Here is a 143154-nt window from a genome sequence, read left to right on the forward strand (position 1 = left end):
GCTGGAATGACCTGGGGAAAACACTGGATTCTATTTCAGCAGGCTATCGTGGGTACTGCTTTTTTGCCCTGTGTTTTCTCTACCATTGCTCTGCTAAGCACATTTCTTTCCCCTCCTTTCTCTCCTACATCTGAACCTTCCTGCCATCCTACTCTAGTTCCTTCATTTAGACCTTTCTGTTCCTCAGAGTATTCCCCAGTCGATGCCGTGTGTTCTCTTGCCATTCCCAGTCTGTTCTTTCAGCCACTCATACCATTAGCAGTGTTACTCTATGTTTCTCTTCTTACACACACACACTTTCATCTTCTCTCCGCTGTGAGTTCTCTGTACCAGCCTCCTTGAGAAAAAGTCCCCTTTTCCCTACAGAAGTGTTTCTCTTGAATATATTTTTTTATGCCTCCCAAATTTTCCCAAGTTATGGCCTCATGATTCTTGTCTTCCCAATTCTCAGGACTTGCTCGCTGAAGTTAATTAATTGGTCATTTCTCTATAGGATGTTCCAAGATCTTTATCTATCTAATTCCCCCAGGCAAAATCTACTCCTATGACCCTGACCTCAAATAGCACCTGCTTTGCAGTTCCAGTCTTCTTTTCCTATGCTCCAATGTGTTCTTCCCCTAAGCCTGTTTTAGGCCATTCTGCTACAAGGGCTGCAAATCAAGAGTAGGAAGAAGTCTAAGGCATGTTCAGTGCCTTCTATCACAGAACTGTCCCCAAGAGCCTGCTATTTCAGAGAAATATGGAAGGGACCTCTAGAGATCATAGAGTTCAACCTCCTAGCTACAGTAGGTAAGATTTAATCTGTACAGACTTTGAAAGACACCAAAAAGACTGAATTACTTGAGGCTATGGGCTGGTGAAGAGATCAGAAAGTGAAATGGATTTATTTATTTCATGTATGTGGATGCCAAAATGAGAGAAGAGCATACTCACAGCATAGCCTCAGTGTATGTTTGGGATAACAAAGAGAAGAACAAAGACTGATACAGTCATGAGAGTCTGATTCCCAGAAGGCCATTTGTGCATGCTATATATTGAATTCTGCAATGAATTAGGAGCAAGTGTCAAGATTTATGAGAGGTTGGGTATTGTACATTTATAGCACCCTTGTCCATTTGGACATCTTTGTTATCCATTTACAGACAAGTCCTATAACAAGTCATCAAAGTATTAAGTCAGCAGCTAGAAGGAGCAATAAAAACACAACTGTTAAACATATTCCTGTATGAATTATCCTACCACAATTAATACTTAACTACAGTGTGCTACTTAGATACAGTCAAAGAGGTTTGGATCACTGATGCCCTATCACTTTGCGGCAGAAAAATAGTAGGTGAGCTCAAAGTTGATAATCCTACACCATATATGAGTTATGAGTAAGAATGTGAAACTGTATCTCCCAATTCTGCCAAAAACTTATTTTCTTGTAAGACAACAAAGGGTGGAAGAATCTCTCTCCAGAAAGCTGAACAACAACAAAAATTCTGCCTCGTCATTACAGACAGTACAGGTGCAAGAAGTTATTTTGTCCTCCTTGCTTGCAGGATGGGCAGAAACTCATTCTCTGTTATTGCCAAAAACCATAATAAATCTGTTTTTAAAACATTGGAGTCCTGTTACTATAGGCTGTGTTTTACAATCATTGTATTTACTGCTCCTGCAGAGGACTGGCTGTCTGCTCTCTCAAAGTACAGGAGTGTTCAGGAAGAATTCAGCCATCCTAAACCACTGCCTTTCAGATTAGGTGCTGATAACAGAAATAGTCCACTGGAGCGTTAATTATTTAGTAGTGGACTGGAACTCTTCATTCCTTCCGGATTTCAATAATTGCATGTAAGGAGAGACCTTGCTTCCTAGATTGAAGGTCGCCTTAACTCTTAACAAATTGCAGCATTTAAACTGACAAGGTCAGACTGACATTTGTATTACTTCTAGAACTTTAATCTGAAGTGCTCTAAAGTAATGAAGATGGGTTCACTTCTCCAGAGTGGACTGAAGCAACTGAACATTTTACCTTTCAGGAAGGCATCAAAATCATAAGTTGCTATTCTTATTTTAATGATGAGAATGACTCTAATACAGCTCCTGACTATAATTGGATAAACTAAGGAGGAAACAGTGCCTTTATCACAGCTAATAATAGAGCTGTTATCAGTAGTTTGATGCTACAAGGATTTTGCTGACTTTAATTTCTGAAAAATACTGTACCATGTTGTACAATACAGACAATTTATGGAAACAACCTGCTTTTCCTCCAAGTCACTTCTCCTTCAGTTCCACTTTCTCACATCTGTTCTTTCCTTTTATCATCCCCATGCATTATAAATCATTAAAAGCACAACTTGTATCAAAGCATGTCCAAAAATAAAGGTGGTGTATAGGAGAAAAACAGGCAAACATGTAGTTTTACTGCAATGTTAGATGGAACTGACTTAAGTATGCTGAAATACGGTCTGTTCCCAATTTAAAATCTAGCTATGAAAGTATTCATTGCTAGTTTTGTTATATCGATTTCATTATACAAACATTGTTTTGTGGTGTCTAGTAATAAGCACCTAATGAGCTGACGATTCACCTACTGTTTTACTTATCAATACTGATATTTCAAGGCCAGGTTGGACGGGGCCCTGGGCAACCTGATCTCGTAAATGTGTATGTTTGGTGGCCCTGCCAGGCAGGGGGGTTGGAACTACATGATCCTTGAGGTCCCTTCCAACTCAGGTCATTCTGTGATTCTGTGATTGACATGAATAACATCACGAGACTAAATCTCCCCTCCTTTCAAGGCAGGAAAATGTACAGCCTTAAAGAGGTAGCTACAGGTTAGTAACCCTATGTATCCAATTAAAGCATCTCTCTCTCATTAGTGACACACACCTCAATGATGAGCAAGAAACCACCACCAGCCCTCAAGAACACTTAACCAAGATGCAGAGGGCACGGAAAACCGGCAGAGCTGCAGCTCTTCTCACCACAACTGGTGGTTTATCCACACAAAGAAATCACAGAATCACACAGAATGACCCGGGTTGGAAGGGACCTCAAGGATCATGTAGTTCCAACCCCCCTGCCTGGCAGGGCCACCAAACATACACATTTACTAGATCAGGTTGCCCAGGGCCCCATCCAACCAGGTCTTGAACACCTCCAAGGACGGGGCAAAACTTTAATAACTCATAAAACTTTAACTCGTTTTAATAATTAATAATTTTAATTAATTTTTAATTTGAATAACTTATAAAAACTTTAATAACTCATGGACATCCTCTAAAAAAAATCACAAAAGCAATTAACAGATGCGGGAAACGACCAATGAGCCCCAAAATAATTGGGTAAGATCAAAATAATTGAGTAAGATCATAAAACACAACGACTAGCGACCAGACCCGCACTCAAACTATCCCACCCACTCTCCAGAGCTGAGCTGAGGGGGACAGGGAACTTTGCGCATGCGCATCGGTCGCGCTCCCCCTCCTGCCGGTTCCCGGTAGGGCAGGGCAAGGGGCGGGAGGAAGGTGGGAGAGGCGGCTTCCCGGGCCAGGCCAGCGGGTAGGGAAGGGGGAGGTGATGGAGAAGCAATATATCAGCTGACCGTGTCCCGTGACGGGCCCGGGTCTGACGGCGTCTGCGTCGAGAGGGCGGTCTCGCTGCTGGAACTAAGATGGCGGCCTCCAGCGCCAGACTCTGAGGGAGTTGGAGAGGTGTAGCGGCTGCCGGGCGGGGGGCGAGGGCTCCGCTCAGTGGCCCGTCACCCTGATCGCTGGGAGTGCGGCGCTGGTGGGGGTAGTCCGGGCAGCGCGGGCTCCCCGGCCAGGTAAATCCGAGCGCCGGGGGAGGCGAGGCGGTAACGGCGGCCGCCGCCTCCTTCCACAGCCCCGGGCGGGGCCGCCGGGCCGTGAGGCGCTGCCCGTGGGGTGTGGGAGCGCGGCCGGCCGCTGGGCTCTAAGGGGAGCGGGGTCGCGCAGGAGGCAGCGCTGTGCCCGGGAGGGGCCCCCACGCTGCCGCGCTGTGGTGAGAGGCGGATATCGGTGGTCCCATGGTCGGTAACCGGCCGGGCCGTGCGGCGCAGCGCCGCTCCTCCAGGTGTGGAAATGGGGGCTAAAACAGCGCGTTCTTCTGTGGGAAGAACGGGTCTGTCGGTGCTCAGCCTGCCCTAAGTTCCATCGAACGCACTATTTCTCATGCAGCTGTTGTGGCCGTATGTGCTCTCCCTAGATAGACACCCGTGTGCCCATCAGAAGGGGGTACCTTATTGCTCTGGTCCCAGCCACAGATCGATGTGTGGTCAGCTTGAGGTGCTTTTGGTACTAATGAAGAGTGGAGGAGATTAGGAGAAGGGTTGTGCTTCCAGGCTTCTTTAGTTTTTCCGCATTAATAAGTATGCTTGAAGAGCATGGGTAGAATTAAGCGTGTACCTCAGAAAGTATACTCTTAACGTGCTTAATTTTCATAGAGTTTCAAAATTTCTTCCCAAGGTAAGTTCTTATGGGGGAAGTTCTTCACTAGGAGAGTGGTCAGGCCCTGGAACAGGCTGCCCAGGGAGGTTGTGGATGCCCCGTCCTTGGAGGTGTTCAAGGCCAGGTTGGATGGGGCCCTGGGCAACCTGATCTAGTAAATGTGGAAGTTTGGTGGCCCTGCCAGGCAGGGGGGTTGGAACTACATGATCCTTGAGGTCCCTTCCAACCCGGGTCATTCTGTGATTCTGTGATCTGTAGCTTTTCACTTACTACTTGCATTCTGGAAGTTGAACCAAACATGCAAATGAAATGGCTGTGTTTGCAGCGTTCTGCTCACAGCCTGCAGCAGGACTGTGTCCCACCTATTGCTGTGTGCCCTGACAGCTGCATGGCAGGGCTGAGCTTTGAACTGGGAAAGTGTTGTCTAACTGCTACAGTTCGTTGGCGTTGTTTTAGTTTCGTTTCCAGCCTTGTGCTCTCGAGCTGTGAGAATGTTTGGGTTTGGAGTCTGTGTGAACGTGTTTATTCTCTGCTCTGGAGCTGCTGTTGAAATTAAGGTCATCTCAGATGTTTTCCCTTTTTCTCTTCCACATTTCTGGATGTTGGATCAATGATAGTGAATCTGAGAAAACAAAGTCGGGTTGATAGGCTGCTTTGTTTCATGCTACTGCTGATTAAGTAATACAGCCTTTCTGACAATAGCCTGTTTTAGAACTGAAGCTTTGATTTCAAATAACTTTTGCTTCTGGCTGGTAAAGAGACTTGTCTCCTTAAGCCTGTAGTGAGATTTGTTGAGGAGGGATGCTGGTCAAGGGAGTGCTGGCTTCATCTTTGCACTGAGTTAATAAGATGCTACACAAGGTCTGCCACAACGTGGTTCAAAAATAACAGGTCCCATATTACGGAGTTAAAAACAGTGCTTGGCTGTAGCCTGTTTCGTTTCAGAGATCTGCATCTCTGCCCAAATCTTCTCTGATGTGGATGGCCAAGTGCCAGAGCACTTAACCAGAAATTCCATTACTACTAGAAATCCTTCTATTCTAAGTGTTTGGAGACTCAGAGCTGAATATCTGTCCCCATGTTGCATAGACTTTCCAGGAACTTTACTTTGCATTTTCGCCTTGCCGGAATAGATTTCTGAAATGATTTAGTGTTTATTGCTTACTCCTCTGGGTGTCATGTGGTTTTCGTCACAGTTTCCAAAGATTTAATCGTCCTGAGGAACTGAATCACTGCATTTCTAGTGCTGCACTAAGGACTGGTCTTATAGACCGGGTCTATTTTTCAGACCAAGCCAGAGACTTTTCTTTTAGCCTGTTTTAAACTCAGTAAATGAAGCTTAAGGACTCAAGGAAAAAAAATTCTCCACCTAGTATTCAACCATTGCTTTATGTATTGAATATTCAACTGTTGTGCTTCTCAGTTCAATTGTAGAAAGTCTTCTCTCATGCCAAAAGAAACTTGATTATCATTCTTTACTATTAGTACTTGGCATAGAACCATACTCTGAGAAAACATAACAGGGTGGCTAAACTATGACTGAAAGGGACACTCCTTTTTTTTTTTTCTTATCCCTTAATGAGAAAGCACTTTTGTTCTCATACCTGTTTGGCTTTGGTTCATTGATCCAGCAAAAGGTTGATCTATACAAAAGGCAAAGAGGAGAACATGCATGGTAGAATCTGTCCTCAGTACTATTCTTCAGTGTGTGAGTGGGAGCAGTCAGCTGAGATAGACACAACTGTCACAGCTTTTGTTCCTGGTAGGAGTGAGCCTGTTTGTGTCCAGGTTTAGTGAAGGCACCGATGCTGCTGTGGCTGAGGTAGCCTGCAGTGATTATCTTTTAAGGATCTATGTGGGTTTCGTCTTTCTCACCTTGCAAAAAGGGCTGGGAGTTCCTGCACGAAAAGTGAACAAATCTGTTTCTGAAATGTATTATGCTGTACTACTTTAAGAGCAGATTATATGTAGGGAAGAGTTTAATGTTTCCTGAAGAATCTGTCTGAAGGTGGAACTCTGCCAGTTAGCAAACAGAGCAGTGAAAGAGGCGAGTGAAACCGAGACAGCTAAAACTTCTCAGTGCAGGTTAAAATAATACGTTTCAAAGCTACAGTAGATATGTAAATGATGAGAATTAGGTTCCAGAACTGGAAGCTAAAAGGTGTTTTATGTAGAACCGCAGATAAACAGGACTATGTATTTTACCAGTGCCTTGCTCTCACTTTGGTTCAATTGGTCACTGTTTTTTATCCTCTCAGCATGCGTTCGCTCTCTTAGGAAAGTCACACTTCAGCCTTAAGTATAATCTTATCAATGCTTCTGCCCTCCCATCGGGACAGTACAGTGGAACAATCCTGTTTGGGGCCCTGCACTGCTACCTTAGCATAGGTTAAACTGTAGGAGAGGGTTGAAATAATAGTATAGGAGTATTATGGCCAGGGATAATGGCAGTTGAATTCTGAAATAAACTTTGAACCCACAGGCAGAATTCTGACTGTATGCTTAAGCATTCTGTAGCTTAAGTAATTACAGCTATGCCTACTGCTTTGATGCTTACAAGGTCACAGCTTCTTTCGAACTCTCCAAGTATTAGTTTAAGACTGACTTATCTCTGTTTCCTGAAATAGACTCTAGTTTCCCAGGTGGTAATTTTGTCTGAAGGATGTGGAAGAATGGAAAATTGATAAGTGCATGCAAGTTGAATGCAGCTTGTGTAATGCACCTATTCAGGTAGCTGAAATTCAGAGGCAGAGGTGTCTTGGTAGCAGTCCGGTCTCTTTCATTTTAGGGGCTGCTGTTTGTGGAGCAAACAGCAACTCCAACCTTTGGAGTTGTGTTTTTTCTATTAGTGGGTGTTGCAGGACACTAAAATAATCGTGGAAGTTGAGGCCTTGTTGGCTTGACTGCTGTTAAAAGTGAAATGCAGCATTTAACTTCAGAAGGGTGTCTGACTTGGCTCATGAGTGGACTTAGATGGTAAGATAAAAAGATGGAGGTAAATACTAAGAGTGTTGTCTTTTGATGAATTAATGTTGTTATGACTAAGCGGGCCACTGTATCTTACACTGGCACTATGGCTAAGCATGATTATTAATAAAACTTCCTGTGGTTGTACTATCTCAAGTACTAAATTACAGTGTCTGAGTCAAAGGAGGTGGTTTAGTTTCTTATTTCTAAGATGTCTTTGACTTGAACTATTTTTTCATCTTGTTCTCACTGTGGAACTACAGGCAACTACAAAATAACCTCTGAACTTCAGTGCGGCAGCTCAGAACACTTGGCTATTGTTAGCCTTGTTCTCTGTTGAACAGCAGGAAAATGCGTACAGGAATTAATTGTCACTAGTTCTTGGCATATTATGCTTTTCTGCTAGTCTTCTCAGTGGGGGAGTTGGTTGCAATTACTCTGCAGAGGCACAGTGATGAGTATCACAGAATCACAGAATGACCCGGGTTGGAAGGGACCTCAAGGATCATGTAGTTCCAACCCCCCTGCCTGGCAGGGCCACCAAACATCCACATTTACTAGATCAGGTTGCCCAGGGCCCCATTCAACCTGGTCTTGAACACTTCCAAGGACGGGGCATCCACAACCTCCCTGGGCAGCCTGTTCCAGGGCCTAACCACTCTCCTAGAGTAAAGCATTAAAGCTTCATGATTTTTAGTAGTTTTAGTCTAAGGAAAAAAAGTCAGGTGGATTTGTCTCTTCCTCTATGATTACAAGACTTCATGTATCAGTATCCTGAATCTAGTTAGGTGCTGCTGTCAGCATTGGTGGAAGGGACTCCTGAGTGTTTTCTCAGAGCTATATCAGAGTTTGCAGGAGTCAGAACATCTTGCTTTACTCTAAAGCAGCTGGTGGTCAGGTCTGGGTAGTCTGATGCTGACAAAGCTGTGGAGTTTACAGATAAATCAAACTTGCAATTCCATACTTAAGGGAGGTAGTCTTGCTTTATATTCTACTTGCTAATATGATAATGTTAAGAAAGCTAGTTTAATAAGGAGAGCTATGATAGGCACTTCATTCTGGAAGGTGACTTTAAAAATTACCACATCTGAAATGGGCCATTGTGTATCAAAGTGCAGTTTGGACAAACTCAGTGTACTATTTTGATGTCTACTTATGGAAATAATTCATCAGAATTTTCCTGTTTATTCTGTCTAAGAATTTCAGGAATAATGCTGCTCAGTAGCTTAACTCCTCCTGAAACTTTGCTTCCAAACGTGAGATTTAGAGAATTCAGCTCGGTACAGGTCAGTGGGGTTATTAACTTTGGAAAATTTGACTTGAAGACTGAGTCACTGATTTATTATGTTTTTACCTGGGAGTAGTTCCACAGGTTCTCTTTGGTAGGTAATAGTGATTGTGCTGACTTCACCTGAGGGAAGGAATTCTCAAGTTAACTTCAGTGATGCTATTCGTTCTTCTTATGACTATGTGACTGCTGCAGACTTGACTCAGAAAGAGAATAGCCATAACTTAAATGGAGTAGAAATAAGCAATTTTCTGTTGTTGATCGAGTAGAGTTGTCTGAATGTAGAAAGATAACCAGATAATAGTGGTATACTGTGGCTGGGACTGAGTTTCTTTAACATTGCTTCAGGCAAGCAATGAATATGAATTCTGTTTGATATTCCAAGGCTGCTGTTACACTGGTACTAGTCAAGTAATGAAGAACACTCTTCAAAAGGGCTGACAATAGCAGGACAAGGGGAAATGGTTTTAAGTTGAAAGAGGGAAGATTTAGGTTGGATATTAGGGGGAAGTTCTTCACTAGGAGAATGGTGAGGTCCTGGAACAGGCTGTCCATAGAGGTTGTGGATGCCCCGTCCTTGGAGGTGTTCAAGACCAGGTTGAATGGGGCCCTGAGCAACCTGATCTAGTAAATGTGGATGTTTGGTGGCCCTGCCAGGCAGGGGGGTTGGAACTACATGATCCTTGAGGTCCCTTCCAACCCGGGTCATTCTGTGATTCTGTAACAGAGGATCATGGAGTCTGGCATTCTGGATGTGACTTAAAACTTGCTTGAATCTGGAACTGCGGCAATGCTGCAAGAGTAGTGTGATTGTGATAATGTGGCAAATAATGGGGAGCAAATGGCTGTGTGCCCTTGTGCTGTTAAGAGTAGCAGGTATAATAAAACAGGGAAATAAATCATTTGTGTTCAACTTATCAAGAGCTGAACCAAAGCGCTATTTGCTAACAGTCATGCTATCTTCATGTGGAATTGACAGAGCAATGAATTTAATGTCTTAAAGCGCATTAATGATAACTGAACTTCAGCTGTAAATGAAAATAATGAATATAAACAGGATGTTTCTCTTATTCCTAGGTTTTGGCACAAAATGAATATAATTAGAGAAAACAGAGATCTTGCTTGTTTCTACACAACAAAACATTCATGGAGGGGAAAGTAAGTAGTTTAAAGTGTTTGTGGTTTTTTGATGTTATATGTGACATTTCTCCTTGCTGTAATTAGATTTATCTAGATAGTTTTTATATTCACAGGTGGAAACTGAACTAGAGGCTCCTTCTGCACAGTCTTTGATCTGACTTTGTCTTCACTAGAATTAATTGGACTTTCAAACCTTGTGTTTCAGCCTACCTTTGTACATGTTCCCACACTTTGGTGTAATACTTAACGTGTTGTGTAATAGATTATCTGTTAAACTACTGAGATTATTTCTGGCAACAGGCATCCTCAAATATGCACTTATCCCTGATGGAAGTCTCTTAGATTTTACAAAAATGAATCTTCAGCAAAGGCTCTGTCTTCAAAAGTTAAGGGACTTCTAAGGAAAACTGTCCTTTAAGTTCTCATATCTGTTATATTGTTTGAAGTCAGCTGTTAAACATACTTCTTGAAGCTGTGCAGGGATTTCTTTGGTAAAGTTGCCCACTGTCCTTCTCATGTGCATAACAGCTCTATGGATTGTTGAGATTTTTGCTTGCTACCTAAACATCACCAGAGCAAAGAGGGTACATTGTCTGCACCTCAGGAGAACAAGTTCTGTTTTGTTCTAATTATAAAACTGAACAATGGGGTCTGAATCTGCTTGGACAGTAAGTGGAAACTGGCTTAATTTGACTTGTGGTTTAACTCAGCAGGCAGTTAAGCACCATGCAGCCATTAGCTCACGCCTCCCATTGGGGTGGGGGAAAGAATGGAAAAAAAAATTAAGTGCAAGAACTCATCACTTGAGATGAAGACAATTTAATAAGAAAGGGGAAGGAAAAAAAGAAATAGTGACGCACAGTGCAGTTGCTGACCAACGCCTAACTGGTCTCTAAACACTGGCAGCCACTTGCCAGCTCCTCTAGTTTTATTTTTGAGCATGACACCACATGGTATGGAGTATGCCTTTGACCAGATTGGGTCAGCTGTCATGGTCTTGCCCCCTGGTAGCAACTTGTATGCCCTGCACACCTGCTGACAGGGCAGCATGAGAAACAGAGCAGTCCGTGACTCAGTGTAAGTGCTGTTCAGCTATCAATATTATCCAATCCGAGATCCAAAACACAGCACCGTGCCGGCTTCAATGAAGGAAATTAACTGTTGCAGGCAAAATCAGCACATGGTTTCCAATTATTAATGCTTCCTGATTTCTCTCTATTAAACACTGGGAGTACTGGGGTGGAAGATGGGATTGCGGTGTGGCAGATGCTGGTCATTCTTGATTGCACTTTGAAGAGTCACAAAACTGCTTCATTATGTAATGGGAGGGCTCCCTGTCCTTTCATCATCAAAAGCTATCCGCTGGTTAGTCCAGAGTGCACAGTGATCTGAGCTGCTGCCTCTGAGGGTGAAAGCTTTCTTCTATCAGGACAGATTCTTGAGTATGATTTTAACTACCCCAATTCTAATAAGGTAAGTATTTGTTTAAATCAAAGCTTACCTGAATCAAGATCTACACATCTGGATTTCTGTGAGCTTGTGGGACTAAGCTGTCTCCATTAGTAACAATGAAGTATTGTGTTGGGATTGAACTCTAGAATTAGTTTCTCTCTCTTAATCTTCCTTTTTCATAATACAGTCTGATCTTTCCCCTGAAGTTCCTGTGTATGTCTGCAAATTTAGTATGCATACAGATTGAGCCATTTGGAAGTAAAATACACGGTGCTCAAATTACATCTCTTGCCCAGTACCTTCCATTAAAGTGCCTGCTCCTTCATGTTGCAAGCATTTGAAGTCACAGTAGGATGATCTTGAACTTTGGTATTGTTCTCATAAATGTTCAACTTTTATAGAACCTCAAACTAAATCTAAAAACAGACTTATGTTGAAAGCTCCCTGGCACTTCACCTTTTCTTGTAATAAAAGGGGTAGGATTATTTAGTGGGTTGTTACTGCTTGTTATGTTGCAGCAGAAACTTGCATTTGAATACTTAAATGCACACTTGGTATTTGCAGACATGAAAAGTCTGCATTTAAGTCATACAGCTCTCATGGTTTTAACATGCTGCTGCATGGAACTGATTTCTGGGAAGTATTTTACTGTTCTGTATGCATCTCAAGTGTCATCTATTGATAATATTTAAAAAAAAAAACACACACAAAACCAATAATGGAATATGTAACATTAAATGTGTCTCAGTCACTGAGTGTTCTTATGATTTGGCATTCTGTATGTGAGCTGCATTACAGTATTTTCCAGCAGTACAGATAATGATGTTTGAATTGATCTGAGGTTCTGCAAATGGAACACTGTTTTATATTACTTCTGAGTCCGACAGCGCCTCTAAGAAGCTATTGAATAGGCAGTAGTCTTTAATAGAAAGAAAGGACATTTGCTTCGAGTTCTTATTCTTAAAACAGCCTGGCACTAGATTCTTCAAAGCCTGGAGGTATAAATGCTGTTCTATGAATTTGAAGGTGAAGGTCTGGTCAAGAGTGAGTTTAGGTTTTGTGTAAGATTCTGACTTCCATGTTGCCTCTGTTCAGGCAACGATAATTAAGTCTTCTGAATTTGCATAGGGAGAGAAAAGGAAGGAAATGGTAAGTGAACAAATCTGCTCTTACGTCCTATATTCTTTCTAACGTCAGAAGTGCTGGATAATGAATATACTTCCTATACCTTGAAATACAAGGGTGAGTCGCGTTTGAAGCTGGTCTACAATTGTGTGGTCTCTGAAGATTCTTCAGTATATTAAATGAACAAATAAAATGTTAAACGGTGTTTTATTGCTTGTGATAAATTTTAAGAACAGCATAACAAGCTTTATTTGCAAAACATAAAAGTTTTTTACATAAAAAACATAAAAATACTTAAATTGTGCAACAAGAGCAGAAGGAACAGTTCAAAAGATTTTCACTGTATTCCAAGAACTGGAGCATTCATTGATAGACTGAATATAGTGGAATTATTAGCAGCCATAGTAACTTCAAATGTAGTGACTTTAGGTGTTCGTTGCTACTTCTCTTGACCTGCTTCTTAAATGATATAGTAACGTATTTAGTAAGGAAAATTCAACTGTATGGAAAATCATATGGGCTTTTCCAATATTGTATCTATAAAGTAGCAATTAAATATCACAGGTTTTCTAAGCTTTGAAGAAAAGGTACTTGCTTAAGTTGCTAGTTAAACTCATTTGGGTCAGTAATGGTTTGAACTTGTACCAGTTTATTTGAATTAAAATTGTCGTAAATGGTAGGGAATGAGGTTTAACACTTTGTGTCAGAGTGATACTCTGCCTTGCTAATGTGAGAAGAAAAAGAATAAATCAAGTAACATCTTCAGAACTCAACTACCATAATTTGTCTGAATTCCATGCAGACTATTGCTTTTTCTTTTCTGAGTCTTTCTGGATATAGTAGTCTTAGCTTTCCTCAAAGCAGACCTAACTAGGTTTGGCTATTATGACCAAGCTGTGTTTTGACCAGGTGTGCAAATCAGTTATTTCATATTCCAATTTCAGTCTAAGACGGCTTCACACAGAAGCTTTCAGAGTGCTGACCCCTTCCCATGCCTGTTAGTGTTCAAGAGGTATTTGGACATTGCCCTCAGTAGGATGCTTTCTCTTTTTGTTAACCCTGAAGAGGTCATGCAGTTGAATCTTTGAAGATTAGAACTTCCAGTGAAACTATTTTCTTCTGGTATATTCTGGCCTATGTTGGTAACACTTTCCACTTCAGGCTTCAAGAGTCTTTGGTCCTGACTTTTCCAATAACAAAGAAGATGTGAATAAGGAAACATTTTTAATAGTCATTAATAAGTATATTCCCTTTATGACTCTGTAGGACAGAGGAGCTTAATGTATTATAAAGTTAAACTGAGCTTAACAAAGATAATTCTTTATCCATTTCCTAACAATGGCTTGTATACAGCATCTTAATGTAATGTCTGCAGTTCAATAGGACTTGTATTTGATTTCTGGAAGAACTAACATGTTCTGTCTTATTTTAGGTATAAGAGAGTCTTTTCAGTTGGAACTCATGCCATCACCACATACAATCCAAACACTCTAGAAGTTACAAATCAGGTAACTGTTCCTTTTGAACATGGCTATTTAGAATTGCTTTTGAACTCCTATACACCATCTAGTGTACATAGTGGCATTCTGTCCTCAAAAGCTACGTAGTCTGGTGGGATCTGAGTAGAAACAGAAGAGAGCTGCAGCAAAAGCAGAAAACTGGTGTTGCCTTCACTAGCTCTAAAAATATCCAATTTTTGTACTTCTAGGCAATTTAATAGCCAGGAAACGGTAGTTTGCTTTTGGATGTGCAGTTAGAAATGAACTGGGATAAGTTTTATTACTGTAAGGCATGTCCCTGAAGGGACTCAGGCGTTTACTTACTTTGCCAAGTGTCAAATAGAAAGCTCAAGCTAAAGCTGTCATCTAGTATGCCAGCTATTGTCTCATTACAGCAACTCACTTGGTAATTACAGGTATTAATGGGTTTGAAGTGGAGATGTAGTTTTAAAATTAATAATTTTAACCTAATTACTTCCAATTGTCTAGTGGCCTTATGGAGATATCTGTAGCATTTCTCCTGTTGGAAAAGGACAAGGAACAGAGTTTAGTCTAACCTTTCGGAAAGGGAGTGGAAAGAAGTCTGAAACTCTGAAGTTTTCCACCGAGCACAGAACAGAACTCCTTACAGAGGCACTGGTAAGTTAAGCTTGTCTTCAAACAAGCAGTAATTACTTGGTTATCATTACAGTTTGTGGTTGTTTGCTACGTTTTCTTTCCTTATGTAAAAAGTTGAGAAGCCAGTTGTCTTTTGAGCTGTTGCACTGATGTACCCAATCTAGTATCTGTTGCGGCAATTAGTGTAGCACAAGTAGCAAGTAAAGCTAAAAAATAATGAAAATGTTAAACTGCACTGAAATGGTGAGTCTAAAGTGAGGCTTAGTTAAAATCACTTAAAATGACATGTCAGTTGTGCCAGTTTGAATTGAGACTAACTGGACAGATCAACTAAAGTATTTGCATTCATTCATGGCTATTTTTTCTGTTTAAACAGAGATTCAGGACAGACTTCTCGGAAGGCAAAATCACAGGACGAGTAAGTATCTTGCTTGTCTGATTCACTGCGCTATTGAATTGAATGATTTAAAGATTTCTACAGTGTTCTTGGAAGTTACGTCTGTGCTATGTATGCTACTTTGAATAGCTCTTGTAAATTTGGATCTGAAGTCTTGCTTTGAGGAAAAAATCAGGATTTGCTCAAGAGCATTGAGAATCCCTTGAATGGCAAAATATTTTGGGTTCTCTTCCCTTGGCCTTAGCCTCACAGTGGTACATGCAGCAAATGTCGTTACTGATGTAAGGGCTTTGCTGCATGGAGTTATTTGCAAGGAATAGAAACAAGATTTAATTCATTTCTCAATGTTTACTGTTTCCCATATTCTACTTTCTAATTCTGAATGATCTGCTGCATAACATCCTGAATGCTTTGACGTGGAAATACTCTTTCACATGAAGGTTTATTTTTCATCCAATTAAAGATGTGATTGCCATTTAATGAATGCAACATAATAATAAGCAAGACAATATACAGAGCTGAATCTTGTGCTTGGTTTTATGTCTTCTGGTCACAAAATGACTTAATTTAACTTGTTGCACAGACTAGATCTGCAGTGATGACCATAGTAACATTGATCAAATATGGGAGTTTCCTCTGTCTGACTGTAATTTCCAAATAACTTGCACTTGCTTCATTTGGTCTGTATTTGTAATGGAGTATGACTGAAAGAGATGATATCTTTTCCCCTAGTGATGAGTTTTCCTTCAGCTGGTCTTTATTAACTGAACAGCATCTTGTGTGATAAGTAATTCCTTACCTATCCACATATGCATGTAGTCTGTCTCTCTACCACTTTCTACAGCAAGACAGACTTCTTAGGATTGCTATATTCTCTTCAAAACACGTTGCTTAAGCTTTGACTGTTGTGATTTCCTTGCCAGTAGGTAGCTACTTTCCCTTAATTCAGTGTTATCGTTATAGATAAGAGCACTGAGGGAAGTTATATAAATTTTTTTGAACTTTGATCCCACGCTACTTGCTAGATTGAAAAATTATTGCTATGCAGTAAAGGTGTGTTTGTGGAAATGTCTAAAAGTAGCACTCACTGCAGAGATACAACTGTTATAAACACCACTGGAGTGATACAAGGAAACCTGTGATTCTGGAAGTGACTCCTGGAGGTATTGACCAAATTGATCCTGCAACAAATAAAGTCCTGTGCTCCTATGACTACAGAAACATTGAAGGCTTTGTTGATATTGCTGGCTATCAAGGAGGTTTCTGTATCCTCTATGGAGGATTTAGTAGATTGGTAAGTACTGAAACAACATCTTGGTATTGTATGTTTACATACAACATCTCGGTATGTTGGATGTTTATGTCTGCATATTCAATAAGGAGGCTTCAATGTAATTTGAATGAAGTATGTGCACCTGTGGGATACAGATGTGGGTCGTTGTGGTTTGCAGGCAGGTTTTAAATATTTTTTTATGCAGTAATCAGAAATCAATTGAAGCATTTGAGAACAGCATGTGGGGCTTTTGCTAATTGCATGTAAAAACTGTGGAATGTAAAATAATACTGATATATGGATAGTGAATATAAATGCTCTGTGTACTTGCTGACAGTTCACAAAGGTGCAGAAGTGGCAGGCAGCACTACTAATCTAAATAATTGATGCAAACATTCAGGATTAGATTGGTCAGTGATTATGCCGCCTTTTTTATATCTTGATCTGGTATTCACTAACTTTGCTTGGGAAATGTCTGTTGCATTGTAATATTGCTTTAGTATTTAGACACATTGTTTTAAAATTTTATGTTACTGGCTGCTTAAATTCACCTCTAGAAATTTGTGCTCGCTAATTTATATACCACTACTTCAATCACTGCAATGTATGAATATCTTTTCTAGATCAGGTTTTCCCTCGTTCTTGTATTATAGCATTTCTCTAGCATAAAGCTACGTATACGTGCCATCCTGTAGAACCAATCCAGCAAGATCAGGTGGTGGCCCTCCAGATAGCTTACAAGGCTGCCACACTGTGGTTCCCTCTGGCTTCTCCCTTTTGTAAGCCTGTTGCCAAGAGCAGACAGACAGGTCATGCAAACATTTACTTTAATGACATGTTAATATGTGGAAGGGTATCATTTATGGGTGTGTATTTTATATATGTAAAATAGCTTTTAGGAATATGTTTTTAATTTTTTTTGAGAGGGAAATTAAACCTAATTGTTAATATCTTTTGTAATAAATACCTTTTCTCTTTATACACTTAACAAAGGCAACCCTAGCTTGCCAAGCTGCTGGTAAGATTTTCCACTGTTTAGCATATATATATATGTTATATATATATAAAGGAAGGATAATGAACGGAACTGATTTCTTGTGGTGCGCCACATATTTTACCTGTTTCTTGTTAAAACTTGCAGCACTTGTTTGCATCTGAGCAAAGGGAGGAAATCATCAAAAGTGCAATAGAGCACGCTGGCAACTTCATAGGCATCTCTCTGCGGATAAGGAAAGAATCATTAGAATTTGAGCAATACTTGAATCTTCGTTTTGGAAAATACAGCAATGACGAATCGATAACATCTTTAGCAGAGTTTGTTGTCCAGAAAATAACACCTAGACACTTGGTAAGGGTATCACACTTAACTAACGTAATTTCTCTAAAGTGCTATGAATTCTATGCTAACGTATCTTCTTTCTTAAGGAGCCTGTGAAAAGAGTACTAGCTCTTACAGAAGCTTGCTTAGTTGAACGGGATCCAGCTACGTATAATATTGTGACTTTGAAACCTTTGGGAGAGGTAAGAGTAAACCTTCTTTAATAATACTCTTTCAAGCTGAAGCTCGATCAGTATGATTTTGATAATTTGTATAAGGTATTTATGGAGTAGAAAAATAACTTTGTGAATATGATTCCTTTTTCTAGGTGTTTGCAATAGTATGTGACTGTGAGAATCCCCAAGTTTTTACCATTGAATTTATCAAAGGACAAATTCGGAAATACTCATCAACAGAAAGGTAACTGGAGTTCCTGTGGATTGTGAGTTCAAATGGAGGTTGTCGTCATATTATTATGGGGTCTCAGCCTCCAGAAATTGACCCTTGAAGATGTTAACTCAAAGTTCTGTTATTCTAATGATCTGCCACTTATAAATCAATATTTGTTACAGGATCTAAATCTCTCCCCTTTACATTCATTTGAACTTCAAGTAAATCTGCTGAAAGTTTTCAGGTGGTTATATAAGAATGTTCAGCAGTTCATAAAGGAAAATAAGGTTGTTCCTTGTGAACAGTATTGTTCTGTGGTTGTCATTCTAGGTTAGACTGTAAAGTAAGTGAAAATAAAGCATTGTCAAAGTAGAATGGTAAAATGAGAAGGGTAAAGAAGACAGCTCAAAGGCTTGACATAGTTGATTCTACTTGAAACAACAGCAGAATATTAGTTCTGAGTGTGGTTGCAGTTGTAATGCAGTGTAATCCTGCTGAGTGAGGTTTTGCAGAAAGGACAAGGAAGGATCAACTTCAAATGCATATAACACATTCACAGAGTTGAATTCTCAAACAATCTAGAGTTGATACCTTTAGTGAAAGACTGCAGATGTCTGTAATTGATGTAAGACAGTTCTGTTCTTACAGTAGGGAAATGTACTTTAGGAAGTTAGACTTCTTCCAGAGGTGTAGGTTTTAGCATCACTATTGGTAGAGAATACATGTAATGCTACTGTTCGTTTTATTCTTGATTTCCATTTTGACCATCTTTCTTCTTTGTATTGGCACCACTTCTCCTATCTAACTTTTATTGGCATGTCTTTTTCCCAACCCAGAGACTCTCTCCTAGCTAGTTTGCTGGATGGAGTGAGAGCTTCTGGTAATCGGGATGTCTGTGTGAAAATGACCTCCACACAAAAAGGCCAGCGCTGGGGATTACTCAGTATGCCTGTAGATGAAGAAGTAGAGAGCCTTCATCTGAGGTTTTTGGCTGCTCCTCCAAGTAAGCTAAAGCTTATTTACATTGCTTTATAATGCTCTTTTAACCATCCAGATGCTTAGTCAGATGCTGCATACTTAAATTTTTATCTTCTTCCAGATGGTAACTTTGCAGATGCTGTATTCAGATTCAACGCTAACATTTCCTACAGTGGAGTACTACATGCAGTTACACAGGATGTAAGAACAAATCCTCTGCCCTTTCTCTTAAGATATTGTTAATGCATAAGTATATTAATAAATTCCTACTTCTTAACCAGGGTCTGTTCTCAGAAAACAAGGAGAAACTCATTAATAATGCCATAACAGCACTGCTCTCACAGGAAGGAGATGTGGCAGCATCTAATGCAGAGCTTGAAAGCCAATTCCAAGCAGTAAGAAGACTAGTGGCTTCAAAAGCAGGCTTCCTTGCCTTCACTCAGCTTCCAAAGTAAGCGAGAAGTCTTTTAAGCTTAGAAGCAGTGGTGAAAACAGTTGGGTGGGTGTATTTTTTGTGGGTTTCTTTTTGTTTGTTTTTTATTTGTTTGTTTTTTAACTTTTTATGTCTGATGGTAAAAGCTGAGAATTTGACTTAAGGCTCCTTCTGAAAGGCTGTAAGGTTGTACACATCATCATTCTCAGTAGTTTGAGGTTGTCACAGGGTTTTTATGTGAACTAAGAATCCTAAGTGATCACTAGTTTGTGAAGCTGATGTTTCTTTTCTAAATAATCTCCCTTAAGGGTCAAATACCATTCAGTGATATTTTCCTAGACAAAATACTTCTAAAATGCGCCTTCATCTGTCCTTGAAGTAGATGCTTCAAGCATGAGGAACTATGTTGATGTCATTACTATCTTCTTCAGTTCAACATAAGATTTAATCTTATGCTATAAACTGAGCTGTACTCCTGCAGTAATGAGTATAGGCTTCTTGGGGTTTGTCTTAGTTGGCTAGTATAAAGAAAAAGAAAAAAAAAATGTTTAATGTTCTTCTGAAAATGAAATTCTTCAGAACACTTCTGATTTCAGGTTAATGGGGCAATGAATGATATGAAGTAGCATACATAGTCTGAGAGCTTTAGAAAAAAAATGGGTTTTTGTGTGTGTGAAGCATTTTGCACTAACACTTTCTTGTGACCATACAAATATGCCTGATTTTTGTGAATGTGCTGCATACTGTAAACAGTAAAGTCTAAAGTTATTGTGTTCCTACCAAGCGATATGAAATTTCTATAGACACTGAGGTTTTGGTTTGCCAAATGCAGTGTGAACAGGCTGCTTTTAGTCCATGACTAGACTTCAAGCTTAGAAGCACTCATATCTAATCTTGGTAGTTCTGCTGCTTATTTTTTTTCTTTTTCAAAAGGTTTAGAGAACGATTAGGGATGAAGGTTGTGAAGGCCCTCAAAAGGAACAATGATGGAGTAACCCATGCCTCTATTGACATGCTTTGTGCTCTTATGTGTGTAAGTATTGAGTTTTAATATCTTTCACTTTTGTAATATGTGATTTCAAGCTAAAAGCTGTAGAAATATGGACTGCAGTTGAGCTGGCAGTGTGCTCAAACATAAAGTAACTTGCCATAATGTTTTCTCGGTACCTCTCGAACCTGCAGTAATATGTGTGGCTTTTGCACTATGGCTGTTAATAATTCAGGGTTGAAATGATGATGTTTTGTGAATCTTCTTTTTTTTTTTTTTTTTATAGCCCATGCATGATGACTATGACTTGAGGCAGGAACAGCTGAACAAAGCTTCCCTTCTCTTTTCAAAGAAATTTCTAGAAAATCTATTAGAGAAATTTAATTCTCATGTGGTAAGTCAGATTTTGAAGCAGATAGCTTAAAGCATTTTTCCTAATTGCTGTGATAACAATCATACTTGGCTATATCTTTCAGTGTATTAGTACCTGGGATTAAATACAGAAACCATAGAATAGGTTTCAGTTTTGAACTAAATTGACTTGGATCTGGGCAGGGTAGAAATGTAGCTATGTATACTAAAGAACCTGGGATGTATAGTATTGGGAAAAAAAGTATGCATGTTTAATATGGAAGGCAGGGTGCTCTGTTTAACTAAGATGGTAGCGTTAACTGATATTCAGGGACTTAAAAAACGTAATGTGCAATACACTGGTATATGGGGTTGTGAATCTTCAGTATGTTCTAGGAGCCAATACTTCGTCATTACTCTGAGTAATCTGGCAGTGTTTTTCTGCTAATTCCAGGATCATGGGACAGGTGCTCTTGTAATTAGTTCACTTCTGGACTTCCTGACGTTTGCCCTATGTGCTCCATATAGTGAGACTACTGAAGGGCAGCAGTTTGACATGTTGTTGGAAATGGTGGCAACTAATGGAAGAACACTATTTAAGCTCTTTCAGGTGAGACTTGGCAATTGTTATTCTGCTGTCTGAAATAAGAGTGACTTCAGTCCTGCTGCTGCTGCTTAAAATATAGATTTTTCCTCTCAATTTCTTAAAGTGGAAACCCATGTGTTAATTGCTTATAATGCTGAGTGTGTATTATCAGCCATATTAGTCAATAAATATGAGCTTTTCTTGCTCTAAAATATGAATTCTAATGTCGTTAGAGCAAGAAATCAGTATGATTTTTTTTTCTTTTTCTGGCTCTACTGAAAGGCAAGTCAGTCTAGTGCTCAGCTTGTTAATATGCTTAAGCTTTATCCGCCTTAAATTCCTCTGCCTGTTGCTTTCTTCAGATGCTGACTTGAGGAAGTTATTCTATAGTGAATGATGTGTTAAGTCATTGCAAAATAGAGGTATCTAAGGTGCGCTTCCAGAAACACCTTAAAATGCATGTTTTGTATTAAGCTAGATCATCTTCCTGTCAACTTTATTTCTCTTTGAATAAGAGTTAGAAGGGTTAATTTCTTGAACAGAAGTAATTGTTTTTCAACTTTCTGTTGTAGCATCCTTCCATGGCAATTGTGAAAGGAGCAGGTTTGGTGATGAAGGCAATAATAGAGGTGAGAGTTCAGCAGTGTTACTTGGAATAGTGTGCTAAATATGCATTGCCTGTTTCAGAAATGCAGTCTCAATATTGTCTCAACAATACCTGATATTTGTTACATTAGCTTCCTCACTTTTTGAGGGGGAGGTTGAAGAACAGAATGCTTACCTTAATCCTGGGTGTTTTGATATAGCAACTTGCTTTATTTTGCACTTGAGGGTTTAGAAGGCATGCAGGGTGGGCCACTAGGTAGCGCCTTGCATGTTTTCATACTGCAGTCGAGGTTTGGCTGTTAGTATTGTATGTAGCTCAATCACATACCTCAGAACCACTAGACTTGTCCTGCATGTTTAAGAGGGTATCTTAGAGAGAAACAGCCATGTTTGGGGGATTTTTATTTATTTATTTTTTAATAAATGGCCAGATGGAATGGGAAACTGGAATTTGCAGGCAGCAGTGTTCCAGAGAAGCTAGTTACGTCAGCCTGTGTTTTTTTTTCTTCTTGCTTTAATGAAGGATTTGACTTGGATAGCTTCCATGCCAGAGCTATATCATGATGCATGGGCAAAGTCCATAGTTCTGGAGGGGTGCTCATGGTTGTTGTATTGTGACCTTGCTAACTGACTCTCAGTACTCAGGTCTTAAGTTAGAGCCTCATTGTGTCACAACAGCTTATGCATCTGAATTGCATCTAGTTGTTTCTTGGAATGGAAGTGAATGAACACTTGAAATAGAGATCTGCAAGTTTCCACTGATACACGAGATAGTGTTAGTTAAATGTTGTTATACTATTTCAATGCTTCTTATTGCTTGAACTTAAAAGGGACATGGCCAAGTAAAAATGGACCAAAAGTTTTGTTTTCAGTTATTCATTGCAGCCAACATATTTTGGATGAGTGGCTTTTATCTATGTACTTGTCTAAAACAAAAAACCCAAGCTGTTATTAGAAATAGTTCCTACTGGCCAAATTCAAGCAATAAACAATTACTTGTGGTTGTCTTTTTTTTAATTCTGACTTGGAAGTGTAGTGTGGAGATGGTAATTATAAATGTGTAACTAATCTCCTGATCAATCACAGGATCTGTCTTGCACATCTTATCCAGTTACTGTCCTCATAGATAGAACTACCAGTCATCTAGTCCTTGACTTTACTACAACTCTGATCATTTGCTGTTGAAAACTTGCAGTTAAAGCACCCTGTAATGTAGATACTGATTTCTAGATACTAGTTGATGTAGCTGATGGTCAGGAAGGTCTTGGAACTGTAGACTAAGATAAAAACAGCTTAACTAAGATTCTTTCTCTAGTAATCATCTTGCCCTGTTTCCAAAGGAAGGAGACAAAGAGATTGCTACCAAAATGCAAGATCTTGCCCTCAGTGAAGGTGCCTTACCTCGTCACTTGCACACTGCTATGTTTACAATAAGCACAGATCAGAGGATGCTTACTAATAGGTATGTCAGTCTCACTTGATATATCATGTTTAAAAAGTCTTAAGTGCTGGCCTAGGATACATTGGGAGCTCAGGAAAGAGTTCTTTCAGTCCTTTAGAATGATATTTTCTTCAGCACATGGAATGTTTAAGTGGAGCAAACTTGAACTGAGACTGCAGCCAAAATGATTTTGTTTCTTTGCCAAAATGGGACTCAGGTTGCTCATGAAAGGCTCAAGTTTTGTTTTGCTTTTCCTGAAAATATTCAGAGAAAGAAAAAGCAAGTAGAATATTTTGGACTTGCAAAAAGGCTCAGCTTTATTAGACAACTGCATAAATCCTAGTATGCATACCTCAGGCATCTTGTATGCAGTTGGTTATCAACCATTTGTCTAAGAGAAGTCTCCTCATGCAGAAATTGTTCCCTAAATTCAGCAGCGAGTAGAACATGTGAGCTCTAAGAGCAGGCCTGAGGGCATGCTGATCAGAATGGGGGAATCAACTGAATCATCGCTCCTAATGTAAGATTATTGAAGGTATACACCTTGCTGAAGCAGTGCAGTAACCAGTGAAACTTGTTGCTGCTCTGTCTTTCAGAAGAGAGCTAGCAAGGAACCCTCCACTATTATGAGTTCTGTTTGGAGTTACTTACAACTTGCTTTTAAGTGATGCTTTAGTTTAACACGTTAGAACCATTGTCAACAAACACTTGCAGAAGGTGTTAGTTGGCATAGAAGGCAGGCTCCCAGAAGAGGCTATCCTAGCCAATAACTGGTGTTAAGGACTTCACGTAGAACAGCTAAGAACTTAAATCTAATTGTAAATTAAGATCAACTGGATAAACTTACACTTCTAAATTAGATGTTTAGTTTCTGCTCTATTGCTCAAGTGTTCTTTTAGGTCTAGGTAAAAAGAAGCATGTGCTGCTACTGTTCCACTAACTTCACTAGAATTTCTTAAAGCCAACACATTAAAGCATGCTGAGCATATACTTGAATTGGAACAATATATGGCTTTGTGCTCTTACACACAAGACCACAAACTTTTTGCTCATCTTCATTTCACCAGCATGGCAAGGGTGTAGATTTTTGTAGTTTACAAAGTTGTATAAAATACTAATTTGCTTTTTTCTTTTTTTCTCTCAATGACTTTTTTCAGGCAGCTAAGTAGACATTTGGTTGGCCTCTGGACAGCCGAGAACAAAACTGCTATGAACCTGCTGAAACGTATTTTGGTGAGTAAAAATGGGATATAGACAGGGTAAGAGTAAAATCTGCTGCAGTATTAGGAAATTTGGGATATGCTATAGTTAAAACATCTGCTTTTTCATCGGGGGAGGGATTTGCAGCCAGGAAGACCAACAGTCTGGTATCAATTTGAAGGATATTGATGGCTTGTACAAACCACCTGAGTTTCTTAGTACGTAACTCTCCAGCCACTCTTTAAAAAAATAATGTTCAATACAATTGTGTCTCACTTTCTTGTCAGCATCACCTTGAGCAAGAGTCCCTAGTGCTTCATGCTTGTAAGGGTTAAAGCAAGTCCTGCTTATGCTTTCAGGCCTTTCTAGCTTTAGTTGTTTATAACTGCTATATTTACATATTGGCTGATACTTCCTGTGTTGTTCCACTCTTCAGCTTTTCAGAGAAGTACTTAAGTTGCTTCAGTGAAACTAGTTTATCAAGTAGTGTTGTGAGGAATTATTAAATCTGGAGAAATGACACTTAAAATAACTGGTATTTTTAATTTTTATCTTTGGCAAAGAAAGCCTAGTCAGATGAGAATGTTGTCTCTAATGTCGTGTGTCCATATGAGAGGATGTGCCATCATGCCATGGGTCCTTTTCAGTGTTCATCTACCTCAGTACTACTGTAGGATCACCTCTTCTTTTTCTGCAGTCTGTAGCTTCAGCAAGTTCTCTCTTAAGAAATGGGATATAGGCAGAAGAGCTCCTTTGTACCTGAACTTAATTACATGTCTGCTGAGGATGGTAGCATTTCACTATTACAAGCCAAAAGCTGCTGCAGCTTTACATAGTTGCTTTAGATAGAATATTCATCCTGTTTTGAAGTTTTCTAATTTAAAGTAAACATCTTGTTGCCTACTGTCATGTTTTTCTGCTCCTTCAGTTGCAGCTGTGTTCACACTGGTTTTAAATGTTTTCAGCCACCAGGTTTGCTGGCATACCTTGATAGTACTGATCCTGTTCCTGAAAAAGATGCTGATAGGATGCATGTTAGAGATAACTTAAAAATTGCAACTGTAAGTAAATGCACCTGTCTTACCTTCTCCATTCTCTAGATGTGTAGTCCTCGTGATTTTTATTTTTTTTTTAATGCAGAAACATAAATATTGCACTGATTTGCATCTAGCATGTTAATAAACCTGCAGTTGCAAATAACTAATAGTATCTATTCTACAGGATCAATATGGCAAGTTTAATAAAGTGCCGGAGTGGCAGAGACTCGCTGGAAAAGCTGCAAAAGAAGTTGAAAAATTCGCCAAAGAGAAAGTGGATTTAGTCTTGATGCACTGGCGAGATAGAATGGGAATAGCTCAAAAAGAGGTAAAAATACTTAAAGCTCTCTGTTACAGCAACTTTACTAAGCATAGAGAGGAACATCACTATCTCCATGAAATGATAGGACAACATCCATTAATAAAAGTGTGACTATATGATGAACTTCTTTCTCCTGTTTCTGTTTACTAAATTCTGACTCTTACTGGCCTTCATCTTTTGTTAGAAATGGGTTCTAGGAAGAATGTAGTCAACAAATGTGCTTGGGATATGGGCCAAGCTTTAACTTGTTTTAGCACGTCTTACCAAACAACAGTGCAGCTTATGTGCATCTCTTCCATTTTAATTATACAGTAGAATAGGAAATGCTTTGAAACGTAGCAAGAAGATCATAACTTCTTCCAAACTTAGTCAAACAGCTGTTTACATCTGAAATGATGTTCTTTGTATGTGGTAGAACCTACTTGAAGCTTAATGCTATCTTGTATCGCATTCCAGCAATACAAATTCTTCATCAACTGACCTTCACTGAAGGTTGACTAAGCTGCACAGCAAGTCAAGTATTTCAGTACTTAAATTCCAAAAGATTATGTTTAAAACTAAGTTTAACCTTGTTGTGATATGTGGTTTATTTTGATCTGAGACAGTAAGACTATAGGAGGTCTTCTTTTTCTCATAATTCTATTTTTGTGTTCTGTATGACAGACTGAATAATGAGGTGTTTCCTTTAACTTTGTTTAGTCTCATGACTAAACTTGTTTTTGTGTATTCTGGAAATAGAAGCAATCTGTTTATCCCTTCCTTACTTAGAAGGAAGGATGGAAAGAGCAGTGGAATATGAGGTATTGATCACACCAGTCTTCATACTTAATCTGTTGCAACGCTAAGCTTGAACATGGGGCTTTGTAAAAGGTTGCTAAAGCTTGATGTTTGAGGTGCAGGATTTTGATACTTTGCAGAGTAATATTGAACTAGGATCGAAGCGAAGCATAAAAAAGTGGAAAATGGCAACATAAAGATGAATTGCACTTCAGGATGTTTTGCAGTATTAGTCTCAGCAGGCATCTTTAAGCACCTTGTCTGTATACTGAGCTTAAGTGATTGATTGCTTTTCAGTCCAGGGTTCTGAGCTGTTGAATTTCACATATATGCAACAATAGCTTTGAAAGGGTAGTAGTGAGTTTGATATTACCACCTTGAATTAGTTCAATGATTGTGACTTCTTAAATGTTCCTTTTTTCTTTTCTTCCAACTTGCCATTAAAATCAGGACAGGAATAATATGGTGAGTCTGTGTATCTCAGCCATGTGTGTGAATTATGTTGCTCAGACTCTTGTTTGCATGTAGTACATAGCACTGGTTTAATGCTTGAGCAAACTAGGGAACCTTTCAGCGGCTAAGTCAGGTGGTGAGACATATTTATGTGACTTGATTATTTTCTTTCAAGAACTTAGTAGTTCAGCTTTGGAACTGCTGGTCTTGTGGATTGTTTTGAAGCAGTCTTCAAAGCTCTGCTTGCCTGTTTAGCTCAGCATTAACGGTACTGTTGTCTTGCATGGTTGGTTTGTGAAATACAGTATATTAAGCATACCGACTTATCCTGGTAATCTTGCTAGCACTGAGACTGCTTTGGTGGTGGGAACTAAGCTTTTCCTAGTGAGTGCGAACTTGCTTTTAAACGACTGACTTCTGAAACAGCTGAAAGCTTCTCTAGCATGATTTAACATAGTGTAAAATAACACTTGTTAAAGTCTGTTACTGCTGCATACTGAAAAGAGCTTATTAATGAGGCTTAACTTAAAAGTACAACTTCAGAAGGAGTAAAACCCCAGTTTATTTATTTTAAAGGGAAAATGTGGATTCTCTGTTACTGTAATTTCTTAAATTTGGCTTTTTTGCAGAATATTATTCAAAAGCCAGTGATTTTAAGGAAACGACGTCAAAGAATAAAAATAGAAGCAAACTGGGATCTCTTCTATTACAGGTAAAACACTGAAATCTGGCTGGATATTTTTAATATCTGAGTCCCTGTGGATTGCTTCCAGTTGTTGCCTGCCTTGAAATGGAGTGCCTGCTTTATAATAGAAACTTTTGAAATTGTAAGATAAGTAAGGGGAAAGGGATTCTGAAAGCTTCTCTAATATTATCAAGCTACATCCTTTATTAATCCATGAATCAAAAAGGGATCAACTAGCTACAGGTGCATGTCCCTGTGATGCTGAAGGCTAAGGCGAAGTAACATTACAGAGTACTGGTATTGTAGTATGTTGATGCGTCAGCTTTTACGCTCATTGATACCTACTAACTTGAACTGGAATAAAAACAAGCTTAAAAGCTGTTGGGGAGAAAACGTTTGTGTATTGGGCTTTAAATAGTACCACAGGTTCTAAATGTAGCTTGCTTATTTATGAGTTCTTACAACTATCGAAGTTCAAAAGGGAGGGACCTTCATCTGAAAAAAAAGTGAGCACCACTTTTCTTCGACTGGGAGTGTTCTGAAATGGATTAGTAATGCTTGACTGTTCAGTAGATTTAAGTGTTTGGTGCTTAATGTTTCAAAACATCACATTATGTGGTTTGTCTCTATATAAATGCTCCATAAAAGGAGGATTCACGTGCTCCTAATCCTTGTGTATTCAAGTACTGCTCTCAGCCAGTCTGTAGATCCAAGCACTGTTTAACTGTTGCTGAACAGCATCTTCTGACTGTCTTGTGACATCTGAGACATCAGCTTTTTCTCCTGCATAAACTACTATTCTTGTTCAAAATGTACACAGGCTGTGTGCTTTTTTGCTGTCTTGGGTGGTTGTTCATTTCTGGCCCTTCCTGACATACTGTGAATAGCTTGCAAATACCCAGTTAATCAGCTACTTGCAAGTTGCAGGTAACTGAGCTGAAAGAGAGAAAATAGGTGTGCTTTAGATGCTTGTGACAATGAAAACAGTATAAGAGCAAATTACTGTAATTCTTCTAACAAACTGAAGACTGCTACTCATTGCCTTCTAATTAAGATTTGGTGATGCAAGCCTTCTTTAGCTTGCTAGCTGTTTTGTCTGCCTTTCAGATGATGCTTGAGGACTTATAAACTTTGTAACTTCTTTCCTAGATTTCTTCAGGATCATGCTAGATCAAACTTGATTTGGAACTTCAAAACACGGGAAGAACTGAGAGATACTCTTGAGTCTGAAATGAGAGCATTTAATATTGACAGAGAACTTGGTAGTGCTAGTGTTATCTCGTGGAACCATCAGGAGTTTGAGGTAAATGACTCTGTTGGAGAACTTGCATATGTAAAGTATGGCTAATTAAAATGTCACTTTGTTTCTAGCTGCCTGAGTGCATGTTGTGTTGAAAGTCCCTGACTGCAAGCTGAAGTTCTTCTGGGGTTATAGAATAAACTACCAGGGCTTGAGGCTATGGATGGGTAGTATCTGCTGTTGTCAGGCTGAGGAGGTTTCAGTCTTGCTAAGTGACAGATGACACTTGAAAGATAAATTATATTGCATAAGAGGAACAAAGGCAAGTTGGTATGATGCTGTTGCTGTACCTGTCCATACTTGTTTTTGAGTGTTTAAGAGACTTGTTTTGGGTAGTTCTGTGAGTCACTTCTTGCTTGCAAGTTTCTAGGCTTTATTTCCACCATATCTCTGTGCTCCCAGGGCAATTAAGTACTGATCAGTCAAACCATGAAGTGGTTATGTAGTTAAAACCATGTTGCTCTGTGGAGTATAGATTGAAGATTTTTCACATACTAGGAATAACAGTACTTGGAAGTCAAAACAGCATTGCAGGGTCCTGTTAAGGCATTGGTATAGTCCTAATTTAGCTTTTTCCAAACAACTTGTGAGATGTTTTCCAGTAACATGCTACTAAATATTTCCCATGCTCTGCTTTTGTGTAAGTACTATTTTGGTCTGTACAGATCTGTACATGTAACATGTAATACTAGAGCAAAACACAGTCACACTTGAATTCAGCTATAAAGTATTCATAAATACTGTCAGTGCCAGTGTTGTCACAGTACAATTTCATGTTAACATTTGAGCAGGGCTGTACTAGTGAAATGAGTGAACTGTTGCTTTTGAGAAATTCTCAGATGTCATATGAGTGTCAGATTTGTTAGAGTAGTCATCAAAGTGGAGGAGGAACTACTTTAGGTACTGTAATTATCCCCATCACACCACTACAGACTGAGTAGCTAAATTTGGGTTTATACTGCTTCCTTTAGTAACAGGTTGAAGCGGGACTCCCAGGTACAGCAGTATCTGCTATCTCATCTCCAGTCTGTGCACTTGTGGAGGTGCTAACTGGGACAGAGTCAAAAGCTCTAATTTGAAGCTTTAAAACAGACTTCCCGTATGCACTTTGTGTTCCTTCTATGGCTTGTGCTACTGGAATGTATCACTTAGCATTCTTGCAGCTACCACCCAGGATATTTTGAGACCAACTTGATGGGTGATCCTGCAATCTAGTCTTTAAACAGCTGCTCTCTGATGCTTGCTGTTTAAATCAAGACTTTGTCAGACCATGCTCTTAACTATTTCATGTAGTGGTGATAGAGGCTTCTCTGTCAGCTGTGGAACATGTCGCTTTGCGATGGGGGTTGTGGTTTGAAGTTGCTCTGGAAGGTTGCTTGTTAGTGGGACCTCCTCATATTGTGTTCTACCACTAAATCTGTAGATCACTGTTACAAGGGCACAAAAAGTTGTCTGCAAATGGTAGACAGGAACAACTGCAGTGAGTGACTTGTGGTGTGTTAGTTACCTCTCAGTTAGATGCTTGCTAAATGCTTAAAACTATTAAACAGCAAGGCATATGATGAAGATGTTGTAATATAGTTGTTCTGAAGTTGATGATGGTTCTCATTGTGCAATTTTACTTCAGCTTCTCTGTATACTGATGCATCTAGACTTTAATTACCTGGTAAAATATCAAGTATTGCTAGTAATTAAGTGATGCTGGTGTTTCATACTTGTAGTAACATTGAGTAAAATATCTCGCAGTGCAGTAACTGCTTATTAAAGCTTGACTCATTGAATATATCATGTTATCTAAGTTGCTAAAAATACTTATGTTAGATGCAATTAGTTAAAGACTGGGAGCCAGGTTTTCAGTAACATCAGATACTTCATTTGTTCGGGGAAGCAACTGTAGCTTTGAGCTTAATTAGGCTTTTTATTTTTAGATGTATACTTCTTAAACCACAAATTTGCAAAGGATACCTCAGGTTATAGGAAATGCAGTAATGTGTATGCAAGCAAAAACTTAACAGTGAGCATTATTTTATTGCTCCACTAAGTAATGTGTTTTATGTTATAGGTAAAATATGAGTGCCTTTCTGAGGAAATAAAAATAGGGGATTATTATTTGAGATTGCTACTGGAAGAAGATGAAACTGAAGAGAGTGGAGCAATCAAAAAATCGTGAGTTATTACTATAATCTTATCTTACTCTCAAGTTCTCTGTTTTCTTTTCTAAGCTCTCTTCTCTTTCATAGATATGAGTTCTTCAATGAGCTCTACCATCGCTTCTTGCTTACCCCAAAAGTAAATATGAAATGCCTGTGTCTGCAAGCATTGGCCATTGTTTATGGAAGATGTCATGAAGAAATAGGACCGTTTTCAGATACTAAATATATTGTTGGGATGTTAGAACGGGTAAGAATTATATAAAGCAGTGTGAAACGATAGTTAATAAATAGTTAGTCCAGCATATGTTGAGATTCTTCAACTTGCTGTGAAATTTGAAGCAAGCACAAGAAACAAAGCTTCTGAGAGGATGACCTCATTCCAGGTCATATTTGGAAATGCTGAGTTTAAGAATAGTGGCAACAACCTCAGAATTAATTAAATGGTAATCTTAAAGGGACACATGCTACGGATTGTATTTTAATGGTAGCCACTTTAGCTGTTCAGTGTGTCTGCTGAATTGCGCTTGACAAGACCTATAACTTGTAAAAGTACATTTCCATGTAATCTGAAGAAGGGGGTTCTTTGCTCACATCAGTGTGGGTTTTAGATATGGCTGTTTTAAGTGAAACTGAATCAATTTCTTGTTTTACCTTGATTCTTGATAGAATAAAAAAGGCTATGGTAGAAAGGAACAAGACTTTTCAATTTCAGTATCATAATGCTGTGTGTAAATAATGTGTTTAATAATCTGTAGTATTATTTGGGGTAGGAAAAAGGTAAATGGGTATGGCAACTGTATTGATTCTTGAAGGCAACTTCTCATATGCTGTCAAACACTAATTTGTTCTCTTCTGCTGCAATAGTGCACTGATAGGCTTGAGCGGGATAGACTGATACTGTTTCTCAACAAGTTAATCCTCAATAAGGTAAGGTACACCTGTACACTTAACATTTCGTGGGTCTTTCAGCTGTATAGAATGGTCTCAAGTAGCCATTCAGTTTTAACTTCAAGAAAAAAAAAAATCAGATCTAAAAGCAGACTTTAAAGCAATGTATTCTGGGTTATGGTCATTATTATTTATTGGTGAGAAAACTGAAGGTAATGTTTAGATCACACCATCCTGGGCATTGGAGCTAATGGTTTAACTTTTCTCACAATAGATTCTTGGATAAAACTGTGCAATACTTGTAACAACTCTTATCTAGAAGATGGTGTTGTTAACTCAGTTCATCTATTAACAGAAAAATGTGAAGGACCTTATGGATTCCAATGGAATTAGAATCCTTGTGGATCTGCTCACTCTAGCACATCTTCACACAAGCAGAGCTACAGTACCTCTGCAGGTATATGCAGCCTTTGTTTCTTATTTTTCATACATTGCTTTGCTAAAAGGACCGTTCTTAAATAATAATAATAATAATAAATTGGTATTTTTGTAAAACTTCCTGTAGAAATGTGGTAGTTGCACTGAAGCTAATCTTATCGATTTCTAGAGCAATGTGATTGAGGCAGCGCCTGATATGAAGAGGGAGAGTGAGAAAGAATGGTACTATGGCAATGCTGACAAAGAAAGGAGTGGTCCTTACAGCTTTCAAGAGGTACTTATCTGCTTCTAACTCAAGTGTGATGGAAGAAATTTCCATCTGGATGATGGGACGTTGTGCCAAGAACCAGGTCTGCTAAGGGTGTAGAGAATGTGGGACCAAAGACCTAGTTTTAAAACAGGTACCGATACAACAGCAGTTGTCTGTAGCTTACTGCTTCTTTTACATAAATTTAAAGTTTATCTTAAGGGACAAATCTTAGTTTTTTGCAGTTGGAACTCTCTTCACAGTGCTGCAAATGATTCAGCTCTTCTAGCCTAAAAGTTGTAGGTCTCTTTCCTGTCTGTTTGGGTGAGTGGAAAGAGAATGAGGAACATGGTTGAATTCAAAAAATACAGTGAACTTCCTATGTCTAAATTCTCCAGAAAAGCCTTGATTGGTTTTGTTACAATAGCAGTCACACTTAACAACTCATTCACTCTTCCCAATAGCAAATGAAAGCTTTAAATGCCTTCGGCAATACTGTCTGTCCCTTTGTGCCTTGATTTTGTGGTAACTAATTTCCTTGATATTAACTACATTTCCTTCATGTTTACTGACTGGTTCTGTTAGAATTCATTGAACTGTGGTGGAGTCTGCCATTCTGAATGCGTGAATCAACTAAATAATCTCTTATCTTGCAATAGATGCAGGAACTATGGGATAGTGGGAAGCTGACTTCAAAAACACGTTGCTGGGCTCAAGGTATGGATGGCTGGCGACCATTACAAGTTATTCCTCAGCTGAAGTGGTGCTTGCTTGCCAGTGGCCAGGCGGTGTTGAATGAGACTGACCTTGCTACGCTGATACTCAATATGCTCATCACAATGTGTGGATATTTTCCCAGCAGGTAAACACTAATTTTCTGCAGAAATTAGTGGTTAGCTTTTTCTTGTGGATGTATAAATGCAGCTTCTGTCTTCAGGCTTTTCTTAGAACCCAAGTAGGTATATTAATGAACAGAGTTAAAGATCCTTTTAGTATTAATAATTAGTCCTGTAGTTAAATAGTTTGTAAATGAAGCAGCACTAATACAGGAACTGCAGGAATCTATGCACAGGCTTTGTATGTTCCTAATGCACAGCAACTTAATCTTGTTTTGACCAACAGGCTCTCATTTAATTTGGAAATAAAGTGTCTTTAATGTATAGTTTTAAACCATGCTTACAATGCCTGAATTTAAAAAAAAAAAAAACAAACTTAGAATGGCACTCAATCTAATCTCAGTAGCTTGACATATATATGGCTTCATAAAGTTGTTCATTCTTGCAGGAGGAAAGACATGTCTGCTTAAATGCATTACCAATTTATTTTTTTAGGGATCAAGACAACGCTATTATAAGGCCTTTGCCTAGAGTGAAGAGACTCCTGTCAGATAGTACTTGCCTTCCTCATATCACTCAGGTAAGTAATCTACTGTCCAAAAATGTGTGGAAATAAGTAAAAGCCTGACTTTTGAGCTTGTTAGTTTCTATATGATGTATTCCTTAAATTAAATTTTGAAGTTTTAATTGTTTGTCCTGATACTGAGTTGGTTAAAACTGGAATTTTGGATAGGTAATTTGAGTTACTTGAGCAGCTGATGTAAATGCTTGTATTCTTCGGTTTTAGCTGCTGCTGACTTTTGATCCTATACTGGTGGAAAAAGTTGCTATATTGTTATTTCATGTCATGCAAGATAACCCTCAGTTACCTCGTTTCTATTTGAGTGGAGTATTCTTCTTTATCATGATGTACACGGGATCCAATGTACTTCCTATTGCAAGGTGAGTCAAAAATAACTTAAAATGCCTCTCAACCATTTGTACTTGAAATGGCTACTACTCTAAACACTCCTGGGAATGTTTTGTTAGAACCAATGTGAGACTGCAGGCAAACACTCTCTTCTACAATAATCATTTCCACACGGTCAAGTCAGCTGCTAACAGCATGAATTGGTTATGACCCTGCCAAGGAGGGAAGTGTTGTCTTGTTTCATCTATGAAGTGATGCAGGAAGGAGTCTGTAGGGAAAGGCTGTCTCTATCAGCTTCTGTTTTCAGTTGTTGGGTTTTTTCATTTGGAAGAAAAAGCTTTTGGGGGGAAAGACCTTCAAACTGAAGTGATAAACATAAGATAGCACTTAAACATAGAAATATGTAGAGGGGTTTGCATGATTTGCAGAGGGGTTTTCATGGGTTTTGTTCAGATTCGTTCAATGATTATTGTTACTCTTTTATTTCGAAGTGCTTATGTGAGACTGGCCAGCTGGGTTATATTGCTCTGCTTATCTTTCAAAAGTGTTTTAAGTATCAATTAAAACAGAAAATACTGTTTGTTTTTGTAGGTTTTTGAAATATGCACATACAAAGCAAGCCTTCAAGTCTGAAGAAGTGAGTAAATTATAAAAACTAATTCCCTGTTTCCAAATGCTTTTGCAAGCGACCTGTGGTTGCTTCAACAGTACTTCATGCTTTTCTTCTCAGTTCCTAAGAATTAAAGATCTGTAAGGGAGGTGAGGAGGGTCTTGCGGATCTGGAGTTGGTTAGGAAGGCTGAATTCAGATTAAATTTGGGATGATGGTGTCATTTTTTTTGGTTGTTTTTTGTTTTTTCTTTTTATAGACTAAGAGTCAAGATATAGTTCAAAGAAGTATACTTGGACATGTTCTTCCTGAAGCAATGGTGTGTTACCTGGAAAATTATGAGCCAGAAAAATTTTCAGAGATATTCCTTGGGGAATTTGACACTCCAGAAGCAATTTGGAGCAATGAAATGAGGTAACTTTCCCTTTTTTTTCCTGTCAGAGGATGAATCTGAACAACTGCATCTCATGCTGAATAGGTCTTAGTTTTAACTTTTCTGAAGTCTAAAATAGCTGTTTTCCATGTTTGTACTGAATGCTTTTTTTTTTTTTTGCATTCTGCATGGGCAATGTTCTGTGCTTCTAGCAAAAATAACAGGGAGATTTTCCGAAAGAAAGGGATTTTTTTTCTGTGAACTTCTGACAATGTCTTACATCTGTGTTGTGCTTTGTTCTCGAGTTCCTTTCACATGTGGGGAATACGCTACCGCTATAGACTGCAATATAGTTATGCTCATTAACTACTATCACCTGTCTAGGAGAGTCAACTCTATTACAATAAATTTTTAAAGTCTTCCAAGTAGAAGGAGATTGAAGGAGGAAAAATGTTACTTTGGGTTATTTTTAAATAGCTTTGTGACAGAGTAGGGTAATAGTCCCTTCTGTAACTTGGCATACATCTCGGGGAAATCTTTGTTAGAAGTTGTTGAATCCACTTATACAGTTACAGTATTTTGAGGACTGTGCTTGTCAAGTGTCAAACCTAACTTTGTAACTTTCAGACGTCTTATGATAGAGAAGATTGCTGCTCATCTCGCTGATTTCACTCCTCGCCTTCAGAGCAATACAAGGGCACTCTACCAATACTGTCCTATCCCAGTCATCAACTATCCACAACTGGAAAATGAACTGTTCTGTAATATTTATTACCTCAAGCATCTTTGTGATACACTGAGATTTCCAGACTGGCCAATTAAAGATCCAGTAAGTAAGAATTTTAGAACTCATTCAGTTCTTGTTCTTTCAGACTCATAAAATTGGGATTTGTAACAAAATATAAGAAAATCAAGTGTTATGTTTGTTGGAAGTAAATAATCAATCCTATCTTTTCAATTAGTAAGCAAACAGGTTAAACATTGTTTTATCTTAGAATAGACCTCATGCTATGTAGCAGCCAGAGGTTAAGCAATTCTTGTAGAGGCTTTAAAAAACAAACAGTCAAAAACACAGCTAACCACTTAACGAGCTTTAGTGTTCCCCCCTCAGATGGTGGGGGGAAAAAACATTTCTTAGTTCTTATTCCTCTGTGCCAGACAGGAAACTGAGCAGCTTGATAGTAACTGAATTGATAAGATCTTGATACAATTAGCAGTCTAGATCCATCTAGTCAATTTTGCTTATTTATGCAGCATTATGGTTCCTGTAGCTGTGAATTATTACGTATCATTTAAGTACTTATCCCTCTTTTCTTGTGACTGTTCCATAAACATGCAGGCAATCTAAATATTGAATAAAATGTAGCACTAAAGTGAAGCAAAGTCTTGTTCCCTTATCTGACTGGAGGGAGAACCATAACTATTAACAATAAAAGGATGAGGTAAATAGTCTCTGAATTTGGGGTGATGGGTGATAAGGATGTGTTCACAGGAAAATGTGGCTTTAATAAAGATATATACTGCATTGAGTATGAATGAAATGCTAATGAACTGAAATTATTTAGATCAAACTTCTGAAAGACACTCTAGAAGCCTGGAAGAAGGAGGTAGAGAAGAAGCCACCTACCATGTCAATAGATGATGCTTACGAAGTTCTTAACCTTCCCAAAGGACAAGGACAGTGAGTTGTTTTCAGTGTATGAAGTTGTATGTAATTACACTTGAATAATTTCTGTACAGTGAACAAACTGAGGCTTATCTCAGTACTTGCAACCAGTTACTGGTTCCAGTTCAGTTAAATTTAGTACCTGTGTCTTTCACAGTGGAAGATTGCTTTTCTCTATGATCCAGAGCATTGAAAATTCAGCCCTTTTTCTTTGAGAGAATAACTGCGAAATGTTCAGATGAACTGAAACTGGGAAAAATGCTTTGAGCTGTCCCTGAACTTTCACTAGGCAATTCTACATGGTGAATGTTAGACTATAGGATATTAAGCAGAGAATAAGGCGGAATGTTCTCTAGAGAAACTGATTTCTGCTTTAACTTCTTCTACGTGCCATATCTTGTCCTGTTTCTTGATGATTGCAGTGGAATTTCTTACTCAGTGTCTTGCCACTTGTTTTTAACTTCAGGCCTCTAGAATTAAAATACCACTGTTTTGTAGTAGTGCATCAAGAGCTGTACACTTACTACAAGTTATGAACTCAGACATCCAGACTTCTCACTTTTATCACTAACAGCTCATTTATATTCTTCTTACAAAATACCCAGTTACATTAAATTTGTTCTGGTTAGTATATCTGAGCAAGAGGTGCTGAAACCTTTGTGGCTGTATGATTACTTGGTTAGTTCAGGTGATGGAGCAGGATTCTCAGAGTGAAATAGAGAGCATTGTTGTTTTCACTTACTTTCGGGTACTACTGTTAACAGTGTTTTGAGAATTGAGGCTTGGGTTGTTTTTGTTGTTATTTGGTGTAATGGGATTTGTTTTCTGACAGGCATGAGGAAAGCAAGATCAGGAAAGCTTATTTCAGGCTAGCACAAAAATATCACCCAGACAAGAATCCGGAAGGCAGGGTATGTATAACTAACACTAATAAATGGGGACAAATTCTGCTGTTAAAGAGTTCTTAATGTCCACTTTTATTTTCTATCTCCCTTCTACACGTTATGTCTTTATTTGTATTGCAGGATTCCAACTAGTGCTGCAGATGAGTAATTTAACTGATATTGTTTAATAAATGTTAGGATTTTCACAGTAAACTCTTGTATAATCAGATCAAACCACATCTCAGAAAGCATCTAGTTTAAACAGTTGCTCTGCATGTAAAGAAGCTAATAGCTCACTTTCAAAGACACTGAGTCCTCTGCCCATTCTTACTATCAATTAAGTTTTATTTTCTTGTAACAGAGACTTAGTTTTAGCCTTTTGTCTGTAGTGGAGTTCAGACAGTAGAAGAAAACTCAACTGTGAACAGATGCATCTGGGGTTATTCAGAATATTTTTTGAAGCATAATAAGGCAATTAAACCGGTATAATGGCTGATGGATGTTTTGTTTTTACCTGCATACGAATTGAGCTGTAGACTTTAGTAATTTGGAAGTTGTTATCTTTACTTACAGGATATGTTTGAGAAAGTTAACAAAGCATATGAGTTTCTATGCACAAAGTCTGCCAAAGTGATAGATGGGCCAGATCCTGAAAACATCATTTTGATTCTGAAAACTCAAAGCATCCTCTTCAACAGGCATAAGGAAGGTAGGCATGCTGTCTCAGAAGAGAGTTTTAAATTCATTTCTGTAATGGACATTGTGGTCAGCTTTAACCTTCAAAGTTCTTTGAATCTGTAACTGATGTTTTGTCAGCATCTAGCATGAACAGTGTGATGTATCAGGGAGCTGGATTGTGTGGGCTGATCCCTCTTATTCCAGTTTTCCTAAGTATTGCCTTTCTTGGACTCTTAGTCTTACTATGCTCATATATGTTCTAGTTATAAGTATGTTATATTTTAAATGGCATAAACTCTGCCTATAGGTAATCTTCAAGACCTTTCTTTTTTCCAGAGTTGAAACCTTACAAGTATGCAGGCTATCCTATGCTGATTAAGACTATTACCATTGAAACATCAGATGACCTCTTGTTTTCCAAAGAATCTCCTCTGTTGCCTGCTGCCACAGAACTTGCTTTCCATACAGTCAATTGTTCAGCGTTAAATGCAGAAGAACTGAGAAGAGAAAATGGAATGGAGGTAAATGAAAAGAAACTTATTGAAGGTGGTTTGTTTGGTTTTAAGTCTTTTCCACAATGGAAAATTTTAAATTCCTCAGTGCAGATGTTAAGGGATCATTCTTGAGACCTAGCTCCATTTGTACGTATTTTCTGGATATAGAGGAATCTCCTGTAGAGTACACTCCTTGCTAGACTTAGACTTGTTTGCTGAACTGTGGATAAGAAAACTAAATATGATGTTTATCTACTTATTTATCATATTCTGTTGAGGGCTTCCGTATTCTTTATGTGAAACAGTGATAAACATGAAGAAGCCACTTCAGCAGAAATGGTTTTTTGTGCATATTTGCTCAGACATGAATGCTGTCCACTCTTGTCAAGCCCCGAATGCTAGTACCTGAACTTGATAGGATTTCTTTTTCCTGAGCTTTGTCAAATAGGAATTCCATTCAGACAGTATATATGGGCTTACCAAAATTGTTTTATTTCTGCCAACCTTTGTCAGTTTTTGTGACTGAGCTTCCATATCACCCCATCCTCACAGGTATTGCAAGAAGCATTTAATCGTTGTGTGGCAGTCTTGACTCATTCTAGTAAGCCAGATGATATGTCTGTACAGGTAAGTTATAACAACTTTAATTTATATCAGTCTTCTGAGAAACTGTGTATGTATATATTTAAAAAATATATATATATATGTGAACTTAAGTTTCCCTTTCAATTGGTGCCAGTGAAGTGTTTCTTTTTATAGGTGTGTGGATATATTAGTAAATGCTACAGTGTGGCAGCTCAGTTTGAGGAATGCAGAGAAAAAATTACAGAAATGCCTAACATCATTAAGGACCTCTGTAGGTTACTGTATTATGGCAAGGTAAGAGCTCTTGTCCTTTTCCTTAATGAATACTTGCTATTAAATGCTTAGGGCAGTCTTCTCATTTTAAGACAAACAGGCTTCCTGTAAGATCTCAGTATATTTTTATGGGGTATAGCACTCCAGTGCCTTGTTTTTTATTTCTCTATTTGTATCAGTGTAGTGGACTTAAAATACAATCTTATCAAGGTTTTGCATACTTTTGATTGTTAACTGGTGTACGAGTGTTAGATCTTGTATAAACACTCTTAAATCAGCATAATTTCTGGGAACAACCTTCAAGAAGTTTCTTGCTGTTTCGCTCTTAGAAGTTGCGTGGTGTTATAACTGCAGAATTTATATTGAACTGAGAATGGCAAACTCATCTCCATCTTCTCATACTAAGTGAAAACGTGAAAGCTTGAATGAGACTATGTAGTATTTGACTATAGGTGAAATGCCTTTGCCTTTTCTTTAATCCCTGCAGAGCACATGTATTGCTGTAAAACACTTGCATGGGAACCTGTGCTGCCTTCAATTGTTATTTCACTAGTTCATCCACGTTCATTTCTAGTCTCAAGAAACAGCTATTCAGAGATTCTTCTCTTGAAGGATGCTGACTAATTAGGTGTATTTGTTGGCTGCCAAACATTGGACTTCAACTGCATATGTTTTGTCATCCTCATCTAAATGCTGATTAAGTAGTTTTAACTCTATCTCTTTGCTTGGTAAGGCAGCCAGATGGTTTTTGTTTATTACAAGTACTGAAGTGAACTTTTTTCCTTTCAGAATATACCACGAGTAGCTTCTCTGGGAGTAGAGTGTGTTAGCTCCTTTGCTTTAGATTATTGGCTACAAACACACTTGTTCCAAGCGGGAGTTCTGTGGTACCTGCTGGGTTACCTCTTCAACTATGACTATACTCTAGAAGAGAGCGGTATTCAGAAAAGTGAAGATTCCAATCACCAGGTAATGTTAAAAAGGTGCAGAATTTCAAGCACCATGGGTGGTTGTTTGCCATCTTTTACTAATAAAAGTGTGCTTAGATATTTTTTAGCATCAGTCAGTGAATTACATGAACAAATGTTAAAACTAAAGAGCAATGATTTCTACAATTTACAGTTTACATGGGAGAGGACTTTTATGTGCCATTAACAGTAAAGATGTAAATTTGTGCTAGGAGAAGGGAAAACAACTTCTCTGGAGTCTCAGCTAGTGATTCCGTGAACATATCTAACATACCACTTCAGTGCTGCATTGTTAGTTTGGCCTAGGGGTATGTAAGTTGTTCACACTCCATTTTCTTTAGCTAGTGACCTTATAAGTTGGGCACTTATCAGCTTCTGAGTGGGATGAGCTTTGAACAGTATTTTATTTAATAACTCTTGTTGCACTGTTGGAAAAGGCGTATGGTGTTATTTAACAACTGCTAGCAGGAACTATTTTCTGTTCAGAAACCATCTAGTGTAACAGTTTCTGTAGCTTTTGGCTTATTTCAGTGACCCAATTTTTTTCCTGCTCATGTGTAACTGCATCTATTGAGCCAGTAATGGTATTAGGTGTTAGTGTGTAATCAGTGATGCAGGTAAGCATGAACATGAGTTTTGTTCATCTTGGTGTAATAGTCTTGCTAGTTACTGTAGTACTTTCCAGCTAGTTCTTGTCTTAAAGTTGCTTTTCTGTTTTTCAGGAGGTAGCAAATAGCCTTGCTAAACTCAGTCTGCTAGCATTGAGCCGACTTGGAGGGTATCTCTCTGAAGAACAAGCTACACCTGAAAACCCAGCAATCAGAAAAAGCTTGGCTGGAATGCTAACACCCTATATTGCAAGGAAACTTGCTGTGGTCAGTGCTACTGAGGTAAGCATCTGTTGGCAAAAACTTTCTCTAGGGAGTTATGGAGGAAGTAATTAGTCACTTGTAATGTTCTTAAAGCACAGGGCTCTCTTACACCAACCTGGTGCAGAGAACAGAAGTGTAATTTTTCTCTGCAGCTGGAGTAATGGCAACAACAACAAAAGCTGTTTTAGCCTTAGGCCCAATGGGCAGAATCAACAGTCTGTAGAATAAGATGTGCAAGACAAACATGGAAGGAAAGAAGCTGAGTTAAGTGTTCGTAGATTAAGGACTATGATGTTAGGAATGTCTAAACTTTAAATAAAAGATGACTGAGGAAGTCATCTGTGTAATGTTGTAGTTAATTGCTACCCACTCTCAAAACCAGGAGAATCTGAAGTGCAGCTTGAGGAAAAATAAAGAGAACTTAAAATACAGACTGTAGTGTACCAAATAACTAACATGTTTTTCCTGGTATTTGGAAAGCTTGACTCTTAAAACCTGCTAGTGAAGGTTTCATCTCATGAAGCAAGGAGTTTAGAACTTAGCTTTGGTTATGCAGAGTAGAGGTAGTAAATCATGTATATTCCTTGTCTCTCAGACCCTGAAGATGCTTAACAGCAACACGGAGAACCCATACTTGATCTGGAACAATGGGACAAGAGCTGAATTACTTGAATTCTTGGAATCTCAACAAGAAAGCATGATTAAGAGAGTAAGGTTTTCCATATTTCAAAAATGGATGAATAAATGAAAGATGAATAGTAATGGGATTTAAAGCTATTTCATGTTTTGGTACATCTGCTTATAATACAGAGGTATAGATGAGCAGAAAACTTTGATGGATATCTGTTTTAAGTGTTGTCTATTTCATTGCCCAGGTTATTGCTTTATCCTTTCTACATGATTATTTTCTTTCTGAGCTTGACCTGCTTGTCTCTTTGCTTAAAGGGTGAATGTGACAAGAGCTATGGATCTGATTTTGTCTTCAGTGACCATGCGAAAGAGCTTATTGTGGGAGAAATTTTTGTTAGAGTCTACAATGAGGTTCCTACTTTCCAACTAGAGGTGAGGTCTGGCTGGAATCTTTTTGTTAAACCCCAGACTACTACATTGGAATGTTACTTTATTAGCTGGTACAAATAAATAGAAAACATGATTTTATGGAAGCTATGGCTAACAGAATGAGTGTGTTCTGGGATGTTTCTGTTGGAACAGAATAAACTAACAAGAATGAGTTTGTCATAAAGATAGGCTGCTATATACCAGTAGGTGGTGATTCTGCCGATTGGCTTTGCTTCCTGTCTATACTTACGAACAGTTATACATGTTAAGCAAATGAAGTAGCTTTCTAAGGGTGTGTTAATGCATTATTTGAATTAACATGGGTCAAATGCTATAGCCACAGTAGTGGAAAAATGCTTCTTGTTTGGAAAAGCTGTTAAATGTGTGGGGTAAGTAATTTGGCTAAGTGTTTCTGTAGTATGAATACTGTTGCATCACAAAGCCTGAAAATGTTCTCATCTCTTCAAAGCTTCCTAAAGCATTTGCTGCAAGCCTTCTGGATTACATAGGTTCACAAGCACAGTACCTTCATACATTAATGGCAATAACGCAGACTGGGAAAGTAGAGTCCAATCAACATGGAGATCGGTTACGGAGAGTTGAAATGGCTCTGGAGGCTCTGAGAAATGTAATAAAACACAACCCAGGTAGGCTTAAAAAAACACTTTGCCAATTAGGTTTCTTAAAGACAAACTCAAAATACAGAACTCTAGTCTTAAACTTCTTTCTAGCTGAAAGATAGCTCTGCTGGCTCACAGACCTTAATATTCTTGATAGTTATATATAAGCTTGGTTTTCTGGAGAACACTATCAGTGTATGTACTAGTTCGCTGCAAAATCCGAGCCATATCTGTCTTCTATGAAGCATTAGCTTTTAACTTCAACTTTGGACTGCCATTGCCAGGAGGACTTAAATAACTTTCTGTAATTCTTTGAGGAGTCTTTTAGATTTTAAGTTCCTTGCATCAAACAAGCAAAAAAGAACCCACTGGGCCTGAGTACTGCGTAGCAATAAGCACCTAAACATGTCAGTGTCTTAATAAGCAGGAAGAGAGAGAATGTTCTTGAGTGTGGTCAGCAAACATCTATGAATGCATGACAGAGGAACTCAGACATCCTTACTGGTTCTAACAGCAACTGGTGTTAGATTTATGGCTTCCTAGTGATAGAGAAGCCAGCCTGAGAATACCCTGTATCTGGCAACTATAATTATGAAGGTAGCTGTTACTGTTGCAGAGCAAGAAAATGAGCTGCAAGAATCAAACAAGTGTATATGAAGACAAGAAGTCCTGGTGAGCCAGTGATGCTTCAAATAAGTGAACTCCCTTATTTGTCTTGTAGAAATGCTTATAAATAGGTAATCTAAAAACAGGTGCAGTCTCTTGTCTTAGAGGAAGTATCCTATTCTTTTGAAATACTGTTGACCTGCGACTTGTGGAGGCAACATTTAATTCTGCAGTAGTTGCTGTCTTGTAGGAGCTGCTGTAATTACTTGTCAGTATATACAAGCAGTAGGTCTTTGCAAGTCAGATGTGGACTTAGGATGGCCTTCAGTGAATGTTTGGGCAAATACAAGGTGAATCATTTTTGATCTCTTCCAGGTTCTGAATGTGAATGTATAGGCCACTTTAAGTTGATATTCTCCCTTCTGCGTGTTCATGGAGCTGGCCAGGTGCAGCAGTTGGCTCTGGAGGTAAAAGCAGGCAAACAAAAAAGCAACAAAAAGTCCCCAACCAATCAGCATATATCAACTTGTTATGTAACTGTTAAGGGTAGCATCTGAAACATGTCAGGGTCTGGGGTCCAAGCTGTCAGGCAGCTCCTTTGAGGAACAAGTTACAGTTTATGTCCTTGTTTCCTTCATCTCTGACATAAGTCAATTTGGTGTCGGGATAAATTCTGTATATTGGGTAGCAAGTTGCTTCATCATAAACTTAACAATGTCTGAAAAAATGGAATGTAATCAAGCCTTGCTTTTTCACTTTTACAGGTAGTGAACATAGTAACAAGTAACCAAGAATGTGTTAACAACATTGCAGAAGCGATGGTTCTTGCAAACTTACTGGCACTCCTGCATTCCTTACCTTCAAGTATGTACTGTATAATTCTTGGAGTCTTCAGCAGGTGGAATTATAAAAACCATTCTAAGTAACCTGATCATTACCTTAAATGTGTGAGCTGAAGCATTTGAGTTTCAGATATGCAAATTGCATTTGAATTATACGTAATATAATTGACTGTTTCAAGGAATTTGAGTAGAAAGCATTCAGTTAAGCTGAAATTTATGATTGATGTTCCATATTAGCTCTTTGATTAGTTAAGAACTTTCTGTGTAGCTTATTAACACTTATCTTGACAGGTCGGCAGCTTGTCCTTGAAACGTTATACGCTTTGACATCTAGCACCAAAATAATTAAAGAGGCCATGGCAAAAGGTACAGTAGCAAATCAAAATCCCATTTTTCTGAAACATGACTTAAAATAACAGTGGTCAAATCAGGAAGTTTATACTACCTGTGGGCAGAGAAAAAGCTTGAATGCTTTCTTATTTCTTTGTACAGGTGCTTTAATCTACTTGCTAGATATGTTCTGCAACTCAACTCATCCACAGGTCCGAGCCCAAACAGCGGAGCTCTTTGCCAAAATGACTGCAGATAAGCTGGTGGGTCCAAAGGTAAGGATCATAACAGCTCTAGAAAGAGCTCACCTTGACACTGTCAAACACTAAAGACTGAACAGAACCAACTTTTCTGCAAATTAAACGTTCATGTGAAAAACAAACTATTTTTCTCAAAAAAAAAAAAAAAATAGTTAACTTTTACTTTCTGAATGGGCTGTTAGTTACAGTGAATAAAACACTTCAGATAATAAGCAGTTTGGTTTCCATTTGTAATGACTGTAACATTAGATACCTAGACTTCAAATACTACATTGGCTAGCACTATTTAAAGTCAAGCACTGTTCTTTCTGTTCTGTAGCTGCACTTTGTGGAGATCTCCCCTTGTTCTGTCACTGAGTTTTGTTTTGGGGGTTACAGTTTACTAAAGGTCAGGTGTGTTTGTCCCTCCTAGGTTAGAATTATGCTGATGAAATTTTTACCTGGAGTCTTCATGGATGCTATGAGAGACAACCCTGAAGCTGCTGTTCATATCTTTGAGGGGACTCATGAAAATCCAGAGTTAATTTGGAATGACAACTCCAGGGAGAAAGTATCAACAACAGTTCGAGAAATGATGCTTGAGTACGTAAAGACCTGTTGCCTGTGTATTTCCTCAGCTGACACACTCTTAGTGGTAGTGAAAGGCAACAAAATGTTCCTCCTTCATATGTCAAATGTTAGAAGAAATGAGAGACAGAAAGGAGCGTAAGAGGTCCTAGAGAAAGAGCACAGGATAAACAACAACCATGCTTGCTGCACAGAGGCCATGCTTCACTCCTATACTACCTTCAGGCTTACCACAGAGTGACATTTGGGGAGTTCTGCTTCATAACAAAGGGAAGATGGAAAACCAAATGCCCACAGGCCAAAACCGATAGCGTTCTCAGTATTTCCACTGTACTATTTCTCACCATCTGTAAACTCAGATATTAGTAGCACTGTAGGCAGCCTCTGTTTCTGTTTTCAGAGCCTCCTTTTGAATGTACGAGAGTAAGTAACAATTTTGAAATAGAAGTTTACAATTTGACATAGTCATGAATTACTAGAATCAGAAGCCTATGAAACACAGGCTTTCTATATTGTCTCTTAGTATGTAGGACAAATTGCAGAGTAGATTGCTGATCCGTCCTGCGTACCTGGAGCAGTTCAGCTTTTACCTGTTTCTCAGCTCATTCCAAATGAAATTTGTTATTTTTCCGTGGCAAATTCCATGTCTCTGCCAGAGTCACTACAGAAGCTATCACAGAGCCCTATCTGTAAGAAACAGAATCTTTGCAATCCATATATTAGTGAAACACGTTCCCTGTTGTATACCATATGTTTAACAGTGACCCAAATGTGACGCATGCAGTACCTGGGTCAGTGCTCACTGCTGCAAGATTTGAGAGGAGGAGAAAGGGGTTTAAAAACTACCGGAACTACCTTACAAATGATGGAGGGAGATTGATGTGGTATCAAGCAGGAAAGGAAGATCTTTGTTTTGTTTTTTACTGCTCTTTAAAACATACCTTTTTTTTTTGTAGGCACTTTAAACTTCAGAGGGACAACCCTGACACTAACTGGAAGGTAAAAGTATGCTTTTCTGCTTGGGATCTCCCCAGGGAGACTATTAGACAGCTGATAATACACGCATCTAGGTAACATTCTGTTGATGTACTTCCTTCTTTCTCAGAGTATCAATAGGAACCCAGTGCTGCAGTGGCTCTTTTGTTTTCACCACTATTTGTACTTTGAAATCAGACACTTAACAGTATTTTTGCCAGTAATACTCTGAGTGTTCTGAAAGCTCAGGACATTCTAAGACTTAAATAATTCAGTGACCATAAGGAGTACCAGTTTGCTGGAAGAAGTCCTGTGACTTGTTAGGTAAATGTAGTAAACTACCAGGTGAGAAGTCAGCGTTCAGAAACATTGATACACATTGAATATCAAAGATGATTATCCTGAACTGTTCCATTGTGTCACCTTTATCAGGACCAATTACCATTTCTGCAGATGCTCCTTGCTAAGTAATAACTCCCTGCTGTTTGCAATTTAACAGCTGCCTGAAGACTTTGCTGTGGTTTATGGTGAGGCGGATGGTGAACTTTCAGTGGGAGGAGTCTTCTTAAGGATATTTATTGCCCAGCCGGCCTGGGTTTTACGGAAACCAAGAGAATTTCTCATTGCGCTGCTGGAAAAGTTTACTGAACTACTGGAGAAAAATAACCCTCATGTAAGATGATGGCTTTTCTAACTCTACTTTTTGAGTTTGTCTAGTCTCACGCTGATGGTCTTTCGGTATCTGATGACCTTTGATTCTCACACCTTCTTTGAACCATGGAATGATTTGTCTGCTCAGTGTAGAAGTGTGTAGGTATGCTTAAGCAATTTCTGCAAGTGAGTAATTTTAAAGTCCCTGAAGCCAAAGAAGTATCCCATAAGTCTTAGAGGCTTATGTTATAGTAATGACAAGACTTCAATTGTTATTTAGTGACTGGCCAACATAACAAAATAGCACTTGCTTTTAAGCAGATTAATATCTTTCACACCTTCACAATTCTAGTGTCCAACTCCAGTTTCCCTCTCTGATGGTGTAAATGATATGACCAGAATAAGGTTCCCACCTAGGAACCCATTAGCTTAATGCAGAAGAGCTAATGTTAAGTAGTTTAAGAATATTTTTCATGCTAGTAACTTCATTATATTAACCAAATATTTAAACACCATTCAGACAGCTTCTAGCTTATATCTGCAGGGAGGCAACTAAATTGCACACTGAATAAAACAGGCATCTTGATTACAGACACATGATGGCAGTCTGTGTAAGCATGCAAAACGCAGCATGTGTTCAGTGCTGTTGTGCACTGCAGAAACTTCCAAAGCATTTCAGAGGCTTCACAGCGTTGTGATTCTCCTGGACATGTCAGCATGTGCTGCTGTGCGTACATAAGCTGCAGCCAAACATCAGGTTCTCTTGTTAGTGAAAATGGTATTTAATTTACTTGCAATCTGTGTTCCAGAGATTCAGTGGATGTTTCCTGCTGTTGGAGCTGATTGCATTCTCCTAAACTTCTTGTGTTAGGTCTCAATGCAAAGCCACGTGATACAAATAGTAGGAATGCAACGTATATTGTAACGTGGAACAATAGAGAAATGCTACATATGCGAGGCTTTTACTGACTTAGATTTTCTGATTTTGTTTTTTTCCTACAGGGAGAAACCTTAGAAACCATTACCACAGCAACTGTGTGCCTGTTCAGTGCCCAGCCTCAGCTGGCTGATCAAGTCCCTCCCCTCGGTCATCTTCACAAGATACTCCAAGCTATGAACCACAAGAACAATGCCATTCCTAAAAGTGCCATTCGGGTCATGCACATACTGTCTGATAATGAGGTACTGAATCATCTGAGCATTCAGGGAGAAAAGTGGAGTTTGGAGTATTTGTATCACTTACTGGTGCTCACAGAAGGGTGTAAATGCTGCATGCTGGGTGAATGTCTGATGGAGGGTTGATAGAATAGAGGAAGCAATTTCCTGTGGAAACTTTAGAGGTGGCTGACCAGATCTGGCATAAAGTGCTCTGATTTCTTTCTTTGTAGCTTTGTGTTCGAGCGATGGCATCACTTGAGACCATTAGCCCTCTCATGAATGGAATGAAGAAGAGACCAGATGTAATCGGTGTGGCCTGTGAAGCACTAAATCGGATGTTTCAGAAGGAACAAAATGACTTAGTAGCCCAAGTGAGTGTGTTCTCATTCTGTGGAGATGTGATATTTGGCTCTCAAGTCTGCTCATAGGAAGAGTTACTATTCTATGTGCTGCGGCTGATGAGACCAAAGGACAGGGTGCCATCCAGGGAGACCTAGACAGGCTTGAACAGTGGCCCTAGGAGAACCTGATGAGGCTCAATGAATCCCAGTCTTGCACCTGGGCTGTGGCAACCCCCACCATCATTACAGGCTGGGGTGTGCAAGGATTGGACTAGGTGACCTCTGAGGGTCCCTTCCAAATCAAATGATTCTGTGATTCAACTCAAGTGTCCAGGAGACCTTCCAAAAGCCATCTAATTAATGTGCTTTTCATGTTGGAAAGAAGTTGAGAATCCAAAATGCAGATTTGGTCAAAGATGTTGCATTGAAGCTTCTTGTATTACGGTAGTGTTGTCTTTTGTCTGCTGAGAAAGCATAACATGGAGGTAGCAGGTAATTGCACCTGTGCAGAGCAGGATTGTTGGTTAGTATTTTTGCTTTTGCTTATCTGTATTTGGGAGGCTTGGGAAAACCTGACTAGGTGAATAAATGCTTTGTAATAGCTGTTGTTAGTCCTGGTTCACACACAAAGTAATCCAACAATGTAAAACGTGGAACATCTGGAGCATCCTAATCCATACTAAGGTGACTCATTTGTGGGTGTTTGCAGGCTTTGAAAGCAGATTTGGTCCCTTATCTTCTAAAACTACTTGAAGGTGTTGGTCTTGAGAACCTGGAAAGCCCATCTGCAACAAAAGCTCAGATTGTTAAAGCTCTGAAATCCATGTCTCGCAGCCTACAGTATGGAGAACAGGTATGTACTGAAAAGCATTGAACTGAGTTTGGTGTGGTTGGAACTCTGTGTCCAACTCCAAACATCCCTTGTTTGAGATGAAGATTCAATAATCTTACTACAATTAGTAAGATTATTATGGCTGTCATGAGCGTTGTTCCACCTAAATCGTTACCGAGACATAACAACAAAATCACGATGTATTGGAGCTTGTCAGTCATGGTTTCCTATGGAGGAGGCATTGATTCAATGCAGTGAAGAGCACTGGGTAAGAATACAAATCCCAAGTGTAAGTATCCTGTAAACTGCCTGTAGCTTTACTGCCTTCAGAACTGTTGTTAGAAATGTAAATTATTTTTCTGTTGTTGCTTGTCTTGATGAATGCTTTTGTAGACAACTGCAGCAGTTACGGATGTATGTGCGGATCGGTTCAAATCCTTTTCTTGTGCCCTTGTTGAATGCTTTTCAATGCTCAGGCCTACCTGCAGGGAAGACTTGTCCTTATCTTCCTGTAGTGTAGCCAAAGTCCTTTTCCCCTTATGTCATAGATGCATGGGAAACAAATGCTTGCAGTGTTGCTTTTCCTCATTGCCTGACAGTGGGATGAAGGGGAAAATCAAGCAACTAAACGACTTTTCTTTATGGGTTATTAAATATTTACCCACGCAGTTCAAATGGGTAAAAAAACTAAATTGCTGCAGTCTCCTTATAAATGTGTGCTTCTGTATTCCAGCCTGTGCTGTTTGCTAATCCCTTCAGTTTTAGTTCTAGAAAATAAGTCTGTTCCATAGAACATTAAGAGTGTCGCTCACTGCCTTAATATCTTCAAATACTACAGGTAAATGAAATTCTGTCTCGTTCTTCTGTGTGGAGTGCCTTCAAAGATCAGAAACATGACTTGTTCATTTCTGAGACTCAGACAGCAGGATACCTCACAGGTGAACAACCCCTTCCTATTTTCGGTCCTGCATCGTACTGAACTGTTAACTCAGTTGTCAGACTTAACTCTGGAGGTGGTGCTTATCCTCAGTATCTCGTGCCATAACTTGGCCTGAACATTGAATGCTATAGAAATATCCAAAGTTTCTAAGAACATTTTCAGTGAGCTAATTTTCCTCTGATAGAGAATGCATTTCTCTGGATAGCCTTTCCTGTGCCTACTTTTAAAATCAGAAGTGTAATCTGGACACTGATGGGTCTTGCAGGTTACACTAGGGACAGACTGGATCAAATCTAATGAATGAGGACAACTTCTCACTCCTGAGGATCAGCCTGCTTTGGTTTTAGAGCAGATTGTTTTCTGAAGTTGGTGTTGGGGGGATCGAGAAGAAAGCTCCTCAAAATTGAACTTAAGGCTTTGAAAGGCAGTGATAGTTCAAGTAGCGGGATGATATTAATTTTGCCTTGTGAACGATGCTGTGTAGTGTGGGCATAGCACAGAGCAGTTTGAATGCCAGCAGCCCTGAGCTTGAAGCCATGTTCCTTTCTGTGGTGGGAATGGCCCCATACCATCACAAGGAGCTCATAGCACACACGGACTGTGTGGGCACCACAGCTGTGGTGCATTGTAGGCGAGTTCCCTGCTGGTACCATCAGGAATGGAGCTGTGACCCATGGTGCCGCTAATGTCACTAATGGTGTGGAAGAGCACTGACACCTTTCTTGTAACACACAAAGCAAACAAGTGAAATAATGAGCTATAAATCAGATGGGTATGTAGACAGAAGTGTTTCCTGCAAGGTATTGGCACATCTTCTGAGAAAATGAAGCAAGAGCTTGTAAGCTCTAGAATTAGAGACTGTAGGGACTGCAGGAGCAGGTAGTTATGTGCCAGTAACTCTTATGTCTTTTCACAAGAGAATGCTTGAGCTCTGAACAAGAGTTCACTGTTTCTTGCAGCAATGTGCTATATATTGAACTAATACTATTTAATGCCACGTTGACTAATTGTAACTGAACACTTCATGCAGTCGGTGCTGAATTCTGTGGTATTTCTTAAATACTGTGAATTAAAAATGTGAAGTAAACTCTGGCTGAAGCGCCCACCAAAAACTGCCAGGCTTTAGACTGGGGGCAGCGTGGCTGCCTGAACTGTGTTGCTTTAGATTGCCTAACAGCTTGCACATAGAGAATGAAGCTGCTGTACAAATGCAAACTACAGATAGAAACCAAACTACAGGCATTAGTTTTGACCTGCTTTACCTTGTATTCTGCCTTTGTTTGCTTCAGATTGCTTTGCTATTTGCACTTCCCTTGAAACTTCCCTTGCTTGTTTCTCTTCCCTCAGGTGTCTCTTCTCCTTCCCTTCTAACTGGCAGCAGTCCCCTTCACCTGCGAAGTGGGCTTTAGATCTGCTCTGCCAGGCAGCTTGCTAACTTCTGTGTAGCTCTCTAAAGCAGGTAGATACCGTCTTGCAAAACGCTCGCCGCATTTGCTGCGTTCCAAGTAACAGATGCATGCCACAGAATTAACACGTGTGTGTTCCCAGACTGCACAAACACTGACAAACCTGCCTCCTTTCTGCACGCAGCAGTAGGCAGCTAAAAACTGCAGGCGCCGATACTTGCTGGTGTTGTGGATGAACTGAACTTCTGAAGGATGTTAGGGATGCTCCCTAATGGAAAGGCTTGAGGAATAAGAGCGCTGGTGAAACTGTTGCACTGGGCTGTTTATGAGTGGGTCTGGCTCTGTCTGCAGTTGCCTCTGAGGTGCTGCCAAGAGTCCCCTTCCAAAGCCAGGGATCACCTTAGTGGTGCTGCTTGCTTGGTTCTCCTGCTTGCAGCAGCAGCACAGGACTGTTTGTGCTGAGATAAACCATGCTCTGGTGTTCTGGATCCTTGTAATGTGGGACCCGGGAGGCTGGGGAATGAAGGGAGGAAATAGAGGAGAAATCGGAGAGGATGATTTATGGGGAGAGCAAAGGAGCAAGCAGAACTTGTCAGAGATTTTCATTGTATGCTGGTGGTCTGATACCGGGTCAGTCAATTACTGATGGGAAAACATGCTGAGAGTTGGCAGTCTTTGTAGCTGTTAATCTGATAAGAATGGCTGTTGGAACACCTCATGCTGCAGCACAAGTTGTTATTGTTTGTTGCATGTTTCCTTATGACTAAGTGTTATTTCTGAGTGGGGGGTGAGGGGGGAGCTATGGCTGCAGTGCAAAGCTGAGGTTTTAAGCAAGGGCCCAAGGAGCTGCCCTAGAGAAGTGCAAGGCAGTTCTGCCTGGCCATAAGGCAGCACACTGCTTCCATTTCCCACAAGTGCCTGGGAAATCCTTCCCAGTAGCGGAGCTTGTGCCCAGAGGCATTTCACTTCTGCTGCAGTTCCTCTCTGTGGTGGAGGAAATCCACTTCCTCTGTACTGCCCCCTCTGTGGTGGAAGGTGAGAGAGACAATGCTGCTGTTTGGGTTTTTTTTTTCACTTGGTACATCAGAAAAAAGCTGAGTGAGGCTGAGAACACTCTAAGTAGGCTGCCCCACTTAATGACTGAGGGAACTACGCTGCCTTAACTCCTCGTGTTCCTAGACTCCAAAGCATTTAAAAGCTTTCCTTTGGACTCTCCTCTGTTTGACATGGATCAGTGTTACTAGAGGGAATTAGAATAGAATGGCTCTGTTTGAAGGGACGTACAAAGATCGCAGAGCCTAAAATGAGGCTGTTTTATCACTTTTCAGATCTGAAACTAACCTCTGGTGTTATGCTCTCTGTCCAAAAGGCCCTGGAGTTGCTGGTTACCTGACTGCAGGGACGACGTCATCTGTAATGCCCAACATCCCACCCCCGGTTGACAACGAAGTGGGAGATGTCAGCTAAGGACTCAAATCTCTCATCAAAGAGACACAAAGGCAGAGTGGCCAGTGCTGAGGAACTGCATTTTCCTCCAACGAGTTGAAGTGAAATTACTGCCTTTCCAAGTGTTTAATGACAGTGTTATTCCTTTTTCTATGACTGTTTGTTTTTTTCCTTAGGAAAAAGTTGTCAGTGACTCTTTATCACACTGCGACGTAAGAAAGCACTCTGTGGATCAGCTGAAATGGGTACACAAGAATTTTTGTTCTTGTTGTACGTAAGCACATTTTTTTTTTGTTCCTTTGTATTTGTTTACAAGACTGTGAATCAAACTTTCCTAGTTTTTATATTTTATGAACTAGCATGACTGGAGTTGAGCTACAGTCTAGAGGAATTGGGCTAAAATCACTTTGACCTCACCAACCCCCCCCACTATAAAGGCATCTCTTCTTTTCCCAGTCGGACACGATCACTCCCCCTGAACATGACTTCCAAAGGGTTTTGTCCCTGTACCGCTTCACTGATGTCCTTAATCATTAACATTATTTCCCTGAGATCAGCCAGCATTAGACACTCGTACGTTATAACCGGCTTTACCAAACTGAAAAAGCTTCAGCAAAAAAAAAACCCAACAAAACAACAAACCTTGGAGTTGACATGTTATGTAAGAGATTAGTGTCATTGTGAAATGTTCGATACATTATCCAGTATATAAAAACTTTCTATATTTGAGTGTACATTATACAGATCATTCATATGTACATAAAATTTTAAAATAAAGGGAATTAAGAGCCTTGTTAATGAGATAAAAGCGGTGTCCTTACATAGCAGTTCTTTAAGGGCACAGGGAAGCCAGGGTGCTCGGAGGCCTCACGGAGTGTGGCTGAACTGGTTTCATGGCAGTTGTTGCTTGGAGAAACATATGGAGGTTTTAACTTCCAGGTTTTTCATATCTGAAATGCGCTTCAGCAAATGACTTGTTGATGTTCTTAATTCCTGAGGAAATGTTCTTGGCAGGAAGCGAGAGGAAACCAGGACAAATGGAAACGTAGGTTGTTATTTGACTGCTTGACTGGAGCTCTAACCTCTTATTTTTTAGATGTAATGAACTGATGTGAAGAAACTTATTTGCAGGAAGCTTCCAGCTGTAAATACTTTGCCTTTGGACTCCTCTGAGTTGAGCAGCTTTTGCTAGGACACCTTTCAGGTGGTGACTCTCAGTTTGGCTGGGTCTTCAAGATGAGACAAGTTCTGACCTTAAGTCTGACAGCTGTGTATGTTCTTTGAGCTCTCACATCAGGCAAGGATTGTTTGTTTGTGCAAAAAGACAACACTTGTAAGTAACGTGAATCATAAGTGGATTGTTAGTGAAGAACTGTGCCCTTTGGGAACTTCACAGAGGGACACAAAACAGCAGAGCTGGGGTTGAGAGCAGTGGGCAGGAACTGCCCTGTGCTGGTCAGCATTAGTCCCAGTCAAAATTCAGCCCTTCAGAGGGGAAGCTGCCACCTAAGTTCAGATACCTTTAAGAAAGAGCTGGAACTGGGAGGAGGCTTGAGGATGCGCAAGGCAGAATGCAAGGGAAGACTAAAAGGGTGCTGGTATAGAGAAAAGGGAGGAGATAACTGTGTTCAAAGTAAGGAACAGCTACAGATGATGTGCTGTGTCCCAGCCCTGAACTCCTGCACTGTGCACCCCCGAGTGCAATGTTCAGTGAAAAGGAGAGGGAGGAGGGTGAGCAAAGAGGACTGGACTGAAGCCATGTTCCGGAAAGAGGAAGAAAGGCATTTCTATGTCATCTGATCGGTAATGAGGTTTATGTTGCTTTGACTTGATGATAAAAAGCTACAGCGCTTTGGCTCAGAGCAAATAAAGCACTTAAAGCCTGTTAGAAAATAGGTTTTATTCCGTGTTATAAAGAACCCAGGCACATCCTGTTGTTTGTTCCATAGATGCCCTTACTTAAGGCACGGGATTGTAAAACAATTTTTCAATACGTGTAGTAATTAGTAAGTGCAATAATTATGAGTAAGGGTTGAGAATAATTATTGCTTCAAGCTGGAATCGAGGGTTTGTATTCATTCACTTTTAGCTTAGTCAGCATTGTACAGTGTCATCTTTTCTAAGTCCCCTGTCCATGTGAGAGGCCTTTACGCTGACATCACATTTTTGCAGTTAGTTTCTTTGATTGATCCAGTAGTTCCCACCTTGCAATCGTTGACAGATGAACTTCATCAGGCCCATCTGCCACACGTAAGGTCCGAATGTATGCAAACCTGTGCAGGGAGATCTGAATTAGGGGCAGAGTTCCAGCCCTGCTGCAAAAGCAAACCAGTCTGGCACTGGGAATTCTCAGACTTAATTCTGATGTAGTTCTTTGGAGCCTTATTAAAAGAGTCACTGGGGGAGATGTTGCAGCTGAATTATCCAGGCAGGGTTGAGAGGCATGTGCTGGAAATTCTGAAGGCTTCACCCCAACAGCAAAAGGATTAAACTGAGCTTTAGAAACAGCTTCTCTGTGCTGCTCATTAGAATTAGCTTAGTTCCCCTGACAGCTGTGTGTGTAGGTCTTTTTTGCTGTTTTGGGGGTGTGTCGTTTGGTGATTGTTGTTGTTGGGATAAAGCAAGGCCAATTTAATTCTAAAAGCCAGTTTGTGCATGTGGGCACATGGCCTATGACTTCTGGCTACTTGGGGTAAAAAAACAAACACGTACTAGAATTACACCATCGCCTTATCTTAAGAAAGAGACCTCAGCCAGCAGCAGTAAGTCTCCCTTACTCACATAGAAGCCAAAGGAAAATCCTGGGAAACTCCAGCTCCGCCACACACTTGGATTGCGCAGTCAATCACTTTAAGCACAGCTCGAGGCACAACCACTTTGGTCATGGCTATCTGTAGGTAGAGGACAACTCACTAATAACAGTTTCATAAGTGACTGTGTTTGTTTACCTAATAGTTCTACTGAAAACTGCTGTCAGGTAGCGCAGCCTCGAGGACTGGATGAGAGCCACGCTGTTCCCATTCCTGTTCAAGTCTCCAGGAGGGACAGCCATGCAAGACTATGGCAGAGCACTGAGGTGACTGAGCAATGTGCTTTCACTTCATTTCATCTCCTGAAGATGTGTGTGTATTGCGCCCCTCAGGTCCCAGCCCAGGGCTGCCAAAAAAACCAACTTACTTCTTTCCTTGCTTTTCTGTTGCCCAGCGTGTCAATCTTGCTGGCTGTTTTCAGGGTAAGCAGTCGAGCTTGTTCTATGCTAAGGCGGCACTCAGCGATCCAGTGGGCAACAACTTCCTGCAGGGACAACAACAAAAAAGGAAGAAAAAGGTGGAAAGTCATTGAATGCCTTCTGCCTGGTCAGGTTAAGGCTGCCATAGGGAAGACGCCTACATTGCTCTGTGGTGATGGTGTGTTACACAAACAGGCAAACAGCCGCAGGGCTGTGCCTGCTGCATTTGTCTTAGTGATCCAGCAGTAGCTCCTTTGAGCCAAACTAAGTATGAAATACATGCTGTTTGCTTGTAATATGCTCTTAGCAGCCCCTCCCTGCTGCTCTTAACTTATTTTCCTGGCTGGAGTGTGAATGTTGCTGCCTTGGCAGGCACAGTACTCGCTTCAGTGCAAGGTCTGGGGGCTTGGCTTATAGCAGCAAAGCTGGTCTGAACCCTTGTGCAGGTATTCAGGTGCTCCCTCCTGCTGCCAGCTCCCAGGGCTGTCACTCCCACGGGAGCAGGGTGGAGGTGATGCTCAGCCTGTCACTGCAGATGGCCAACAGCTTCCCCTCTCAGCTGGGGAGAATCTGCTCCGCTTCTGCAAGGTGTGGCCAGTGGCTTCATCAGGGTGCACGTGGTGTTCTGAGAAACGCAGGGAGCGCCTCATCCAATTCTCATTCCTGGCTCCAGTAGCGAAGGCAGGTTTGGCAATGATATGACTGGAAAATGTATGTGTAAGATTATTCCCTCTGGGTCTGCACAAGGTTTTTTTAACGGTGTGCCAGATGTAATCTCAGCTTCCTCTTTCCATTGCTTTTACTTGTTTCTTTTCAAAAGTTTCTTTCCAATGGTCATCCCAGCTGTTGGGTAAGATTGAGGAACACTTGAAATGCGATAAACCAACTTTTAACAGCTGGTGATTCCTAAAGAAAGCAGAGTGCCAACTTCTTATTCCTACTGGTAAAAGATAGCGAGGATGCTCTTGTGCAACTGCATTTCAACTCCAGATCTGAGCAAAACAAAAAGTGATGTCTGGAATAGATGTGAATCGAGACAAGGTGAAAACATGCTTACGTGGTGGTACAGTTTCTTCCCAAAAGTCTCCCTCTGTGCTGCACGCTGGCACAAGATCTCTAAGGCGGTTTCGGCTGCACCAATGGATCTCATGCAGTGATGAATGCGGCCTGGCCCGAGCCGACCTTGTGCGATCTCAAACCCCCTTCCCTCACCTGGGTGGAAAGAAAAACAAGTCAGAGGCTGAGCCCTTCATTTCTGCTTGAAGTGATCAATGGCTCAGAGCAAAGGTGTCCACAGAGCAGCAGAGCTAAAAGCAAACTTCTTTGAAGTTTATTTTGTAGAAGCGCTGTGCTTGTTTACCTACATCTATACTGACCCGTTGTTATTACTACTTACAGCACAGAGATCACCCTAAGATGGTTTCTGAGAGGGTTTGATTTACCTGATATAACCTAAATGTTAATCTCACACTGAAAAATGTATCTGTGAGAAAGTCAGGGAAGGCTCCCATTATAAGCATGTTCAACCAACTATCCCTTATCTAAGGAATCCTCCATTAAACACATCAATTTCTGGTGATTCATCCAATAAACCACTGCTTCTGTAAATCTGATTTGTTGCCGTACGTGTTAAGGAACAATTAATATTGAAACTCACCCAGTATTATATTGGAGACAGGTACTCGGACGTCATTAAAATGTACCTCAAAATGTCCTCCGTGGATCTCATCTACAGGTATAGAGAAAACAGCAGCAGGATAAAAAGGAGGATAATGTCTATGCTTAAAGAATGCAAAACAAGAGGCCTTCAATTCTTAATGCTTTCTCTATATGCATCTTATTCATACACAACATTGATCAGTATTACTGCAGCTCCCAGGATGGCTAACGTTACCAGATGTACAGTCAGTAACTCCTGTCACCCACCTATGTAGCCAAACACTGAGAGTGGTCGGATCAGCTTCACTCCTGGGGTGTCCATGGGGACAATGATCATGCTGTGCTGCCTGTATCTGTACCAAGACAGAAGGTACATGTGCTTAGTTTTTAGCCTCCTCTCTGTCCTATTCCCTTGCTTGTTCTTATTTTTTATCCTCAATTTAGCAATTGCTACATGTTGACATTGACTTCTGTGTACTGCAGCCATTCTGTCTGCATGTAGTAGTATGGCACGTGCTTGGACCACCAAATGTACCACTGGCATCTAAGGTACCCTGAATGAAAAGCTATTGCTTCTGTCCCACACAGTCCATCTCCTCCCCCAGCCTTCCTTCTTTGCTCTCTAAACATCTTTATCAGTATCATCATTTTAACTCGCCTACAGTCCAAGAAAGTAATCCTCATGTTTAAATGCCTCCAGGACATTCAAGGAGGGTTATCAGTCACACAGGACTGGAGGTGACCTCCTGAGGCCCTGAACTCCAGCTCTAGAAAGTGCAGTATCATGTCATTCTCTCCATCAACTTCTATGCAGCTTCCAGATAGCCCAGCAGATGCCACAGCTCACACAGCTGCTGGACAACCCGCCCTGGATGCTGGAAGACACAATGCTTATTTCTCAAGGGAGCCTAAACACATCCAAGAAGTTCTGATAATCGCTGGAATGTGGGCTAAAATCCAACTCAGTGATATAAATGTTTCCAGTTATACGTGCTACGAGCTGCAAGACTTCAGCAGGCCCAGCTGCACAGCATTTTACATATTGCTTATGGTTTTATAAGAGGCAGTTCTAGTGTGGCACTACTGCACCTAAAGCTTTTGCAAGCAGTGACACCTCCTGGAAACAAATTATAGGCAGCTCTTTGAACCTCCTGGGAATCCTTACCTGGATGCTGAGGAGTTCCTGGTTTTGCCCATGACAATTGCAACTTTGCAGTTTGGGTTCCCGGCACCTTAAAAAAAAGTCACAAACAAACACAAAACTAGTTTTCAATGTAAAAACTTCAGCGTATAATCAAATGCAGCTTCATATGGACAAACCTTTCCTTTCGTGCTACAAGAACAAAAGCACGCAATCTACTTCTGTGTTTATACTCTGAGTAATCAGACAGTAAGTAACAAAATCCATCTTAATCAGACAGTAACAAAATCCACCTTATTGCTTAACATGCAAAAGGGAGGCAACTTGTGGGGAGGAGAAAACCAAAAGTCAAATATCCAAACCTTCCAGGGTCCAGCTCCACCATCTTTTCTGAAGAAAAGAGAACATGAAGGAACTTGAATCTATTTACTTCTGTCTGCTTTACAGCTTAATGTGTGACACAAAAACGAACCTGAAGCTAAAACTTCTCAAAGCACCGAAGACTGGAGGAGCTGTATGGGAATGAAATGTCAGCTCCATGACAGCCATTGGGTTGTGCAAATCAGACGACTGAAGGCCACCACTGACAGCTCTGCTGTTACTTCAGCAGCTCTGGAATTCGGGTTTTGATCCCCCCTGTGCAAATGATTTTAGTTTGTTCTTCAAGAAAGATCTCATTCTAAATTGTTACCTGAAAATAATCTGGTAGCGTTTCAAGCCACCGATGAGCATCTCTGTACTGTTCTAATGTACAAGTCCTAAAAGATTTGACCATTGATTAAAGTGCCATAATTCTAAGAGACCCAATCCCCACTGTTTTTTTTTTTCCTTTACAAGTTTCCTCATAGCAAAGCCTGCTCTCATTCCTTTCAACACCTCACACACACAACAAAGGGCAAGGAGGGCAGGATTATACTCGACACACGTAACAATCAGCAGCACTTTTATCTCTATAGCAAGGGAGGTTTCAAGCTTCCCAGAGATTTAAAGATTCAACATGTGCCAACTTCAGGTGTTTTGATGCCAGAAACAAAGAAGGCTTTGTAGCTTCTCTGGCAGCAGTTCTCACCAGCTTTGGGTCTACACAGTGCAATCAGCTGGCTCTGAGATGAGCTGCTTCCTTGTGAGAAACACCCCTGCAATGGCCAGGGAGTGGGAAGGCAGATTTCCTTCATTCTACCAAACTCGGAGTGTTGGTAGTTCACCTTCCTCTTCTGCAATATGCTCTTCGTCCACTGTCCTCAAGGTGCAGTTACTTGTGGCCTATAGGCTGTCCTACACCAACGCAATGAAGTAGCTGAGTGAAAAGCTGGTGTGGGAGGGGATCAATCAACTCTGTAGAATCTCAGATAGTTGATTCCTCTGGACAAATACAAGCAGGCAGTGAGGCCTCAAGCAACACACCATGCACTTTGCAGAATACCATCATAAGAAAAGAAATGCTGCATTCATGAGTGGTATTTGACTTCCCTCACAGAACTACACATGTGGTTAAACCATGTTTATCCTGGTGTGGTTTACAACAAAGGTTATTTTCTTAAGGAGTCACGACATGAACGGTTTTGTAAACTATCTTCAAGTTACAACCCTGCTTCAAAAAGGGCAGAATTCCTCCATCCTATGTAAAAACAAACAACAAAGAAAAAAAGAAAGCAGAAGTTGAACTTAGTGAGATCGCTGAGAAGGAGATGGCTGGCAAGAAGCTCTCAAGCAGCACCAATAAGTTCCAAATGACCTTTTCATCCATCTACACACAGGAAAGGAAGGCGGCTTCCCGACCGTTCCTATTCCTCAGAGCTATTTACCCAGCTTTGAAGTCCTGGTGCAGTGCAGGTCTCTGAAAGATTGCATTGCTTTGAAAAAATGCAGACTGCTTGGATGGAATAAATCTCTCGTTTATAAATGGCATCCAAACATTCCTTATGGAATTCAAAGAAGCTGCAGGAGGATGGGGTAGGAGGCAGAGCTGCCTGTCCTTTTGGCAGCAGTTAGCAGTAGTTTTGCAAGAAACTATTCAACAAACAGGAATAAGAGAGATGTTAGGTCAGTTTTAAGTATAGTTCTGCACAACCTGTCCACAGCTTTTATATTACAGCACTGCTACATTTGGACACACCATACGTTTAAGCATCCTTTTGTATTTTTAAGCCCTTCAGACATCCTGAAGTCCTACAGTTCTCTCCATTTAACACTGCTGGACACAACTCATGTATGGGAAAGGTTATAATGGGTCCACAAGGAAGACAGATGGTGTCAGGGATCTGCAGAAAATCAGCAGAGCAGACTCGGTTCTGCACTGAGTGTGGCCACTCAGTCTCCATCCTGTGTTCACAGCCTCTGATGATGCCAATGAAAGCAGCTGCAGAACGTAGGAATGTTTCCTTCCCTCTCCTCCATCCATCTCGTATAACCCTAGGAGCTTTCCCACTTCTACCATGATAACTCTATCTTGATGGAGACAATATTAAGACAAAAATAATTCCAGAGAACTGAGAGATTCACTTATTTTAAAGCCAGGCCTCTTAAGTAATGACACGAGTTGCAAGAAGCAGACATGCTGGAAGCAACCCAAATGTCCTTATCTATGGCTGCAGGGAACACCAGGAAAGTGCTGCGACAGCTCGAGATGGAAACCACAGAACTATGCACAAATATCACAGTATTCCAGCTTTAGCTTTTAAATCCTCTCCCAAACTATTTTTCTTTCTTGCTGTGAAAGCAAATGAAGCCATAAAAACCTGCCTGTCCCATTCTGCGCTGACCACTGTGAAGAACTTTTCCTTTCCCGTGTTCCAAAATACTCAAAACACAGAGTAATGTCTGATTCAGCCACAGCAAGTGGGTCCATTGAGCCAGCATAGCAAAAAGCAAAACCTGACTTCTGGTCTGCTTAACATCTCTCCCTGTGGTTTGACATCAACACTGCACTTACCGAAACTCACAAGGATACAGGAAAATCCAAATACAATAATTACTCTTAGCGAAACTCGCAAGGAAAATCCAAATACAATACTCTGGAAGACCACAAGGGACTCCTGACACTCTACACAAGAGAAATCTCGCATAAGAAACCAAATTGAGCTGTACAGATCATGGAAATCTAAGCAAGATCCAGCCTTGTTCTGGAGTTCTTAGTCCACGTAAGCCCACACTTGAGTGCAAAAGCATTAATGTCTGCATGTGAAGCTCTGAACCTCTCCATCCTTCCTTTCCTGTAAAACTATCACTGCTTTATAACACAGGCAATACATCGAAAGCAGAAGAAACAATGCCTCAGAGGAAACAGCATTGTTTATTTTCCTTCCGCAACACCTGCCTTGCTTACAGTTCCTATAAAAACCATTATCAAATGGTGACTTGATTATGAGCCTGACTGGCAACATCCAAGGCCCTGAGAACTCTCCCACAGGGTGCAGGACTATCTGCTCGTACACTTGTTGACGCCTTATCATTTCTTCCACACCTTTCAGCTATTGTATTCCTAGTTTTGACCCACAGCACAACATGGAATGAGAAAACTCTTCTGTCTCACAAAAAGCAGACATATTTTTGTTGGTACTGAAACAGCATATAAGACTCTTAAATCCTTCTATAGGCAGCCAGCAAAGTGCAGTACTGCTCTGATGAAATGATACGGTGACTCAAATCTCTCCTCTTTCCTCTCCTCTTCACGTTTGAAATGTGTAATTTGTTAAAAGCCTCTTGATTACACGAAGCATATCTGGACAACGTTGAGAGAGAGGAAAAGAGCCTTGACGTTCCAAAGAACACCACACTCGGGGCTGAATGGGAAGGCAAATAGGAAACGTGAGAGTTCAGTACAAAAGGTTCCAAGGAAAACAGGATTTGTTGTTGATATATTTTTTTTTAACTGGCAGTCAAAACGAAAGTGCAACCGCCTTCCAGATGAGGGTGTGGTGCTTGATGACAAAATGTAATGCGTCCGACTAACACAGACCACTTCACTGAAGCACATCTCAGTTACAGCATCTCCTACCAGCCTGCTGACAAAAGGTTAGTTCTGCTTTATTTCTCACTGCTCTGTACGCTAAGTGTGATATGCTTACAAGTAGAAAAGTCAGGCTTTACTCTTACTTTGGTTGGCTTTACAGGGAGATGTCGTTTCCAATGGTAAAATTCAGTTCTTTTGGTCAGACAGGTTACTGCTCAATGCATTAAGGAAAAGCAGCTGTTTAAACTGGGAGTATTAACTTCATTCAACATGTACTCGTACAGTCCCACATTGACTTTAAACAGACAGAAACACTGAATCTGTATCTAAATGGAAGGTTAGAACAATACCGCAGGAAACAGTACAGTGTCTGTTAAGAAACCTGTATCTCCTAGAATAATAAAACAATAATAATAAATAATAAAAAAAAATACTCGACAAAGCAGCTGAAGTTCTGAGCTGCTTGGGTACCTGTGGGCAGTTTTGTACACAGTAACACTGCTTGTACATGAGAATATTCTTTTCTGTACACGACATCCTGAGGCATCTCCAGCTGTAAGATCCAGCAGACCCACACTGCTTTGATTCTATAGGATCAGAGCACTGCATGGGACGGAGGCCAAGCCTGTTCCACTGCCGTTCAGCAGCTCCACAGGCCAGCAGTGCTTCACGTAATGTGCATGCACGTGTGCCTGAGAAACAACACAAGTACGAATGACAAATATGAATAGGTTTGCTAGTCAAAACATGACTTGATTTTTAACAGAGGAATATCAACAGCTGAACGCTACATATCTCTTTCCATCACAAACTCGTCAGCCAAAATCGTGTCAGGCAGCAGAGCAAGCTCCCTGTCACAGCCAAAGTGCTTTGTGATACCCAGACTTCTCAAAGTTTACACCAAAATGTTTATCGTTTTGCTTTCGAGACAAATCTGCCTTGTGATTCAATTTGATTAAGTGCTCCCAGATGGGTTCTGCAGTAACAGTTTAGATTACAGCCCAATCTTTTCAATTAAGGTTTTATTTTTCTTCTAGCCTTGACTAAGAGGATTAAACTTGCCCTGTAGTCATCTACTAAAAAAAGAGACATTCACAGCCGATGTCTGAATCTCTCCTCAAAGTACTACAAAGCTGCAAAGGATCACCCCTGCTGGGAAATCCTGCTAACACACACTGTCAGGCACAGAACAGATAACCCTTGCCAAAGAAACAGAGCTACATGACTTCCCATTCCGCATGCTTCAGTTGGGCAGTGGTAAATGGCGAATTACAAGTCTTAAATTGGGAGTAATCATTGTTTAAAGTTTAATGGAGAGTGTTTTGAAATGCTAGGAAATAAATAATAAAAAATCTAACAAAGTCACTAAGAGTGAAAGCCAAACCAATTAACCAATTGTTAACTGCCATCTGAAACAGTTTATAAGGTGTATACAGCCGATTCACTGAATATATATAACCATATATAACTCATAGCATCATAGAATGGCTTGGCTTGAAAAGGACCGCAATGATCATCTGGTTTCAACCCCCCTTCTATGTGCAGGGTCACCAACCCTGTCACCAACTGCACCATGCTGCAGTACTGTAGTTTACAACTGAAAGTTCAGCTGATCACTCAGTGAACACAGCCACTAGAGAAGAAAATTCTTTAGGACGTGACTTGCTGAAGACCGAAGATGAGAACATTTAAACTTCGGTCTTAAACAGGCAGTGAGGACACAGCCCGAGTGTTTACAGAACTAATTCATCATGAGCTTAAAAAAACAGTCAAGGCTGAGAACTGTTTGGGTACTTGCGGGCAGTTTTGTATGTGGTAAGATTCCTTTGGGTGCATACCACCATGAGCTGTCTCCGGCACTAAGATTCAGGATACCCACATCACTTTGATTCTGCAGGAACAGACTAAACTCAGTCTGTTCCACAGTCATTCACGAACTGACTCCATGGGACAGCTGTGTTTTCCATTCCAAGTTTTAAAACTTGAAACCTGTATTATTTCTTTGATGTCTTTCCAACCCCACACTCCCCCCTTTTTCTTTTTTATTTGACTTTCAGCTTTGCCATGGGCTGGGAGGTGAACAACTCAACTGATTACTGGATTGAGGACGATGAGCATTATCCCAGCTCTAACATAGATTACAACACATACGAGTTTCTCTGTGAAAAAGAAGATGTGAGAAAATTCATGAAAGTATTCCTCCCTGTGTTCTATGCGTTGACTTTCACTGTTGGAGTTGCTGGAAATTCGTTAGTGGTTGCAATTTACGCCTACTGCAAGAAACCAAAGACCAAGACAGATGTGTACATCATGCACCTGGCCATTGCTGATTTGCTCTTGCTCTTCACGCTCCCCTTTTGGGCTGCAAATGCAGTGCAGGGATGGGAACTTGGAAATTCAATGTGCAAGCTCACTTCTTCTCTTTACACCATGAATTTCAGCTCTAGCATGCTGTTCCTGGCCTGTATCAGTGTGGATAGATACAGGGCTACCTCTGAGTCCCAGCATCACAGAAGAGCTGGAAAACACTGCAGCGTTACCTGCATCTGTGTCTGGCTGTCTGCCATACTGCTCAGCATCCCTGAACTGATATTTACCCAAGTCATGACACACAATAATAGGAATGAATGCCTACCTATATTTCCAGCAAACATGGAAACACTTTTAAAAGCAACCATTCAGATCCTAGAAGTTATCCTGGAGTTTCTTCTTCCTTTCCTAGTAATGATGACCTGCTATTCAGTTACTGCTCGGGCAATCTTTAGATCTGCAAACGCTAAAAAATCTAGACCCTTCATGGTTCTGTTGGCAGTAGTGGCTGCCTTTATAATTACCCAGCTACCTTACAACATAGTTAAGTTCTGGCGAGCCATAGATAGCATCTACCTACTGATTACTGACTGTGAGGCGAGTAAAACCATAGACATTGCGCTCCAGGTCACCAAGAGCATAGCTCTGTTTCACACCTGCCTGAACCCAATTCTGTATGCCTTCCTGGGGGCTTCTTTTAAAATGCATGTTATGAAAATAGCAAAACATTATGGGTACTGGAGAAGACAACAACAGCATGAAGGGCCTGAAGAAATCTCTATGAATTCTGAAGTCCGTACTGAAGAAACGATTAGCTTCACTATATAGACTGTTGTTTGTATTATCTTAATCAAAATAGGGATTACTTACTAACTTGGGGGGTATTATTCCAACAGCTGTTTCTCTGCAAGTCGTCTTGCAGATGAACTTAAAAACCTGCAGAGAAGCCAAGACACTACACAGTGGAGCTCAAAAATGGAACACAGTCAAAATCAAGCACAAGGCAAAGAAAATATACTGGAAGTGCTGGAAACAATTAAGGTATTTTTTAAAAAAACAACAAAAGAAAACCATAAAATCACAGCAACAGGATATTAAATTGCTGTGTAATGGAAAATCAGCACACATCTAAACAACCGATTTAAAAGAGAAAAGGAAACCATCAGCAATAAAATGACAGCACAGGAACCTCTGCACCAAAATTCAGTAATCTTGTGTTTCTCCAACTATTCTGGAAAACTTCACAGCATTTGACTAATTCTCGCTCCAGAGACGCAGTTGCAGCTTAAAATGAGGTATCAGTTCACAACTGAGAACCGAGAGAAGGAAAAAAAGCCATTTTCTATGTGTAAGCACATATGTAGAACAACAAGAACAACCCCCACAAGAAACACAAACTCCTGCTCTGTAACTACCAAAAATGATCCTTCATGTCTCCATTTTCTGCTCGCCCTAAACTTCAATAAGCCCAATGGCCAATGAGAGGCACATTCCAGATCTCTGTAAACATAAGATCAAACATGAATGTCAGAGTAATGCTATCAAAGCATGAGCAGAAATGCAAGAAACACTTTTTAAAGTTAAACTTCAGATACAGGGCCTGGAATTTTTGGTGGGAATTTGTAAAATGATGAGATACAGAGGCAACTATAGCCTACTAGAATATGCAAAGATACAATAAAATATACAAGTATTCAAAGTGAACTGACTTTTCATCTTTTATATACTTATCTTTGCTTGGTTTTGTAGGTACTGGCATCCCTTGCATAGGGTTTAATCAATCAAAGGATAAAAGACTTGAAGTGTGAATGAGAGGGATTCTGACTCCACAGAAACTCATGATTGGTGGGTCTCTATAGGTTTTCCATTGAGAGGTACCAAAAGCTGTCTGCTAACACAGAGATGGTGGGGATGCCAAGAAAAATAAACAACTGCAGTTTTCCCACTTATCTCTAGAAGGATTTAAAAAACATTGACAAATCAGCTTTCTAAACACACCATAAAAAGTGTTATTTATAGCATATTGTCCAAGCCTTCAACCATCCTGCAGGCTCTAATAAAGAGCTTATAAAAGACAACAAGAATCTCTCATTTTCAGACAATGTTTCTAATTACACAATTGTGGACTGAATGAGTAAGTTCTGCAACGACAGACAACAACCAACTGTAGCATAAGCAAAACACAAGCTGTTTCTCTCTGTTGAGATGACAAAAGCCTTTAGAACTTCTGTCCAGTATTTTGAGGAATAGAGGAGCAATTAACACACGGCCTACGCATACATCATCAATCTGATATGTTTAAACCAGAATAGATTTACTGTAAATGTGCAAAGCATGCATACAAAGCTTAGTAATAATCTCCAGTCCTTCCATGATGCAAGGGACTTCCTGTATGAGTGAGTTCTATTTGTCTTCTCACATACAGAGTGATTGCACCTGGAGTGATGTTCTGACTGGGCTGTCAGGCTCCTGCAATTCCCAAACATCCAAGGTCCCCATGTTCACCCGGACTTCAGAGAAATAAACTAGATCACCCACTCCCAACCCCCTGCTATAAGCAGGGACACCTCCCATTAGACCAGGTTGCTCAGAGCCCCATTCAGCCTTGCCTTGGATGCTTCCAGGGAGGAGGCATCCAAAACCTCACTGAGCAACCTGTTCCAGTGTCTCACCATCCACACAGTGAAGAGTTTCTGCCTAGTTTCTAGTCTAAACCTACTTCCTTCCAGTTTAAAGCCATTTCCCCTCATCCTGTCACTACATGCCCTTATAAGTTCCTCCCCAGCTTATGACACACGTAACCCAAGCCATTCTGTGATTCTATGAACTGATTTTATGAATTATATACTTTGTGCATCACCCCTGAAAGAACTTTCCCATTACTTCCTCAGGAACTGCAATTCACTGTTGGGACACACTGTCCCAGAACAAGGGTAGCAGCTAGCAGTTAAGTGATGCTCTCAGGTTGAGACCGGAGACACCATGCCCCCCTCTGCCTCCAGATGTGCACTGCTAGGAAAGAGAACGAGCTCTATCTTCTGGTGAGTCTCAGTATTGCACAAGTCTGTCTGCACAGAGAGCTGGCCCACACAAAGGTACTTGAAACATTCAAGTTTCACTCTGGTCAGCAACTCAGTTTATTCGGTTAGCTTCCAAACTCCCAGCGAATTATGATTTTTCAGAATAGGTCACTTATGCTTTGGTAAACAAACATATAAAAAACAGTACTCCAAAGTTAGGGATATTCAGCACTTAATAGTTCAACTGACTGATTTTTCTGGGAAGTTTCTTATTAGAAAAGAAAAATCATCTCTAGGAAGCAGAGCATCAGTGTCCCAAACTAGATTAATAATAAGCCAGAGTTCACTGGAATGCCACAATACACTCAAATTTCAAACACAAGCTGCCAAAGACTGCTTCATAAAAACAAAGTTTTAAGACCACGACCACAAACATGTAAGTTACGTGAGGGAACGAGGTATACTCTGAAGAACAACACCAGAAATTCATTCTGTGAACTAAATTTAGAGGTTCTACAATGAACCCAAACCCACAAATTCTGCTTTTTCTGTTGTTTTACCTTCGATGGCTTTTACTCAAGAAATTTTCCAGTTCATAAATGGAAGACGAACTTTTCAGGTTTCGTATTTATTTATTCCAACTCTCAGGAAGAATTTTAGACTTAGTCACTCCCCTATGCAGTGTTTCTGTACTTACCACTGCTCCACCATTTCTTGCCATTAATCACGTAACTGTTTCCATCTCGCTCGATGCTGCACTGCATATTGGTGGCATCACTCGAAGCCACATCAGGCTCTGTGTTAAAGAAAAAAACAGCACACACAGCACTATATTAAAAATACAAGCTGTAGTACCACCACCACAAATACACTGATCAAGATATACTCCAAAAACAGTGTCACTGTTCAGCTCACAGCAGAAAAAGTTGTTTTCAGTACCTCACTCTGCTGTGGTCAATGACTTTCTATTTCCTGATGACATACCATTCACAGCCAACTTGAACCTGATGGTTCTTGAACTCAGACTCCCCTTTATACTAAACGGCCCTCTTTTTCTGATGTTTTTAAATCCTTTCTCTCCCCCAATCTACTTGTAGGTAACAGTCATCTCTCTCAGCCTTTGTTCTATTCTATGATTTAGCAGAGGGTTGTTAGAGTTAGGGTACTATGGTTAGGCTGCGGTTGGACTTGATGATCTTCAAGGTCTTTTCCAAACTGGGTAATTCTATGATTCTACAAAGGAGAGGCAGAACTTTGTGCTCACACCGTAGAGATGACTTAATATGCAAACACATTCACAGATATTGTGGAAATTCCAGTATTAATTCTCAGAATCATAGAACGGTTGTGTTGGAAAGGACCTCAAAGGTGATCTCATTTCAGCCCCTCCACTGCAGGCAGGGTTGCCAACCACTAAGTCAGGCATTAGATCAAGTTGCATTCTCTAATACATAACAACTTATGGTTTTATACTTTTTGCATGTCATTGTAAGATTTCTTTCACTTACTTCTCATTTTCTTCTGAAATAAAAACTTACCTGTCATGCAGAAACAAGAACTAATCTTCCCTTCTAGAAGGGGCTCCAGCCACTCTTTCTTTTGCTCTTCAGTCCCATACATGTGCAGGACCTCCATGTTTCCAGTGTCTGTGAGAAACGAGTGGTTACATTTATTTCTTGACGCACAAATGGTAAGGCATTAGATGCCCAATGTTCTTAATGCTCTCAGTGCCATAGTTAAGGCACAGTGTTTGCTAACCAGGTGCCTGACAGTTGAAAACCTCAGGAGCAAAGAAGCGCTTCCCTGTTTCCTCAGCTATTAGCGCATAGTCGAGCTGGCTGAGACCGCTGACTGCTGGGAGAAAAAGATTCCACAGACCTTCTGCTTTGGCCATTTCCTGTTCAGAGAATCAGCAGGGAAAAACATTAGCAATACATCTTTCAAACAGCAATGAAATTGACTTGCAGATCATTTCCTTCCTTCCTATGTCTTACACGCTGTCCAATACATCTGATGGCTTTCCTCAGCGGCTATTTTCAACAGGTACAATTTCGAGTTAAAGTTCAGATGTCCACCTCAAGAACTCACATCTGCTTTTCTCCTCTCTTGTTTGTGTCTCACAACTCCTTTGCACACTTTCTTCTTTTCCTTTCACTTCCTTACTGTTTGTTTCCACACAGATGGGCTAACTTCTCCAATAGCACACACCATTTCTTATGGTCAGTGCCTGGTTCTTTTACTGCTAGTAGTGCTCAATAATATTAACCATCCCATACCTTCAGCCTCTCAAGCACTGGTGGCTTCTTCCATCTCTCCTCAGTATTTCCATGTTTAGCATAGTATTCTGCTATTTCCTAAGAGAAATGACAATAAACACAACTGCTGACCAATGTCAACAGTACTACATGAGAGGAATGAACTCAAAATCAAAACCACAAATAAAAGCTCAAAGTGCTGACACCTAAGCATTAGGTTTCCCATATATTCAGATATAAAAACTCATCTTTTTTTCTTTTTTAAAATAAATTGGAAATAGCATGCTTGTTTTCTGTCAGCTGTTTAGCAGATTATCAAAACAGTCATTCCACGTACCAATGTTTAGTTACTAAATAAAACTACGTATTAGAAATCCTAGTACTTTCCCCAGTATGTTCTAGTAATGTACAGCACTCTTTCAGAAGTGCCCTAGGACCTGCTTTAGGATGAATAAATTATCATCTAACAAATGCAGAATTTACAAGTCCCAACTCACGTTTCCTGTTACCGTATGAGATCAAATATTGTCTGTGAGCTCTCTAAATAAAAGGAGCACAGCACCTCCATGTCTGCACAATGCATTAGCACATCTGCATGAGAATGAAAGACTTTGGGGACTTTTACCTTCTCAGCTGGATATACATGCTGCTTCATGAACTGCTTTACCTTCAGCAGCATTTCTTGGCCTTTCCTACTTTGATAGAACAGCTCTCCAGATGTATTGTGTTGCATGTTGCTGAAAGACAATCTAAAGAACATCCAATGCAATAAGTAAGACCAGGTTTTCTCTCACAATGATATAAGCTGCCTTATAGAGACATTTAAATAAGTGAAGCTGTAAGTCTTGCCTCGCCTCTGATCAGTACTTTAAACCGGTGTTACCTTTTTGAGAGCTCTAAGCCTTTTTCTGCCAAAGGCTTCACCATCTTAGCAAATTCATGGCTATTCTCTGCAGAAGCATTTCCAATGAGATATCGAGCATATACACCCTACAACCAAAAAGAAAGGCATAGATGGTATAACTGTGTACTTAAAAATGTCTCTTTCAGATTGGTGGTTTCTTCAACTATGAACTTACACTTAAAAGTAAGTTAAGATGTTCTTAACTGGGGGGAAGAAATAGAACTCAGATGGATTTTACTGGGATATGTTGATGCTGCTTTGGGTATATTTCTGATATAAATGACAGGAGTAAGAGAGAGTTGGACAAGAACAAAAAACCAAACCAACAGAAGACAAAAGAGCCATTAAAAACCCTGAAGTGTACCTGTATTGGATACTACATGCAAGTCCACTCTGTCCCTTCAGCCAATGCATTATTACTCACAACTACATTACCTACATGCATATACAGTCTTACTCGAAATTACTAACAGCTGGTTTACACCTTTAGTAGCCTTATCCTTAGGCTGCAGCTACAAAATACATTCCTGCCCTACAATGGCTGAATATCTCATGTTACATACTTCAAGCAGCAAGAATTCTGTCCTAGAGTACACAGTCTCAAGCATCTAAAAGACACTGCTTCTAAAGGGACAAACTGAAATACCTTTCCCATTATCACACAACAGTACTTCATCATTAGAAAAATATTACCAACCTACATATACTCATAATAAAAATGTGATATTTCAGAAGTAGTGAGTATTACCTGGGATATCCCTGCCAGTTTAAAATATGACAAAGCAAGAAAAAAATTCAGGTTGGGGATTGTAGTGCTGATACCCCGGCAGCGGCAGTAAACAGAAATCAGTTCTTCAAATGAGGGATTTTCTACAAAAAACAACAACAAAAAACACCAACAGAATATTTTAGAATGCTCAGCCTCCACCAGGATTTACCTCATTCTTCAAATACTTGAGTCATTTTGTTAGTACAGCAAAAAATGTAATATATCATTCCTCATGTGCTCAGATATGGAAAGGAAACAGGTGTTGCAAGAATTCCACATAAACTCCCCCCAGTTCCACTTCAGTCAGGAAATCCATTGCACCACAATTTTATCTTGTGTTTATGTGAACATCACCCATTCCTATTTAAATTTGAGCTTACCCCCATTATCTCTAAGAAACGTTCCAAATAACCTTTTGTAGAATTAATGTACTAATGTACACAGATGCTACCTTAAAACTATCAGCCCATCTCCCAACACATCTCCTACAATGAAGAAAACTACAGAAAAGCTCTTTTCCAATAGCAAAATGATGTACGTGTTAATTTTACTGTTGTTTGTAAAAGTAATCTACCAAATAGAAATCAACCATAGAATTCAGTTTGACTAAACGATGATAACTTCATACCTATGGGGCCTTTGAAATTGAAGACAGATCCTTGACCAAAGACGTTCAGGGATGTAGGCCAGAAGTAGAACTGAGTAGCGTATGCTAAATCTGCTAAAGGATGACCAGTGGTTGAAAGTTCCCAGTCCAGCACTGCCAAAACACGAGCCTTAAATAAGAATAAAAAACTCAAGTGAATTCTAAGAATGAAGGATCTGCACACGGACAACAGACTTAATATCCAGGAGCTTAATTAATTGCTTTGAAGTTAAAAAAACATGCACTGTAGCTGTCTACAGCAAAAGTAGTTTCATTTTAAAGTAAGCAGAAAAGTAAGCAGAAGTATATTACTGCAACTATTTTGCTGATAAGGAAAATACAGGTGCTTTTGCTCCTGATCATAACCAAACATCAAAAAACAGACCCTATACTGAAAGTACAGTGACACAGAGGAACCACAATTCCTTGGGAATGCTCTGTAACACGTACAAGGAAATAACAAACTCAAAGAACGGCTTGAGATGGAAGGGATCTCAAGGATCACGAAGCTCCAACCCCCTGCCGTATACAGGGCTACCAACCTCCATATCTAATACTAGACCAGGCTGCCCAGGGCACCATCCAGCCTGCTCTTAAACACTTCCAGGGACGGGGCACCCACCACATCTCTGGGCAGCCTGTTCCAGGACCTCACCACTCTCTCTATAAAGAGCTTCCCCCTGATATCCAACCTAAATCTTCCCTCCCTCAACTTAATACATTTTCTCCTTGTCCTGCCATTATCTACCCCTGTAAAGAGGCAATAATGGAGAACTACAAAGTACAAAATGTACAGATGCATTTGAAATACCTCTGTTGGGTGAAAAATGATGTTATCTATTCTAAAGTCCCCATGAATTAGGGCTTCTTCATCATCATCAAGTGGCACGTTGTTTGCTAACCACTCGGCTAGCTCGTTCATGGCAGGAATATCTGTATGAGCAGCTGCATCATACTGTCTTTTCCAAGTTGACACCTGAAAAAATACAAGCACTTTAACAGCGCTATAGAATCTACTTGGAACATGGCAGTAACTTTATACCGTGCACTCATACTTAACTAAATGAAGGTGCTGAATTGTTAAAATACGACGGTTACTTTTACAAGTCATCTAAGATGAATAAATCAGCTTGCAAATGAAATCATTAAAGACCTGACGAAACAAGATAATTTTTCCAAGAGCTATACCTGTCTTCTGCAGTATCCTGGTCCTCTGCCATATCCTTGGAGACCCAATGACCGCAAGTCAAACGAGTGCATCTGAGCCAAAGTTTCTATCATTGCGAGATACAAAGCAGAACGCTCTGCTGGGCCCACTTCAGGCAGCGAGGCGTCTCGAAAGATGCGACCCTAGAAACATGGGAAATCAGATACTTAGTAGGATATAGGCATAGACAAAGAGATGCAAAGTTAGTTGTTTCAGCAGCTAAACAAATGCAGTGAACCAATATTAATTATATAATAAAAATTCTTTCCTCATTTAATACATTTACATAATTCTCTTTGTTTAATATATTAAACGCACCGATCTCACAGCCCATGATCTTCCCACTTTCCTTTCTTTTCTTGCATGTGCTCTTGTTTTATACAATTAGAAATGTTTTGAATGCTCTTCCTGAGATCCCCAATTTCAGACTATAAATACATATCCCAGAACACTCAAGAGCCAACTGGATATTTTCACAGCTGTATTTCTCAAGGCTTTAGCTCTCCATAGTCTGAATTTCACAAAGCCCTGCGCTACGTGTTGGCACACATCACCACTTGTCGAACAAGCACAGCCACGTAGAGGAGGACATGATGAAAGAGGCCTAAACTCAAATCTTCCTCCCACAGGAATAAAAACACAGTAGACTTAGAATCAACCAAGTCCAACAGAAACAGTATCAACTCCACCATAGCATGCTTAGAGTGATGGATGGGCACAGCTATGCTGTCCTTTCTCAAAGTAGTATTTGAGATGAAACCCTGCTTGCTTTTATAGAAAAACATGGCTGTACATAGATTACTGTTTTCAGTAACAAATGGGTTCCATTTCTTCCAAGAATCCAGAATAATTTTGGAGCCTGTTATGGCTCAGTTATGAGCACCCTTTGCACTGTAGCAATATGAAGACATTTCACAACATCCTTCTGATAACACAAAAGAGGTTAAATAACGAGCTGTATGTTTTGGCAGAGCTGGAAATAAGCTCTGGAGAACCTGAAATCGGTAAGAACCTCTGACAGTTAATATTTCTTAGAAATATGACTGGAATATTTATTTGCCTTGGTACACACTCTATTACGTTCTAGACTCTATTAAGTTCAGACTCTATTAAGTTCTAGACAGCTTAAAAACTGCTTGGACCAGGGAGAAGAAAGAAATCTCTCAGATTGGCTGACGAACCTTCACATGCTGCATCACGTAAAATTCTGTTCCAATGACAGAAACGTCACTGCAGTACAACAGGGGCTTGGGGACTGGAAATCCAGCTGAAAATAAAGCTTTCTGCACATGATATTCTCTGTCAACCTGAAGAAGACATAGAAAATACGGTTCAGTGAAAAGCTCCTAAACACAAATCATTATCCTACTACAGTTAATGTCAATCTATCCTTTTTAATGTTTAATCAAGTGTACAGCATAGAAAACTGCAAGTGATTCAAGTAATTGACTGCACTTTTAAACACCTTCAACTAAAAGAGGCTGGTACAAGAAGAACAGAGTCCACCAGCAATACAAAGTGTTTGGAGCTTGCTGAGGAATGGTACCTACCTTGTGGGCTTTAGGTAACAGGGGGCCGTGGGGTTTCTTCCTGAGCACATAGGCCTGCCCACCCTTCTGAAGGTAAAAGGTTGGATTTGACTGTCCCGAGCTACAAAGAGAAAGATTGTAATTACTTACTATGTAGATAGAAATTGGCAAACTCTTAATGGAAATGGTGCCGAGTTCACTGTGACAAGGCCTGAACAAAGTGGCAAGACAGAGAAAAGGGCTTTTCCCTGAAGTTTTGTTTCAAATATAGTCTTATAAAGATGCGAGTGATAGCCTACAAAATCAGGAGTCAGATGGCCATCGATTCGCATACATAAGCTATTCTATAGCAACTGTTATGTTGTAAAGAATAAATGTTGTGGTGACAAAGAATCCTAAATATTACATGCTTCTCCACATACCTATATAAGAGAAGAACTTAAACCCATCGTGACACACCGCCTGCCATATCCCAATCAAGCTCATTGATTGCTACCTTCCTCAAGGGCCTGAGCTCACCTACATGCCACACTCTCCTCATTCTTTATCATTTTTAAGACCTATTCTTAGTCCAGTCAAAGACAGCAGAAATACTGGAAAATCAAAAATCAAGCAGCCGTTTGCCTTCATGCTCCTGAGGACAATTCCCTCCCTCTGAAGAGGGACTTTTTATAAGGGTGTGTAGCAACAGGACAAGAGGAAACGGCTTTAAACTGGAGGAGGGTAGATTTAGACTAGATATGAGGAAGACATTCTTTACTGTGACTTCTGTCAGCTGCTCTCACAAGGAAGCTCATATGAAAACTAGGGCTAAAGTGGAATTTCATAGACGTTTTACACCTGCATCAGAAGACAATGAAAAACTGCCCACTGTTTCTTAGAAATAGGTGCAGATATCCTTAAGAATATGAGCTCGGATTGAGTTTTGGAGCCCACAGAGTGACACTCACTGCTTCAACCCACCGCTCTCAGCACAGCGTTAAGCTTTTGCCCAGCTGGCTATAAGCACAGGGCTTTACAATCGATTTATTATGCTTCTAATTCGCTCCTGAAAGTTTTTATTTGCTGATCACTTAAAAAGCAGGTGAAGAACAACACGACAACAGTCATACTCCGCACCGCACAGGGGTCAGACGCGTTCCCTGAACTCGGAGGAAAGTCCACTAACACCACAGGCTGTGGCTGCTGCTCCATCTGGGTGAAAGGCCCCGCAGCAAACTCGGCCTTCCCGAATTGAACTACTGGGGCGGCAGGGAGGCCGCCCGTCGGGAACCACCACAGCCGCACAACGCGGGCTCCGAGCCGCCCTCCACACACCTCAACCGGGCACCGCGGGTCGGCGCACCTCACAGCCGCCAGGGGTCAGCGATCGGCCCCCCTCACCTGTACTGCCTGACGGACAGAGCTCCCGCGGGCTGCTGTGGGAAGCCGGGCAGGCAGCGGCACAGATACCGCTCCAGGCTGCCCTGATCGAAGCGGTGCTGCCGCCTCACGTCGCTGGTGCCCGGCTCCACAGCCATCTCTGCGCTGTAACACCGCACAGCCGCCTAATGTAGCGCTACGCCCTCTATGGAGCCGCCCACACCGCAGCGATACGCTCCTTGCGCAGCGGCCACGCACGCACCCACGGGGGCGCTACGCTTCTTGCGGATCTGTCCCCACAGGTGATACGCTATCTGCGCAACCGCCCCGCGCCCGCCCATCGGGACGCTGAGCTCCTCACAGGGCCGCCCCTTCCGGCGTTGCTGCGGTGACAGGAGACCGCACGGTCCATCAATAAAAGCGGCCTTCCGTCCAGTGCCTCTCGGTGCCGGCTGGCTTCTTCCGAAGGAAAGCGGTCACAGAGCGCCCTTACGGTGCTGCAGGGGGTTGGTGAGGGTGATCCGTGCTCTCATCCCCCCCGGATCCCGTTCGCTGCTCGGCGGGGGCCCAGCCCGCCACAGGAACGCTCGCTGAGGCGGCGGGAGCGGCGGACGGGTCCGGGGCTGTCCCGGAAGCCGCTGCCCAGAGCAGACGTGTCGCTGCCATGGCGGAGCGGGGCCGGGTGGAGCTGCTGGAGCAACGCGTGCGGGAGCTGGAGCGGGAGCTCGAGGTGGCCCGGGGCGGGCGGGCGGCGGGGCGGACCCGCATCGAGACCATGAGCCCGGAGGTGACGGACTCCAACCCCTACAGGTAGGGCTGGGGGAACCACGGAGAATCACAGAATAACCCGGGTTGGAAGGGACCTCAAGGATCATGTAGTTCCAACCCCCCTGCCTGGCAGGGCCACCAAACATACACCTTTACTAGATCAGGTTGCCCAGGGCCTCGTCCAACCTGGTCTTGAACACCTCCAAGGACGGGGCATCCACAACCTCCCTGGGCAGCCTGTTCCAGGGCGTAACCACTCTCCTAGTGAAGAACTTCCCCCTAACATCCAACCTAAATCTTCCCTCTTTCAACTTAAAACCATTTCCCCGTGTCCTGCTATTGTCAGCCCTTTCGAAGAGTTTAATCCCCTCCTGGGAGTGAGTTCCCTTCAGGTATTGAAAGGCTGCAATGACAGAGGGAGGGAAGAAATGAGGTTGGCTGCGTTTACTGCTGGGCTGTCAACGTTTAAAGCAAAGATACTTTGCACTTTTAAATATCTGAAAAGCAAAGTTTCCATTAGAAACATAGAAAGCATTTTGTTTATAATGATGCTCTTTTTCTTTGTAGTCGCTTGATGGCATTAAAAAGAATGGGAATTGTCAAAGATTACGAGGTAAGTATGCGTCTGCATTAAGACAGCTGTGTATTTCCACCTCTCCCGAGTCTCCCTGGTCCCACAAGGGATCAGTGTTGATGCACTGACCTGTGTATTATTTCTTCCCACAGAAAATCCGTACTTTCACTGTTGCAATAGTGGGTGTGGGTGGTGTTGGCAGTGTGACTGCTGAGATGCTGACAAGATGTGGCATTGGTAAGGTAATATGAGTTTTCTGGTACTTCTTCATAGACTAGTCCTCTTTATTAACAGTTAGATTTGGTATTCCTCCATTGATTTTTGCCCAAGTACTGTGAAGAAAGCACTCATGAACAGCCTTTAAATAAGATAAATTGTCATTTCAAAGTATATTCCACCCTTCCCCTGCGATTCCTGTAGGTGCATCCTGCACCCAGAAAGGACATTCCTTACATTCAATAATCTATTTGGAGGATCACATATGTTAATACCGTTTCTATTGTAGCTTCTTCTGTTTGACTATGATAAAGTGGAGCTGGCAAACATGAACAGACTCTTCTTCCAACCTCATCAAGCTGGGTTAAGTAAAGTGCAAGCAGCGGAGCATACACTGAGGTATGACTTAAAGAAGTGGATATTTAACAGTATCTATCCAGGAGGCAACTGCAGCAAACCAGTGTTTCACTCTTAATCACTTACAAAGTAGCATGGTCTAGTGTGGAAATTTGAGACTAAAACAGCTGGGGGAATGGCTGATGTTTTAAGGGCGTTAACCTTAAAGTGAATCTTCTTTCTACATTGCTCAGAAGTTTAATATAAATTATTACATTTCTTTTGTTGGAGGGTGGGAGGGTCTCTTCATCTGATCTGTATTATTTTGTAATTATGGCTGCATTCTAGCCTTCAGAATGGAAGCTGAAGGCTGTAGCAGTACTTGTGAAGTTAGGGAGTGAAATGCAAGTTACCGCCTTTACTAACGTTGCCTCATTTTATTTCCTCCTTAAGAAATATTAATCCTGATGTGCAGTTTGAAGTACACAACTACAACATCACGACACTGGACAACTTTGAACATTTCATGGATAGAATAAGGTAAAATATATATTGTAAGATAGACCGTTTTTCCTGATAGACTTTATTATGAGTGTATACCATGTAAAAAATTAATATATTAATATAAAATGCCTTTATATTTAAGTACCAGCCTCAGTGTGTTGCTAGTCGCACTGCAGAGTTAAGCTGCTAGTTGTACCTTGTTTCATATTAGTAGTATAATTTCCCCTGTGCCTCTGTACTTAAAAGAGATACATTGACTGCTATGCAGGTACTAAGTTCTGCCTGCATTTTAATGCAAACTTCTGACGCTCGTTTCAGTAACGGTGCACTGGAGGAAGGGAAGCCTGTTGATCTTGTTCTGAGCTGTGTGGACAACTTTGAAGCACGCATGGCAATTAATACGGTAAGACTGTAGGTGTGAGTTCATGGAGGTCGATTTTTCTTTTATAAGTACTGATAGGAATTGTGTGGACTACAGAAAAGATGAGGACTTCAAGAGTCTTCCAAGACAGTTCCTCCTTAATTTAAGGAAACAGTCTTAAAGCTGTATACCTCATCATCCTGTTTTGCTTTATAGTTAGCCATCAATGCAGGGTGAATGCCAAATGCATGGTTTTTGTTATCCTACAGCTGGCTTTATCTGCAGCTGATCTTTGTCTGTACACTGAGTGTACACAGATACTCTGGATCTGTGCCTCTAAAAGCATAGGTATAAGACACTTTAGAAGTAGGTTTTGGAATTAATGTGGATCTGTGGTAACTGGATCACTAATGCTTGTATGTGTTCAAAGCACCAAAGCCCTCAGGAACACAGAGGCACAGCTTCTTGAGAAGAAATTTAGTTTATCCTTTGATTTATCCTTTGACTCTCCATAAACAATTTCTATTTTACCTTTTCACGTTCTTCTTATCATAGCCTTTCTGTGTTAAAGCACAAAGGTCAATATGTTCAATTTTTCTCAATTTACAACTTTTTCATTAAGCTTCTGCAGTGCTGATGCACGTTTCTGTTTTCCTAAGGCCTGCAATGAGCTTGGACAAATCTGGATGGAGTCTGGAGTGAGTGAAAACGCAGTGTCAGGACACATCCAGCTGATCATTCCTGGCGAATCTGCTTGTTTTGCGGTATGGAATTGCTGATTTCTGTCTTCTGAAATGGGACTGGGAGTATGAAGATCAGCTGTCTGCTGAATGTAATCCTAGCACAGATAATGGAGTAGCTTAAAACTGTGTGAGACCTGGTTGATAGTTTGTTTTCGTTGGTTTTTGGTTTTGTTTTCTTATTTTTTTTATAATGCATTTTTTTTACACTGAATTTCTTTCTTTCCCTTCAGTGCGCTCCTCCACTTGTGGTTGCTGCAAATATTGATGAGAAAACATTAAAACGAGAAGGAGTTTGTGCAGCTAGTCTTCCAACAACCATGGGTGTTGTGGCTGGAATTCTCGTACAGAATGTTCTGAAGTAAGTGTTTGAGTTGCTGCTAGGCAAGGTACAGCACCATGAGGGAACAGTTCCTTCAGGCTTCTTGGATAATGATGAATTTGGTTCTTTTTCTGTATTTATGACTTATTTACTGAAGTTATTGATATCATCAGATGGGGTTGGTCTACCCACTGCTTGAATTGCTGGTGTCTTTATTTTGTAGCTGCTCTCTTTAATGTAACATCTCAGGGCAAGATACGTACACTCTTATGAAGAGAATAACATATGTTGATGCATCTCTGTTGTTGTAGTCAGGTGACTACAGGTATTTTAATACAACTACAGCTTTTCCAGTCACTGGTATGAAAGAGTATTCTACAAGTTCTATCAGGTTTGTACTCGTGTTTTAAGACCTGCTTTCTCTGCTTGTGTTTCCAGGTATCTTTTAAATTTTGGTACTGTGAGTTACTATCTTGGCTACAACGCAATGCAGGATTTCTTTCCAACAATGGCTATGAAGCCAAATCCACAATGTAGTGATCAAAATTGCAGGAGACAGCAAGAAAATTATAAGGTAAATTTAGGGTTGTTCACCCTACAGAAGGCTCTGGATAGAACTTAAAGAAGCTTCCTTGAATCTGTGGGGGGCCTATAGAAAAAAGCTGAGGAGGGACTGTTAGGGAGTATGGCAATAGGACAAGGATGAATGGCTTTAAACTGAAAGAGGTAGGTTTAAGTGATACATAAGGAAGAAATGCCTATCAAAGTTCAAAATAGTGACTTTGCATCTTAAAACAAGCATAAATGCCAGACTTGATCTTCCTTGCTGTTGAAAATTGAACTGCTACATATACTATGTCGTCTTAATTCTTTTTTTTTTCCGTCAGATAAAAGAAGCTGCACAACCAAAACAAGAAGAAAGTGATCAGGAAGAAGAAATAGTGCATGAAGACAATGACTGGGGTAAGCAATCAGCTGATGGCTAAATGAATCTTGATGCTGGGAACAGCATTTAAATTCTTTGTGTGGAATGTGGACTTCTCGTGCATCCTATTGTAAACAGTTTGATACAGTTTTAATGTAGTATTGTTAATGAAGTAGTTGAAATTGAAGGTCTTTCTGCTTTATTTTTTTTTGTTTTATACCAGAAAATAAGCTGCAATTTTGTTGTTGCTATGATGTAGTGATTAAAGAACTCTTCTAATTTCTAATGGAGTTCTCTATTCCCTTTAATGCAAAGGCATTGAATTAGTATCAGAAACTACAGAAGATGAGTTGAAGGCTGCTTCTGGTCCAGTACCTGATCTTCCTGTTGGAATTACTGTAGCATATACAATCCCAAACAAGGTAATATATGTATTATTTACAATGACACTATTTTTTTTTTTAATAAATTTTGTAGTTTATAATATATATAGAATAGAATCATAGAATCATAGAATTACCCAGGTTGGAAAAGACCTTGAAGATCATCAAGTCCAACCGCAGCCTAACCATAGTACCCTAACTCTAACAGCCCTCTGCTAAATCTTATCTGTGAGCACCACATCCAAATGGCTCTTAAACATAACCAGGGATGGCGATTCAGCCACCTCCCTGGGGAGCCTATTCCAGTACCCTTTCTGTAAAGAAGTTCTTCCTAATATCCAGCCTAAACTTGCCTTGGCGCAACTTGAGGCCATTTCCCCTCGTCCTGTCACATATGTTTGTAAAAGTATGCATTGTCAAAGTGCAGTTGGTATACCTGGGGAACACAGAATGTGCATGTTTTGCAAGCAGAGCTTTCAAACTTCAGTCAGAACAGAACTTTGCAATTTCTGAACCAATGTGCTGATTTAAGCCTCATCTTGTAATGGAGCGCTTGGTTCTGGGAAAGTGTGACATAACTGCAATAAAGCTTGTTTGTGTAGATGATTTAGTGTGCTTCTTCTGTCGCTGACCTTTTCTTCCATTTACTACTAGGAAGAGAATGTGACAGCTGAAGAAACAGTGGCTGAGTCTGGAGAAAGCCTGGAAGATCTCATGGCCAAAATGCGGAACTTGTAGCAGAACAAATACTAAGGACAAGTATAGAAGTTTGGATTGACATTTCGTGTAGACTTCTGTTCCCTCCACTGAAGCTCGTCTTTACATGTCTAATGAAATTGAACTGTTATATAGATGGGAAGTAGACTGACTTATCCTTGTTTATATTTCATTGTCTTACCATGGTTATAACATGCAGAGTTGCACTACTGTAAGTTTTAATTTTTCAGCATTGCTGGGGTCCAGATAACCATTGGAAAATTAGGAGATAGATGAACTCAAAAACAGAAAAAGCATGCATAACACATGATATACAATATCAGGTTATGAAGATATATCATGGAACAAATGGAAGATGAAATTTGCTGGCTGGAGTTTATAGAATAGGTCAAGGGCAGCTGACAGTGCCTCATTCATTACTGCTTCTGATATTCCTTGTGCTTGAGCTGGGTTGTTTACTGGAATCTGTTTAAAGTCTTGGCATGGATTATGTTGTATGTATTTTCAGTGAGTAGATGTAACATTTCAGCCTTTTTATCAGCCTTAAATATTCCTTGTGTGGATATACAGAGATATTTAACTTCTGTGTTTTTTCATTTTCTTACTATTGCTTGTTCATAATTAGTTGCCTATATGTGATAATGCTTTGAGAATGAAGACATATAGGAGACTTTTATTAGCAGGTAATTAGGCTAGCAGGCTGCATACTGGCATGTCATCACTTCAGCAGGTGGATTCTTTCTATGGCAAATTCCGTAAGAATCAACGGTAACACTGGGATGCACAGGAGATTTTCTCCCTCTGAAAATCAATCTGTTTTAACTGGTTTCTAAACTATCCCCATCATATGGGCTATTTAATGTACTTAATCTGTTTGTATAGGATGGCTTCTAAAATGAGATGCTCTAAAGGCTTCGTGTTGCAGATATCTAAGTTGAGTGGCTGAGCTAAGTTGAGTTGTCCTGTAAATAATGTTAAGGCAGAGGTATTTAAATTATCATGTGCTAAACTGACCTGTAAACATACACATTATGTACTGCCAGTACCCTACAAACCTGGAAGTACCAATTGCAGGTAGTTCAACTATGGGAGGCTGATCCAGAACTTCATTACTGGATCAGTAATAACTACTTAGACTTGGCGTAGAAGAAAGTAAATTGTAGTATCTCCAGTAATGCAAACACTTCTAACTTTGGCTATGAAAAAATATATTTGCAGCACAGTGCAGCTATGATAGAATCTGCCAGTATGAATTAGCAGCCATATCCGAACAGCAGTTAAAAAGAGTCATATTTTGGAGGTGCTTCTGTCTCGTAGGTTTAGCTTGCATAAAAAGTTGTTTCTGATTTCAAAGTAATGAATGAGAGCTTCAAAATGTGTTCTCTCCACAGCTGATATGAGACTATTTATGTTATTTATACAAAAATCACATTAGAATTTAGTGAGGGGTTTTTCTTTTTGTGGGGGAGGGGTATTTTGTTCTGTAAAATGGAAGATGATTTTAGATTGAGTTCAGTTTTGGAGACATTTCCTTTTTACAGTGCATTTCTTAAAGGGAAATACAGAGACCATAAAAAAGGTACGTACTTGAATCAGCGTTATTAAGTCTATGTTCGCATGGTCTACATGTTAATTTGCATTGCGTTCCTTTGTGAGATACTTTACCTTTCTGTCACTTCTCTGTTGGAACAGTACAAGTGAGGCACACGCGACTCAAGAGATTGAGTAAAACAGTTCTCTCATTTCTGCTAGTTTAGTTAAACTGGACTCTTAACCGTTTCCCTGACAGGACTGCTGTCACATGATTCACAGCTTTACGGGAGGTGGCTGGTTAGCTGTTGTCGCGCTTTTTGTTTGTGCGCTTTCAGAGTGTGCAAATGCTTCCGTGTTACTTTCAGATGCACAAAGGCACATAAAGGAAGAATTTGAAGTAGGAGGTATTTGGAGAAGATTGGTTGTTTCAATGGTTAAAAATAAAATAAGCAGCATCAAGACAGAAACAAAAAGCAGCTTTAAGAATCTTTTTCCAGTTAAGAAGACTTTTACAAGTATAATATATTCCAACCATAAAACCTAATGAAAAATCTGTTACTACTTTTGCTATGAAATAATATATTAAAGATATTGCAGTGTTTTAGTCTGTCTTTGTTTGTTGGAAGTCTTATAAATGAAGATCTCTGTTTTTATTGCATATCATGAATGTTAATGAAATGTTGATTATCTGTCCATACGATTAAATCTCCATTGAAACAGAAGACTATAAAAGCATTTAATAAATTCCAAAATTTGGCTTATACTGCATCTACAACTTGATTGGGTTTGTTTCTTTTAAATGCGTAACTGTCTCAAGAATGTTCTGGCCACAGCTACAAAGCTTGTGGCCAACACAACACCTACAAGACTCTCCACTATTAATCGCAGCGCCATTACACTTTCTGTTAATGGTTTTCTTTGGGTCGATAGAAGAAGTTTACTATTCCTTCACTACCTTTTCTAACTGGACCATGGATGGTCAAAATCTGCTACTTCTAGGGCCTGATTTTCTTTTTCCAAAAGCAGTTATATGACTGATGTGGAAATGGGGAGGGAAATCACTCAAATGAAGAACAGTAATAATTCAGAACTACAAATCATTAACTGAGGAAAGTTTGATTAGACGGGAGGGCTACAAAATAGTTTCCTATTGAAAGTGGAAGTGCTAAGGAAACAGAGCAAAATATTTCACTGTGTATGTTAAAATCAGAACAGAGTTAATAGGCTAGCTCAGACATCCGTTAATTCATCCTATGGGCTTTAAAGAGAGGTATCATCACACCTTAGAAGAGTAGACAGAAGAAACAAATAGAAGTTGAGAAGGGGGGAAAGGAAGGAGGTTTCTTTTTCTTTCTTATTCCTGCAAACATGGGTCTCTAAAGTGGCAGGAACGCAGTGGAAAAACTTCCTCTGTTCAAGAAGCCTTTTTCTAAAGAGAAAAATGAGCAGAGTGCTGTTATAAAGGATCAACACTTAATCCCTTTTAACTCAATTCCAAAATTGGATAAATTTACTCTGCAAGCAGAAAAATTCACATGCACTGAATAAAAAGACTTGAAAATGTTTCTCCTGAGTAACTCAGAAATTAAAAGAAAATACAGCAGGTAGATTTGATTAGCATCTTTTTATTAGATGGCAAGCTATTTTGCATCGGTAGATTCTTCCAGCTTACACAAGCATTCTTGGATTGCAAAGGACTCAATGAGATTAAATAGTGGAAGTGCATTTAAAGGTTTAACAAGAAGGCATCACATCATGCTCCTTTTCATTCAGATTCCTCACTGAAAGTGTTTTCACTGAACAGCTACAGTTGTTGAATCCGAACTCCGAAAGAGTTTTCCTTGTATACAGCTGTATCTTAAGATATGTTTGTTTCCCAAGGATGCCAATTGTTTTTGCAGAAGTCTCTTGAATGTAAGTTTGCTTAAGCAAGTACCTTATACACATTTCTGTGCACAGTGGAAGAATCTCACTTCGTACCACACATTCCACAAAGTTAACGTGGAAGGATTTTAAGATTAAATATGTTTCCCTGTCATTCACAAAGACAGTCTTAAGTTCCAAAGTAGTAATTTAACCCAGGAAAAATAAGTTTTCTTAATAGTTTTATATAAAAATAGCAATAGAAACTACCTTTTCTTTGAGCAGGTTTCTATCACCTTTGTCCATGTTCCAGGAAAATGTTTGGTGATAAAGCACTTTTTAAACTGAATGTGTCTCCACTTGATGAGTGTCGAGAAATTGCTTTTCCACCTATTAACAAAGTCTCTGCTTCTTTTATTTCCATAGCTCTCTTGTAAAGTTCAGCTGCCTTCTCAAAATCTCCCCCTTCGTAGCTTGGGAGAAGAGGAAAACAAAGATGAAATAAACAAATAAAACTTGTCTGTCAGTTCATTCAAACTGACATGCAAACAGTGCAATCAGCAAGTGTAATTAAGGCTCCCTCCTTTCCTAATACACAAGTCCAATATATTTCACTTTTATCTCCTACCTTTTATAGTGATATGATTTTATAGGGCTAAGGCATATAATCTTACCTGAGCACAGCCAAGTTCTTCAGAGTTTCTCCCACGCGAGGATGCATGTGACCAAAGCTGTCTTCATAAATCTTTAATGCACGTTCATAAAGAGGTAAAGCTTCAGTCTGCTTTTTCTTTGGGAATAAGAAAGTTGGTTGTTATAAAAGCGTATTACTTTTGTTACTGCCTTTTTTACCTACATAGTAGCGACACATCCTGGGTAGAAATTCTTGTACATTCAACAACCAATAAAAAGGGTGACGTAGCACTGGAACAGGCTGCCCAGGGGGGTTGTGGAGTCTCCTTCTCTGGAGATATTCAAGACCCACGTGGACGCCGACCTGTGTGATGTGGTGTAGGGAACCTGTTTTGGCAGGGGGGTTGGACTCGATGATCTCTAGAGGTCCCTTCCAACCCCTACAATTCTGTGATTCTCAATATTGCTGGTAGATGAGGGTGATAATTGCAAATGTCAAAGCCACAAGCTTTCACTTGCAAATCCTATTCCCACTGATCAGTTCCCAGTTAGGATATGGTCCTTCTAGGCAGTCTTGAAAACCTCAATATTTGTGCCAGAAAACTCTGAGTTACCAAACGCTCTTTAATTTTACCTGAAGCAGCTTTAATCACTGATTAAAATCGATGTGCAGATTGCAAAAACAAAGAATACAAGAAACAGCTTGCTCCCATTGATACTAATTAAGGAATCCAGTTGACTGCATTTCCTTTAAGTCTCATATTAGTTGTAGACATTATAAAACAAATCAGCTGTGAAGGCTCTCAGATTTTTAGTTACAGCGTCACAGCTGCTGCAGATGGGCACTCTTCATTATCGGACACAAGTTACAAAAGATTATGTTATCCAGTGAGTCATTAAAGGAGCCCAAAACCAGAATGCTAAACACATCAGACACCACCAACTTACCATCTGACAATAAAGAACAGCCAGATTCACCAAAGCCGTCGCTACACTGGGGTGTTTGGGGCCAAATGACTTCTGTCGTATTTCAACAGCTAGTTCATACAGAGGAACAGCCTTGTCAAGCTTTCCCTACAAACAGCACAGCAAAAAACAATTCGATCATCTTGTATCAAAATGATGAGGCTAAAAATATATTTTAAACAAAAAGCTTGGAGAATTCTAACTGTTTCCAGAATAAGGGTTTAACTTTGGTCAACTCATAGTTATATTCCACACAGATTATTCACTGTGAATAGTTATTAAGATTAATTTTCCAACATACTGAGCATATTCAATTCCAGCTAATGTGTTTCTCAGCTACATCTGCTTCTTCCTTTTTATTTCATTTTCTCCCACAAGAGTCTAATCCAGAAGGCTGTTAAAAAGAATTCTCAGCTGTACTTTTCTCAAGTAATTTTCTCCATTTGCACTTCCTCATTCTGCCATTAATGAGAGCAGAGACCTTATTCTTTGACCTAAGGTGCCTAAATTTTATTGATATGGGAATGGGAATGTGGCTGCCTTCACTCAGGAGCAGTTTTCAGATTACGTAAGTGCTGTTTGCACTATCTGCTCTGGAATAGCGGTGATATTCAATGCCAGAACTCAAATACAGCTGGCAAGAGCTTCCCCTGCTGCAACAAAAGCATTAGGTTTTAAGCAGGTGAGAAATCATCCATTATGGTGAATACTGGGCATGTAAGACACTGAAGACATCACTCACAAATGATTTTCCTTTAAGCAAAGCGCGTCTTGAAAAAGTTAACGAGCTTTTTGGAAACAAAGTCCCTTTGACAAGCATCTTCTATACAGAGACAAAAATAAAACAGCCCCACCCCTTCTGGATGGAAGACTGCATCACTGCAGGCCCTAACATCATTTTAGGTCATGTGAAAAGATAACAGGGTTGTACTTTACCATCTTTTTGTACAGCACTGCCAGGTGTTTCACTGTGTAAGCCAAGGAGGGATGGTCTGGAGCCAATGCTCTCCTCCTGATGTCCAAAGCCTTTTCATAGAGTTCCTCTGCCTTCTCGTAGTGCTTCTTCTCATTGTACAGGGCTGCCAGATTGTTCAGAGACTGTGCGCAGTCGGGATGGTTGGGTCCCAGGACTCTTTCTCTCATTTCCAGGGAGCGCTTCAGAAAAAGTTCTGCTGTCCTACAGAACACATTTGTGGAGCAAGATTTTAAAGCTTTTAACATCTGTACAGGCTGATGTGACTGAAACAGAATAAGCTCAGTCTCAGAAACTGTAGAAACCATGCAGGCCAACCCTGCTAAGAAGAGAGATAATTCACATTTAAGGGCAGAACCTCCATGGAGAACTGAAAAAAACCAGTCTAGAAGATTTCAGCAAACATTAAACTAACCCCATGACTTCTTCATGATCAGGTTATCACATCTATCATTTATGATGAGCTAGATTCTTATAGTAGAATCTATTTGGAAGGGACAAAATGGAAAAGACACTATAATGCCAACACTGAAGCATTTTCCAATCAAAAGCATTCCTTTAATGTCACTAGAACAGCGTACTACTATTATGGGTTTATAGCACTTCCTCTACCACAAACAATGAGTGATCCCCACATAACACTGGCAGCATCCATTATAACTGGGTATTTTGTCATCCTGACATACACACCAATTTTGTGTGACTTTGGTTCCTATGAGTGTAGTTTAGTAAATCAGAAAAATTTATTTCACACTAGGAAGACCATTTATGCAGAACTATACATTCAACTCTAGAGCTCTAACACAGGTGTCAAAAGGTGTTCTCCCTATGCAAGGGGCAGAGGATGAAGCGTGATACATAGCAACTGCTACTGACACACCCTTCTGCCATTGATTTCATTCTTATTGTATCAAATCATCAAAAAATTCAATCCTGGACTCACAGATTCAGAAGAGATACACAACAGCCATTAAAATTACTTCAGCCTTCACCAGAACAAGGTTTATACTTTCACTCGCATGTGAAACAGCAGAGATATGTTTACTCTAAAAATTGGTTGTGCTGTACTACATTTGAGCAATGTGGAATTCAAAATGATTCCATATGAGATCAAATAGATATTAGTCCTCTATGATGAGCCAGTTTCATGTGGCTTCACGAGGGCAAAATAAAACAAGCATCTATTTTCAATGGCTGTTTCAAAACCAAGGCCTGCACTGTAAAAATCCCACATTTAACAGGGATGCAGATTCTAAACTATAATATATTACTGCTGTCTTCCAAGAACTACTTGCAGCTTAAACATCAAATAGAGGGAGAACATAAAAACACTTTCAGAACTTACTCTTGTGTTTTTGCTGTGCCCTTTCCTTTTTACCTGGAAAGATTCAGTTCAGGAGAGCAGGGCATAACGTGACTCTACGCTTCACTCATAACACCCATCTCTAGACTGCGTGTGGACAGAAGAAATCACTAACCATGTGATCAGAACTGCACTGCACATGGCACTCCCCTTCATCCATAATCCTGCTTATTTCTACCTGCACTTAGAGAGCAGTTGTGTTGTTCTATCCTCCTTTGCCCTTAAAAGACTTGAGGATAACATGTACTGTGAATAAATATTTAACTCACGACTTCTTGTAATACTGGTAACTTAACTGATGTGAAGAAGACCAATCCTGATGTCAAAGAATGAATACTACAAAGGACAGTGACAAAAATTCTGAAGCTGAGAGAGTATATATTTTGAGAGAGAACTGGTACTTGCAAATAAGGCTAGTTAATTTTAACCATGAAATATCAGTTCTGAATGCAGGAAATAAACCCATTTGATAACAGAATTTAGTGGCACCAAGTCTAGAAAATATGAGTGAATTTCACAGTAAACAAAAACAGATTGAACCACAGACATCACCATAACCATGTCTGACCAGGTCTCTAAATTTAATGCTAGTTCTCCAGACTTGGCTTCCATGTGTGATCTAGGAGAACGCTCAGTGGGGGTGTCACAAAGAACACAACTTACTCAAGATTATTTTGCAGGTAATAAAGGACTCCAAGCTCGTTGAGGGTTCGAGCATTGTCTGATGTATCCTTGCCCAATGTGAGCTCTTCCAGTTGCAGGGCTCTTTGACGTAGAAGAGCAAAGCCACACTACAGCAAAACACAAGGAAAGTCAACCATCAAAGTGTGTTACTGAAGGCAGAAAATTAAAAGACTCAGGTTTTACATCAAATGAGGAAAACAATTCTACTTAATTCCTGTTCTCAAGCTCAATGGCATTCTGCTTATTCACAGTCTAACGGCAAGTTTCACCAATCATGCTTCCAGGAAACTTAAGTTACTGTGCTGTAAAACATCTCTCTTTTTTGCTATATCAAACATGCTATTTTATTTAAACTCCACAGTTCAAAAAAACCCATTTAGATGAAATCCTTAAGTTTATAAACTTAAAAAAAAAATCAAGCCGACCTCCTATCTTAAATGCCATACAAAGGTTCTTTAAAGTATAACTTGAGGTTTCACATGGACCTTAACTGACAAGCTAATGCTTAACAACACACAGCTGACACAGGAAAAAAATAATAATAAATAAAAGTAAAAAAAAAAAAGAAAAGTAAAAATAGGGAAAAACCTCAGCATGGCACATAATTCTGTTACTGAGATTATCCATTGCTATATGGATTTTGTTCCATAGTATTTGTAGGATGAAAGCCTCTGTTATCTCTGGAGAATACCTTTCTCCATTGTGGTTTTGACAGCTAATTCTATCGGCAGTAATTCTGCAGCCCTAAAATGTATATACAAGCTTATTTCTTTTCCACTTCTCAACTCCATACCAGTTGTCCTGATTCATCTCCACTTCCAGAGTAGTTTAAGGGCAGTTACCAAAGCCACTGCTATGCCACTCACTACCTATGCCTCCACTTATCAAAAGCATTTTAGCACCAGGTTTGTCAGCACTGCAGACACACTTTATCATCTATTTAACAGAGCATTCTTTCTAAACATCAAACATTTCCTTACCAAACTGCCTTTTCGTCTTGCTGCTTTTTGGCGTATTTTGAAGGACTTTTTCCTCAACTGCTCAGCTTGTTCATATCTGAAAACAGTTATTCACAGCATTAAGAGAATGCCAAATGTAGCTGGGTGTTCTGAAAAACTTTTAAGTTATTTAAGTGTATAAGGAGAACTTAAGAATGTTGGGGAAAAAAAAAAATCACTCTTTTTGTTCAATATAAAGAAAATCCAAAATACTTGGGGCCAGACAATGCTCCTCCTTCATCTGTGACTTATTAGAAGTTTGTTGAAATACTAAGCGCAGCAGCTGACCTGTACTGCACGGCCTGCTACAAGAATACAGAGGGTATGCTCACTGTTGAAGTTAGGAAACTCTAAAAATTACTACAGAAACAGTCTGTTTTCAGGAAGAAAATATCTGCAAAGTTATTTTTGTAGCACTTTGACATTAAAGAAAAACACAAGCATAGTCAATCTTACTTGTTTTGCTTTTGGTACAACATGGCAAGAGCATCAAGTTCACGGGCTACCCGAAGATGTTCAGCCCCATAAGCATTTTCAGAGATTTCCAGTGCCTGTTTATAGAGCTGTTCAGCATTCCCAAACTTCTTCCACTGAACATAAACTCCCGCTAACTGGTGAAGTGATTGTGCCACCCTTGGGTGGTCTGGATCCAACGCAGTCTCTCGAATCTCCAAAGACCGCTGCAAAGGAGCTACAGCCTGTAACAATGAGGTTCAGAATATGAACAGCAAGCAACACTTTGTACACTACAATAATTTAACAGCTGCAATGGAAAGCACACAGTCAGCTCTGCTTAATTTGCCTCCTTGCTGTTACAAGTCTCTAAATGTACTCACCTGACTGAGAAGACCTAGGTCCTTAAGAAACCGTCCCAGGGTCTCATAAAGATCAGCCAGGCAGATCATACTTTCCTCTCCCTCACAGCTTTTTTCATATTCTTTCAGAGAGTCAAAATACTCAGCTGCCATAGAGCTCTTATCTTTCCCAACCAGCTGCCAGTAACTCAGCAATTCTGCAAAATGTCCCCTGTTTTAACAAGGAAATAAGAAGCTCATCTTATCTCTGACACCTCTCTCTTCAGATTGACGCTACGTTAGAAGAATAGGGCCATATGCATGAATTTTCTCTTAATGCTACAATCTGTTGAGGCTGTTGCTGTTTAACAACTCAAGCCTCAAATTTACGCCTTTACCAAAGCCCCAGTTATAACAGAAATGAAAAAATACATGACATATGAGAACAGAATCACCAGTGTATTACCATTTCAGCCTTTAGTATTTCAGTTCTTTCAATCTGTATCTATCATTTTCTGATTTATACTCTAAAGTAAATAATTATCAAATACTTCATATTTAATGTGCTTGATGAGAAAAAAAAATACATTGAAGCATTTACACCCCCCCCCAAAACAGTGGCTAATTTTGTACCTTTTGTAAAGGTTCTGGGATACAAAGAGATTCAGAAGACACTTGTGTAGCTTTTGCTTGTCACCTTGCTGTTGGAAGAGCCAGGGAAGTTCATCTGCACTTCTCCACGTCACTCGGTCTCGACTATTTAAAGAAAAGCCATAAAAATATCAATGGACACACCTAATACTACTCATCAATGTGATGCAAAAAAAGGCAAGTATACACGTACCATGCCTGTATGTTTAAATAGACAGACTGCTATGAGACCTACGTGCTGTTTTCTCACATCTTCAATCCACTGTTACCTGAGAGAGACCTGGAACCTCCAGGAAATCATAGGAAGTTGTTCCTCTCTCTCCCATGGGCTAATATGGGTCTGCCAGCCTAACTGTAGCCCAGAAACACTGACCCTTTGGTGCCTCCTTTCCCTGGTACACTGTGGCCCTGTTGGCCTGCTGCTACCCAACTCATGCTCTGAGCAGCAGCACTCCACAGCTGGGACACTGACTAGGGACTGCAAATGCAAACCTATTTTCATTATAGGCATCAACTTGTAGCCTTTCTGCTATACTACTGGATCTCCTCTTACATATGTGCCTATTGCTTGCTGAATGCAAAGTCTCTTGTCTCTTCAAGTTCCAAGAAACCTCAAATTTCCTAGCATTTACTAGGAGTTAAAAATCTACATGGGGTCAGTTACCACAAAATAACAAAAGCAATATACATTCACACCACAGATTATAACATGGTAACATCTTTTCATGTGTATTTCCCACCACGGTCCTCGATCTTTTCCAAGATTAAGAGACAATATATCAATAATAAACAGGTCAAATGACATCGAGGGTTCTGTAGGGTTATTTTGCAGCAATTACTTACAAACTGGGTCAAAAAGGTATAATGAAGAAAAAAAAATATCCAGGAGGTTTAGCACGTCTTGAGGAATTACAACCTACCTTAGTTGCATGGTGAAATAGTCCACAAGTTTTTGTCTATAGGCTGAAATAATATTGGCACCTTCTTCCATATACTCTAATCTCACCATCTCCCAAGCCTGAAAGGGAATACAATTGAGAGATGGAGTACGCATCTAATTTGTTAAGTACAAATGACATACAGAGAACTATGAAAGAATTTACTTAATCAAACAAGTCTCATGTTGCATAATCTTCCTCCAAAGGCACTACAAATGTTGTTGTGCACTTATACCGAAGACCTGGTTATCCAGATAACATTCTCTTCTCCTTCAGTTCAGCTTGTTCATATGGAACTAGTGCTTTCTAAGACAACTGAGTTAACATCTAATAGTCAGAAATTTCTGAAGGCTTGAGATGCCACCTTTTCAACAGCTCAACAATACTGACCACCAGTGGTAACACAGCTATAGTACTTCAAAGTAATTCTAATATCAGGGGAAAAGTTAAGGAAAACTGAATGAGTAAACACAAACATCAATAACTGTGTTATTAATAATAAAAGAACAGCAGGGATTAAGAATGTCACAGGGCAAATGAACAGCTTAAATTTTAAGAAAGAAAAATTAATTCTGAGTTTAACTAGCCATAAAGTTGAATGAGCAGAAATAGACTGAAATGTCTTTCTTATCTACCACAATGCAGTCAAGACCAGATTCTGGACAAAAGCTTTTGCACTGGCAGAATTTTACTTGCACATCTTTAGAACTAAAAAAGTTACCTGGAGATGCTGGAACTTGAGCAAACCACAGCCATATGTCAGCAAACACATTTTGTGCAGGTTGTGAACGAGTGAAGCTAGCACTGCAGAAGACAGCTCAGGATACAGTTCCATCAGCTCAGATTCACTCACACCATTGTGGCTAACACCAATGACACACAGTATCTATGTAAAAGCAGAACAATCATCCTACACAGTTAGTCTGCAATATTTGCAATATATCTGAGCTCTGAATTCAGATATATTAAAATACAAAAGAAAACATTGGGCATCACTGTGTATAACTTTATACGCCAAGGAAAAAATGCTACCTACACAAACCCTTTCCTCAGTGTTAATGGTTTAATATTCTAAAAAGATGAAGCACCAAATAGGAACATTAGCTGAAATCTGAAACAAACAAACGGTTCCTTAGATCATCATCTCAACCGCTTAGAGAAAAAGTAAATCCATTGCCACAAGGGACTTTAATCCAAGTAAAGCACACTGAAGGTACTGCCAGAACTGAAGAACTTCTTGCAACCATCAAGTATCATGACCTAACTAAAAAACAAAAGTTCCACAGAATGAAAGAATTCTGTAGTCAGGAAGAGGAATCAGTAATTGAACATACTGTGCCCTATATTCATAGAACATCGTGTTTTGATTAGACTTACTGTGCTCAACCCTTTGGTCAGGGTATAAAAGGAAGTGTTGATTCTATACCACATCTTAGTGGAAAAGTTTTGTTTTGCTCTGTGAGATAATGATTTACTTTAAATTCAACACAGAGAAGTTGTATGTTACACAACAGCTAAAATTAGATTAGTAAAATTTTCTGTCTATAGTTAATAACACAACATTCCCTGAATTACACATTTGAACATACATAAGTTAGTTATTATTTCTAATTTATGAAAGAATCCTTACAGGAAAGAATATATATTTCCTCTATCAATCGTTTTCTGCTTACCTCTCTCAAAAGCCCCTTCTCTTTGTCACTGCACAATGATTCTTGAATTGATCTCAGAACAAGCCTGTACAAGGACACTGTGTCTTGGCACTGGAAACACTGCTGAAGTGTTTCATCAATATTTCCTGCACTTCCAACACTGAGAAAATGGACAAAAGGAACATGGCTTAGCATATTAAATTTGGCTGAGCAAAACAAACTACCAAAAAGATCTACCTCAAAAATGTTCTGAACTTCTATTGAGTTTCAAAGGCTCACAGTACCTGGCAAGATTAAAATCAAAAGAGTTGAAATTCCTGGAGCCACCTATCTGATTTCTCTAAGTAACTGCAACATTTTTATTTCCAAGAAAAAGGTACATTGCTGCGTTCTTTCCTCCAGCAAGCACACAGAGTAAGAACATCAGACTGGATAAAGATAAAACCACATGCTGCCGTTTCACCTCATGCATTTACAAGGCATGTTTTCAAGAGCAATTAAGCATTCCAGAACATAAAACAGCAACAATAAAGAAAGAAAATCAGTCACCCAGAGTAAATTATCATCTTCTGGGAGCCTCTAAATTATAAATGGGATTTTCTCAACAAGATGAAGTCTAGGTTAATAATAAACCAGTGCACTTGGACATATTCTGTTGCACAAGAGGGAAGATTAATTTTCTGCACAGCAGGAATTAGAAGTAAAATACCATGTGAGGGATGTTAAACTAAGCAAACACTGAACTCTTCTTTAGCCTTAAAATCTATGAAGCAAGCTATCTGGTACATCAGTAAATACAACAGATCTGAATTAAACCATTTAACAAAACAATAACATAATTCTCCAAATGCCACTAAAAGGCATTAAGGTAATTGTCATATCTAGAAACTAAAGGAACAAAAAAAGACAAGAAAAACAGAAGGATACATTCAGAGCTATATGTATTCACTTAGTATCAAAATGGCTGAGATGATATGCATCCATTTACTCCCATTGCATTTCCAGTCAGTGATGTGGGAAAACTTCAGACACTGTTTTGCTGTTTTTCCTTAGAAGGATGCATTCTATATTATGTGACTGTTTCAAAATGCTAACAAACCTACTGACAACCTTCTAACCCAGTAATGACCATAACTGCAGGATCATCTGTACCTACCGAGCAATGGTTTTGCCCAATAGAGTGACATACAAAGCGTTGCAAGTTGTGGCAGAACGACAATGTCTCTCAAGCTTCTTCTCCTGTAAGATTTTAAACAAAATCTGTGAGCTAAGATAAATCAGCCGCACCAATAAGAAGCTCATGTTTTGACAAGAAAACAAAAAGTTCAAATGTGTTTCTTCTTATAATATTTGATGATTATGACATGAAACTCTTCTTTTCTAGATATCAGAGCATGCAAGTTAAAGTTTCCCTTCTAGTTTAATATTAGAACAATTAGGATCTAATCATTTCATCTCTAAAGATGAGGATTACCTCACAGCATCGATCTCCAAGGCAAAGAGGTAAAATAACTTTTCCCCACTTAGTCAATCATTGTTACATTACCATGCAATACTAAATCTTTTATGAGTTTAAAATGAAAGAATATGTTTACAGCAATATGTGCAACCATACAGTTTTCCAGTTAATAATTTACACTATTCCATCTGTGCTTTGATGCCATGAGCCACGACGTAAAAAAAAAAAAAACAGCGTAAAAAAGAATAACCTCAAACTACATTCTGATTTGAGCAGTCTTACTTAGCTAAATATATTACTTTCTTTTGGCAGCTGTACTTGTTTCATCTTTCCATGTTTTCATTAGAAGTTTTACTAAAGTATTTTAGAAGAACTGCAGAAGACTTGCCTGCTCTTTAGTCAGTTTAACATTCGCAGAGCTACATTCTGCACTAATGAGAGCTTTAACGTCCTTGGAATTCAGTGGATCAAGATGAAGGGTAGGCCACAACCTTTGGTAAGAGAGAGCAAAATTATAGTCCAGACTTATTAGATGGCATATAAAGAGTGGGAAATAAAGTACATCAAAGTTCCATAGTTTTTAATGATTGATATCAAATCAGTAATTGAACTTATTCTCTGCTACTAAGAAATTCTAATCATCACTAGCCAAATTTCCACTTCTTTTTTTCTAAATCTACATCACAATAGTGTGCTTCCTGATATGCATGTGATTGCATTTAGTATATTTTCCCATACAGTCACATGGATAAATCCATCAGAACAAAACAAAAACCTGGTTTCATAACAAATAAAACTGCAGTTACATTGAAAAGCTTCCATGATACTCAACAGTTGCAAAACCTACTGTACTGTACTGATTACAATTCTAGGCCTTAAAAATCTGACCACTTGCTCTTCAACTAGTAACTTTAATTTAAAACAACTACTTTAAGACAAGCTATCTTGAAACATCTCATAAATATAACATACCTCCAAGCCTGTGGACATGTTTCTACATTCACTGATACAATCACTCTCACGTTCACTGGCAGCGGATCTATCAGCCATTTCATATGCTTTTCAGCTTGCTTAAAAACAAATTTTGATTATTTAATACAAATGCTCAAAACAAATGCCAGAAGTTGATAGGTTTCATTCATCACACAGCTTAGAGAATGGAGTATTGAGATCTCCAGCGCAGAACTACAAATTGTTCACAATCTGATTCTTGAAATAGTACCAAATGATCCAGTGAAATCAGTGGGACTGAACATTAAATAAAGCAGACAGAACACTACTGTTAACATATTTATCTCAAAGACTGGGCTATTTGCATACCCAGTAAATAGTTCACAGTGAAGAACTTTTACATAAATAGTATATCTGGGCTGCTCAAAAATGAAGGTGTTAAAAAGGTAATAACAAAACAAAAAAAAAACCCCCACAACCCACAAATTTCATCTATGAAACTGAAAGACTTTTACTTCATCTGCGCTTGCACTTACTCTATATGTGCTCATTAGACTAAAGAAAACATTAATGTTTCTGCTATGCAGACATAGCTGAACCTTTTGCAATAATCAACATTACTTTTGGATTGACAAATGCTAAGCATACTGAAAATATACCTGTATTTGGTCAATAGAATCGATAATTATAATTATGCTGCCTTGATGACGTGCAGAAAGTTTCTCCAGCCAACGGGGAAATTCTTCCAGAAGTTTAGTAGGATCCAAGGTCAGAGGTGACACTAACCAGGAATGTTGCATAAGCTGCAGAATTATAAACAAATACAACAAATTCTACCTTAAAAGTCAACTATGAGTTTAATAAAGATCCACAGACATAAAAGGAAAATAAAATGTGTAATGTTGGGGTAAATCTGGTCAAGTTCACTTAGGATTCTTTTCTTCTAGTTAATACAGAACACGGAATATTTATTAAATTAATTGTATAATTCTACAAAGAGAACATGAATTTACATAACGGACAAGGGATCTGGAGACTTAAAAGGACTTCAAAGTTGCACAGGTTAAATAAAATACATGAGAAAATTGCAAGGAGCACATAATTTATTTCATTTTCCTAACTGAAGGAAAAAAAAGAGTTCAGACCCTGGCACAAAAACACTTTATTTCCCAAATATCTAACCCAGTTGCAAAATAATAGGACATAGGAGAGAGACTGGTCTAAGAAAAAAAACAGTGCCAACTGGCAAATCTAGCCTCAGGCTTCTACAGATATATTTGGGATACTACCTCCTTCTCTGACAAAATAGCAGAAAAGTTCGGAAGAAGCTTATAAAGCCGTATAAGCCATCAGTATTTGTCACTGGAAGTATAACTATCACAAATATCCCAGAGAAACAATTTAAGGTATCTTTATTCCATGCATAGTGTTAGATTTCCCCCCTTCTATAATGTCTTACACTTTCATTGCTCTTGATGGATGTAGAAGAGCCTGTAGAAATTTCCCTTTTGATCTACACACAGACACTGGCACTTTCCAATGAATCATGCAAAGCAGAGTATGTAATAATACAACATACCTTTAAAGTAAGGCGCTTAATTATTAATGCAGATTCTGAACTGGTTGACATGGGCCTCCCAACAAAGTGATAAAGAATCAGAGTGTTTGGTGAATGCTTCTGCTGCAAGTGAATCCTACAGAGAGAATTAAAAAGAACAATTAAACAACAACAAAAACACCAAAAATAACACTTAACAGACTATTTTTGCAAATGTAACTTAATAATCATGAGTTTTGCCAAAAGCAGTAGAATGACTGAGCTAGGGGTGTTCAGTGTTCACCTTACAAAATGTCAGATGTTTTCTGATGTGTAATTGAACCTTTCATGTCTGTTATCACTTTTGCACCCGCCAGCACCAGTGGCCATTAACAACTACCCTTTGTGGCACTGGATATTCACATAATACTGAGCTTTTTAGAAGTAATGGCGCTATCAATTTATTTTATGACAGCAAATCTTGTCGTAACCTAGAAGTGACTGTAAAATGTATTGCTATGATAAATTATTTGGTCTGATCTTTCCTTCATTTGAATGAAAAAGACTCCAAATGACTGTTTTTGGTACAAGAGAAGGGCAACGCTATGAGCTACTGAAGCCATCTATGTATGCCACACAAGGACATCAGAATCAGGGAGCTGTTAAAGCCAATCCAGCTACTCAAACATGGTAAAACTTTCCAGGACTGTTTCATAACATCAGTGCTTTACAAACATCTTCACTTTTCTTTTTATCAAATTGATACAATATTTTAAATGTAATGGAAACATTTCTCTTAAATTTCATAAAAAATAAAAGACTTTTAAAAGGGAACGAAAAACAGGGAAAAGGAGGGGAAAAAAAAAGATATAAGAAAAACTGGAAAAAAGATAAAGGGAAAGGAAAAAGAAAAGTTAAATTTTAAAAAAGTACATTACCATTTTGACAGAAGGAGAGATTTCCCAGAACCTGGTCCTCCTGATACAAGCAGAGGTGGAATTGGTGCTGGTGCTGCTACAAGGTCATTTAGACGTTCAAAATACTATTAAAAAGATATAAACATTATAAACATTTTGCTGTTTAAGAAAAAAATATATTGCTTATTACTGTATACTACCCAAAAACTAAATACGTGTTCAAGTTTATTAAGATAGAGAAATAAACACTAAAATATAGCAAACACAAAAGGAAACAGCATCTATAATGAAAGCTTAAACCACAAGGTCTACAATCTCTTGTTTTTTTTCAAAACCTGATATAGTTAGCACAGTTCTCCAATTCGTTGCCAATATATGAACAGCAAAGTAAAAGAATCAGTACTACTAGTAAAACTGGGATCCTAATTTATATTAACACAGAAACTGAATCCCTACACTACATCACTACATCAGAGAATGTTGCCTACATCAGATTTGATGCCACTTACTTTCCATGACTTCAGTGTTTTTACTTTCTACATTCTATTATAATTCCCCTGCACGTATCTGTTCTTGACACCACACTAACAACGCCTTAAAAAGTATTTCCAATAACAAGGTAGTACTGAGTTATTCAGAATCTCTTTACCTTTAAGTTTACTGTTATTTTCAAATACCTCTGGTTGCATAATGAGACGAAATCTTTGCATTAGCCACCTGCAAAAACCCTAGTGCCAGATGTCAAGATAGAGCTCCAGTTTCCTTCAAAAAAGGACATTCAGAGCTTTTCCTTATTGACATTCAAAGTCTAAGAGGAGGACACTCAAGTTCTGGCACACTATTCTAGTGCTTTTCCCCTGTATAGCAACAACAACTGCTTCTTCATCAATGCCATTCAACAACAGGCAAACTGGCATCTCTCCCAGAAAATAAATATGCCATCTACATAAGGCATATGGTCTCTCCTAGCCTAAGGAGTAGCAGCCACAAAGATGCTTTCAGACACAACTTCTTCAGTAGAACTACATCTTGCCCCACAAGAGAGGGAAATGAGTGATGGCTTCCTCTGCATCCATATACATCTCCAGTGTACGTACTTTCTCAAATCCCAGCTCACATGTTGAATTAGAGGCTTGCTGAAAAGCTTCCATCTGTTCCTGTTCATCATGCGCATCCCACAGTACATCTCCAAAAACTTCTTCTTCAGGAGCAGTGGACTCTTCCTTATTACCCAAATCTTTGCCTTCCAGTTCTGTCATTTCACAGCCCAAAATATCCTGAGGGAAACAGAATAATGTGGAAATAACTGCAACTATAATTTTTAAAAGTGTAGATACATTATGGTATTACTCTCAATGCCAGAGTGTGTGGGTGTCATTCTGCTAACATCAGTATGTTCATTTCCTTTCATACTGGCAGGGATTTTAAATGTTGAACAGGCTATTATATCAAACAATCACAGGTCTCAATAAACTAATTTCACTCTTCAGCTAGTGGAAGCAAAACACAACACGGACGGTTAAAGAGAGAATGGGCTACACAATCTTTAATTACTCCATGATAAGGAGCATCACTTCAACAGAAAATTTAGTCCAATGCTTGACCCCTTGGACCATGTTATTCCTGCTTCTTTGCATAAAGGCATTGCTTAATTTTGGATTCTTTCTTTTTCCATTCCAAGTTTTCCTTGCTTGCCAGGTACTAGTGATGTAACACAAAAAGAATACCTGAGTTACACTGAATCAGCATATCACAATCATACCGACAGCATCTGAGATCATAAATCTGAGTAGGAAAAGAAGCTGCAAAGCATCAAGTACCCTACCTGTTTAATTATCTTCTCCACACAAGTATAGATTTCATATGTTCCTTCCTCCACATCTCCCACGTGATCAATCCTCTGAAAAAATAAATGATGAAGCATGACGTAACCCTGAATCCAATTGGGAATAATATTTAGGACTTAAAACATTCCGCAACACATTTAAACTCAATTCTGTTGTACTTCTCAGGTAAGACTCACTTTGCTTAAGAGTTTAAAACTTTGGCATTCAGTCTCAATCCAGCTGCTCTCAACTGTCCTCTCTAAAGAGGGAGATCTATTTCGAGATTCAAGGAATCTCTCTGGAGGTACATATATGCCTTCAGTGGCTGCAGAGAAACCTTAGTTAAACACAGCTTTAGCGTTTTACATGGCTAAACACAGATGAGAAATTCCACCCCTATAACACAGGGATTTTTTACAGTAAAAATACAGCGGGTTTTCTTTCCCCTGCCAATGAAAATTTCATAATCTTCATAAATTTCAGATTCAATTCCTACTCATATAATGAGTATCCAGAGCAATGAGCGTAATATAATTTCTCTGAAAATCTTAGACTACTAACATTTGATCTTATTCACTATAGGAAGGTAAGCCTTTTAAAATTTAACAGCATTTGAAATACTATACCTTTGCTTTGTTCACATGAGAAATTTGCTCAATTAACTGCTGCACTGAGTCTGAGCTGACTCTGTCATCACCCATTCTGTGGTAAATCAGACGGGGTTTTTCTTCTGGATTTTTCAAGAAGGCTTCTTCACAGTCTTCCAACAAACAACTAGATTGGAAATCAGCATTCTTGTGCTATATTACACTGCTGTAGTAAATAGCTCAATCAACACAAGATCCGAAGATGGGTTTCACTGCAAAATCTAATTCAAAAGTCATATCTATTTACAACAAAGATAACCAAATATTTCAATTGAGTATTTAAGATAAATGCAGAAGCAAAGAGCATGTAAAAGAGAAATTTATGCTACTTGTACTATAATTATGAAAACTTTATTAATTTTTATGGTTAATGCTTTGTAAATTAAAAGTGCATTGTCCTGTCATGCCAAAATGCAGAGTGAAAAATAATTGCTTTGCATGGAAACAAAATTGGGATTCACATTAACAAATACCATACTGTATGCCCTGCAGTCACCTCTCTGAAGGCCCTGTCTTATTCCTTGAAGAAGGAATGCACATTATAAGGAAGAGTCCATTAGCATCTGAGATGTAGGATAGTCTCTAGCCAATCTCCAAAGCACTCAGTATGTGTGAAGGAACTGATTCCATGGATATCAAACCAAGCAGTCTACTGCTGTTCCACAAAAGGACCTATGTAAGCCGGGGATGCTGACAGTAGCAGACAGGATTTTTCAAATATTATTTTCTTCATATGAGCACTATGAGTTTCATCACAGATTTTGTGAGAGAAATAAGTGAATACCTTTGGCAGAAATACTATTCTATGTTTTTGATGACCTTTGCTGTTTGCTTGAGTTTTTTGTTGTTGTTTTTTTGGTGTTTTTTTTGGGGGGGCGGGGGTAGGGGCGGGAGGGACGGGAGGGAAGAATAAGGGGAGGGAAGAATTTATTCTCAAGTACTTGTGACACACATATGTAAAGCTAGGTTATTTGGCAACAGTGCTCCCCTGGGGGGGCAATGGCCCCTCAGCAGCTGACACTCTTTCTCAGAGCATAAACATGTGGCAGCTGTATCCCAACTTCTATATGAAAATAAAATAAAATAAAATAAAATAAAATAAAATAAAATAAAATAAAATAAAATAAAATAAATAATCCATAGTACCTGGCTGTTCCCTCGTGTACTTGACTACTGTAAACCTGAGCTAATACTGTCTTAAGCAAGCTTTTAGATCTCTGGGGAAAGATGATTTACTTACAGAACCAGCAGGTCTAGTTAATATAAGAGCTCTAATAATGCAACAGCTGTGAAATCTTCAATTACAAAATCTAACCCCAATCCAAAACCTAATGCATATCACCACTTACAAAAATTTGCTTCCATACAGGCATTTTGGAATGATCATTCCATGAATTTTTATATTACATTTTCTAATCCTTTTTCATCTCTTTTTCAACAAAACTAATTCCCTTTTCCCCCAAACCACGAAAAACAAATTTTCTGCCCAAACTTCCCAAATGCACAAGAGAAATAAATAGTCCTAACGCCACTAATGCAATTCTAACAATATCTTCAGCATTTTTCATTTAGTGAGTTATGTTTCTTTGTTTAGAAGATTAGGCAAATACAACAAAACACTGAAAAAAAATGGAACATGTTGCACCACCATTTGTCTTAAAACATAAGTTCAGTAAATCCATTTGTAGAGAGTTGGTGTATTTGTAGAGAGTTACTGCACAGAATGTTGGTGAAATCAGTCCAGAAAGAAGACAGAGACTAAAGATTCATTCATTTAACTGTACTTTTCAATTAGCCAAGTGATTCAACATCCATCCATTCATGGGTATGAGACAGAACAAAAGCAAAATACTATGGGCAGGTGTAAGGATAGATAAGCAAATGAAAAACACTGAAGACATTAATGCCAACCAATTTGAATTCCTAAGATTCCAGCAATATGCCTGGCAGAATTCTTGGAAAGCAAAACGTTTCCTTATTACAAAGACATATTTTATGCAGTATTGTAACAGAATCTATAGACACAGGAAAAGTAAATGACAACAAAATCGACACATTATCTTAACTGTTTGCACCAGTAAACCTAAAGGTTGAAGGAGTATCACTTAGAAGACATTATCTCAGAAATTGTACTCAATTAAGTACCACAGACAATTTAATAAGCTATGCATTCTGCATAAGTTACTGATTTCCATTTGCTTTCCCAACCTGGGAAATACTCACCTTGGCAAAGTTAAATGTAGGAGTAAAATGACTAATGAACTTTTTTCAATTTCCCATTTTCGTACTTCTTTAAAATGATTTTCATTTGCTGCTGGAAAATGAACAACTTGAAAGAAGTAGCCCATTGTTTCACAGATTCTTTGAAGTTTTGGTGAGTAGTTCTGAAAGCAAATTTGAACAACTGCTTTATTTCTAAATCTGTATAGAATCTTCTAGATAAACCTCATAATTTTTCTTCTATCTTATTTCTTCCCCTGAATTCCTTGACAAGGCTTCCTCTGAATTCACTGAACTCAAGATAGTTACCAAAACTCTTAAGAAATATTAGAGAAATTTCTGAATCAGTATCAAAGGGGAAACAAAACGTTTGTCGGGTACTCACTCTGATGAAGATTTCCACTTCTGGTTGAGTCTCATCAGTGCTAATAATAAAACACCTCACTGTGTTACTCCACAGAGAGTGGGAAAACAGAGGAGTAACCTGTAATATACTGGCAACAGCAGCATCCCAGTCATCTGCCAACAAAAAAAAATGAAGTCAAAAGATCTCCATATCTGATTATGCTCGATAATGGACAAGTAATCATCTCTTTCCTCTTTCTGATCTGCATGTATTTCAACAAGACCAAGCCAGTTAATGAAGGTGAAACTGGGAAGTGCCTCTTCTTAGGATAGAGGGCACAGTGTTCTCTACCTGTACAATATGCCAATTCACTACAGCAGTAACAAACTTTAACTTTCCTCGGTTCTTCTGCTTGTGGTTCATCATTCTTTGAAGCCTGAGACACATTTCCCTTTCAGTACCAAATAGTTCAGTGGAAAGATAAGTACAGGAAGCTGGAGCCATTGCAGAGCAGTCTCTCCCCTCCCACTCTGTAGGTAGACTTCTGAACCAGAGTCTTAAGGACCAAATTAAAAAGGGAGGAACTGCCATGCAGGGAGGGTTCCAGTGCCACAGCAACAGTAGGGAAAAAGAGCAGAGGAAGGCAAATTGCAGGAAGCAATATGGGAAACAAAGTTAAAAAGTAACAATTACTGATAACAAAATGTCTAACACTAATTCATAAAACAATGCATATATGTTTGTCATGCCATCAGATTTCAACGAATTGAATCAAAAACTTTGCAAATCCAATGAGAAAACAGGAATATACTTTATGCTAGCACCAAAATAACAGTCACAGTCAGGAAGTTGAGAATTTTAATCAAAATGGAAAAAAAGAACCACAGTCAGCACTGGAAGAGAAAACTATCTTCCTTAATCAATACATGGAATGAAGTTGGTTTTGGTTTATTCACAACTGGGAGCTGTTCACTGCTGTTTGCTAAACTCAGTACTGCACATACCATAGCTACCAAGTATATTAAACACAACTTGGCATGTTCATAGGGTCCTTTTATTTTTACAAGGAAGTATCTCAATCCTTCTGCCAAATTATGTAGGAATGGATTAAAAAAAAGACACAAGCGCATACTGTGCCTACAAAACAGTCCCGCATTACTTACCCCTGTTTATATTTGCAAATGGTCCCTCAACATCTATAGAGCTGTGAGCAAATTCAGGCCCCCTGAAAGACTGTTGAAGTTGCATCATACTGCCCATGGATGGCTCACTTCCCAAAGCTCCTCCATTCCAATATTCAGATTGAGCGCCAGCAGCTAAAAAACAAATAAACAAACCAAAAAAACCATTCATGATCACAAAACATGGCAAATTATCAGTCAAATATTTGAGCTGATATCACCTGTCACAAGCTAGTGAACATCATTCTTTCTTTCACCTTTAGCAGAGAATGCTAATCTGAAGTGAATAGGAAGCCATACTACTAAAGGATGAGGTTATTTGCTGTTACTTGTTATTACATACATTGCTCATATCAGTTGGGTTCAAATGCTGTCTTGGATGATAAATCAGGAAGACTGTTTACAGTATTGATTCAGTTATTTGTTTACATCACAAAACTGACAACTTCTGTTCAGGAAAGTTCCAGAGCTAAAATAGCACAGAGGAGCTCTGAAATATATCTTCTGTGTTTTGTGAGACAGCATTCACAGCATCTCTTCATAATATGTATGAATTACACTTCTATCAAACTATATAAACTACCAAAACATTAAATATTCTTTAATGAAGGTAAACAGAGAATTGAATAACAGTTAGAAAAACATAAGGGAAGTGTGAATTCAAAACTGAATTTAAGACAAAAGGCAGAAAAAAAACCATCTATACCACTATGGTATATCAAATGGGCAATTGGCATGCAAAGAGCCAGTCAATGCATTTTGAAATATTTCTAGTTTCAAAGACCACATATTTATACTGCCACCAAGATGTAAATGATGATGTATCTTAGCAAGCAAAGCAGGACAAGGGGAATGGTTTTAAGTTGAAAGAGGGAAGATTTAGGTTGGATGTCAAGGGGAAGTTCTTCACTAAGAGAAGGTTAGGCCCTGGAACAGGCTGCCCAGGGAGGTTGAGGATGCCCCGTCCCTGGAGGTGTTCAGGGCCAGGTTGGATGGGACCCTGGGCAACCTGATCTAGTAAATGTGTATGTTTGGTGGCCCTGCCAGGCAGGGGGGTTGGAGCTTCATGATCCTTGAGGTCCCTTCCAACCCGGGTCATTCTGTGATTCTGAGATTCTGTGAAAGCAAATGTTGCACAACAACACTTGGACACAGTGTTTCCTCAGTAATCCTAGGTGTTGCAAGATGTAATGGTGGACATTCTTAACAGTGTCAAGATATTAACTGGCCACTATTCTTACTGCTGCCTTTCCCATCAGGTACACAGACAGATGATTGGTGACAGGTATATGTGAATCCACACTGTTAGCAGGTACCTAGATCATGTTTGTTATACACCTAACTCTGCTACTTTGAAAAGCACAGCAACTGAGACTGGCATCTTTCATCACAGACTAACAGACAGACTATAAGTCCGCCCAAGATTCCCTCTGGTTTCAGTTGTACTCTTTTGGATCCTCTGGAACATAATCTCCCAGATCTAGAATAAGAATACTTAGAAGAAATCTAGAATAGACTGGAAACTCAGAATTGTTCACAGAATGATTTTTATTCTGTTTTAAGTCCCTTTTCCTCTATTTCTTGACAGTGTGATATTTTCTTTTAAACTGATTAATTTCTGAGACCAGAAAATTGGGGCTTCCATAATATAAACTATATTTGCAAAGTCAGCTCCTTTAATCCTTTAAAATACTGTTTGTTGCTTTTCAAGCTGGATTAATAAGCAGAAGGCAATTTTTTGCCTTCTGTTCTACTATTCATAGACTTTCAGTCACATTACAGCACTAAATGCTGGGGATGAAATTCTCACCTGTGACATCTGTACAATTGTCATCAGAATCAGATTCTTCAGGATCAAACACTTGGATTCCTTGGGCCTGGAGTCTCTGAAGTTTTGCTTCTAGGTCTCGTTTAGCCCTCAGTAAGTCCTGAATCTCGTTTTCTTTTGTTTCTCTAAAAATCTACAAGTGGAACAAAAAAAAAACAAAACCAAAAAACAGAAAACAAAACCAAAGAACAGAAAACAAAACCAAAAAGTAAGTTTGAAATACAAACTATTATCTTTTGAAATTCAATATCAGATTCCTGAATCTGAAGCTATTTACTACTTTCAACTGTAAAGATAAGTTTCTAGTATTCATTTAGCAAGAGAAGTATTTGGTCATATGTGTCGTTACCTCCAACCGGCCTTCCAAGGGGAAGTGGAAGGGGGAAGGGGAAGGAGGAAGGGAAGGGAAGGGCCACAGGAAGGGGAGGGGAAAGGGAAGGAAAGTGGGTTGATAAGTGGTTGTAAAACGGGACGTATGGTATAGGTTGGTGTGGAGGTGGGAAATATTGTGAGGTAAAGTTTAGAGGAAGTAAGTTAGTATTGATTATTTGATTAAGTTTGTTGTTTCCAAAACTAGTAAAAAGAAAGGGAGACCTTAGGAGGAAAAGCCGGGAATGGGAAAACGGAAGAGAGGAAGGCTATGGGCCAACGAAAACGATAAGCCAAGCCTCTTGATTGGGTGTGAGGGGAGTGGAGGTGGGAAGGAGCGAGGAGAGGGGGAAGAGGAAGGACAGGAAGACGGGAGAGAACGGAGAACACCCGGAAGCAGAAAGGAAGGAGAGGGCGAAGAGGAGAGGAGAGGGAAAGGGGCAAAGGAAAGGAAAGAAAGGAAAGGAAAGAAGAAAGGAAAGGAAAGAAAGGAAAGGAAAGAAGGAAAAGGAAATAGGAAAGGAAAGGAAAGGAAAGGGAAAGGAAAGGATAAAGGAAGGGAAAAGGAAGAAAGGAAAGGAAGGAAAGGAAAAGGAAAGGAAAAGTACAAAAGAAAGGAAAGGAAAGGGAAGCATGGGGAACGTAAACTAAAAACAAATCGAGGAGCCTATAAATTGAGAAGAAAAACAGTTCAAAATTATCTGATGTTAAAATTTTACCATTTGAAGCTTAGCACATACTATTCTGAAAGTTAGGAGTCCACATTAGTTTGGGAAGTTCATTAAAAAATGACAAGCATTTTTCCTGACCCTTTAAATTAAATGTCTTCTAAAATCACGGAATGTGGTAATTTCCTTCAAAGAGCTCTCTTTTACTTTTCCATGTATTTTAACATTTTTACATATAATCTTGTATTTAGTTTTGACTAGAGTGGCAATTTAAATTCCTAAAATAGAAACGTTGTAGTATTCCAGATGTCCTATTTTAAAATTATTACCATCACAAGAGGAAGGAAAAAAGAAACTAGATTAAAATAGAATGAGATTAAATCCTCTTCCAGTCTCATTTTCTTAAATGAGGTCAAAAACAGTTCTCTTTTGATGTATCTGCTAAATATGAACACCTGCTATAACTAAAGATCTAAAAATCTTGAAAACAGTGCAAAATCAAGGTCTGTTTCCCCATGTTAAATGGTGGAAGTACCCTCATAAGAAGCAAAGGAAAACCAAAAGTATCAGTTCGACTTTTCCATAAAGTAGTACAAATGCTTTTATCTTGAATGGTCTCTCATATTTTAGCAGCCAAAACAGATGCACCAATACACACTGCAATGAGTTAGAAGTCTTACATTGCTAAATATAAGTAGATTCAGAAATACAACTCTGTGTTTACACATTTCTTCCGCATGTGCCAATTTGAGGCCCACATTTTCCTGTCACTCTCGGGTATGAAAGTTGCAAGGATCTGTGTTGGAATAACACAGGAATTTAGTTTAAGACATATCTCTGCATAATTTACTTCAGTATCTTAAAAGCTTTTTTCTGCTTTTTCTCTTAATCTTACAGATAAGTTTTGGTGGGATTACCTTGAAGGAAATAATCAGCTACAACCACAATACCTCAATCTTTTTAGGGCAGATCTTCATGAAAACTGGTCTGAAGAGATTCCCTTGGGGAATGAGACTTAAGTATCAACTTACTTTTGATCATTTTCCCAAGAAAAGAAAAGTCAGGCCATACCTTGAACTGCCTTTTGACCTTATCTCGATCATGTTCAAATGTGGCAGCTCTCTCCATGGCTTGGTATTTAGCTTCTAATGCGCTTTCTTTCTCTCTCAGTATTTTCTGGTAAGTCTTCTGAAGTGCCTGAAAAGATCGAACGCACCGTTTTACTGAGAGAATGGCAACTGGCAATAAAATGGTTTTAGTTTACTTCCCAGCCTCATCTCAATATGATGCTCACATCTCTATGCTGAAGGCAGGGTTAGGTACCTCTATGCTGAAGGCAGGGTTAGTACCATTTTTCTATGCTGAAGGCAGGGTTAGGTACCATTTTCCTCTGTCACCTCATCTCAATATGATGCTACCCCACAACTCTTCTTACACCAAGGAGATGCCAAGCACCACACAGCCCTGCCTAGAGAGAGGCACGACGACTACCAGCATGGCACAGGGATGCGCACCGCTTCCCTGCCTTCCTTGGGAAGGATGAGCCATCACAATCTCACCTCCCTGCCACAGCCTTCCAAGTGAGCAGCACAGACCCAGTGGTTGGGGCTACCTGCAGCTCCGCTCGTAGCCTCTTGTTCTCCCTGTCCAGCTTGGCCTCCTTCTTCACCATGGATGCCACCTCGTTGTTCTTGCTGACGCGGAAGATCTCGTACTCCTTCTCAGTCGCTCGTACTCGGCCACGCACTCCAGCTCCTGCACGAAGCCGTAGACTTGAAGGCTGCCCCGATCAGGCCGCCGGGCCGTGAGGCGCCGACGCGCCGCAGGGATCCGCGGAGCAGCCGGGCTTTGGGCTTCACCTCCACCGGGATCTCGCAGGCCTCGCCGCCACCGTACGTGTCCTCGATCACCTCCCCGACCCCGCTCGCCGGGCTCACCAGCGACGACGCCGTCCCCATGGCTGGGGTGGGGGGGTTAGCACTGAGGGGAGGTGCCCGACGGCTGCTTGCCTCCTATCCCGCCCCGGTCGCCCGCCTCTCAGCGCTCCCCCGGCCCGGCCGAGCCGCAGCGCCCTCCCAACCCGGGGGCCATGGCTCGCTGCTGGCGGCCGACGAGGAAGGGAGGGCGAGAGGAAGCCGCCTCCCTCTTTCCCTCACTCCCGCCCCGTCCCGCTCGCTGGGAGTCTTCCCTGATGGAAGGGAAGGGCTCCGCAGTGGGAGAGGACGCGGACTCCTCAGACACGAACTCGGCGGACGGGAGTGGGAATGTGCTCCTCTGAGACTGTGCTTTAGGAAAAAAATAAACAATAAAATAAAAAACAGGAGCTAAACTGAGATATGGCAGAGCAGGCAAGCCCAGTGGTGTGAGTTTATAATAGGATGAGGCACTGAGGGGAACTATCTTTCACCACCTAAAATAGTTGACTTTTGAATCATAGAATCATTTAGGCTGGAAAAATACTCTTAAGATCATCAGTTCCAACCATCACCATCATACCACCAAACCGTGTCCCTCAGTGCCACATCCACACGGTTCTTCAGCACCCCCAGGGACGGTGACTGCACTACCTCCCTGTGCAGCCTGTGCCACTGCAGCACCGCTCCTTCTGAGAAGAAATTCTTCCTAATATCCAACCTGAACCTCCTAAGGCACAATCTGAGGTTGTTCCCTCTCATCCTATCATTGTTATCTGGGAGAAGAGGCCGACCCCCACCTCACCACAGCTCCTTTCAGGCAGCTGTAGAGCATGATCCGGTCTCCTCTGAGCCTCCTCTTCTCCAGACTGAACAATCCCAGCTCCCTCAGCTGCTCTCCATAAACCTTGTGCTCCAGACCCCTCACAACCCCGTTGCCCTTCTCTGGACACAGAACACTCCGAAGGAGAATAAAGGAGAATGCTGAAGGCTAAAGGCATGGTTAGGTACCATTTTCCTTTATCACCCTCTTCAAAAGCTTTGTCTTGTACCTTCAGCCATCCTGGGTATTTCAGAGATAAAGATAGATCCATTAAACTCAGGATAATATCTTGTTCCCAAATCCCAGAGCCTCTTTTACTGACAGCATGAAAAACAATGTCACTACTTTCGAGGAGTGTTTTTTCTATTTTATGTGCCAGCCATGACCAATCTTAATGAGAGAAAAAAATAAATAAAAAGATGAAATATCCTGGAAATATATTTCCAGTGACTCAGTTCTGGATCTCAGAATCTATTGAGGGGGGGAAATGACTCTTTTGTGCAAAGAGAATAAGTATTTTCCTTAGTGGAAATTCTGGGTTTGGAGAAAATGTGCTGTTTGCCCTAATGAGTCTTTGGATGACTTTCTCCCTATGTTTTCCTGGGGAAAAATAATGTGTTGTCTGAAATATCATTTATGATTACATTGGTTTTCTATCCCAGTTTAAAACCAATTTCAGTGAGGAAAGAAAAAAAGAAAAAAAGACATAGAATATGTTGTAATTGTATGAAGAGAGCTACCGTCTTCTCTAATATTGACAATAATGTCCAAGGTGATTCAGACAATAAGACTGTAATTCTGTAACATAGCGAGACTCTGCTGTCTGAACTCTAGAAATAATCAGAAATATGTTCATGCTGATGCTTACACTGAATTATTCTCAAGTTCAGATTCTTTGAAAGTCAAAATTTCCAGGCATTAAGCCCAGAATAAAAACTACATTGTTGTAAGAGCTCCTGGATTCCTTCTAATATCCATTTAACAGTAGCAAATAGCTCGGAGACTGTAGATATTGTTTCTCTAATGCTGCCTCTAGATGCATTACAGAAATTTAATGAGTAGTAGAGACTATATTAAGCACATTCTAACAGAAGTATGATACTTGCTTCCCTGTTGTTTCATGGGTTGGTTTTCTCTAATGTTTAGAGATTAGAATATCTTATTTCAACTTCTAATATGTAAACTAACAAGTATTGCTTTAAATCACTCCTTAGAACAATCCAGGAAGACATCCAGCTGTTCATATATTTGCAAGAAATGTTGGAAGTAGCGTCACAGAAAAATCTTGAGGATGAGCAGTCTTAAACTTTTTTGAAATGAATTGACCAGAAAATGTTCACTGGGTAAGATATCATAGGAAGTTCTTTAAAAATGGACTCATTATTCTTTTCAACCTCATCTGGAGCAACCCAACCCTCATTCTTTGTGGACACTGAAACTGGGAGAATTGTGTTGTATTGTTCTTCAATATTCACTGCAGATATTTGGGACACTTCAGCAGCTTAATGTTTAGCATTACTATTATTTAAGCTAATATGGAGGGAGGCAGTTAAAACAATTCAGTGTGTGAATGTTGTGTGGTAAATTGACCCTGGCCAGCAATTAAGCTCCAACTAGTCATTCACTCACAACTCTCACTGAGCAAGATGGGGGGGAAAACTGAAATAGAAAAAGAAAGCAACTTGAGAGTCAAGGTAAATACAGTTTAATAAATGAAATAGTGGAAAAATAAACAAGTAATAGAGAGGTAGTCACTCACCACCTTCCACAAGCAGGCCATTGTCCAGCCAGACTCTAAGCTCTGGCTACACTGATAAGTCTGCTTCCCAGTTTTATTGCTTAGCATCACACTGCATGCCATATGCCTTTGCTGAATTCTGATTAGATGCCCTGGCCTTGTCTTAGAACATTGTTTGCTGTGAATTAAAATATTCTGGGCTGAAGTTTAAAATTATTTACGTAGCATTTCTAGGGAGATCAATTTTGTCTTTGATTATAATATAATATAATATAATATAAGTATATAATATTATATAAATATAATATAATATAATATAATATAAATGATTGAATATAATACAAGTATAATATAAGGTAGTATATATATATATAATGCCATTATTTATTGTTGAAGTTTTTCACTTTAGACTTTAATTACTTTCAGGAGTTGTCAAGAGCTAATGAACAAAATCTAAGGATGTGAGGATCTTTCCTATGGAGGTAAGTAAAGCTGCAGAACTCTTTCTGAAACAAGATTGGTTATTTACCAATTATATCAATTATATGATTCTACTTCTTCTCAGTGACAGTGAATACTTTGCTATAGAAGGTTGCTTATTACTGGACTGCCTTTTATTAACAGGTTGGCTTTCACCAGTACTCCAGACTGTTTAGTAAGTGCAAATCTGACTAAGCCAAATGACTGACCCACTTACTCAGCTTCTTACTTTTGTGTTATATGAGATCTGATATAAAACACAATCAAGTAGTGGGGGATTTTCCAATTCAGATGATCTGATTTGAATCTCATAATCTAGTTGTTCAAAAGAAAGTTTTAAACTGCCAGCTTTTATGCTCTGAGTGTGCAAATCACTCTGTTGCTTCTGCCCATTTTGTTCATCTATATGAAAGGGATCTGCATCTGTCCTCTTCTGACACGCTTATTCTAAGCAAGAGCTGATCAGCATGGTTCACCATTTGCTCTGAGTGGTCTATGGGGTCCTAGAGCTGTATACTTCTGAGGGAATGACTGCTAGATGGTGACAAGGTAGATGGTGACAAGGTAGATGTATTTCTTTTCGATGTGTCTTTGTATGGCTGTGGCTGTGGCTGTATCCATCATTATAACTGACTTCCACTTTGCACGGTCTTTCCTTGACCCATCATGAAACTGCATACCTGGGGGTTCTAATACTTTGAAGTGTTGGAATTGGATGTAGGAGATAGAATAACTCAGAAATTGATTACAATTCATTGTTAGATTGGTAAGTTAGAAGTGTGCATTTATAAGCAAAACTTATAAGCAAAACTTGTCACTAATTTAATACTTAGAAAACCATACTTTGAAGAAATAAGCTGAAAAACCCATCTAAAGTCTGAACATAGTTTATTTTTATGGGCACATTTATGAGAGTTGCTAATAAAGCTGAGTTTCCTTTTAAAGCTAAAAATAATACAATATACTGGTGGTTAATTGTAAACTGCCTAACGAATTCAGCCCTGGGCATAGTTCGCAGTTCAAGAAACTTTTGAACTTACTACGTTACACTTAGTAACTTTATTACAGTCTATTCAGTTGAAATCAGCAGCTGCTTTCAGGAATTCATTTGCCGAGAGGCCTGAAAATTACATGAAGAAGATGAAAATTGTAGTGAACATCCGCTTTTAAATGCCCCTGTAACTTTGTCACAGTCCTTCGCCACTAGGGGACAGTAAGACCTCAAGATAATGGGGATGCATGAGGTGGTGGAAGAAAAACAGGGAACTTGCTAAAACAGCTATGAAATCATTAGTTCAAAAGTGACGTGCTTCTAGCTGTAGTAAAGCTTCTTCAAGAATTGTGACAGTTCAGGAAGGAGTCACCACCGTTAAATATACATTTTCACCAGTGATGACCAAGAGCCTGTACTGGCAGAGGTGACCCACTGTCACGCTTGCCACTGCTGAAATGCACCACCCACCACCTCACTGTGTTCACATTCACTGTTTGGTCTCCAGAAACATTCAGCGAGGGTCAATGAATGTCAGTGGGGGCACTGGTTTCTGCATGGAGGAATTCGATCCCGTGCCTTTGCTTCTTAAGCACTTCCATGTCAGACAGCATTCTGTCAGATTGCTGCCATCTGTCACATGGCAACAACATGTAATCGAATACTGGTGGGAAGGTTCAACCTCTACTCTACCAACATTGGCCTCTGGTGTTCTGGGTCAACATAATAAAATAGGAGGCATTACATTCAGAACAGTCATTAACAAACTTATTTTTTTATCTTTTTATTAAAATATTAAAAAAGAGAGAGCAATAAAAACATGGAACTAGATATTTGACCTTGTTTTTGTGATATTAATGCATCAGTCTGGTTTGATGATGGAGGCTGTAATTCTCAGTGAGCTCTCAAGGTGTCTGTGAGAGATTTTTGATGACACTTTTCCTGTGCTTCATCTTTGAATGCAGTCATTCACAAATGTGCCTACAGCCAAAAAGCAATGACACTGAATAAGGTATAATTGTAAAGTGAGGAGAGTTTCTCTCTGATCAGATGGGTTTTGTAAAGGTTTGGTAAAGAGACATGATCTTATTTCTCTTTGAGTTAAATATCTGATTGAACCTCTATACATTCCATTTGAAATTCTGCAGGGAACGTGTTTATGTCAGGTGAAAATGGAGTCACAAATAGAAAAATTTCAGGTGATGCAAATTTGCCACACTTGTAAACGTAGTTCTGATACATTTTAGTTCCTGCTTACCAGAACAGAGTCCAAATTTATCATTAGTTCCTCTCAAGGTATAACTAGTAAATTTATAAGCATGTATGGAAAAAGTGGTGGAAAAAACAGCAACAAAAAAACATATTCAAATATGTTTTACCTGTGCTTTTAAAGAAAACTGCTCTCTGTATCTTTTATCATATATTTTATCAATATCATTCAGTGATATTTCTAGTGGTTCTTGATATTTTTGCAAAAATCCCTTTATTTTTTATTCTCCCTTGTTATGAAACATTTGATCATATCTTAGGGAATATATATATATATTAGCAAAATGTTCTTTACAGCTCAGCTTCTCCTTTTGGATATAATCTATACGACTGTATGAACAGATGGTTAAGAAATGTAATGCTGTACCACATTTTTCCACAACATATGTTTTTTTGAGTCAGAACATGACAAAGAAAAATGGACTTTAAATTATGGTCTTAATCTTGACTATTTTAACAGGTTTGGCTTTTTGTTTTTGTTTTGAAAGAAGAAGATAAATATGAATGTATGTTTTCCTAAAGATTTTGAAATGTGATGAAAATGGTGCTAAGTGTGTAATGCTATATTTTAATTTTGTTTTCTCTCTCATAGTATTTAGTAGAGATATTGTCATCTTGCATCCTGGAAACTTACAGAGTAGGAGTGCTTTCTGGTTACAGACACTTTAGAATATGAGATGTCATTTCTGGTAGTGTTTGGGTTTGGTTCTCTCCTCACAATTTAAGGCTAACTGGGATCTTCAAGAATTACTCCTGATTGCCAGCACTGCCAACTGTAGCAGCTTTACAGAAAAGGCATAGAATATATTAATCAACATTACCTATATGTGTACACAGATGGATTGGTAATATTTGTACTAAATACAAATGGAAAAAAACAAAAGTGCTACAGAAAATACATCCCGAATTGGACATCTTTTATCTCAGAGCCAAATGCCCAGAAAAGCAGCTCAAATCCAAACCTAACATCATCTCACAATTCTTTATAACTGTGTTATCCAATATACACTGTCACCCAGCATAGATATGTGTCAACAAACATTTCTTAGCTGCATCTAAAGTTCCACCATCTTTCTAAAACATTCCAAATGAATTTCTTGTTTCAACTTCAAATCTGGCTAATATGTAGTATTTACTAATCCTTACCTGAAGAATAATAGCAAAGAGGAAGTGACTGAAGAAAGAGAGAAAATTAAATAGTGTATAACCACACACTCTTCCTCCCCCCCTTCATCAAAAGCAAACACAATAGTTACAACAGACATTGATCAAGATTTGGAAGATAAGATTCCACAGTCTGAATAGTGTAAATTATGCTGCAGACTTTTAAGATACAGAAATAAGAGACTATAGTCTGTTCAGAGTTGTAGTTATGAGTCTAAGAAGAATCACTTATTAAGAAAATAATTCTTCAGGACACTGAATATCTTTCCCGTTTGTTTTCTCCTTTACACATTTAGGGTGTTTTGTTTTCTTTTCCCACTCTTTTTTATCAACATTGCTGTGTACTACTCAGCTTCACAGTCCAGCTGGAGTGATTTAGCTGGTGAGTATAATAGTAATATTGCTCATTTTCCACCTCTTCTAAGTAACCAAGATAAGGAAATGTAAGTACACATTAGATATAGATCCATTTTCTGATCAGCTCAAATAAAGTTTAAGACCAATTCAATCATGTGCTAAGAATGCTGATGGAAAAGGAAGTTAGATTTCTAAGTCTAACTTAGAAGCTTGTTAACATTGTACCTGGCATTTAATTAAAATATTACAATCCAAGTAGAAAGTAAGGTTTTGCTTTGTTATGCTATGGCCTGGAGTCTAACTCCTAATGAATCAGGCTCCAGGCAGTAACAGCAAAGTGTGTTTCTGAGAGAAGCAAGCACAGCTGCTTAACCATATGGAAGTATAACTGCAGGAAGCTCTGTTAATATCCACTTCTCACCTCCTCACATACATCCAAATGTGTTGTCTTGGTACAGACTCCTTCTTCTCCCTTTGCTTCCTTACAGCCTGCTACTCTTATATTTCCTCTATCCCCTGGTGTTCCAAGAGCTCTAGCCGACAAGCACTGAGCCAAATACGCTGTTTTGCACAGCTTAATTTAGATGAACAGTAAACATCTCTGGTAACCGAATATATACATACCACTGATAAGAATAATCAGAGTTTCATGTCCTTTCCACACAGTTAGACTCTTGCAAGCTGATTATATTAGTTTTCTGGGCACACATACTGTTTTCTCAGTCACTTACTTTGTATAAGTTTATACATCAATATGATTTGATGCTCCTTTCAGAAGTTTTCTGTAGCAGTACTTACAAGGAAGATAGATGAGACTCAAAGCACACAGTCCCATGCTTTGAAGAACTAGATCATAAATTATGCACATGACAGCCAATGAAGGGCAAACCTATAAGAGCAATTAAATGGATAGATCAGTTGCAGAAGCATGAACGTGCCCAAAACAATTATCTCTACCTGATAAATTTACCGATAGATTTGAAGCTGACAAAGAAATAGTTTATATATCACACACCAGAGTCAATTATTTCATCAAATTTTCTGCAGATATTAGTAAATATCCTATTTATTAGTGCAGAATTTGAAAGGTTTTAGCATGTCCTTTATTTCTTTCTACATCTATTTTTCACAAGTTTATTTTAAATAACTGACAAAAGAAAAGTTCAATTCCAGTCCCCCGATAACAACAGAAATATTCTATAAGACAGCAAGATACTCAAACACCTAGTAAATGAAAAATTCCCTAGGGTGTGACTAGCTAAATAGAAAGATCCTTGAACCTCATCAGAATTCACACGACTGCTCTGAAATACAAAATCAGGACCCACCACCAAGCACACAGACACTACCCAATCACTATCAGACAAAGTGCTTGCTCAGTTCTGTTGCTCATTTCCAATGGGCTTCAGGCACTGCATCCCAGATGTGCTCTCTTCATTTGTCTGTGAGTTGAGTAGTTAGGCTGGTACTCTGCTTTTGCACCCTTCTGAAAATGCCTGCTGCTTAAGGAGACACTTTGTATGTAACATGCAATTGCCCATGCTCTGGAAAGCAGACCACACAATTTAACTTCATTCTGTGCTGTAGGCTGACTGATGAAAAGATGAATCCAAACAAATCAGCATCCTTCTCACAGGTAGCAGGTTACTCTGTGTTGACACCACACCCTGAACTGCAACGGGAAGAAGACAGAGACACAGCTTAATTTCTTTAGCACATCTGGCAAAGGACACATCAGCACCTGAATGCCATTCCAAAAAGATACTGCCATGTTGCCAGCCTAGGGAATTGGGAGAGGTTTATTTCTGAACCCCAGCATGTTTAGACAGTTAGTCATTTAGTAGAGAGTCCCAGAGAACAGGGGAGCACCACCGTGACACCTTAAAGTGAAGGTGCCCATTTGTGCCCATTTCATTTTCAAGCCATTCTGGTTTTATATGGGAAAAGAAAAATGCATGGCTATCTGAGTTTGTGACACAAACTTGTCCTTAACCCAGAAAAAACAATTAGTTTCTTTCATCATCTGCGTATACAATACAAGAGTGGTAGGAAGAACAGAGGTTGCCATTGCTTTCAATTTCTATTCCATGCAAATTAGTTTTCAAAGACAACTCTGAATGTTTCCAATAGTCTTGGGCTTTAACAGGTGCATGAGAAAGAAGTGACAGGCTTTAGGGAGAAAAGGAGATTAAAGTGGTACCTTGAATGTTTCCTTTACTGTTAGATATAGCCAGTTTTTATTCTAACATACTATCTCATCTAAAGTCATGTCAATGGAAAGGCTTCACCAGAGACTATAACAAATTGTTTACTCAATAAAAGTCATTCAGTTGGTACTGTACATCAATTAGTTCTATTGTAAGCGTAACCCCAGCTCTGACATTTAACTATTTAAAGCTGGGTAGATTTACTGTTTTCACAACTAGTTTCATAGTCAATCAGAATACTAGTAAAATTGTTTTGAAGAGGCAGTGTGAAATGTTTCTTCTGATTTAAGCGCAGTGTGTTTTTGACAGGGCTGAGCTATGCATTTTTTGGCATTATTTACTTTGTTTAAGAATAAAGTGATAGTTTGCTGCTTATAAATACATTGGGAAAGTGTTTCCTAGTATGTTTTTCCTTTGAAGCCAATATAAAAGTTTTTTAAAACAAGTAAAATGCAGAAAAGACTTTGCTTGCTCTAAGGAGTTAGATGTCATTGTAGCTTTCTTTCTTTGTGCAGAGCAGAAGCTTTATAAAAGACATTCAGGTCTTGTGACTGCAAAGACCACTTTCTGATGTACTTAACATACGCATTTTGCATTGCCTTTTCCCAGTGATTTGTAGCGCCTGTGCTCTGCTTCCTACCATAGAGACAGTAAGAGGTATTATAGTCTTTCAGTTGGCAGAAGATACTTTGATCCATGTCGACCTCAAGCCAAAAACCTCTTTTTCCCCCTTCTGTTCTCATACATGTTATCTCCTTATACAGCACCACTGTTACTTTTAAAAAAGAGAGACAGACAGAGGACTGAAATAGGAGCTAAGTGAGCCACAGAGAAGTCAGACTTGTGTTGCAAAGCAATACATTAAGGGAGTGTAGAAAAATGTCTTGCTGTTGCAACACCTATATTTGAGTAGCAGGAGTGAAGAGGCCTTGACAGTACCCATCTGGTTGTCTTACTATTCCTTTGGCATGAACTGAAAGATGCTGAAAGGTGGAATGGGATGGAAATGAAGACTGAGAAGCAGAGAAAACAAGTTTATGGAAGGAAGGGGAGAGCACAACAAACAACTTCTCAGAAATGAAGTAACAATTTCCCACTGAATCACAATGTGCAGTTGTTAAATTCAGCTCATACATGTAGAGCTAATGCAGCACACGAGAAAACGTATGCTCTTTCTGACAAGGTGAACTCCATAGAAAATACCCGAGATTCTTTTATTCATTTAGCAATTCCACACTGTCCAGAATGATTTCTTGAAATGATGTCACGTTCAGCTGATTGAATAATAAAATACAGCAGCATCCCTCAGTAGTGAGCACTTTCAGTTTGAACTGAGGAGAGCAATGGAAACCTAAAGGAAATTAGCATCTAATGTTCACCTACATGAAAAGGATCTCCCACTGGAAGGCAGTTCAGAACTTATACAGGGACAAGTTTAGAGCTGAAATCAGGGTTTCAAATGTAATAACAACTTTCCATTATTTATCTTCTGAAAGCTGAGCTTCAGCAGTCCACAAGACTGTCTCTGCTGGCACTTCTACCACTACCATCAAGGGAATTGCTTGCCTAGCAACACAGGGATCTCTGAACAATCTTCCCAAAGGATATGGATAGAAAAAGCTAGGTGTCTGTTCTTGCAACTCTTAAAAGCAAAGCTACTTGTGCATAAAACCAAGAGTGACACCAGTCTCTATAAATAAACAGAGAAAGGGATTAGCCCCATAGATATCAAAGCAAATACTGACATGATTGCAGTATTGGCCTGGTAAAAAACACTGCTAAATTGATACCTTACTAACTGTAGCCATTTGAATGACTGAGTAAAGATTGTTCCAGAAAGAGATTTAGACATACCATCTTCTTAAGCCTCTTGCTGTAATAGTGCAGTTCACGACTTTAAATGTCTGACTTCTATAGACACTGCAAGGGGAGAGTCAGATTTACCCAGACGGAATACTGAGGAACAAAGACAATAGCTACCTAAAAGAATACATTTTTTTTCTATCCAGGTGTGCTTTATACCTGGTTTCTCCTGAGATCCCTGATGTCTCCACGATCCAAACATATAAAATGAAAAAAGATTTAATTTCAAAGTTCTTTGGATATAGTGGAGTGTATCTGTAGATGGGTTTTTTTAGCTTGCTGGAAGAGAGGAGGAATCCTAATCACAGAGTTGGGGAATCATGATCCTTTTAGCTTTCTCTCTCTACCCCCACACACTATGCATGCTCTGCTATAAACTAGTCCTCCCTACAGCCTCATGATCACAGCATCTTTCAGGGGAAAAAAGGTATGGAGTCCAGTTGCTGAAGGATGAGTAACATCATGAGTTACTCATACATCATGAGTGAACTCATACAGGTATAAATCTTTCAGATTGGGCAGCAGCAATGTATCCACATGTGTTTTTGAGGAAATCTTTGGTTAGATTTGGGTGACTAATTTGCAAATCCAGATGAAGGGAAGCTGTTGGGACCTTTGGCTCTGACAGAAAGACAGTGAGCAGCAAGATATGAAAGTTATTAAATTTCAGATTCCCACTAGCACAGGAAGCTTCTGTGAAGAGAACTCTTGAGTTACCTCAAAATTATTAAGGACAGTATTGATCTTACTTCTTCTATATTCATTCTGTGTTAGCGTCAGTATAGTTTTGTAGCTCCTGATTGAAGCAACAAATAGCTTGGCAATATCACTTGTTCATTACTAGTATTTCTCTTTTATGCTGTATTTTTTTGTTCGTTTGTTTGTTTTGTTTTGTTTTTGCTTCTGCTTTGACTTTTCCCTCTCATCTACCCTTCTTTCCTAGTGAACAAGATTGATTGTTCCTAAGCACTGTGAGCACATACAGTACTCAGTCAGTTGGTCCAGGATGAAATAACCGTGAGACTGCAAAATCTGAGATGTCCTTCTCAGTTCAGTGACAATACAGTGATGACAAAATGTATGTTCAAGAGCTCTTTGCTGGGATTATAACTCATTGTTGAATTTGCAGTTAAAATCCAATTCAGACTTATGACAAACTAAGGACACTTCAAAGTCTCTTTGAGCTTTTAATGGAGAAATGTCACTGCATCACTTGCCATAAAGGTTATGGAGGTTTATCTGTACTGACATGTTGAAACCATGAAGGTGAAAATTGTGGTTCCAATTATGAATTGCTTGGGTATCCAACCTTTTGTCTTGCCTGGGCAGCACTGAGTGAAGAGGAATTGTCTTGGGCTGCATATAAATACATAGGTCTTTCTGAAGGTAATACTTCCTATTTATTTCCATGGAAACTACAACAGGTATAAAGACCAAAGTAGCACAATTTTCAGCTACAAAACACTGTTTTTCAATGTAGTTTTTCTCCATCATTAGCCATGCATTGTCACTAGTGATGTACAAGAGTCTGCATGCCATGCTCATCAAAACCTGAACCATGTCACTGTTGCCACTGCTGAAACACACCACCCACTGCCTCATTGTGCTCACATCCACTCTTTCATCTCTATAAACAAACAGAAAATGTCAGTGAATGTCAATGAGAACCATTTTTTTTCTGCATGGGGGATTTCAATTCCACACCTTTGCTTCGAGCACGCTTCCATGTCAGATGCCATTTTGTCAGACTGTCCCTCGGCTGTCACCTGTTGCATGGTAACAACTTCTCTTGACATTAGATTCTAAAACATTTTTGGGAAAGACAATATCAGGAACTGAATAGAATTGCTTGAAGAGCGTCCTGTTTGTAAAAAACCTAGGACCAGTAGCTAAACAGAAGCTCAGAAACACAACAGAATCTTGTATGCAGGCATGGAAATACACCTAAGACCTTAGATCATTTCTGAGGCTTGTTCCTGACCTGGACAGGCAAAACTGAAGTGAGCAGCAGGGTTCATCATTTTTATATTTTATATTTCAGTTTATACTCTCATCCCAGGGCCTCAGAGCAGGGAGAGCCCAGGGCACCAGGTGTCCCAGGACAGCAATAGGGAGTTGCCTTTGCTTAGCTTTAGAGAAATCTTGTGGAGGTTCTGAGTGTTGACTGCAGTTGCCTACAGGGTGCATGGAAGATTAAACCAGACCTTTCTCAGAGGTCTTTTGAGTGGAGGAAAGATGAGAGGCAACAGGTTCATGCTGGAGCATGTACTTCCAGATAGAAAAGACTGCCACCATGAAGGTGCTCAAACATGGAACAAGTGAAAAGAGAGACTGTAGATCTCCATTCTCCCCAGGGTATCCAAACTTAAGCAAGCTTGAATGAACCAAATCCATAGAACCAACGTTCAGTCCTTCTCAAAACCTTCTTGAGACCTCTTCTTGAGACCTTCTCAAAAAGTATGAAGTAAAGGGAGAAAAGCTATGAATTAGCTGAGAGGGGGCATCTGCCCTCTTTTAATCCACTGGACAGCTTAATAGTTGCTAATTCCTCCTGCATGTATTCAATGCATGAAATCAAAACACTGGGTACATTCAGGAAAAAGGGGCATACTGGGCTCACCTGGTACCAAGTTACCAAGGGGGAATTAGATGATTTGAGAACCACACAACACAAACCATTCTGTGTGTAATGAATCTTACGAAGGACAAGCAGTCCTCCAAAGATGTGGTCTGCTCAGTGACCTTCTCAAAAAGAGCAGGAGACAAAGGGAGAAAAGATGCTATGAAACAGCTAAGAGGGGACATCTGCCCCTGTTTGCCTAGTTTAGCAGTTGATATTACCTTCTGCATCTATTTGAGGAGTTAAACAAAGCACTGGAAGCACCTAGGAAAAGGGGATAGGTTGGGACCCCCTGATATCATGGTAGCACAGTCACAGGAACCCAGAAATATTGAATTATGCATTTGGGTGATACCAAAGATTCTTTGCATTTGACCACGGTAAAGACATTATTTTCAAATCCTTCATGTATTGTTTAAAGGAGTGTTGTGAAGTGCTTGCATAAACACTGATTTAGATCAGTGCTTCACCACAGTAGATTTTTTACAATTGCATTTTTTCTCTGCTGAGTCTTTGTTTTTGAAAATTGTTTCCCCCTGCCATCCATATGGAACAAAAGCCATCCCTGTTACTGATAGCCTTGCTTTTGTGCGAAGATGATATCTTTCCTTATTTTTTAACTGCATGGAAATTAAATAGAGCTCAGCCACATACAGCAAGGTTCTAGCTTTTCAGAGCAAAGTCACAAAACTGAGATATTCAGTAACAAGCAAGTATTTAACATGAGGTACAAGGGCATCATTATACTTTGGCCTGGTACAGGTACATAGCTTCCCAGGGATCTGGAACTGTTGGAAGTAAAAATCGTCTGCAGTGCATAAAACAAAGCATATATCTACATCATTTGGAAGACAATGGTCTAATTTTACTTTGTTTTATAATGGTGTGACAGAAGAATTCATTCTGATGTTTTAGGCAACTGTCATCTCCTTAAATGGCATGCAACACTGGATAATGAGTTAAAAGCAGATTAAAGACAGATAAAAACCATGACACAATTTACTATGAACTATTCTTTAGCCCTCATATGTACCGCTTAAGGTGAGATGATCTTTGCTGCTAATGTGTTCAAATGGAGAAGAAAAGCGAACTTCTTGGGGTCTGTAGATTATCAAATTTGCTACAGGTCTGCTCCTCTTTTACAGGAAGATATATTTGGTCTGAGTGCGGCTCTTTCTCAGCTGTGGGTTTGTGAAATGAGAAAGATGTGAATGTCAGATGATTTTTACTTGAAGAAAAAATCCTTTGTTTTCCATCATGCTGAATAGATTTTGCACTTTTTTTGTTGTTGTTATCACTCATTTGAAGAAAAACAATACAGACCTATAACACATGAAAACAAATTGAATTTCCCATATTTTGCACTGAAACACTATTTTTAGATGTGATACCTGTGCTATTTCACTATACAGGATTTTAGTTGAAATAATCCATTCAATTTAATACTTAATATTCACTAAATATCAAAAAGACCATCACTTTATATATGCTATATATAAACAGGGAGCAATAGGGGTTAATAAAGTATCTTTTCAATTCTTAAAATAAAGTCAACTATACATTATTTTGAAATTCTGACTCTGTGCATATAATGATATAACTTTGATAGACTGGCAGCCTTTTGATTGCAGAACTTACAGTTTTGTTTAAAAAGAGTTTGGTTTAGGGAGAGATGCAATGCAACATTCTCACACTTACAGAACAGGAATGATAAACAAAACCCTTTGCAGTGTTTTCCTAGTAAGTGTGAGTGCTGTTAATGTGAAGTTTGTTCAGCATCCTTATGGAATTCTGGGAATCAGGCCATGACCCTCTACTGCAATATGATAGCTCAGATCTCCGTATTCATGAAGAATCTTTTTGAAGTCACTGGTTTACACAAGAGTGCTTTTCTGTCACATAGCATCATCTGGTCTATTTGTTCTAAAAGATCACCAGAATTTAACTGAGTAAAGATACTCTTGAAATACTTCATAAGGATATTTCTGGTCAAAAATAAATGACTAAGTAAGGTTGAGGTCACAAAAATGGCTGTGTTAACAAAATAAAGTTAGTGTGAAAAACTGTGATTCTAACCCTGGCTCAAGCAATGATGAAACAAATATACAGTCGCATTTGATCTCAGGTCCACCATTTGCATGTTGCTGTTCCCTTTTTTTCAGAGACAGGTGATCTTACTTAAATTTGACTCACAATTGCACCTGTAGGTAGGTGAACTCTATCAGCTTGTATTTAAGAACAGAACTGTACCTGTACTCTTTGAAGGAAGGCATGAACTTTGCCCTGTACCTAAATAAATGGTTTATTTTTTTCTTTGCTACTCTCTGGAGGCTCAGCCACATAGATGTTTCTCCTGTATGTCCTAACAAATGAGCCTTTTAATAACATAAGTTATGTGAATTTAACAGTAATCTATAGGACCCAAACCGTGAGAAATGTCAAATTACCTTTGTTTAAAACCATAGCTCATACAGAAGATTATTGTTATTTGCAGAAGTGAGACAGAGAATCAGCAGCTTTCCCCTTTTCCAACATTTAGGAAATAAATATTGTGTAACGCTGAGTGTTATGAGGAGGCACTACAGATTCTCAGATCTGAATCCTCGGGTCTTTGGGAAACCAGTAGATGAAAACTGTAGATACACTTTGGGACCCACTTTGTTAGGTACTGTGCACACATGGAAGAAAACTGTAGTTTTGTCCTGCAGATAACAAAATCCTAAATACAAGTCAACATATAAAAAGAGTGCATGTTTTCTGCCAATTTGATATTTTCCCTTAGTATACAGACATCTTGGGTGCTCAGGCACTTAACACCGTATCTTCCTTTCATCCTTCTCATTTCATTTTCTGCTGTTAATAAAAGTGGGTTACGATACGACTTTAAATATATAACCTTATGAAGGAAAGCAACACATTTGTCACAAAACAACTGCTTGCTTGGAGTGAATTTTCTTCTGAAATAGACCCATAAGTGCTACAGTTTGTAAGAGGGAGTCTCTTAACATGCCGAGTGTTGAGACTGTAATGCAAGGAAAGATTACAAAAGGAGAACTTAAGTGTAGATGCGTTGAAGGTCGTGATAAGAATTGAGATCTCATGTTCTGAAAGAGTGATCATGAAGAATACAATGCTTTCAGGCAGTTATTACTCCATAAAACACACCCAGGATTTTAAATGAAGGGCTATAATCCTGTGACACTGCACAATAAAGAGTGGGTAAATCGAGTTTATACATACTTATTTCCAAACATCACAAGAGCAATAGAAGAGCTAATAAGTACCATACAATGTGAATTGTACTAGCATTTTTATTACATTGTTAGGGGCGAAACATGACAAAGGAAGGAAAACAGCTTAACCTGAAATTCAGATTATCCATCAGCAGGAGAAATAGTCTAAAACAAATAAATGCTTACTTTAAAAAGTATTTTTGTCCATGTATTATAAATGTGAAGGTCAACTTTTGTTCAGCAGCGTAATGTGTGTATTGTTGCCTCTGATATACAGAGTTCCTGTGTATAGAAAACATAATTACAGAAAAATAAGATTTGGGTATTGAAGGTTAATGACCTTGGTGTATTCAATTTCAAGTTATTCGTAAGACAATCAAATTGAGTTTGTCATAATACTATTTTAATAGCTGCTGGGCATTTTCCATTTGAGAAACCACTCCCTGTGATTACAGGGCATGAGAAGCCCAAACAACTTATAAGAAAGTTAACCCATTTTAACCAGTCTTAGTGTTCTCTGGGTTCGTTCCTTATAAAATTATTTGACTTCTAGCTCTCGTAGCTTGGTGGTATTTTGATGAAAGCAAACTGCTGTGAATGCTGTGCACAGGGTGCTTAGCTGACTCTGCTCCCCTTGAAAGTCAGTGAGAGCAGAAAAGTTTGGCAGTTGGGATCTGAGTCTACTGTAGAGTATTGTAGATTATTGTAATTAGATATAAATATGATAGAAGTAATTGTGTTGATTCACAAGGTTACATAGCCACTGCCTTGGCAATATCTCACCTGATCTGTAATTGCTGTATGTTCAAGGGTCCACAAGCAAGCTGCTACGTTTTGGCTTTAGTTTAAGACTTCTCCTTCTGAGAGCCACCACAAAAAATGCCATTAACTATTTACAGACAGAACTGGCACTCCAGGTTCTGGTACAACTATAGATTTTAATTGTTTCTAGGAATGGCAGTTTCCACTTAAACAGTAATTGTCTTTCAGCAATCTGCAGTTCTACAAGTGCAGCAGATGTAAGGCTTCGTTTTTCAGGGAGTGCAGCAAATCTTTATCAGATGATAACTTAATCATCGTTATTTCTTTGTCTTGGCTGCTCCACTGGTTACTATCCTGCAGCAACAGTGTAAAGGCAGAACTTAGATCTTACGCTGTGCTGTCTTCTGAAGGTAATGACAGCAGTTTAGTCAAAGCAGACTATTAGTAACAGGAAAAAAAAGCAACAAATTTGGTTTGTTCAGCCTTAGTGGGGGGTGGACAATACCACACTGCAGTTATCAGACTTAACCCTTGTATGGTAAAATTAAGCCAGTGTCACTTTGGGATATGATGTGTTTCACCATTTAGCTTCTTGGAATCAAGAAGGGACAAAAATAATTTTCCAGATTCTTGTGACTTTATCATTTCATCGCTTCTAGTTTTGAAACTCAAAGATCTCACATGGAAAACAGACAAGGAAAACTTCATTAATGTTTTCCCATGATATGTTGTTCCAAAAAGACCTAATTTGTGAGGAACAAAACAAAAACACTTGGTCACACTCTGAATAAACATGCTATTATTTAAGGAAGAATATAGTTTGAAAGTCAGTACTAATTTCTAGGCATTAGATGCAAGTTCAGGAAAACAAATTCTAAATCTGTGTCCTTGGCAGGTGACACGAGACAAACGACCATGCATTTATTGCGGGTGACCTTAGCAATATAGTATTCTGAAAAAAAACTTTAGCCACATCTCAAGTATCACACTGCAGATTTAACATTTTAAGATGAATTAAATCTTACATTGAGAATTCTTATTTCGTTTCTAACATAATAATATACTTTATAGCTGCAGTAATCCAATTACAGCATCTATTAAACCTGTAATTTGTCTAACAGTCTTTAGGTGAATCTTTGCAATTCTCCCAATGCATGGAAATAAATTAGTTATGATGAATTGTAGGATGAAATGTAAGGTGTTTTTTATGTTCTGTCTGGAAGAAAAATGAGAATTGTGAGATGTGAAAGGGATGTTGCATCCATCCTTCGTAGTTCTCTTGTATATGTAAATGTTAGCGCAGCATCAGACAATAGACCATCAGACAGTATCATTTTCAATAATATTTTAGCTAGTGTGGTTTTTGATATGGAAATTAAAAGCTCCTAGCTGTGTATGAGCCTGCAAAGCAAATATTTGCTACTTACATTAATTTAATATGAACTGTAAGACACTTTTTTTTTTTTTTTTTTTTTTTTTCTTGAAGGAATACTTAATGGAAGTCATGAGTAAAATGAAACGGTTTATTAGAGCACTTACTGTATTGGAAAGGATTTAGGTATTTTCAAATCAGATAACTGATTTAAACTCTCTTTCCAGTCTACCATGAGATAAATCCCTTTCTGATGTCAACCTTTCACCTATGTTGTGTTGCAACTTGCTTAAATACCATTCAATGTACAGAGGATAATTTTATTTTTTATCCCACTTGAATATACCTATAAGTATAATCTGAAATCATAATTCCACTCTGTCATATATTATGGACGTCTATTTTCTTTGCATGAAAAATAATTCTGTGTGTTTATTCTACTTACTCTGTAACACTTAGTGTTAATACAGGAAATAGTGTTAATAAAGGAAATGAGCATGTATTACCTATTGAATTTCAAATTTGCCTGGTAGCTTCCTCATATAAACAAGGCTATAGATGAACAAAGCACCCACACTCACATGCATTTTAAAATAGAATTTACATATTAAAACACGTGCACATCTCCTCTCTGTAACTCCAAGAGCTATCATAGAATTAAAGACAACAATTGATACTCACATTTAACCGAACTATTCATGCAAATAATAAAAATGTTATCAAACTATTACAAATAAAAATATTATCAGAATTCCAAACATTGCCGCATTTACATATATATACATGTGCATAGATGCACACATACATGATGCCAAATATGTCACTACCATACCTGTAGTATAGATGCAGTTATATATATATACACCTAAGATATCTTAATGTATCTGGAGAGAGATCTACAGATGTTTATTCTTTTTTATGTACCTAAGACATTGTCTACACCAAGAATATAAAAATTAAAGTTACAGCACATCTCCTCCTGAATCTGGAGCTGTTAAAATAAATTTTCTCCTGAGTTTCAAATCCATACAGAAGTACAAGCATACTTATCAATTACAGAATTCTAGTTGTGTTTTAAACCCAAAATTATCTCTGGTTGTCTTCTGTTCTCTTATAGAAAAATAGTAGAATACTCTGTAGTAAATTATTATCAAAGTCTGTCAGTTTGATATTCTATCACAGTCTTCAGTCTCAGTTCTAATGTAATCTGAGTTACATTTTTTAGTAGTACTGAAAATACTTTTCTCCCAGAAATCTTTACTCATTTGGAAATTGAAAAATGGTATGTCTATCTTCCCTAATTCACATGTAATTATTATTGGATGAATTCTATGTCCTAAGCTCTTTCTTCTACTGAGAGCATTTCTAGAGCATAAAGATAGTGGCCAGAAAGAAAGGGTGAAATAATCATGACTTCAGAAAGAAAGGACAAAAGGCAAGATAAAATTTTTGTTTGTTTTGGTTTGAGAGGAGGAAGACAAAGGAAGAAGGATTGGCCACTACTTTCAGCCTTTGCAGCTGCTGCAGGCTGTTGTGACAGGCAAGCCTGCAGAATAATGATTGTGGTGTGAGCCATGGTGGGTTTCTGGATTACAGTTTCAATGGGGATGCAGAGAGTCCATGCTGAGACGGTGTGTGCCATATGTGCTTGTGAATATCAGAAATAAAATGCAGAGGTATGTGACACCACCTTGAGACCATTACGCCACACATTAATCAAGCACACTATTCTAATTTGTGAAACTAACCTAAGAACAATGTCAGGAGTTGCCAAATGCAGATGTCAATCAGAAAACAACTTATCTTTCTTAGCTATACATGTATGTGCACAATGGTAGTTCATAAGTATCTGGTCAGAAGACCCGTGACAAGAACAGTTGTTTTTATACTGAATTTACTGGATTACCACATGTGATGATGCTTTGTTTCAAAGTAATAGAATAAAATCATAGAATCATGGAATCACTAAGGTTGGAAAGGACCTCCAAGGTCATCCAGTCCAACCATCCACCTATCACCAGTACCTGCCTACTAAACTGCATCTCTTAGTAAACATCTAATTATAGTTATCTTATGTATGTTGCTACTACTTAGCCCTCTGTAGTTCAGTTCATTTTCATTCAGTTTGGAATTGAAATACAAAAAGACAACTCAGAAAAGGAGAATATGTTCTGAACACAGCTATAACAGGACAAGACTGGTGTATAAACTCCCCTTCAGTAACTAATTGGAAATAGGTAGTAAATGCCTTGTGCAAGGAAAGGTCCTGAAGTCCTTTCATAGAAGAAATAATTGTTGTTATCCCGTTGTGTTTCACTCAACTGAAGCCCACCTGAGATATCTCCTGAATTTAAAATATATCAATCAGAATCTAAATGCTTCACTGCTACATGATAGCAGTGAGCTCACGTGGCACTTAGTGAATATCAGTAGGTACAGATATTGAGGACTTTGTCTTCAAAATGTGTGGAAAGGATCACATATAACTAACACATATATAGCTCATCAATGATATGGCAGGCTGGGGTGAAGAAGATAAGCTGCATATCTTCCTGTGTGACTGTGGAAAGCATCTACTTGGGTGAGGCAAATAATGCTTGTACTCATTTCTATGTCTTTTTCTTAGAGCAAAGGTATCTTTCTTTCAGTAGCATCTTTAGTTGTGAGACTTCATGAGAACTTTGTTGTCCATTAATACTGAACTTGTGGCTGTAAGAGAAAAGATCCTGGGTGAAAGGTCTGGTCTGATTACTTTGAAAACATCCATTGCCATTACTATGCCCATAACCAAGCATCTTTAAGGGCATGGGCGCTTCATGAATTGTGATGGCCAATATCTCTGGCAGAGGCTTCAGATTCAAGACCATTTCCATCACACTCTTCAAAACTGGCAGAAAATTTGCATGTTCTGCTATTTAACCAGAAGTAACGATTTGCCAAATGTGTCCATCATCTGAATAGTTTTATGATTTTGTTGCCCTTTTTTTAATGTTTTAATAAAAAATATTGAACAGAACATAAGTTCTGTTACTTATGTATATTAACTCTGCAATATATTCTACATGTGGTCCAAGACTATTCCTCTTCACTCAGTGTGACCTGGGTGAGCCAAGAGTTTGGACACCCATGATAGATGTTCAGAGCCGGATAAGCATCTGTACTAAATATGGAAGTGACAGACTTAACTCTATGAATCAGAAATTGATCAGAGTTACTGTAAAGTGTATAAAAATATATAAAAGGAATGGATTACTTTGTATAAAAAATTTAAACACAATGCCAAGTAAAGAAGAAAAAGATTGCTTCATAGTTGGAGAATAAATTATTTTGTCACAGAGAATTGCTATTCTATGCCCTATCACTTAAAATAAATCAATTCTTTGTGCTTCATCTCCTTCGATTCTGAAGTTTTAGTACCCATAAATGGTCTGTGTAGTGCTTTTGAAAGTGGCCACGTTTCAAACTAATAGTGTTCGTTTCCTGTAGTCTTCTGAGCTGAGAAAAATCTAGGCCTGCTGATGGGGAACATGGAATAAGAGATTGTTTTGCAGATTTCTCCCTTGTCCAAAATGATGAGGAATTGGTAAACATAACACTGAACAGAAAAAAGAGAAGGTGCCAAAGGTTATAATGTAACAACCCAGTGAGGAAAAGTAAAATGTAAAAGGAGTGAGAAGAGACATTACTGAAGGTGCATTGCTTGATTTTGAAAGAAAGAGGTTAAGAAGAGTAGCAGGGGAGTGGGGGAGATGACTGTGTGTGGTCCAAGCATCCTGAACACTTCTTAAAATTTAATTAAATTAAGCAATTAAAAAATCATACCAAACAAAGAAGTAATCTATGTGTGGCTATCGTCTATTTGGAGTGGTATGAATCCTTGTCCTTCAGGGAATGTAATAGACACAGATGATGTGCATGAAACCCAATGTTGCATTTGGATCTCAGTCTGATGGATATGTAAAATTTCTCAGAGACAGACAGCTCCCCACTGGCTCTGCATCTGAGGAAGGTTCCTGTGCAATGTTTTAATTAAGGTTATTTATTTCTTTATTATGATGATTGCATTTTAATTGCTCATGAAGCACCCCAGGGGCGGAGGTGTAGGTAGCTTATAAATATTATATGACAATGAGTAAAGGGAAAACGTTGCAGATTCAGAAAATAGAGCAGTAGTTAAAGACTTCTGATGCAATTTAAGATTAAAAGCAGAATGCTTCTTTAAATTCTCTTACAGATGTTCAATTAAAAAACATTATCTTATTAGTCTTTGTTTAACATGGGCAATTGGCAGTGTGACTCACAGTTATGTCCATATCACTGAATCAGTACATGAGTTAGCCACAGGAAAGCTATCTGATGTGTACCTGCACTTGAGAAACTTAGTGGAATCTTTTTTGTGGAATCAGTGTAGATATAAACACTTGCATTCAAAGCACTGTACTGAATTTCTGGCAAAAAGAGTAAAAAAAAATACCCAAACCAAAAAGACTTCTTATGCCCCCCTAGCTTCTTACTCTCCAGTGCTTGGTAAGCAGACTAGTTATCAATATCTGAGAGTGAAATCCGTGTTGTACAAAGCTACACATAGTAGGGCTTTAAATCAGCCCTAGGCTTTATCAGCCTTGACTGAGCAATGTTTTTACTGCCAAGAACTGAGGTTCCCAATTTGTATTTCTACATATCTTTGTATACATGTGCAGATTCTTAGATGCAGAAAATTTTGCTTGTGGCACAAACTCATTTTGATGCATAGTGATGTACTTGAGTCCAACTAAAGTGGTGCTCTGAAAGTTGTAGGGGTTTTCTTTTGTTATCTGGTATTTTCAGTGAGTTTTTTTATCTGACCATATGGGGCTTTTTACTTTTCTTCTTTTAATATGCACTCCAATTAGTAAGAGACTTGCTCTCCATCCCCCTATCCCCCCCCCCCAAACACACACAGATTTAAAGGAATAGCAATTTGGGATTAGAAGCCAGAAGACAGGCACCAATTGCCAGTATGTATTTTTATTCAGCAGTGATAAGATTGTATTTCTGGTTTTATCCTTTTCCTTCCCTTGTTGGAAGGTCTAGAGCTCTGAAAATGCACTTCAGTGTTCTCCACATATAACTACTTCCCACTTCATTTCCTTTTTGCTTTTCTAATATTGTATTTTAAGGTAATGTCTTTCTTGCCCATGAAGTGAGAAATATCAAGTTAAGAAAGAAAGGACTCAGGAGTCTGGGTCTATTTTTGTTCAGCAGCTACTGGCAACCTTCAGAAGATGATGCACTTTTTCATCACCTATTTGTTTTTAACAAAGTAATGAGGCATTATCATTTCTAGAAGACAGTTGTTACCTGTTTTCTGGAAGGAAGAGTTTATTACTTGTTGGAGAATTGTGCAGCCAGTGTTTCACAGAGCTTTGCTTACTTTCTCAGACCTAATTCCCTTATCTCAAGTAATAGAGGATTCTCTGTGTGAGAATGTCCAGTTTGCTGTTACTATAGTTGTATCACTATTCATACAGTTTGCTGTACATATGCTGATAATTTCCATGAGCAGAAATTGAAACTACAGCTTTTAAAACATACTTTTCATCTCTTTCCTCCTCATTTTATCCTCCTCCCTTGGATTTTTCAGGCAGTGCATCAGAAAGGGTGTTCAACTCCCTGAATCTTCTCACTGTCTGAAGATATTAAGAACAGGTAGAAGGCAGAGAAGGGTATTTAATTTGTTGCACCTGAATGCTTCACAACCACGGCAGTGATTCACTGATGTCTGTACACAGCTCCTCACCAAACACTGCCCCACTTTGTGCTGCCATCAGTGTGTGAGCTGGTTCCCATGTGTGAAATGCACAGTGAAAGTGTTTTGGATGCACATTGAGTGTGAGGCAGCAAAGGTTCCATGTGTTCACTGCCTCCAGTTTTCAGCTGTTTTGTTACTGCTTACAGTAAAAAAAGGCACCTAACTTGCCAAGGAGCTGATGTCATTAATTAGTCATTTTGATCCAAGGCTGTTTGCTCTACAGGAAGCTAGTCTTCAGCTCTGCAGGAATCATGGCATCTTCAAGGCCCTGACTATGCTTTTCATGTTGTCTGAGTATTTTTGAAGAACAAAATGGATACAGCCATGGATATTTTTCAGGACTTTGGAATTTTTATTATTTATTAATTGTAATAATTTCTTTATATTGGTGGTAGCTCTATTTCATAGTGGAATGCAAGTAACATGTCATGTAATGTATTACAAATGCTATGATAAACTATATCAACTCCAGATACATTTAGCAAATGATCTAGAAAGATCTTGAAGGGTCTGGTACATTACATACATGGTAGTTCAAGGTGGAAATTCTCTTCAAAAGGCACATTTAACAGAGCTTGACAGCAGGTAATCTCAGCAAGAATAGAAAAGCTATACTATGTATGTAGAATGAGTGCAGAATACGTCTTTGTTATTCTTCTAGTATTTTTGTGCGTTTCTTTATTTGCCTGTTTTTAATCCATCTGCAGACATCCACTGAGTGCTCATGGCACACTGTATGGTGGATTAAGAATTACAATCCGAGCTTTTACAAAACACTTCTTATAAGTGCATCTCCATTTTCTTGCTGCTTCTTCAAAAGCTATTGATGAAAAGGAGAAAAATATGGGCTGGGAGAAAACAAATCCATTTTATGCTTAGCGTGCTCACTCTTCAGATTTATCGTGATCCTGTTGAAATAGTGCTTTTATAATCAACATGCTTATGTGAGTAAGATCAGAGTCTGTTTGCATGTGTTTTGGAGAAACTGATCTGACAAAAACAATGTAAGTAGCAGAAGAATTATGCAGAAATCCTGTATATGGTTCATTCAGTCTGTCTTGGAGACTTGCTTTGGTTGTTGAGTTTTTGTGTGATTGTTTTGTGGTTGTTTTTTTGTTTGTTTGTTTGTTTGTTTGTTTGTTTTGATTTTTGAATGGTCTTCTGAGGCTTAGGAGAATAACAGATTTAAGGTGTTTTTTTTCCCATAGATTATACCAAATTACCTGCCCAGCAGTGAATATGATGGCCCTTCCTTCTGCAGAGATTCATGGAGTTGGAAATCTCTGTTTAAAACATACAATTTAGCAGAGAATTCTTTGTTCCTGTGTTTTAATCCTCATCCCTAAAACATTCACATATTTAATGCACTTTTAAATATACAAATAATTCATTTTCAGCTTTTACAGTATATTTGTTAATAGAAAAAAGATTTTGCAAAAGTTTGCAGACTTCAGTTACCACAGCTTTATGTCTTATGTGCAATTTTCCCTTCCTTCTTTTAAGAGTTTCTTTGTACTCTTAGATTTGTCACATTATACTCCAGCTCTCAGAACAGCAGTTTTTCCCTTCTCTCTTACTTACTAGCTGAAAATTTGGTCACCTATGACATGAATTTCTAAGAGAGATTGGTGCAAAAATGTTTATCCTTGAAAGTTTTTACTCCAGGATGTCTAAAGATCTAGTTTCTCATAAAGGCTTATTTGTGATGGATGCAAAACATGGCATATGAAATATAGAAGTCTTGCAGATTCCAAAGAGATTCTTGTCTAAACATTTGATAAGTAGGTAAAACACATGCCTAGGTAATAATAAATAATTACAATTGGTAGGATGAACCATATAGTGCTAGTTGCTCTTTATCTCTCAAGCATTCGGGAGAAAAGCTGGCAAGAATATGTTCCTACAATGGAATTAATTTCTCCTCACATTTTCATATTATGCTTTGTTAAACAATTATTTTGTTGGAAAACCCCAATAATCTTTATTTTCTTCACTGTTCATTCCATAGAGTCAGACACCTGAAATATTTTATGCATCATTTTGTCCTCTGTGTTTTCACAAACCTGAAATTGTCATTTTATTTTCATGTGAATCTCTCCATAATTCTTTTTCAGCTGTTCACAAGCATTTTATTCAAAGATTTGCTGAAGAACATCACCAGTGAAATGACTCTTGGGGCTTTTTATTTAGTCCTTGTACACGTATGGTCACTTTTGACATGTTAATGACTGCCCAGTTAGATCTAGTTGAGATTTCTTAAAAGACATGACATTGAAGCTTGCTTGAGCTCTTGTCCTTTCAACACTCTTTAATTCTAAACCAGTTTTTTTTAAACAGTTTTTTTGTCGTTGTTTGTTTTGTTTTTTTCCTTGTGTAACTGTCAGTTGATATCTGTAAAATAAGCTGTGTGAGACCATCATTTTTCATTTTCTGATGTTATACTAATTTTAAGGTGTTGTGCTTATGGTGCTTTTGGTTGTGTACTCTTGATTTCTGTTTTCTAATAGTGGAATGAAAAGAAAATATAATAATAATTAGCATAAACTTAGAATTAGGTTTGTAGTTTTATGTATTTTTGTAATGAGAAGAGTACAGTCTATATATCTAAAATAACAGCAGCTTTCTCTCACATACTATTGGGTAAGGGGAAAATGTTTTGAAGATTGTGATTATTTTGGCAAAAGCTATTCAGCTGATCAACATCAGAGTGTATCGAAAGGCTACATGCTGCTGAGTGGTGTTGTTAATTGGCATATAACAATGAATGCATTATAAATGTCTTACATTCTTTGTTGGTGGATGCATTTAGATGATTAATTTGTCGAGCTTTGAAAAAGTTCAAAGAGTTTTTGGTTTGAACAACATCTAACAATGATGCATACTGTACTTGAATTAAATTAACAACCAACAAAATAGTTTTCCCATCTTCATGGAAAAGTCATCTCAGAGTTATTTTTGCAGCAGCATTTGCACAGGGTTGTTTTGGGAGAAAGAAAGAAACATGGCTAAGGAATTTTCTAATTCAGCTTTATAAAACACTCTTTAGTCACTGTGGTGTTCTTTCTTTTCATCCATCTTGGCTCTTCTGACATGTTTAGTTGGTCTTGAGTGAAAGCTACATTGTACAGAACAGATTTCTTCCTGTGACTTCATACTTACATATTCCTCTGTACACTGGCTTTTCCTAGTTTTGCCTTCTTTCTACTTAGAAAGAAGAGGGCATGTACTTCCTCTAGTTTTACTTTATTGATAGGCTTGTTAGTACAAGCATTTCTTAAACTTCAACAGGGAGTCTGGCAGTGGAGATATCACTTCCATCAGTCACCAGTCTATTGATGAACCTAGTACACGCAAATGGTATGCAACAGTGGTTTTTAGATACTCTTGTATTAATTGTTCTTCCATCAAGGTTAAAAGAGGGATAATTCCTTATTGTTCAACCACAGCAAAAGTAGTAAAGGCTGCAGTCAGAACAGAGGCCTTTTTTGGTAAGCCTAAAACAGAAAGCATTAAAGCTAAAGTCTTTTCTTAGGAAATTAAAAAATAAATGCAGAACTAGGATGAACAGGAGAAAAGAAAGTAGCAAAAGGAAACACAGTAAAATGAAAAGTGAAGAAGCCAATGTCACACCGACCTTTGAGAACTGAAGGGAGGGAGAGTCTTGGAATAATTGCTGACTGCTGTAAGATGTGGAATTCCTGATGGGGATTGGAGAAGTAGGAGTTTATCCTTCTTTTGTGCGCAGATGGGGTTACATTAAAAACATTTGTGCATCCATCATCAGTATTTCTTCTCCAAGGATCTATGCTGAAATCTGCCAAATCTGACTCATTTTCATCCAAGAAGTGGGCAAAATTAACCTGTCAGAACCTGAGCAACTGGTGACCAGGCGTTCCAAGGTATTCTATGAGTAGCTCAGCTGGTCTGGTCATCAAGAATAGCAAACTGTAAGAGATTATTCAAATATGACATTCAAGGATGAGCTGGAAATGTATGTATCTACTTGTTGTCTTCATAGTCTCATAGTATCATAGTCTCGTGCGGGTTGGAAGGGACCTTAGAGATCATCGAGTCCAACCCCCCGGGATTCGAGCCCCTGTATAGCAGAGAGGCACTTCTACCACTTGCTCCACAGGGGGGATTCGAACCCAGGGCCTCCAGTGCTGCAACGCGGCAATCCTACCACTGCGCCACTGGGGCACACGGTCTTGTTTCCAAGTTTAGCTGCTTAGGGTGTTGAGTCAAAATGAGCATTTGGATACCTCACAATTCCCACTACAGAGTAAAGAAAATGAATCTGCAATTAGTACTTCATTCATTAGATCCATTTAGGAGGCCATCTATTTTGTATTTAAAAGTTGTAACAGCAGGGAACGTTCCACACTCTCTAGGCTGATCTGCACCTAATCAGCTTCAGTGAGGAATGGGATAAACAACCCAGTCTCAATTTTCTAGACTCATTTTTCATTTGTCAGAACTAGTTATGACTTTCCCTTCTAGTTGGAAGAATGTTGACAGGATAAATGGATGGATCAAATTTTCTGTTCTTGTAAATGAGTACAATTCCACTGAAATTAATACAATGACATTGAAATTGCCTGTAAGTACTAGTACATGGTTAAGGTTTTGGGGCCATATTTGGAAATGAGAACTTACCTTTGGGTTCATGTAAACAATCAACTTTATTGCATTTGTTTCATCTCTTTGTCCCTCATTCCTGTAATTTCATTTGAATCTGTCTATAAAAATATTTGAATGGATGAGGTGATAGCTTGTCCTGAGGAAAATTCATTTCAAAATGAGCTAAATGGAAGCAAAGTCTTCTTTAATTTTAATCCTCTGCTAGTCAATACTTAAGAATTAAATGCATTGAAAAATATTACTTTATTGAAGAAGACTGAGAGAAGGTCCAAATATGGTAGAAACAGTGATTGCAATAATATCAGTTTCTCACAGAAACAAAGGGGAGAATTTCTGAGAACATATTCCGGATCAACCTTTCAAGTCAGCCTTCCTGACATCAACACAGATAACCTGTCTTCTTCCTCAGCTAATCCTAACATTTCTTCCCTGGTCAACAAAGTAACATACCTACAGAAAGCTTTATTCTTGACATCACTGTGATCAAGTCTAAATTCATAAGTGTCAACACTATAAGAATTGAAGAGTGCATTCTCTGTCAGCACTACAGCAGCCTAGAGGAAAGTGCAAACACACTTTCTAGCCAGGTTGCCAGTAAAGGAGATGAGAATTAAAGTGTATTTTTGGAAATAAATAAATCTTTTATATCAAAGACCAAGGGGCAGATTTGTCAAAATAAGTGGGGCTCTGTAAACAAGTAATAAAACCAGATTTTGTTTATGCCAAGAAATACTGTATGTAAAATTACTCAGTTGCTTCTATCAGCTATTTGTAAAGCTTTATCTTCTTTTACCTAACTCAGTACTTCAGTATTTGACCTCTTTTATATAGACTTAAGATATAGAGCTTCATTAGAGTGTCGAACTTTTCCATTGTAAAACTTCAAACTGTACATCACTGGTGCAGTATTTTCAGATCTTCCTAAACTATTTCTTCACTTTTTTCATCTCTCCTTATTACCAATCAGAAATACTTAAAACAAAGGAACCTGACAAAAAAATGCCTAGTCGCAAATCAGCTTGTAAAGGAATAAGTCAACAAATGTTACCTGTCTGGCATCCAGTTCTTTCAGGGGTGGCTTCCCATAAGTGTTGGTTCTTTCTTAACAACAGTGTA

At 39.1% G+C, this 143154-nt stretch overlaps 5 protein-coding genes across 10 annotated transcripts; 3 read left to right on the top strand and 2 right to left on the bottom strand.

The window, feature by feature from the left end:
- Positions 1 to 3514: 3514 nt before the first annotated feature.
- On the top strand, positions 3515 to 54781 carry DNAJC13 (DnaJ heat shock protein family (Hsp40) member C13). Of its 4 annotated transcripts, XR_001553157.2 has the most exons (58): positions 3575 to 3814; positions 9790 to 9870; positions 13862 to 13937; positions 14418 to 14567; positions 14923 to 14964; positions 16037 to 16237; positions 17358 to 17564; positions 17642 to 17737; positions 17863 to 17954; positions 18761 to 18927; positions 19024 to 19103; positions 19184 to 19353; positions 20269 to 20368; positions 20610 to 20717; positions 21129 to 21284; positions 21833 to 21889; positions 23207 to 23328; positions 24465 to 24540; positions 25473 to 25568; positions 25729 to 25872; positions 27094 to 27108; positions 27726 to 27808; positions 28931 to 29084; positions 31144 to 31247; positions 31322 to 31481; positions 32099 to 32161; positions 32478 to 32579; positions 32730 to 32834; positions 33467 to 33669; positions 34139 to 34223; positions 34431 to 34585; positions 35145 to 35190; positions 35422 to 35576; positions 36163 to 36364; positions 37101 to 37216; positions 38034 to 38112; positions 38659 to 38794; positions 39100 to 39284; positions 39810 to 39884; positions 40017 to 40136; positions 40905 to 41084; positions 41806 to 41973; positions 42551 to 42664; positions 42901 to 43017; positions 43484 to 43661; positions 44616 to 44707; positions 45005 to 45104; positions 45374 to 45448; positions 45575 to 45687; positions 46085 to 46254; positions 47196 to 47238; positions 47714 to 47887; positions 48868 to 49047; positions 49254 to 49394; positions 50074 to 50217; positions 51035 to 51134; positions 52484 to 52595; positions 53912 to 54781. XR_001553157.2 is itself a non-coding variant. In XM_015854049.2 (57 exons), exons 2-57 carry the CDS (start codon positions 9803 to 9805, stop codon positions 54007 to 54009), a joined length of 6738 nt encoding a protein of 2245 aa, XP_015709535.1. In that variant the 5' UTR covers positions 3515 to 3549; positions 9790 to 9802; the 3' UTR covers positions 54010 to 54781. The 4 variants fall into 4 exon arrangements, 3 of the variants coding, with proteins under 3 accessions (XP_015709535.1, XP_015709534.1, XP_015709536.1); XM_015854049.2 differs by lacking the exons at positions 3575 to 3814; positions 52484 to 52595 and adding an exon at positions 3515 to 3549; XM_015854048.2 differs by lacking the exon at positions 52484 to 52595 and having other exon boundaries at positions 3576 to 3814.
- Positions 54782 to 55868: 1087 nt separating this feature from the next.
- ACAD11 (acyl-CoA dehydrogenase family member 11) lies at positions 55869 to 78272 on the bottom strand. The gene is made up of 20 exons (XM_015854052.2): positions 77993 to 78272; positions 76631 to 76730; positions 76262 to 76387; positions 75062 to 75223; positions 74685 to 74849; positions 73856 to 74003; positions 73207 to 73328; positions 72438 to 72544; positions 72180 to 72303; positions 71576 to 71653; positions 71058 to 71196; positions 70838 to 70945; positions 69997 to 70095; positions 60042 to 60108; positions 59144 to 59229; positions 58875 to 58946; positions 58275 to 58429; positions 57166 to 57282; positions 56770 to 56879; positions 55869 to 56261 (listed from the first exon to the last, which is right to left on the bottom strand). Exons 1-20 carry the CDS (start codon positions 78127 to 78129, stop codon positions 56147 to 56149), a joined length of 2337 nt encoding a protein of 778 aa, XP_015709538.1. The 5' UTR covers positions 78130 to 78272; the 3' UTR covers positions 55869 to 56146.
- ACKR4 (atypical chemokine receptor 4) lies at positions 63914 to 67974 on the top strand. Of its 2 annotated transcripts, none has more exons than XM_015854054.2 (2): positions 63914 to 64031; positions 66027 to 67974. In XM_015854054.2, the coding sequence occupies exons 1-2, from the start codon at positions 63955 to 63957 to the stop codon at positions 67105 to 67107; spliced, it is 1158 nt and encodes a 385-aa protein (XP_015709540.1). In that variant the 5' UTR covers positions 63914 to 63954; the 3' UTR covers positions 67108 to 67974. The 2 variants fall into 2 exon arrangements, with proteins under 2 accessions (XP_015709540.1, XP_032298279.1); XM_032442388.1 differs by lacking the exon at positions 63914 to 64031 and adding an exon at positions 65030 to 65226.
- Positions 78273 to 78367: 95 nt separating the features above from the next.
- UBA5 (ubiquitin like modifier activating enzyme 5) lies at positions 78368 to 86122 on the top strand. 2 transcript variants are annotated; one of them, XM_015854053.2, is made up of 12 exons: positions 78368 to 78781; positions 79307 to 79352; positions 79466 to 79555; positions 79819 to 79928; positions 80319 to 80405; positions 80688 to 80772; positions 81390 to 81494; positions 81704 to 81831; positions 82231 to 82366; positions 82680 to 82755; positions 83033 to 83139; positions 83755 to 86122. In XM_015854053.2, exons 1-12 carry the CDS (start codon positions 78636 to 78638, stop codon positions 83836 to 83838), a joined length of 1200 nt encoding a protein of 399 aa, XP_015709539.1. In that variant the 5' UTR covers positions 78368 to 78635; the 3' UTR covers positions 83839 to 86122. The 2 variants fall into 2 exon arrangements, with proteins under 2 accessions (XP_015709539.1, XP_032298278.1); XM_032442387.1 differs by lacking the exons at positions 78368 to 78781; positions 79307 to 79352 and having other exon boundaries at positions 79466 to 79550.
- An 833-nt stretch (positions 86123 to 86955) lies between these two features.
- NPHP3 (nephrocystin 3) lies at positions 86956 to 112846 on the bottom strand. The gene is given in 29 exon segments (XM_015854073.2): positions 86956 to 87686; positions 87888 to 88003; positions 88795 to 88920; positions 89749 to 89989; positions 91812 to 91939; positions 92813 to 92888; positions 93287 to 93528; positions 93667 to 93856; positions 94258 to 94380; positions 95196 to 95293; positions 95935 to 96099; positions 96887 to 97025; positions 98022 to 98104; positions 98713 to 98815; positions 99297 to 99394; positions 99935 to 100078; positions 100855 to 100969; positions 101751 to 101854; positions 102827 to 103006; positions 103555 to 103629; positions 104182 to 104329; positions 106426 to 106586; positions 106808 to 106941; positions 107932 to 108084; positions 109760 to 109910; positions 111886 to 112011; positions 112427 to 112536; positions 112539 to 112577; positions 112580 to 112846. Coding segments are annotated over 29 exon segments (3942 nt in total). The 5' UTR covers positions 112773 to 112846; the 3' UTR covers positions 86956 to 87505.
- Between the last annotated feature and the right edge of the window lie 30308 nt (positions 112847 to 143154).

This window comes from Coturnix japonica, chromosome 2, assembly GCF_001577835.2.
Source record: "Coturnix japonica isolate 7356 chromosome 2, Coturnix japonica 2.1, whole genome shotgun sequence".
NCBI classification, from domain to species: domain Eukaryota; kingdom Metazoa; phylum Chordata; class Aves; order Galliformes; family Phasianidae; genus Coturnix; species Coturnix japonica.

What these genes read in the sequence shown, in the direction of transcription:
- DNAJC13 (XM_015854049.2), top strand. Translation starts at nt 9,803, where the DNA reads ATGAATATAATTAGAGAAAACAGAGATCTTGCTTGTTTCTACACAACA. An exon ending in ACAAGTTAATCCTCAATAAG is followed by an intron (nt 32,162 to 32,477) that starts GTAAGGTACACC and finishes ATCTATTAACAG; the next exon opens with AAAAATGTGAAGGACCTTAT. An exon ending in TGTAATAAAACACAACCCAG is followed by an intron (nt 43,662 to 44,615) that starts GTAGGCTTAAAA and finishes GATCTCTTCCAG; the next exon opens with GTTCTGAATGTGAATGTATA.
- ACKR4 (XM_015854054.2), top strand. Translation starts at nt 63,955, where the DNA reads ATGCGTCCGACTAACACAGACCACTTCACTGAAGCACATCTCAGTTAC. An exon ending in TACCAGCCTGCTGACAAAAG is followed by an intron (nt 64,032 to 66,026) that starts GTTAGTTCTGCT and finishes TTTGACTTTCAG; the next exon opens with CTTTGCCATGGGCTGGGAGG.
- ACAD11 (XM_015854052.2), bottom strand. Translation starts at nt 78,129, where the DNA reads ATGGCTGTGGAGCCGGGCACCAGCGACGTGAGGCGGCAGCACCGCTTC. An exon ending in ACGTGATGCAGCATGTGAAG is followed by an intron (nt 75,224 to 76,261) that starts GTTCGTCAGCCA and finishes CCATGTTTCTAG; the next exon opens with GGTCGCATCTTTCGAGACGC. An exon ending in AACTGGCAGGGATATCCCAG is followed by an intron (nt 72,545 to 73,206) that starts GTAATACTCACT and finishes TTTTGGTTGTAG; the next exon opens with GGTGTATATGCTCGATATCT.
- UBA5 (XM_015854053.2), top strand. Translation starts at nt 78,636, where the DNA reads ATGGCGGAGCGGGGCCGGGTGGAGCTGCTGGAGCAACGCGTGCGGGAG. An exon ending in GAATTGTCAAAGATTACGAG is followed by an intron (nt 79,353 to 79,465) that starts GTAAGTATGCGT and finishes TTCTTCCCACAG; the next exon opens with AAAATCCGTACTTTCACTGT. An exon ending in CATTTCATGGATAGAATAAG is followed by an intron (nt 80,406 to 80,687) that starts GTAAAATATATA and finishes CGCTCGTTTCAG; the next exon opens with TAACGGTGCACTGGAGGAAG.